Below are 127733 nucleotides of genomic sequence, written 5' to 3' on the forward strand. Positions count from 1 at the left end.
CCTTGACCATTGGAAGAAATGTACATGGGTAAAATTTTTGTTTAGCCTCAAGAAAATTTGCCCCAAATGCAGGGTGCATATGCAAATGCATAGTCAGATTTCAGCTTTGAAATAGCTTTTGCTTTCCTGTTCCACAATGCTTCCCAATGCTGCCCTGGGAATGCCATTACTGCACCTACCTAAACAACAAAAACAGAATGGAAAATAAACTCACATGGATGAGAGAAGAAGGGAAAGGCAGCAGTCCCAAGACAGGAAAATAGAACCGCCCCTCACATTCAGATGTGGCAGGACTTGAGTTAAAGGGACAGTGCCAAGTGTTTCAGTCATCATTCACCTTCTGTGGTTTGATGGCACATAATATGACTTGGTTTTTTATATCAAAAGGACTTTAATAGGGTTTAAACCTGTCATTGCCATACTGACAACTTAAAATTTTGAAGCACATTTCTGGCTTTTAAGAACAATGGTGAAAACCACTCCAATTAAGGAAGGTGCTCAGTAGGAAAGCCATGATTCTGCTTCTGATTTGGCTTTTATGCAGTGACATGCAAATGTCCCCATTAATTTTTTTTTTCCTTTTTTTCACTATTAAGTCTTACTGTAAAATTTACACTATCTTTATTATGAAATACTAGGCCTTTCTTCTGAAAGCTATTTCCCAATTGAAATAGTGGGTATGGTAATTTCATACAAAAGCAATTTCCTCCAATGAGATTTGAAAGAATAACAGATAATATTTTCTTCAATTAAACATTACTATATTGCATTTCTTGCTAATTCTCAATTTCTAATCTTAATTAATCATGACAATATTAATTATCAATACTTTACGTTTGTATGAGTCAGCCCCATCTCTAAAATATAATGTTCTTCCCATTAGTCTATTCTGATTTTCTCCAACCAGATGCACAAAAGGTTCAAACTGGAAATTACAAGAGCAGTTCCAGAGAAGAGATTTGAGCTGTGCGTATTGTCTTGGTTCAAGACTCCCTTTTGCTATCTCTGCTACCTCCAGAACCTGCAGGCAGACCTGCCAAAGAAGACATTAGTTGTAACTTGTAACTCCAGGTGTGTAGTCAAGACTTGGTCACCTTCATTTTTCCACTGAAAGCTGACTTCATTTTACCGTTGCTATAGTATTCCATTGTCCCATACCTGTCCTTTTTCCCTGTTTAGTGCTACTCCCTTCCTAATTTCTGGTTGGACACTTTCTGTGTTCATTCCATATTTTTCCTGCATTTAATTCCCTTATTAAACATTACTTTCTTTTCCCTCTACTTTTATGGGAGGCTCAAACCTCCACACCGATCTACAAACACAGCAGATGGTGTGGAAATTTGGACCCAAGCCTTGTGAACAGCTTCTACCTCTCTTATGATCCAAACTAAATGCCCTGATCTGGCAGGAATTCAGAAATCCAAACAAGAGTGCTGATCCCGCAAGGCTTCGGCACGTATCACACTGCAGGGAGGCAAAAGGGACATTTTGCCTCCATGTCCCGGCTTCCACCTTCAAAGACAAGCATGCACCTTAGCTGCCAAAGGGAAATTGCAGTCAGAGCTCTCTTTCACTCATGCTAATCCCTTACTGCTGGAACAGCCTCTCACTTTCTGCACAGAGACCAGGTCCACACACAGGTGCCACCAACCCTCTGCCCATCCTCTGCTCAGGGTGCACTCTGAGCAGTCCAGCTGCAGAGACAAGGGTAAGGACCCAAATGTGCACTGTCAGGACACAGCTGTCACACCTAACAAGGAAGCATTGGATGGAGTTGACCTTACCTCCAGAGGTTGTTTTGATTTTTTTTTTCCCCATCAGGAGGGCAATGCTGGGGTCTAATATTTATCTGAACATTTGGTGAACACTCAATCCTTTGTCAGGACTTGGTATGAATACTGAATTCTGAAAAACTTCAAGTGTACCATGAACCTGGAAAAATTCAGTTGCATGCTGAGAGGAGTACCTGGGATGGAGGGTAAGGTTATAACCAGGAGTGATAGAAACTATAAATCTTGAAAAATCGTTGTTTGACCAACAAATATTCTTCCCTTGATGTCCATTAAATTCTACAGTGCAGGCAGTGTTCAAAAACTCAGAAGTAAATTGTTACGTGCAGACCAGCCTTGATGGTAAGCACTTGAGGGGAGAAAAACCTTCAAAGAAGATGATGAAAGGCTTAAATCTGAACTGAGATGTTTCTTACTTAAAATTGGGCAGATTCAGAAAGAACCAGCCACTGTTGAAGGTAAGGATAATTTCTCTAGGGGAAAAATGCCAAAGCTTCTTTGTCTGAGCCTGGCTAATACTAGGAACACAAAACTGTCTGGAAGATTTCACTGGCCACACTGTGGTTTATACCCCACTCTGATGGAAAAGAGGTAGAGAGTTATTTAAAAGCTTTTAAATACATCATTGGGGGAAGGAAGACTTTTGATTTCTCATGAAGGCAGGTCCTATGCTTAAGAAACAATCACTTCACTCAGACAATCCAAATTCCCACTGTCCACAGAAGGAGCTCAGATGAGACAACTCTCACAGGGCCTGATTGACCACATGCTATTGACCTGCATAGGGTAGGAGATTGATACAACATGTGATGACATGATGATATGATCTGTTGACATCTGTACTCTTTCAGCTCTCCATGGCTGTGTGTGAAAGTTTAGTGCTGCATCAGGAATTTCTTCTGAGAGCTGCAGTGCTGTTAGGCAGGTCACAAACACAGGGAAAATTGTGAAGCTCTGTTCCTTTTCCAAGGCCAGCCATAAGCAATTGTTGAGCTAACTGTTGAGGACCTCATGTCAGATGTGCTTTGTCCCAGGCTCCTCATCCACAGGTCCTCTGAAAGGGTCAGGGAGCAACTCTGCTTTCACACTGTGTCTCAGGAAGCAGATGGTAGCATTTAATTTCCCCACATCTTTCCACTCTGCATTGACCGTGTTAGAGACACGAGTGGGAACTGGCAAATAAGACTCAGTGTTGTTAAGTCTGAGCGTATTTTAGCTGAAGGGAAGAAAGTAGCTAGAGCACAATTCAATTGAGTAATCTGTGACTACTTTTAACTTCTATGACAACAGTTAGCAACCTGTGGGGGTTTATATCCCCACCTGCTGCTCAAAGTCTATGTAGCACCAGCTGCATTTTTCCTTTTCTTTTACCATGCCTTAGCTGTGGTCTTTTCTTTCATAGATAAATGTAGACCCTTGACCAATTTACAACCTACAAGCATAACTGAGGGAAAGCACGGGGAAAGTCATACTGGATAGGTAAAGATGAATGCAAGTCCAACAACAGGAAATCACTAATCAGCTGATGAACGTAAGTAAATGTAGCTTCCCAAAAGCATTTGAGATTTCCATTTGTCTCTAGACAATGAAAGGCTTCACACGGTTCCCTATGCCATCACAACTATGTAAATAGATTTCTACAAGGGTTTTTGTATTGTTATAAACTCATCTGCTCAGTTATGTCACCAAGCATACAGCAGATGTAGGAAGCCCAGTGCACTTGGAACCATACAAATACACAGGGCTAGAGCTGCCACTTAGACCCACCCAGAAACTGAGTAAGGAGTGTTAGCTCTTAGAAATGGCGTTTGAGCAGTGGTCTAGGAATTGTGCTGACTACTTACCCATTTACAGGGGGAGCCAAGGTGTAAAAGTTGATAGGTAAAGCCCCATGAGACCATATTTCTCCCTTTGTCATGTTACTGAAGCTGTTGATTGCAGAAATAACTCAAAATGAAGTCTTGCTCCATATAAAAGAGAAAGTTTATCTAGTCAGCGGGACATCCTTAATTTGCTGCTTGCCCTTGGACCAATGTATCAGTCCATTCACTGGGAAGAGACTGTGATCTCACAGTGACTTTGTAACTACAAACAGAGAAAAGTGCAGAGAAACTAGGAGTCATGTCTCTTTCTCAGTGATGTTCTGTTACAATTTTCCAAGTAGGATTCAGGTTTCTAGGTTTTTCCTGAATTACATGTCCCTGAAAAAAAAAATCTCAGAAGCAAGAACAAGCAGAAAATTGGCTGCAGTCTGAGAAGTAAAAGGGAGGAACTTTTATAGCCCTCTTCAGTTAAGGTGCAGACAGCAGTTAACCCTAAGTTTCTCTCCCCTTGCACATAAGGGGTCATGGGTAATCACTTATGACTAATTGCACACTTGTGTCAGGGAGATGCCTTTTCACATCTGGTTCAGATAATCCCACAGTCCTGAAATGTTCCACCAAATGTTGCAAAAAAATACAACCTGTGCAGTGTAACAGCTGGCGGATGACCCGAGCCTGCAGACTGACACCTAATAACACATTTGTACCCTGCAAGAAGATCTTATTACAGCATGGTCATTTTACATGATGAAGGATTATCATCTTCAGGATGAGAATTCCACCTTTAAAGCAAAGCCATAAACATTTGAGGAAATGCTGACTACAAACTGACCAATGTGCTATAAAGCCAAATGCCAAACGTGGGGAGAGAGGTCAGGACAAGGAAAAAGATCCTCATTATGAAGTTTGAGTAGCAGCTTCCCAGTCAGGGGTCTGAACTTTCTGACACATCCACAACTTCAACCTGCCCCGTGATTCTTTTTCCTAAAGCACCCCCACCCCACTTCAAATGCCTCCTTTCTAATCTCTCTACAAAATGATAAAGAATATTTAGGTATGACATTCCAAATACATGAATAATACGGGTGCATTTTTTTTTTTACTCCCAAGAAACTTGTGTTGCAGATTTTCAAATGGCTTCACCAAAATATCCTATACTTCATTCAGAAGTGCTAACCACACTTTGCCAGTTCACCCTCTTAGTGCTTTTAATTATTCATTAATAGTGAACTAATTAGCTCTCTTTAAAATTTGTGAACTTAGTATTTCAGAAGTTTGATCCATGTATCACTCTTGTAGGTATAAAAAAAAAAGCAGTATACAAATATATACAAGTATGCATATATTGTGCCCAGTCACAGATTGCTGATTTCCAGTTCTCAGCACAACCTTGCATACCTGACGTTGAGCAAAAGTGTCTCTCTGCACCACAAGAACTCTTCTAGAACACCAAATTACTAACCCAGAATCACCCTTTGAAAAAAAGGTAAAAAGATTTCCCTGATCTCCAAAGACATGAGCAATTAACCTTCTCAGTTTTAGAATACCTATTTTCCAAGATAAAACTGTGTTTCTACAGATAATGTACTAAAAGATATATAAAGATTTGCTAGTGAATCAGAAAGAAAAGTGACAAAACTGATGGAAGATATGGCAACTGTGGGGTTTAACTCCGAGGTTTCAAATGTTCAGTTTAATGATGTGGGATTTGTATATTCAGTGAACTCAGTGAACTAATCACAGTGGACGTCTAGAGCTACAGAAGTAGCTCCAGAAATTTAAGTATATGTGCTTATATATTGCCAAGACATAGTGAGCCACACAGTTCAAAGCTTCTTCTCCCTTTTTTGTGTGTTCTAAGACTAAATTCAAGCTTACTTACAAAATTAATTGTTGAAAATTCTGCGGCCAGTACTCCCATCCTAGGTCTCAGTGTTTTACATACTTTAAAAAGAAAATAAAACAGCAGATGTATAAAATTCTGCACTGGAATTATGGATGTTGTGAACAGAAATAATGTGTTAAGACTCCTGCACATTAATTATAAGTTAATAATAAGATAATAATAATAATGAGTTTTAAAAAGTTTAAAATATAGGGAAAGACAAAAATTACATCTAATTCCAGACAAAAGGTATAGCAGAGAGGAAAAAAAAAAATCACCAAAAGTGAGATGTAATATTGTAGCCTTAAGTTCCTTCTACTCTTCCTTTCACGAAACAGCCCTGCTGGTTATACAGGTTTTTCTTGTGTTACAGAGTAGTAAGGCACATATATAAAAATATGCTAAATCCTGAAGGACAACCTTGTCTGACATTAAGTACCCAAATTGTCAAGCTGCTCATCAGAGCACTGCATCCTCTATGCTATGAGGTCAGCCTTGACACGTTAGCTAAATAACCCATTTACCTCCCTGGTGCTCCTGTCGAAGCACCCCACACTCAATTTATCTACCTGACACAGAGACATATGAGAGTACCACAGGAGAGCTCTGACTGCTCCTGGCAGGTCCTCCCTCCAGACAGAGACAAACTCAGGTCTGTACTGGCACATATCATAGTCCCAGGATGCCTCCTCTGGCATGCACTGTGGCTGACTTCAGGCCACCCCAGTTCATGGGCTCACATTCACACAGCTTGGAAAAAAGACATATTTGGGGTTGAATCCAAAATAAAAAAATCAATAGTCAGCAAGACTGAAGTGAGCATTGGGATAATGTAAGAAGTTCTACTCAAAGTTGGTTTAATTACTTTTAAAAAGAAATTAAAACACCCAAACAAACATAACCCTCCCCCTACACCAAACAGAGGCAAGATTCAGTCTTTTCTGTTAAAAAGTACGGAATAAAGGCACATTTTTTGGTACTATTTTCTGTTTTCATGAGAGACCAATTACATTTAAATGCAAAACGTTCCTTTTTGCTGTGCCAGATACTGTTTCATGGAAGTGGAAGACCAATCCTTCTAACCAGAGGAGAGGGATCAATATCTGGTGAATGATGCTTCATTTACAAGACCAATTATATGACTTTTGGAAACAAAAAAGTGATTTTTTTTTAAATTAGTATAATCAAGAATAAGTTCCACCCTTTAAAAGACTTAATGCTAGAAGAGCCAAAATCATTGCAAAAACACTGTATAGCATGGACAAAAGTAGATCTCCAACACAAAACTGGAAACCTACATTAATGAAACCAGCTGGGAGTTCCAAACATCCTCCAGCACATGGGCTGTATGTTCCACAAATCGTGAACTGCAGATGTAGGATAAGTCCTAAAAAGTTTATGTTAGGTGAGAGTCCACTTTATGGGTAACACTGGCAAGACTCCACAAACCAATTCAGTTTTGCATAGTGAAATACACTCCTAGAAACAAAACTCAACCCTAAAGCATAAACCATTTCATCAGACCTACAATCTATAGACTAAGCTGGAGAGCAACATCTTGTGCATTTAATGAAGTTAAAAATATAACAAAAAATAACTTTTAGGAAACAGTAAGCAAAAACCCCTATATAGTAGTTATATAATGTGACAAAAATTCGTGCAGTTAGGACCCCATTCATAATCCCATCCCTAGAGCAGCTCTGCTAAGGCAGAACATGCTGGCAGCTCCAAAGAGTACACGTGTTTATTCACATCATATTGTGCACTCTGCCTCTTATTCATGCTAGAATGTTTTATGTCTCTGGAAAATAAAACCTAAAAGGCCGTGGAGGGGGCCGATCTTTGTGCTTGGTATAGCAGAATGCTGCATGCAAACACACTAGACACCTAGCTATTTCAAAGAGCCCCTTTAGAACTTTCATATTGAAATATGTGAGAGGTATTGGTACATCTTCTGCTTACAAAGTCTAAAAACATAACATGTTACAAGATATACTAAGATTTAAAACACGATTTCTTTGATGGTTGTAAACTGTGATTTTCCTTTTCTTCTTATCTTAGAAAGGCAAGGCAAGGAGAAAAAGAAGTATAAAATCACAGAAAGGTTTTTGTGTTAAGGGACCTTAAAAACTCACTCTGTTCCAACATTCTGTATATACAGGGACACTTTCCACTACATTAGGTTGATCATCCTGGTCTTGAACACTTCCAGGGATGGGGCATCCACTACTTCCCTGCATAGCTTGTTCCAATACCTCACCATCACAGTAAAGAATTTCTTCCTAATATCCAATCAAAGCCTGCCCTCTGTCAGTTTAAAGCCATTATTTGTTGTCCTATCACTACATGCCCTTGTAAACAGCCCCTTTCCAGCCTTCTTACAAGCTCACTTTAGGTATTAGAAGGGGCTCTAAGGTCTTCCTTGAAGCCTTCTCTTCTCCAGGTTGATCAGCCTCAACTCTCTCAGCCTGTCATAGGAGAGGTGCTCCACCCTTCTAATCATCTCCATGGCCTCTTTTACACTCACTAAAACAGGTCCGTGTCCTTCAGTACTGGGGACTCCAGACCTCAATGCAGCACTCCAGGTGGGGTCTCATGAGAGCAGAGGAGCAGAATCGCTTCCCTTGCCCTGCTACTTGCTTATCTTTTAAGGCAGCCTGGGATATTGGCTTTCTGGGCTGTGAGTGCAGCTTGCTGGGTTATGCTGAGCTTCTCATCAGTCAACATTCCTGAATCAGTCTCCTGCTGTGTATCCATTCTCCACCCAGCCTGTGTTTGTGCTTGGGCTTGCCCTGACTCAAGTGCAGGACCCACACTCAGCCTTATTGAACTTCATGAGGTTCACACGGGCTCAACTCTCAAGCCTGTCAGGTTCCCTCTGGATGGCATCCCTACAGTCCAGTGTGTCAATTCCACCACAGAGATTGGTGTCAAACCTGCTACGGGTGCGCTCAATCCCACTTCCCATGCTGACAACAAAAAAAATATTAAATGAAAAAGCTAGTGATGGCTTAATACAAAATTATTACAACTGGGCATCATTTTCTGGAACTATACAAGTAAATAATGCCATCATCCATTTATGGCCTTTTTATGCTGTGCCAATAAAGCAAAGGCAGCATAAATTTGCCTTGAGAAATTCCTAGATTTTAGGAGTGGCAGAGAGCCAGCACAGGCGGAGCTATGGTGCCCTGTTGCATTGGCACACTGGGAGGATGCTGTTGCAAGTTGCCATTTCCTCAAACTGCTCTAATTTGTGCCCTGGACTGGTCCCGACTCCAGTTCTGGCCTAAGGTTGCTTTTGGGGTTTTTTGTCATGCTTGTCTCCTTGGAAGTGGAGATCTTGAACCCTTAACCAGCATTACCAGCATTTTAGTTGGAACTAGGAACAGCTTCTTGATCTCACCCATGTTTTCCCAACTTGGATTCACAAAAGGAAATTTTAAGAACCTTTATTAAAACCAGAGACAGGCTGGAAAACTTTAAAAAATGGGCGTTAGTCCCAGTGGGTGTTCTCTTGTTTTGTCTACAACCATGATATATAACTACATAAATAGTAAACTCCAGATTGACAAACCTCTCAGCCATGGGCTTCCTTGCTGAGGTAATCAAGTAAAATACAGGTCCAGGTTCATGCTCATCCTTCAAGTTTTGGTTAGTGGTATTATTAAATAAGTTTAACATTGTTCCCCCACCCTTTGCCCTAAATTTTGGGTACTCTTGGCAGGTAGATTGGGTTGCTGTGGGAATATTTGCAGTGGAAGACAGAATTTTTTCCTATATGTTCCTGTTGAGACCTTCAATAAATTAAATTGGTGGTTTTGAAGTTTTTCTGCCTACTTGCTACCATAAGTCTCTAAATAGAGCCTCTATAGTTTTTTCTGTATAACCCATCTTAGTGTTTATAAGGTGGTAGAAGTTGTGGAACTTACCTGCAGGCTTGCCAAGGTCAGTGTATGAGCATAGCTCTGCTTTATTAGACTTTGGAAACATTCCCATTTGGAGGTTCATTTTCAAATGTATAAATCTCAGTTGGTAAAATACCATGACCTTCTAGCAGCTTCTAAGCAAAAACCTACCCTCACCTCATACATCAGCATAAATCTAACTCATATCACCTTTTATTCCTCCTCCTTCCACAGCTGGTCCAGGGTTCAGTGGGAAACTGCTGAGTTTCACATCTCAAGGGAGCACTTTGCTTTGCAGTGGTTGCCACTGTACCAGTGTGGCAAGAGCCATTTTTATCTCTGTGGGTTCTTGCCAGAAAATAAAAAGATCTTAAAATTACTCCGAACTCCCAAAAATAATTGCTTTAGCAAATAATTCTGAGCTATAGAAAATGTGGAAAAGAATTGCTTTGCTTCTTCCCCTTACAACTGAAGGGAATGAGATTGATTTTTCTTATGTGATTCCTGCAGAGCTGCTATACATACATTAAAAGAAACTTTGGAGAGAAAAAAATCTAAGACCAGTTTTATTCCAGCAGGTGCAGGGAGAAACATGAGTGATCAAGGGCTACTGCCCTCTGTGCTGGCTTTTCTCTCTACCCCAGGAAAATCACACCACACTTACCCTCTCCCCACATTTTAAAACTCCCTTGAACTCAGAATCATCCCCAAAGAAGCTCCAGAGCTACTCATAAATCTTCTTGGAAGATGTACAATGCAAGCCTTGTTCATTGGTACCAGCCAGCCTGGCTTATGTGATCCTTATCTGAGCCAATTCCACCAATTCCTTGGATGGTGCCAGTCTCCAGAGGAGGAAACACTGCAGGCATCTGCATACTTACTTAGAAATTCACATTATGTAGAGGTCCCTGTTGGTGGGTGTTCTTGTCAGGATCACGCTCAGCCAATTCATATCAAGTGTGACTGAAAATGTGAAAATTCTGCCATGTTGCCTCTCGGGCTTGGAATTTTTCCTCCTAAATCTTAAAGATGAGGTTAGATCTTACCTCCAATGACGGATTCTTTTATACGATCAGTTAGAAACCAAATGCTTGCACGTTTTTCACTTCCAAAAACAAACAAAAATAAGAGTAAAGAAAAAAAAAAAAAAGAAAAGCTGAGGAAAACGGTAGCTAAGCAATACAATTAAAATGTTGCATTTACAACCTCTTTATTTCCACCTATAACCCAACATATCCTCCAGTCCTTGTGACTGAACCTGTTCGTGACATACCATGGGCTACGTCCACTCACAGTGTAGTTCAGTGCAAAATATATGCTTTTATGATCAATAAAACTGTGAAAGAGGGACAAAGGACAAATATAGATATTAAATCTCCAATGTAGAAACCATTTTTATTCTATTTTTCCACAGCCTTCTTGTGAAATGTCTCCTTCGGTGCAAATTAAAAAATGCCGGGAAATAAAAGAAGGAGATAGAAGTAGAAGCAAATTTTTAAAAGGTAAGACAAAATAAAAGAAATTGGAAGTCCAGAAACCTACAAAACACAGGAACCTAAGGAAAGGAAAGCAAGAGGGAGGGCATTGCACAGGAACACAGCCAGTGTAAAGACTGATCAGTAAAGGTGTATGCAAAGATACTTCTAAACCTTTGCATGTGCAGGAAGACTAACACTAAAAGTGGTGATGAGCTGAGAAGGTGATTCCATCAGCAAGAGCTCTTGCTCCTCAGACTGTGAAGTTTGGAGTGGGGGCTCCTCCACCCCCTCACTGCAGCCTGGAGCCCACCACCAGCTCCTCCACCCAGCCCCACACAGCACAGTCACTGCTGGGGACCAGAAGAGCCCTGTGCACAGTCACACACACATTAGCAGAGAGCAAAACTTGTAGTCAAGGCTGTTCAAAGTATTCTTTTTTGAAAAGCCTTTATTTTAAAAAAGTCACAGAAATCCATGTCCCCTGCACTATTCTATTTCTTCTGCCTCCTATGAACACCAGCATACACTCAGTCAGTGTTGTGCTGAGAAGTGCACTCCTGCCATTTTGAATGAAAAGATTAATTTAAAACCTCCCAAAATTCCCTAAATTCAAAATACTCTCTGACTATTACCCTGTCGGAAACATCACAGTCAACTGCTCAACAGCAGCATTACAGATATAAAATAAACAATAGCATACTCTATTAATCAGTTTACAAAATGCCATCCACATTCTAGATGTTAAAAGAAGATAGTTTCCGACCCAAAGAATCTATTTCATGGCATAATGACAGCACACTCAGTAGAAATGAAAGTAAATTGAGAAAGCAAACAGCAAGAGCGGCACTATTAGAACACAAGCAAGACATTCTACATTGGCTAGGGATATAGTGGGAGACAGAATAATAGGCCTTCTAGAACTGAATCTACACAGCTATTAAAAGAAAGTTTTTAATTTAAAGCCAGTTCAATTCACCATAGTTAAATCTCACTGAATTACGGGCTCGTACAAGCCAGATATTTGTGTGCGTGCTGCCGCTTGTGTAATTTACACTCCAGCCCTAAGTGATTACTGGATCAGCCAGCTGGCATATGGGAAATATTTGCACAGAGCTGTGACACGGGGAAGTTTGTGGTTAAAAAAAAAAAAAAGGGGAGGGGGAGTTGGGGGACGATACACACAAAAAAAAAGGTGCTGTTAGTACAGAGCCTGTGCCACTCCAGCTGAGTGAAGCCAAAGTTTCACTTGGAAGTATTCCCACCAGAACTTCCATCCTCTCAACAGTGTTAGTTGGAAAAGTCTTTTGCATTCATAATGCTTTGCTTTCACAGGAAGAGAGACCTATTGCCGCAGAACAGCAACTGCATCTCTCTAAAAACCTACTTATTCAACGTATTACCAACTGAAATATTACTAAATGAAAATAAGAGTTGTCAGGGGAACTCAGATGTTGAGCTCTACATATGTTTGCAAGGTCTATTTAAGAGGAGAAATCTCAGCTGCTCTCTCTAGCAGTGCTGGCAACATACTCAAGTTTCTTTTCCTTTTCTGCTAACAGTGCTGCTCTGCCACGCTGCAGTGCCAGGGAGTGCCAAGGAATACCAGTGCTGCCTCCTTAGCCAGGCTCAGCTTCCAGCTCATCCCAATCACAGATCACTGACAACTCCAGGTGATTTTTGCCACAAGTCACCTCAAGCTGCAAGTCGTCTCTGAATACACATTGTGCAATTTCATTTCTCCCTCCTGCTGCTCTCTGGGCATCTTCAGATTGAGACATTTGCTATGCTCAGTGTCTGCCATGCTGCAGTTTGCTGCTACACTCTGTTGAACTGTTGCCATGTTTCAGGCCAGAGGTGGCTGGCTTTCAGTGGTGGGAGAATCGACACATATAAACGAGTTAGGCTGTAAAGACCTTTTAAATCCACCTGAATGATAATGGCTTGTGTTGCAAAGGAGAGAGAGTTCACATTCAGCTTGTCCTTTCTGGTGTTACTACCTCAGATGCTGGGTTATGTTGCAGAAAAGGCACAATTTTGTACCACAAAATACCAGCTCACTTACATGCTTTGGGCCTCATCATGTCTCATCTAGTCAGCTTACCTCAGGAGGACAGGCACAGAAAGAGGGTTGCATCTTTGCCAAATAGGTTTTTGCTGTTACTGAATTGCTTCTAAGATATAGCTTCTACTCATATAACTAGCTTTTAGAAGGAAGAAAACTGCTCAAAATTCTTCCAATATCCTTCATGCTTTAAAAAAAAAAAAAAAAATTGACACTTCATGCACAAGATGAACCAAAGCAATTAATGGAAACGTACATCCCATAACTAGGGAAAGTATTTTGTTACCATTGGTGTTAGTAGCTTATGAGAACTGACAAGATCACAGCCCACGGTGGTGTGGCTAAATGCCTGCAGAAAGAAAAAGTCTTTTGTAAGTCTGCTGGAAGGAACCTACTTGCAGCCCTGACTTCTGATTGAAATGGAAGAATATTCTACTTTCAAATGTGAATCAAAAAAATATTTCTAGCATATTTCTCTTCATCAGCCAAATGATTTGTCTTATATATATGCTTTTTTTGCTAATTCCTCAGAGGATGACAGTTGGGTGGTAGATTTATACAGTTAAGAAACAATTTTGAGAGGAATCCAAGCATTTTAAGGCATCTGAACTTTTCCAAACTTCCAGACCTTTAGAGCTTCATTCCTCACTGCTAAACACACAGTAGATCCTCTAACCATGTCATTGCAGCTTACCATGACTAAAACCACCCAAACTCTACATGTTTCGGAATGAAAATCAATAATATCTTGCAATTTTATCTGAAGTAAGAGTATAAAATTAATTACTTCTGAATTTCAAGGTTATTTTCAATTCTTTTCTTTCAGGATTCAGGGAAAATATGAGGGAAAAAAATATGGCATAGTCTTTGACATCCCCTTAATTTTTGAAAAATAAAAACACAGTAAATTTTTTTAGCCTTTTCCATTGGTTTCCTGTAAGTAAGGGAGGAGTCAATGGATAACACAGTGGTGTGAGGCAAAACTCAGTACTAGAAATCATGAAATGCCCAAATCGAAATGTTTCATGCTGGATTCAGAACTTAGGAAAAGCTGTAAGTTAGTATTAGCAAGAGAGTTTCCAAAAACAAACCAGGACATCTTCCTATAAACTGAACAATTGGGATAGAGATGCAAATATTTACACACGAGAAAGAAATAAAAACTAAGGAAAATATCTGGCCTCACTAAAAGAAATATTATAGATGTGGAAGAACCAAAAGACACCAGGACTGTCAAGTAAGAACCACCTGCATTTAATCTGAACAAATGCAAGCAAATATATTTGGATCACAGGCAGAGTGAAGAAAGCCTTTTAAGTTCATCCACAAGTTTCTTGTGAAGGGCTGAGAGCGTGCAGAAACATCTGTAAAGGAGTTCCAAACCACCTCAGGAGGGCTGTGTTGAACAGTGTGCTCACAGGCACGATCAGGTCAGAGGGGTGCACAGGTGATTCCTGCCTTAGGGACCAAGAGCAGCCGAGCTCTGGAAGCACAGAATTCAGTGCAGGCTGGGTTGAGTATCAGCCTCTTGTCTGTGGTGTTAAGCATTCACATTTTGTCAGCTTCTGGTATCTAAAGAGATTGAGAAAATGAACAAATTTTGCCAACAGTGATACAATTGCCTCTTCAGGTTTGCTCAAATTCAACTACTGGCATGGATTACACTATAGGTATGCACAATTAAAGTAGTTCAGCACAAAAAAAAAAGAAAAAAAAAATAAGGCAACCAGGGAAAAGAATTCCCTTAGCTAAGTGACTAAGGATTGATAACACAATCATTTTCTGCAAATTTTTTTCCTAGCTCTGGAGTCAAACAGCAAGGACAGATGTATATCAAAAAAGACTTAACCATAACACTTATATTTTTGCATCCTTAAAAATATCTTGTATTTTTTTACCCAAAAAATTAATTCCTGTCCCAAACACTCTGTAATCTTGCTCTGTGCTTTTAAACAGCAGCCATGTTTTGACAGGATTGCTGTATTCCAAGGGTGAGAAAAATCAATGCACTACTGTTTGAGTGGTCTGTAGACTGCTTTGAGAACCAACCAGAAAAAGTGCCCTGCATTTATTTCGTTATTTATTGTTATTGTGCAGAGGTGGCTATAAAGTCTGCTGGAATTCAGTCCCCACATGCATTTGATTGCTGGGCTCTGTGCATGGACAGAGGGTACCTCTGTCCAATTAGGAGTTTTCCAAGGGAACGTGACAGAGGTGTCCACTCGAGGGATTGTATTTTATTTACTTTGCTTCTTAAACAGAAATATCAACCAGTTTTGCATTGTAGGAGCAGACCAGACAATTCTCATTCATGTTGGAAGGCAAAAGGAGTCTTTTTAAAATATCTGCTACATAAAGAAGTAAAATACATGAAATTTCCTCTTTGTCAATATCAGTAATACACATATTAAGAACTACAGAAACTATGTGCACTTCATAAGGACAACTAATACTTGGTTTTCTTAACAAATGCATATCCCTTATATAAATCTGACCAGGGATACATGATGCTGAGAACATCTTGGATCCCAAGGATTTATTCATAAATTATATATTCCAAGTACTACACCATGAGTTATGAGCAACTTGTTGAAAATCCCACTTATATCTGTACTAGAGCTATAAAATTAGCTTGTTTTCCCAAATTAAAGACCCAGGATTTAGCTAACCTGATCAGCTTTCTTTAACAGTGATAAACATTTGGAAAAGCAGATTGGATTCCATGTAATTCCATTTTATTTCAGAAATCAAATCTATAAATCTTTCTTTTTCTATTTACAAAGTGCAGCTGACGAAGAACATTTTATACAACCATGCTTTTAATGGTCTAGTACTCCAGAGAGTAGTGACAACTCTAGTGACAAACTGCTGTCATCTGACTGCCATTGCCATCCTCTAATATATAAATATTAGCAAACTGCTGAGGAATTTGTCAAGAGATAGGCCACAAGTCAGCAGTAAAATGAAGGATTGAATGAAGGATTCTACTACTTGATTCTGCTACGTTCTACTTGAATGAAGTATTCTAAGATTGCCTACTTGCCATGTAGGGATCCTTTTAAAATGCAGGACTTCAGGAAAGAACTCCTGGACTCTTGCCTTTAGGCTGGATAAACTTGTAAACCCTCCAAGAGAAAGGGAGAAGCATCAGGAGATAAAAAGGAATATGACATTTCAAGGTATTTTAAATTATTTTCTGTTATTTTTTTTTCCTCAAGAAAGAATCTTATGTTCATGGGTAGAGATTTTAAAAATATCTGGGTGACTTCCTGGAAAGGAAACAGAAGGATAGAATTCAGGGTTATTGGCAGCCTAGCAGACACTACATTCTGTTTTTCTCTGGGCATTCTCACAGGTAGTTGCCTGTACATACACAGTCATAGAATTAGAGAATATGCTGAGATGGAAGGGACCCACCAGGATTATCAAGTCCAACTCCTGGCCCTGCACAGGACGCCACCAAGAATCACACCATGTGCCCAAGGGTATTGTCAAAACATTTCCTGAATTCTGTCAGGGTTGGTGCTGTGACACTTCCCTGGGGAGCCTGTTCTATCATGAAACCACCCTCTGGGTGAAAAGCTTTTTCCTGATATCCAACCTAAAAGTCCCCCAATTTACCTTCTTGCTGTTTCCTCTAATCCTGTCACTGGTGGTGAGCATGAAGAGATCAGTGCCTCAGCCCCTCTGCCTCAGCCTAAGATGTGAAAGGTATCTTCAAATTAATGACAGGCTTGTTCAGTTATTTTAGTGCCCAGTGGTTTAAGAAAGCCACTGCATATTCCATCAAATCCTACCCAGCTCTTCAGACAAATCACTACTTTAAATATTCAGATACTTTGCCACTCACAAGAGCAGAGGCTGAATCCACTGATTTCTATTTCATTAGTAACAATTTATTGCTGTATCATATACAACATTTGTAAGGAAAACAGTGGTTTTTCCTGTGTTTATTTGGTGGTGTTTTTTTTTTTTTTGGTTTCTTTTTAATTTCAGAATACTATTACCAGAGGACTTGGGAAACTGCTGCGTTCGATCTCATGCAATACTATGCAAAAGAAATTAATGTACCTTTCATGACATTGAAAGAAGACAACTGTAGAAAAACCAGAAGAACAGACTATTTGAAACAGGCTGAAAAGGACAGTGCTACATGACTTCCTGTTGTGTTTAATGCTACATTTGTATGTCAAGATAACTCTACTAGATGTGGTCATTGCTGATATTTGAGACATGGTGTGGAATCCATGCAAAACCACAGTGGGAAAATGGGGACCAATTCGTTGTTTTCTCTTCTCTGTGCTGCTTAGGCATATTTGCTCGCCTTGAAATAATCAAGTCAATTAAACAGATTCTTCATTTCTGCCTCTGCCTTAACTCTTCCCTCCCAAAGCTGTGCCCAAAGCCAATTATATAGAATAGTATAAGGTAAGTATCTCTGGTTGTACAAAAACAAACTCACTACATGTTGTTTATTTTTATGAACTGCTAAGAATCACAAGAAAAGTCATATTCTCCAAACACACTCAAGAACAAAAAATGGTCATATGAAAGTATTGGCAAAAATCTCATACAAAAGAGTAGAATTTAAATCAGTCACAGTGTTCATAAGGAAACAGATTTGACTAAAACATGACTTAGTCAATGCCTCCCAGACTTACATTCTCAAAGTAGCACTGTAATTAGTAGAATGTAATGCTAACAAGGAACATTCATAAAAAAGATACTGGAAACTGAAGTTCTTGTGGCCACTCATAGTTAAATATCCTATATGAAGTCCTAATTCTTCATTTTTTACTCAGACAAAAGCAAGGATATGCCTTGCTCTCTGAACTAGTTTTGTCAGGATTATTCAATAAACATTTATGCAGTGAACATTATGGGTTTTGAGGAAACTTTCACAGCCCTTGTTTCCTTCTTTTACCTCTGGAGGGAAGCACCTCAAGTCAGATCCCATAGGCAGGGAATACCAGAACCTGGGTTGCAAAGATTTCACTTTGCTGTAGTAAAGCAGTGATGTTACTTGAATTTCCTCAGAGCAGGGCTCACAGGGAAAGCATGTGTGGGGTCCCCCACTGCAAAGGAAAAAAAAAAATAGAAAATCTCCAGTTGGAAGGCTCTTGTGGACTCTAGGATCTCACATCACAGTGAACGTGTCCAAGTGACCAAACTCACAGCTAGAAGCAGTAACTTAATCCTCTCTTCCAAACACATTTTAGCAGCATATGGAAGCCACTAAGTGGGTTGCAATAGATAAATGAACACACACATAACAAAATGAGACTCTTCAAAATAGTTTTAACACACTGAGAGAAATAACAACAAGAATTGGAGCAAATAAAAAAAAATAACAGAATGAAAAAAAGGCTTGGAAGGTCTGCAAGGTCTGTGGAATCCAGTTCACTTTAGTTATATAAAATTTTGTTTCGAAAAGGATATCTGATTTCAGCATGCCCATTTTACATGAGCATGAAAAGGGTTTATAGGAAACAAGGAGTAAACTGTCCAGACCAGAGCTGGTATCAGAAAGCCCAGTATCAGAGCAGAAAGTTTTTAACTGGCAGGGACACTAAAGGAAGTGAATTCTTGAATGAGTAATTCCTTGCATGAGTAATCTACCTACTTAGTACTTACAGGAGTTAGTACAAGAAAGCAGAGAATCAAATCCATGCCTTTCTGAATCCAAATGATTTTCAATAGAAGCACACTGCACAAACATTTATAGAAGTGAAAAGGTGACTCACTGCTTGCATATAAGTTTGTTTAGGAAACTATTATCTTACTTGCAGAGTTACATTTTATGTAGGTGGTCTCCCATTTTTAATTAATATTTGCTTCTTTTTTTAAAGGCAGCTACGCAGCCCATAAAATGTTAAGGCTTGTTTCAAAGCCTTGCCATTCTCTGCTGTTTAAATAGCCCAGCTCTAGAAACCAACACATTTTGAACACATTACCCAGCCACATTACTTGTCATTAAAGGAGCAGCTGTGTCCCAAAGTCTCATGGAGACTGGAGGAGTTTGGAGATCCCAAAGTCAGTGTGGGACCTACTAACCTACATTGCCCCTCATCTGGTGCACTTACACAGGAGATGAGGCCACTGCTTCAAACACACCTCATCACCTCCCTTTGCTTCATTCTTTGTGCTTTTCACAGGGTGACCTTTTCAGTCACCTGCACATTTTAGTTTATAGGTCTTTGTTTGTTTTCTGAATAGCTCATATTTGTGGCTCTCAAGCATGTGCCCTTTGACTCCATCTTCCCAAAGGACAGTCATTTTGGTCATACCTGCTTGCTTTTCCTAAACCACAAAACAACACTCTGAGTCTTATGATAAGGTGGTTACTTGTGCTAATCTCCAGACACACAGTTCTCTGCCTCTGTTGCTATTGTGTCGGATCTCTTTGGAGGTGTTTTATTTATCAATGCTCATTTTCTTTGAACATAATCAAGGTAGATTTCTTTCATATTTGGTCAAATCAAAAGGACTTTTTAAATTTTTCTCTCCTTAAGAATGTTTTCCCAATTGTTTTAACTGTTGGAAACTGCGTAGTTAATGAATGTCTGCTTGTATGATATTGAGGTAAGAGGGTAAAAGTGCTGAGTGCCACCAGAAATATCTTTGGGTATCCCCTGGTCTACAGTAGGAGACCTATGTCTTCCCAGGGACATATGAGACCTTCAAAACTTCTGTATGATGCCTTCCAGTCCCACAGAACTGTCACACATGCAGCCTAGGGAATCCTTACAACATGGGTGCATGTGGCTGGGCAGAAAAACTGACCTCCGTCACTCATATCAGACTTTCAATATGCCATGCAAACAGAATGGGCTCAGGAACCTTCATCCCAAAGAGTGTACAGCATAAGAATTTATAGCAGCAAGACTAAGGTGTGACATCATGTCTATTTATACCCTGAAGATTACTGAAGGTGTAAAGTGGCCAGGAAACAGCAGTCAATACAAACATTCAAAGAACAGAGGCAGCAGGCTCTAAACCAGAGAGGAAGACAGTTCTTGATAGTGAGTGCTTAATCTAAGGAAAAGATAAAGGAAACTTTCAGAGGGGATGGATGGAGAGATTTCTAATTATTTAGACAAAAGACAGCAATCATGTGTGGTTAAATAAGAGTTTGCTACAACAACCTCCAGATTTAGAAATCTCCCTGCAATTTATGGATACTTCAGATTGGAAGATTGATTAACAAAGATGAGGGATCTCCACAGTTTTATGTTCTATGTGTTATGTGTAAACACACACACAGAATGTCTTTTCTTCCTTTCCCTTCAGTTTCTTAAATACCTCAAGAGACAGAGATATATAATAAGCAAATAGCTGTTGCAAGTTAGTTTTACACTGAATAACCTATAGTAGAACATGAAACTGAACCCAAAAGTCTGAGTACATGGTCAGTAGAATTCCTAAACCCTAAGCTAGAATAACCCCTCTCCCTAATACTGCTTTGTGCATAAGCACACACACAGATGTCTAAGACATAGGACTGAAAAATCAGGACTCAGCTATTCCAAAGCTTTTCCACCTGACACTAAATATTAGTTCCACATAGTTTAAATCATCACAACTGCATTAAATCATTAATCCTTGTTAGCAATTATGTGTACAATCTTCAGAGGTCAAATTTACAGTAAGCATGCTAAGCTGAACTAAAAAAAAAAAAAAAAAAAAAAAAAAAAAAAAAAAAAAAAAAAATTCATGTTCTGTGTCCGTGTTTGACATGCAATTATTTTTTTGTATTAAATAACACTCATAGGAATTTTTAAATTATTGGGTTAAAGACTGTCACCTATCACCCTTGGTTTTTCATCCTTGGCTTGCACTGATTTCAACCAGAGCTGTGCTCCCTTGGTCTGTATGAAAACTTCACACAAGTGTAAACACAGGGGTAACAGAGAAAATAAGGACAAAGCAAGACATCTAAAAGATCCGAACTGAAACATCTATGTATTACTGTAATCTAAGTTTGACCATCTTCGTGTTCAATTTGACATTTGAGGGAAATCTGGTCATGTTTTTGAAAAGAGCTCTGCTGGTAGCTGTAGAAAAGCTGTCAGAGGTACCTGGCCTTCTGCTGCTGGGTCACTCTTGCAGAAGATTTTTGAGCCAGTTCAGCCTCCCACTAATAACAAACAGATGTACTTAATGCTACTGAATGTAAATATTATTCTAACGCACTTTTGCCTAGTTTTCCATGAGGCCTTATTCTGAACTGCACATGCTTGTGAATCCCCCTGCCCAAGGGTTCTGCAGGTGGCCTATCTCACAGTGCCATTAGAAAGTTAATTACCTACAAGGGAAGTTTAAACAAGTTGTTCCAAAAGCAGTGGAACTAATAAAGCCTGGTTTCCTAGAGATTTGTGGCTTGCATCATTCCCTGCTCTGTAATGCTGCAGTCCAAGCCCCTTTTCCATACTCCTTTGATAAATTCCCCTCTCTGTAATTCACACTGATGTCCTCCAGCCCTCCTGTATCCATCAGCTTCAGGTCAAGCAAGAGGCACTGTGCTTGTTTCTGAACACTGTGCATGCCAGTGGCTTGATCAAGGTATGTCTGCTGGGAATTTTCCATCCATCTATGTACAAATGTCTTTCCTAGCTCCAGTTTTCTCATAATAAAGAGGAACTTTGCAATGTTGAGAAAATATTGGCACTTTAATTCAGTAAAAATGGCCAACAAATTCAAAAATTTCTTTAGAATAAAAAAATACCTACTCATACTCAGTGAAGGATTTTATTAGATATATTCCTTTAAAAATTTAGTCAAAACTGTTCCTTCCTCTGATATCATCTATGTATATTTTCACATTGGTTAAAAGGACATTTTATCTCTTAATCTTCTAAATAGCATGAAATCTTTAAGACTCTTCCAATCACTGTCTTCTTCCCCTCAAAGATAATTAGGCCCACAGAAAGATAACTGTACACCTTCCAAAATTAATAAGTAACACGTAGTACTAAAATTAAAATGATAATTTTAATTTTTTTACTGCTGCAGGGAACAAGATTACAGGCTGAATCACTCTCAGATACCTGAACTCTTCAAGGACCAAAGTGTTTTATTTCCTTTCGATAAGCCTGTCCCACAGCTCTCATAGCATCTTTTCTTCACTAAGCAATGGTCTAAAAGTGTAATTTTCTTGGACTTTCAACCAGCCCTCCTTATGACTGTTGTGAATACCCTGGGTCTGTAATCTATACAGTGCAGGTTTCCTAGCCCCTCACTCACAGAGAGATTAGGCTTTTACAAGAGAGACCTTTCTTAATAGCAAAAATAATAAATGTACCTCCTAAAATAACATCTGTGAATCTGGCCCAACTCACCCAAAGATATTTTTCTATCACCCAGTAACTATAACATGCATGCATATTACTATCCCCGAGCTCTCTGGGCCTGTTTTGATTAATCTTTCCCCAGGACACAGAGCCTTCCAAGCCATGAATCACTTTGCTTGATTTTGTCTGCACTTTTCCATGTCAGCAGTTTTCCTGCCCCACCACATGATGACAAGAGCAGCATGCAGCGTTTGTTGACTGCCAAGTGTTACACTCACTGTCACACAAGTAGAAAAGGCAGTGGAAACAAGATCTGCTTTGTTTAAGGATGTGCAGCGACTTCGTAGGCGTCTCTAGCTTCATCTATCAAAATACCAAACCTCTCTTCCCCAAACAATCCCCAAGATTCCCCACAGACTGTGTGAACATATGAGGCAAAATTGCTTTATCATAGGTTGGTATGATACAGCCTACAGGAGCTCAAGTGGTCACTATGTCCTTGCAGCACCCTAGGGTGACACCCATGTCTGTAGGCTGATTCCATCTGAAGAGCCTGACCAGGAAGACCAGAAACTCCCTGTGACACTCCTCAGCACACTTACACTGCCCTCTCCACTGAGCCCAGAGCTGCCCAGCTTCTTTCCAACACCCACCAGCTCCATGACAGCCTTGCCCTCTGAATCTCTCCTTGCCCCTATTTTGATGTGTTGCTGACTCTGCAGCAAAGCTGCACCCTTCTTTTGGTGGAGAATATGTTAAATACTTTTTCATGACAATAGTCATTAAAGATCTATCATGAGTCAAGCCTTTGGTCAGGACTTTGTTTATTCTGCATGAGAGCTTCAATGGAACTTGTTCCAACTGTGTGCATTCATCTTACAGCTGATGAGAAACATAGGGAGAATTTTGTTTTGACCTTCCCAAAATAAACACTTTCAAGAAAAGAGATACAAAATAAATAGCAATAAGACTGTAAAATATTGAGGAAACTTGGAATGTCCTAGAAGATTACATAGTGTCTTCCCATGCAAAGAGATTAATTTCTTTTCAAAATCCTCTTTAAACTGTAAATTATCAAATAAACATCTATTTCTGCACTTATTTAGAAATTTAGAAACAGAAGGATGGAATTACTAGAGAGAAGTATTAAAGGAAGAGGCGGTTAAGGTTCTAATTCACTTTAAAATTGGTCCTAGCTGCAATCTGCAGGATATTGTACAGAAACACACAGGCAGCAGCAAAAGAATCTAATCCTCTGCTCAGGGTCTGGGAGAAGACGAGCCCTGGGGTGGGCTGCAAGCCCCAGCCAGAGGCACATTTACCCTACGTATCACAGCATCCTACTCTTCCCCGTGCTCAGGCAGTTCATCTGCTTCTGCCCTGGTGGCTTGTGATCCAGCAAGGAATGAGAGTGAAGTTTTCCCCTGCAGTTTTTCCTCACTTCTTCAAGGAAAAAAAGAGGCCGAGGTGAGGAGGAGGTGGGAAGAGAAATGAACGCCTAGTTGTTCTCTGCAAGGGCAGCTATGAAGAAATAAACAACTCACGTTACTCACAGGAGGGGGTGAAAGGAAAGTGGAGCCAGTCTGCAGGAGCTGGATTTTCCTGGCTCCAGCAAACCCCTCCTGGAGTAATATATTGAGCCACCTCCCATCCTTTGCGCCCTTATCTGAAACAAACTGTCCATTGCAAGAAGCATTTTGCCTTCCCTCACAGACTTGTTCCCAGCTGCTCCATACAGGTAAAGGAACCAAGGAGTCCAAGGCACAGGCAGAGACTCCTCAGAGAAGGAAAATAGCCACAGGAGTCACAAGGAGTGGGAGATTCCAGTACCATCCAGGAAAGGGATGAGAATAGGCTACACTGTTTGCAGAGAGGTGTCGTAGCTGTAAAGTTGCCAGCTTTCCTTTTGACCCGCGACAGAGTTAGTGATGTGGCTAACACACAGCAGGGAAGCTGCACAGGGACTAAGGAAAGTGAAAACACCACTTCTATTTACAGCACCAGATCTGAGATTTGAATGGCAGCATGGCAAACTGGAACACACAGTGCATCTGCTGTAGTTTCTGCAGACACAAATTGTTTGAACATGCTTAAACCAACACATTTTACCAATTTTGAGAGGAAACTAAGAGAGGCAAAATATGTGTCTTGTTAGAGGCTTACATTTTAAATATATAATTTCATGCACACAGAATAGTCAGAACTCTACATATTTGCTTTGAAATCCATAGGTTAGATGATGCCCATGCTAGAGTTCTTGTCTTTAAAAAAAATTAAAAAATTAAAACCTATAACTTATTTTACATTCTCCTTCACTCAGTACAACTTAAAATTACCTTTTCAACTAACCCATTTTTCCCAGAAAGATTGCATACTACCGTCTATTTCTTTATGCTTGCAGTAACTAACAAAATGGGATTGTAACCAAACTCACAATTTGACACAACCCCCCAAAATTACGGAACATACTGTGAGTAGTGGAAACTTCTGGGAAACATTGCTCTAATATTCAACCACCAGATGACTGCACAACACATTTATAACTTAAATATAAGAGAGTAACTTAAAATCTGAAAATAACCATTGTGAGGAATTATGGTACTTGAATGGTCTTAGAAGACAGATTTCTCTTCCACTGAAGATACATTGAAGGGGAAGGATTTATAGAATTCACTTTTTATTCAACCCAAGTTTTTCTTAAAGCAATGCAGAGAAACACACAAACTCCAGGTCAGCCCTGAAAAGACTGCAGCCCAATGGAAAGCAGTGGCAAGGCAAACTGAACAGAGGACCTACTGCGAGGAATGTTTGGAGAATTTGGCAAGGGCAGGACACTGTGTGACTCACCTGCCCTCAGGTCACCTTGGCCTTCCCCCCCACTCATAACCTCATTAGAGACTGACAAACTTGGAATCCCACATCCAGCTCTCAGGCAGGAACCAAATTGCAGCCTGGTAGGCAAATGGACAAACTCATCTCTCACTTTCTTCAAACCCATTGTTTGGCACTTTTATTCAGTATCTGGGGTGGCTTCTGGCTCCCACCGTGAATTTGAAAATTTCTCTTCCAAAGAATGGAGTCCAGAAGTTAAGCAAAGACAATGCACAGGAACACTGAATCATCTCTTTACATTCGTTTATCAGTAGATAGATTACTTTGTTGTCCAGCTCCATTCCTTCAGACATAAATTGGGCATCAAGAACCTCAAGATTCACTGGTCTGCAATAAAGTTAGGTCTAACCACCACAAAGACTTTGAAAAACATGTCAAGTTCCTTATCTCTGAGTTGACTTCAGTAAATTGTTTTCTTTTAAGCCATTTTTAAGACAGGTACACACATCAGAGGACGAAGCTGAATGAATTTGCAGTGTGTGCCTCTCTTCAGAGCAGCATAAAGCAAACCCTCATTCTGTTAGAGATCCAGAGACTTCAGATCTCTTTTCTTGCATGAGCCATTATCTCTGCTGGCTACATTACAGCGTCAGATATCTCGAAGGCTCTTTGTCTAACATTAAGATCCCATGCAGGAGCTTCCCACTCATTGGTCAAAATGTATAAGAGCAGGCTTTGACCCAACCCAGTCCAACATAATCCACTGCCTAGCAAATGTGTAGACTTTATTAGTGGGCCCCCAGTCTTTCACCACAATATTGCTGTGCTTCAGCTAACTAGAGTCCATGCTACAATCATCAACACTGTACTTTCCAGAAAGAAAATTTCCTGGGAGTCATTTTGCAGTCGAGGGCCAGGGATGAGGCAACTTGCAGTAGTAAAAAAGAAAAGCTGAAATGTAGCTCCACTGGAGCTGGCCAGTGACTGAAAACCTGAACATTCATAGACAAAATCCTGGCTCTGTTAAAGGCAATGAGCAAATTCTCACTGATTTCAGCAAGACCTGGATTTCTCCCAGACACACTCAGAAAAATGTTTAAAAAATCAGCCTCGAGACTAAGTATTCACATTCCTGCTTCTGTAAAGACCCAAAATTCTCTCAACCCCCAGAGCATGAAAACCACCCCCATACCTAATGTAATTGCTTTTATCTTCAAAAGCATGGCAACTAGTCCAGAAAATGGATCAAGAGGCTTGTTAAATGTTAAACAAGTTACACTCTTCTGTCTCTCCCCTATGTTTCCTCCTGTTTATTTTAAAAGGGAGCTTTATAATCCAAGAACCTAATTCCCATCCTGCAATGCTTCAGCAAATGAGTTATAGGCATTACTAGGCCGATAAAATACTTACAGGATTTCAGAATTAGTTTTACCTTTTCTAAAATCATCAATTCTTAAAATAAAGTAAGCAGAATATCCGGTGGAAATGTGTTTTATCAAAAGGAAAAAGACACTGCCTATATTTAGTCCCATTCAGTACATACAGTTTCAAAGGAGTACTGTAAGTAAAACTCTTAGACAACACTATATAAACACATTATTTAAGCTACATTCTGGATCTGATTAATTATAACAGGAGATCAAATGTTAACAACTTAAGAATCTTCACTCCCATCTACACATATGGAGTACTTTAAAAAGTACTATAATTTCAGAGTAATAAATAAGACCTCTCACCTAAATTATACGGACATTATTTTTTGGTTGCTCTAAGGTGAATGCACAATACAGAGTTTTATTGCAGGCTCATTTGGTAGAAGTTGCCCATATATGGCTGCTGAGAGAACCAAAGAGGAAAATTATGTCCTTTGTAAGAACATTTAATTCACATTCCTGTTCTGTTTTCTGTACAACAGTTATGCTTATGACAGGTATGCATTCCTGCAGTACTTACAATGTGTTTTTATATGAAAAAGACATTCATATTCATCCTTAGCTGAGAACATGTCTTGCGTTGCTCTGAGTGTTACTGTAATCCTGTTTCTTAAGAGAATAAGCCAGGCCAACTTTCTCAGTATTTAAAGTCCAAATTCAATTTGTATCATTACCATTTTGCTTCCAGCTATTTTCTCAAATACTGGAAAACTTCCACTAAGCTCTACTTCTTACAAAAATATATTGAATGTTTATTGCCTGATAACAATTACAGCAATTTTCAGTATGATTAGAACTGCCACATCCTGTAGTCACCAATTTAAGTGAAAGGGAAAAACCATCTCCAGTCCAAACCATAACACAAATAGTCCATGCTCATTCCAGATGAGAGAGAGCAGAAACACAACATGTGATCCCAAGCTACCAGTACAGGCTTTTATATGCCACATATCACCTTATAAACTTCAATAATGGAAGTGAATCCTTTATTTGAGGTTTCAGCTATTTTCCTTTTTCAGAAGCAGACATACTGGCCCAGAGTTTCATTTTGAATTAATAGTCAAAGTAGCCAACCTTAAGATGGAAGACTTACAAGGAAAGCAATCCCAGTATTTTGGAAAAATTACAGCTGTAAACTATGGCTGAAATCTACTTCCATGAGTTTTCATGGCGCACAATCAGACTTTTGGGAGAAACACCTTTTTCTTAACATATGTGAGTCTGGCATCAACCAGCAACCTACCCCTGTTGCAAGTGTTCAGCAGCACCCAGTCCCTGAATTTTTATAAATGCAGGCCATGAAACATGGAAGGAGCAGAAGAACACAACATGGCTTTTACTCTTGCTTCAGTGTCACATCTAAATTATAAGTAGGCAGGATTTGTACCAAGTCACCACAGCATTCTGCCAACTCCAAAGAAATGTCACCCTTATATGCCGCTGTATCCACCCTCCATTTAAAAATGGACACAAAACATGGTCTTATGTATTCTGATGGCTGTAAAAAAAACAAAGGAGGTTCCAGAATTCAAAATGTTCACTTCTCTATAACACCTATCACATCTTTATCCCACTCACCACAGGTAAGTCAAAGTTTAACTTTTTTATTTGCTTTTCTTCAGAAATCAGAAATTGAATGGTTCATACTGTTTGCTGTTTGACTTTTTAAAGAAAAGATTTTATTCACCTCAGAACTTAACTAAAGTCTCAAAATAAACCTACTTTCTATTGGAAACATGGGGCAAAACAACAAAAAAGAAGAACCAATGTTTTATCTTGAAAATGGTTAAACAAGAAAAATAAAAGTATATTTCTTTAAAATTGCACTACTCAAAGTAAACTTATTCGTTAGATAAGCTCATTTGTTTTCCATTATATGCTGTTGTTTTCCAGCAATAAATGGATAAGCAGAATATATCTAAGGAGATGCAATTATTGTTTCCAGAACTGATAAGAGAAGAACTTAGATATTCAATTGGTGTCTGAGCTCAACCGAGCAGTGACTCAACCAATTTCTGTCTCCTGAAATGAGCCTCAAGACATCAGCCCTGTGCTACTGTCCCACCTTCTCCTCTACCCTCCCCAAAACTGTCCCATTGCACAGTGATATCACCAGGAAATCACCTCATCTGAAACATGACCTTTCATTTCAGCACCTCCATTATCTTCTTTGCTTGCTGAAGTTTCCATTTCTCACCAATTCCCTTTTGGTCCATGGGCATGCATCACATTTTCTTTAGACATTAACTTCATGTTTCCTCATAAACATGCAATTAAGAGAAACCTTCAGAAAGAAAGGCAGATGATATGATAAAACTCAGGAATCTGGGATCCTTTGCATTCTTTGTCTTACTGTTGGGGAAGGTAATTTGCTGTGGGTCTGAAGAGCCACTGTGTTATTCTTTGGCTTTGACCAGTTAGGCACATGTAAATATTTCTGTATAGTACCATTTCTGTCTAGCTTATGCTTAATATTTAAAATGCCTGGTTAGGATGGCTTGTGTAGAAAACAGATAAGGAACGCTACAATGATGATGGCAGTGTTAACTGCATGGGAAACTACCAGTTAATTGTTCTACATTAATTTTAATATTTTTCAATGTTGCTTCAATTACTTACCACTTCAAAACAGCAAGTGGATACTCCTGTGGATAAGCACTTTTTAGATTTCAGCTATATGAATTCATAAGAAAAAGGCAGTAAAGCTTCCAAAATGTTAGGTGATGTTTCTAAAAACATCTTGTTGTTAAGGAGCTTAAACATATATATTTTGAACTTGCATTTAAGAAATTATGAAAAATACCATAAAGCAAATATGAAGAAATGTAAAGTGTTGGAGTCTAACACGGGAACTAAGTTCAAGCCCTGTGGAATATGTTCATTCTTTTAACCTTAGCTCAGGATTAACAAGTAACACTAGTCAGAGCCAGGGTGAAATATGGAAACTGTCTTATTGAGAGATGAATGCACAATAAAAACTTACAGAAACAGGTCTGGACTTTTTGCTTATATAATGGGTCAACCAGACAAAAGCTGTAGCTCCAGGTTAAAGGTACATATTTAGTAAGCAGGTGCTCCCTTCCTGCTTTTCCCCTGGTCCCAGAACATTTCTAACACAGTGGAGTTTTGTCTGCTGCTGGTTTTCACTGTTATGACGCTGTAGTGACTTAAAGGATGCAACTCTAATTCTTTAATCTGATGCAGAAACCTTTGGGAGAGAACCAGCCCTCCAGCTTTTTTACTTACTTACGCCATACCTGACTCATAGCTAATAACCATCCCGTGTTTTGTTCTCCCTTCTCAGTACAGCTGAAAAAATACCGGTGGGGGAGGGGGGGCAAAAAAAAAAAAAAAAAGAATATATTTCCGTCCAGCTAAGCCCTGAAAGAATTATGACCTCCTTGGCCTTCTTGAAACTAGGACAAAGCAAGGAGTCCTTTGACTTTGAGGATTTGTGAGTCCTGTCGCAAGGAGAACAAATCAGCTCAGAAGGCAAAAGCAGTGGTTCTCCATGTGCTGTGCAGTTTATCCAGGACTGGTGTGCCTGCCCTGAGCCACCAGAACACGTGGCTGGCCCATGGTCCAGGACAGCCTCAGAGTGCTGGGCTCACAGGCTGAAATCTCCTGTTCCGTCAGCTGCTGCACAGCCTCATCCCAGGACATAGGAAAAGCAGGATCCCAGCCAGAGTCAGCAGAAACAGGCCCACCCTGTTCATTTCAGCTACAGCACATTGTCACAAATCACTGTGTGCAGGTGGCCAAGTGCCTCTGAATGCTGCAGCAAAAGGTAGAGCCCTGTCTGTAACTAGAAATTATGCCCCATGTGTCACTACTCGGCAACACTGAGTACAGAATGCTTGGACTAGGTGAGATGACGGGTCTCCACCTTGGAGCACTTGCTGTTGTCAGTGTCCATGAAGTGCTTGGGTGATGTTCTCAGCAAATAGTTCAAGATTGCTCCATGTCAAGACTGAATTTGGACTCACTGATCCTAAGGGGTCCCTTGCAACTCAGGATATTACTAATGCAAGGAGTTGGGACTGGGGTGTCTTTGTAGTTATGGAAGAAATCTTATTCAGTGCTCTAGTCCAGTAAATGTCCTCTCATGACAGAGATGATTGACACAAACCCTGCAAGGTCTCTAATTTTTAAAGGCTGTTTTAAAAGGGAGCAAATGGCTGAGAAGTAGAATCAGCTGGGACAATTGTGTCCCAATATAAATATTTTGCTATTATATGTGGAATGTCATTAACTTCTGTATAAATGAAAGTTTCACAAACAGAGGTTCCACCTCCTTCAAAAAAATAAAAATAAACAATAATGGGTGAGCCAGGGTAAAACTCACATTGTCAGCAACAGAGTTCAATGTGCTAAAAACCATTAATCATGCTGAGGTCAACCAGTGCTTTACATATTTCCTCCCCAAACTCTGTCTTGTGGGTGTCTGTCTCCTAACAGGTTTTGTATTGCTGAGTTGTAAAGTGTTCCTGATGAATTGTTTTTGGCACTTAGTCCAAAGTCTTGAAAGCCGAAGTCCTTGAAAATAAAAAGCAGAACTTTCTTTAACATCACTGTTGGACACACTCTGGAACACACTCTACACTGTGTGAATAACAGGAGAGGAGTCAATGACCGGTGCATTTGCCTGTGATATCAGGGAGGCATGAGGCCATCAGCAGTATTATAAAGCAAAGCCACTAGAGAAATAAGAGCACATTTGAAAGAAAGGCTATTGATATTAAATTTATTCCTCCTTTACCCTACCCCAGTGACTCTGGGAATTGTTACTGCCCCTCTAACTCCCACCATCAGACAGGTATCCAGTACATTCTTTCTGCTGCCCTGTTACTCTCCCTGCCTTTCCTTAACCTCTCACTCTCATTAGTTTCCTCACACTTCTGACAGCATTGTACCTTACTCTCCTTCACTGTTTGAAGAATAAAAAGCACAAAACCCATTCTGCCTTCCATCCTTTCATCCTGCCTTTTCAACTGTTGCCATGAACAGTCATTCTGAATTCTTCCCCCCGACCTCATTTTTTACTCAGTCCAGTCTGACTTCTCCCTTGAAATCTCATCTTCCAGATACAGTGAAGCACACCTCCTACCTGAATCCAGATGTTCTTACTCCACCCTCAACTTTCATCTCTTTGTCATGCTTCTTGTTATATCCAGGCTTCCTTTGATATTTGTGTTTTGATTTGGCATTCAACAAATCTTCTTCCTTTTCTTTCTGACTTTCAACAAAGAATCCAAACACTCCATCTTCTGCTTATGCTCTTTCAGTTTCCATACATACCATCCATACCACCTTAAAATTGCAACCCACACAAATTTTTTGAGAAAAATTTTATCAGCTGCATATTAGAGTCAAATTCATTACATTTAAAATAATTCGTACTGAATTCTGTCATTCTGTAAAACAGAATGTTCCTAGACTGTAGAGAAAGTGGGGGCCCTCTTTTTCTTTTTAATCTCTTTCTGTCATATAAAATTATTGTCTTAGAACTGCTATGGTATTTTTAAGCAGTAATTATCAAAGCAATATATAATTCAGTGCCATATGGTGCTATGTTATGCTATACAGTTATACCTCACCTGCACATACTCTGTCATAATTTTTTGTTCTTCAGAAGACCACTCAAAACTTCCTAAGTTATCCATAATCAATAAGATAAAAGGATAACAACTCTTCTACTCTCAGAAAAATAAAACTTCAATTTATATTTCCTTTCAGTGTAAAAGTTATAGTACTAATGTGCCTCATGGCTGAGGGTTTCAGTATGCTTAACTACGCTGGCTAATTTTTCATAAAACTTGCAACTTGAATTGAAAGATCATTTCTCTTCTTGTTTTTACAAAGGTCAATAGGAATCTATTCCTGGATTTCAGCAGAAGCTTGATCAGACACTTGGTTTTTGTGATACTCAGCTTCATTCATCACTGTTATCTACTATTTATTCTGCACCACTTGACTAGGGTTGTGATTAAAACACAACTAAACTAACAAGTCAAAGAAAGTTAAGAGACATTAGAAATCATGGAAGATTTAATTAAATAATAAATGCAAATAACTGTTTATAACATAAGAAAAATATAGTCTCCATAAGAATTAACAAACTGTAATGAAGAAAAATTCAACTAAATTCTGCAGTCTTCATTCCAGCAGGATTTTTTCTAAATACACATACAATAATTTTTAAAATACATTGTGTAATGGGATTGCAATTTCAGCTAAGAGTGAAAAAGTATATTAATATAGGGCTGTGAGGATCATCTCTTTCATTCATGTGATTACATTCACTTACTCCACTTTTTGTTGGATTATTTCTCTATGTCATGTCTTGTCCTTTTTTACTAATAAATGCTCAGAAATTGAATTTTCTACTCCACGTTTACAAATATCCTAGAACAACAGGATTTTCGTTCTGGTTATGAGATTCACAAACAATTCAGCTTCTAATACAGTTTCTTCATCATTACTTGTGTCCAGTCACAAGAACAGTCCTGTTTAACTCTGGCCAAACAGGTCTGTAAACAATATTGCTGTGAGCCTCTTGTTTTTGTGATAGAAATTGTAGAATAAATGGATGCTTTAAGCATCATCATTTTCCCCATCGTGTACAAGACAGTATGTTTTTATATAGCCTCTTCTGTCAATAACCTGAATGTACCTTTTAATTCTTCATGGAAATCAGTGATCAGTGTTCCACCTGGAAATCGCTAAGAAGCTCTGCATTAGCCTCTAACCTCAGCTGTCCCAGTATCTGCTGGGGGCAAGTGGATGCAGCAAAAAATTTCTTGGTCCTTCGAGCTTGCCCGTGGTCTGATTTAAAGCAACCCACACCACATCTGACTAGCTGTGACCCCAGAGGGCTGCCTGCCAGCTGGAATCTGCCAGAACATGATGTGCTTTGGACATTCCCCTGTTCCCACAGAAACGTTTCTATCAGGGGCTGCAGGGAATGTGCTCAGCAATGAGAATACCCAGCTGAGGAGACACAGCAATTTTCCAGACACCTACAATGTAGAATAAAAGAGCTCAGACTGACACACTCCAAAGCTGTTTGCAAAAGCAAACTCTCTTATTCCGAGACTGAAAAATCACACCAACCATGGCTCTAAAGGAGAGAAGGGGCAGTGTTGCCTATGAAGGCATTTTTATTTTAACTTATAGGATAGCAAAGATAAACAATGCAAAACTGCAATTGTATTCAGACAGAAAGCACTAAAATAAATTCAGATAAGATAACAAAGATTTGTGGTTTCAGGGCACCATTCTGTCTTGAAGCAGTACTATCTATCATGTCCATGATTTTACATGTGCATTTAAAACTGTCCATCAATGGAAAAAATCTTTTTTATAAAATCAATGTATATAAATAAATGAGATATATTAATGAAATATTTTTGCACCCCAACTATCTTTGCAAGATAAAATAGATACTTGGGATGGGCCTAAACCAAATTCCCATCAGCATGTTAAATTACGTGTTTCTTAAAAATAACTTTTTTTCAATGAGGCTTAAAAGTGAGGCTGTAACTGCCAAGGGCACTCAAAAGTCCTAACCCATTTTCAGTGAGGACCTGATCAACTACCCTGGCTCATCATCTCCTGCTCGCTCACTTCCTGTCTCAATCGACTACCCAGGATTTCTCAACAGCGTTGGGTGGTTATTGAATTCCTCTCCCATCGATCACATTGCTCCAGAGCTGGGTTTCTGAAGCTGTGAATAGTTCTGCAAATCCCTGATGAAATGCAAAAAGCACTTTGGGGGAAAGTTGATAAATGAAAGCTCCATAGAACTTTTTTGTTTAGGACAAGAGCTTAATGGAGCATGATCGTGGTGGGTGGTGTGCACCTTCGATGGGGAGCGAGGGGCAAGCCAGAAAACAATCTTGCTGAGAAAGAGGAGGAGGCAGAGACGGTAAACATTCAGCCACGGGCTTTGTGAGAGATGATTTTTGAAACAAGGGTATTCTAGTATGCAACACGTATTTTCTATTGCTTTGAAATTGCATCTGCTTTTTGGAAGATTATTATGTAAGAAAAGCCTATTTGCCTGAGTGTGTGGTTACACATTTTCTACTGACTTTACAAATTGTTCAAATTTCAGTATTTGTTGGCTTCATTATAGACCAGTGTTATTACTGGCAGCTATTATAAGGTATTAATTTTATTTTTTTTTTAGTGTTACTACAGTGTGGCATTAAGGATCAGAAATTCATCTGAAATTAGTGAAAGCTGAAAGGGCAGGAGTCAATTTACATTGTATTACATTTTAAAATCTTACTAAAATAAATTACATTTTCCCAAAAGATCAGGGTACAAACAGATCTCCCAGATGTGCTATTGAGGTGTTCACAATAAGAGCCTTCTGTTTCAAACCAAATCCTGCGTGATTATTCTACTCGGTTGAAGAGGTTCCCTTTGACTGGCCTTTGTGCTTCAACTTGCTTCCTATCCAAGGCACTTTCTGGACTCATTTAGAATTGATCTTCCCCCCATACCTTCATAATTTCTATTGGTTTAGATCTCATACTAACTGAACACATATTTTCCACCACAATCACCCATAAACGCAAGCAGTAAGGAGGAAGCCACAGTGTGATGAGATATGCACATGGAAGCTGAAGGGCTGGCCTAGGTCAAATCAACAATAACCAGCCAAGTTCTTGACAAATTGCCCACTGCTGGGTGAGACGTTTCAGTGTCACATTTCTGCCAGTGTGGCACACTCTTATGGAACCAACAGATTTCAACAAATTGGTCATCTAAGTGGCTGCTAATCTAATTTAATTGCTCAACTAATTGCCCATCTGAGTGGCACCAAGCATCAGGCAATCCTGTGTCAGAAATGCAGGCTCTTCTGTAGGAGCAGAGAGGGAACACATACAGCATTTTGAGGAAACTAGAAAATCAGAAAAGGCTCCATTCCCAAGTGCAATGGGTTAAATTTGTTCATTGCTTATGTGTTTACTTTTACTGTTTCATCAGTAAACTGAAACGCAAAAAATTGATCTATAAAATCTCCAATTATACACTCAGGTAAGTTAATAATACTTATATGTAAGTGTATAAATCAATAGTAAATTAGAATTGTAGAAGCATGCAGAGTTTTAGGGCAGTAAACTTGTGCCTACATTCATCTCGGTAAACTGGGACAACAGAACACTCCTATATGAATTAACAAACAGGAAAATTTCAGGCTGAAAAGAACAAATAGAAATGTGAATGTTACACAAGCTGTTGATTTTAAAAACTCTACAAAAACATCAATTATTTTTCTGTTTTTAAAAGTAAAGTGCTCAAGGAACATGAGAATTGTTTATGATCCAAATGCCCTGAGTAGGTACAGGGGTTCCCTAACTTTTCAGTGACACACCAAGTGCAGGGGCTGAACTATTTCACAGAGCTGCGTTGAGTGCTAATGTCAGCAGAAGCCACTGCACACCCCTGAGGGCAAAATTCATCAGGTCTGCTCTCAGGTCAAGGCACTCAGAAAAATCAGGTTTAAAGTCAAATGTGGTGGGACAAAAGGACAGAAAGCAAAGCCAAGAAGCCAGCTTTGATCTCAATTTATGGCAGTACTTCATGCAGACTACTGTTTGTAAAGCATACATCCAGTTTGCTAAATTTTACTGTGAGAGATGGAAGGTCAGTCAGAGGAGCACATGGCTTTCTGCAGCATTACTAGCCTGAGTATCCAGTATCTACTGGTTGCACTAGATTTGACACAGCATCTGTAATACAATCACTTACAGCATTGCCACACTCTGATAAATTGCCACAGCATCAGCTCCATCCTTGGGTAAGGACACAAGACCTTCGCTAAGCCTACTGTTCATAAACACAACACTAGAGAAAAGATGATCACTCACCCATTGGTGTCACACTGTACAAATGACAGGTTATTTTGACACCTACTGGCCAACTCCACGTACAGCATTGTTAAATTCCCTAATTCCCAGGCTGTGACAGTGCCAAGAGAAGGCAGATGTTTAAGCCAGACCCAGTACAGTAAAAACTATTTTTCTTTCCTTTTAGGTTTTTTTTCTACTGGAGGTAAATTATGACTGGAAACTGTAAAGGCAGGACTGACTCCTAAATATCCTAGGCTAGTCTGAATCACAGGTTTACTTTAAAATAATTTGAGAAGATAAGGACAGGGAGAGGATAGGAAGCAAGAGGAACACAGGGACTGAGAAGCAGGATACTGCTTGGGGAATGTAACATTTACTTTGTAAGCATCAGTGTGGTTAATGGCTCTAAAATAGCTCTTAGGCATTGAGGCATGAAATCCATTGCCAGGTCCAGGTGTTGAAAAAGGACTTGACTGATAAGAAAAGGCTGTCCAGAATTGAGAGCACTACCAATGATATAAACAGCTGTCATTTGGGGGAAAAAAGGATTAATCACCACTGGAAGTTAATCAGAACACCGTTGCCCCTAAATACCGTTAGAGGATTACAGTATCAGGATCATACAGAGAGAGGGGGCTGTTATGTTACCAGCCAGTTAAAATACATCTTGAAAGTTAAACCTGTGGATTCAGGAGGAAAAGGCTAATGAACCTTACAAGATTTTGACACTGGGAGTCAAAATGCATGGTTACCATCAATCTGTCCTGACACGAGTAGAGAAGCAATAGATGCAGACACAAGTGATAATTCTGCTTAGTTAGTTGGATCTACAAAATGGAGAAATTATCAAGGTCCAGAAACTATAATACTTTTTGAGAGAGAAACCAGGTGCATTAATTTAAAAAACAGCCCCTGGTTTCTCCAATCTTCTTTGCAATAGCTTCCACATTATTTCTCTGGCTGTGCACCTGAACCTGAACAGAAAAGGGATCCCACAATGCAAAGCAAAGTGAAGTTCAGAGAAATGCTCAGTTGAAAGCAGAACAAATTTTCCACCTTTCTGCCAGCCAGTCCTTTGGATTTAGCTACCCTGTAGAAAGCTTAAGCAACAAATCATACCATATTTTTTGCAAGTAAGTAATACAAGCAACATATTGCTATAAAACAAGACAAACCTATTTTCTAATTATATTTTTAAACAACGAAATTTAACAATTAGCACTAGAATCACCATATATCACATTATGTACCAAGGAGAGGTGTGTAATGGGCAAAAAAATAGATTCTAAAGTGTTGAGAGCTAGTACTACCCCACCTTAGTCAGCCAGGTTGGGACAGGCAGCAGCTGTTCAGTTGGAACACTGAAGAAGAAAATTCATGATAAGAGACAGAAAAGCTTTTCCAAGCAGAAATGTTTGTGAAAAATCTTCCTGGTGAACATTGGTAGTAACAGGGATCAAAGTCTGAAAAATTTTTCTTTCTTCTCTCTCTTACTGTTTAAGAGCAATTTAGTTTAGCTGTGCCATTAAATGGAAACTTGTCCTTCATGGATAAGGAAACTGGTTTGGACCAAGCATGATGAGTGCCCATAAAATACAGAATGCAGACATTTTCATAGAAATTTTTGCCCTTCCTAGTCCTATTTCTTTATCACACTCAACCTCCATATTTTTTTTTAGAGCGAAGCACTCCATTACCTTTTTTTTCTTTATGTTTTCACTGACCTTTTTCTCTACCCTTTTACCATACACTTGAAATGAAACATGAACCTAGTAATGTTCAAGATTGAGCTGAACCTCAAAAGTGATGATATCTGAAAAGGTTTCAAATTAGACAAAATTAATTCAGTTGCTTGGGAAAAGATATCAACCTGTTTAGAGATATGTGGGACTGACTTATGTTTTCAAACAGCACAGAATATTTTTGCAAGAATTCTGTGCAGTATTTGGGATACTGAGTCATCGCAGAAGGATTTTGTACCCTACCACACAGAGGGGTCCAATGTTGAAAGCACTCATACAGAGTTCATATTTTACATGGGACTCAGAGAATATAGCCATTTGTTAGGCAATCAACTTATCAGTTAATGTCACCTCTGCATGGTTGCTAGAAAAAAAGCAAAGCAAAGCTGAAAATTAAATGCTATGAGAACCCTTTTGAAGTTTGTCCTTACCTGGCAAAATGTGTCTCTTCTGTTTATCCCACTGAGACTGGGAACACTTTTTGCTCTCCTCTGAAAATTACAGTCCCAGTAAAGCATTGCAGGGAGAGTGATACAAGCACAAATGCAGATACAAGAGAAATTACAGCAAGAGGATTTAGCCTGTGCCTGTAGGCAAGGGCAATCACTGGCATCTGCAGAGTAAAAGGTGCTGACTGCAGTTCCTCAAATGTTGTTAAACACATTTTTCTTTGTATTTGACTTCGTTGCATGGGAAAAAAGTGCTGGATGTGGAGATCAGTGTGTTAGGTGTAGCCTGACCCTGAGCAGAAGAGCTGAATATGACAGAAACATTGCAATTCCAGTGTCAGACAGGAAGGTGCAGGAGCTGTGGATGCACAGGGAAAGCAAAAAGAAAACTGAACAAGTCATCTTGAAGGGCAGCAGTCTCAGCTGTCAGGTGCTAGGCTTCTTGGGAAAACAGAATTTTAAGAACAGGTACTTAAAATTCATCTGCTTGTAAAGCCAGTGTCAGTCTCTCCTACTCAATAAAACAACAAGAAAAATTCTTGAATTTATGCCCTCCAGCTAATTCAGCTAAAGAGCTAGAAGGAGCATCCATTGCATCTGATTTTAGCAGTGCAAAATCAAGGTTCTTGAAACTTTATACCATTAAATGATGAAGCTAAAAGTCCCTGGTAACCATTGAGCCTGAGGTCAGATATTCCACAGCTGCACTCCAAACAGAAGAAGAACTTTTATCTTAAGCCTCCCATGATACTTCAGATGCCGTAAGCAAAGTTCTCCCCTTTCACATGCACACTGGGTTTCATCTCTACTGGTTTTTGCTCTCTTTCTGTGGGGAGTTAGTGGGATTCCCACTTAAGCAGAGCAGGCAGAATAGCACAGACAAGACCTCCTGATTCCTCAGGGAAATAGATTTTGTTTTAACAAGGCTGCCCAAGAAGATCAGAAGGGGTATTATTATCATTATTATTATTACTAATTATTATTATTATTGACACATTCAGCTCCCTCCAGCATCAAGAATGCATGTACGTATTCCTGTTACATACACGGAAGAACAGAAGATTGTGAAAAAATTTTGAGGCTTCATTCCCTTATCTTACCAAGATTTTAGCTCTTCATTTTATCATTAACAAGCACACCACACTTTTGCTGGATAAGAAAAGATACTGCCCTGTATGTTACCACATGTGTAACAGCTCAGGGATGGGTTAAGAACAACACCCAAAAGCACTTAACAAAACCTTTATTTCCAGTGATGAAGGCTACATGCAGGTACTGAAGAGAATAAATAGAGGGGTGACAAGGCTAGTGTATCACTACTATTAGTGTTGTATGCTACTTGCTGTGCAGCTGTAGTTTGTATAAGTAGAAAGAAGCCATGTGCCAAGAGAGGGAAGAGAAGAGGGAGTCACTTGTTGGCCAAACTAAGGCAATTTTGCATCTGTATGGGTTGCAGATACATATACATATGGGCAAAACAAAGGAAACCCAGAGCCCACTTTTCCTTCCACTGGCCTCTGAACTCTGATCATCTGCTTCCCCTACAGCTATGGTTCTCATGGCTTGTTTGAGGATTTAATTTCAAATTATACGTGTGCAAAACCAGATTGAAATCCCATTTTACCACTGGTTTGATCACTACTGTCTGAAATATAATTCTAAAATATAGTAACTGTAACGTAGTTATGCTTCTTGTTTGCTCTTTGTAGTATAATAAGATACAGAAGCCAGGAACCCACTGTGTCAAGCACTGTGCAAACATATCCCTGTACAATTCTTTTTTTCCATGAGTTTACAACTTAAATACACAAGGGTTGAACTATGTTAACACTACTGCTACTTCCCTGTTTTTTTAACTAGGCGGTGAAAGGCCTAAACACCAAGTTGACTGTATATGTTATAAATATTTTCTAAACTTTCTTTATCCAAAAGGCAGGATAGCAGCTCTGTAAGTGTAATTACAATGTAGAGTCGCTTGAAACACACACAACTTTCCCATGCCTCTCTCTTGCAATCCGTTTAACACAAACACCCACTGCTGTTTTCTCCTAACATCTTTATGTTAAATATGACCACCAAAAACAGAGCTTCCCTTTACCTTCAAGGTACTACTTGACAATCACCTCATTCCTTTGCCCAGAGAGCAATATCTTCTAACTGTCCCATTTTTTGACTGTGGAGTTTTTCCACACTATCATAAGTTTAGCTAAACTTCCATCTAGACATGGCAGAAACTGCTCAAAAATAGTTCTGTTGCAAACTAGTTTCTCCTTGCTACATTTAATAGAGTGCAGTTTCTATACAATGCTAAATTCCCTTTTCTTGTCTCAGATAATGTCCTAAGACAGCAGATCCTATAGAGCCTACAACTGAAATGGCTCCAATGGACAGCTTAACACATGTTGTAAGAAGGAAACAAAGCTGAGGTTTATGATAAATATAATGCCACCTTCACTTCTGAATTAATTCCATCTCCTTCTTCCCAAATATGTATTTTGAAAATTAATCCTTCCAGTGTGATTCCCAGTACATATTCTCTTTCCACCTTTAAGCACCAAACTGAATGAGCAGGGGACTGGTTCTGTTTCATATCTCACACAGAACTGAGCAGTTCTGTAATTTGTGATGAATATGTGAAAGTGAACAAGGGAATGTACCACCTGCAGTTTCCATTGCAGACACTGACTAAATTTGTACCTAGACCTTAAATATTGACTTCCAGAACAGATTGTAATCATTTCTTATTCATGACTTACTAACAGACCTCTTGTAATTTAGCTTTTTTTCTGTCAGGAATCATAGATAGATTAAGGTTTAATTAGCTCATTGAAGCTGCATAAATTTATGATCTTGATGAGGATTCTCACTTATTGTAAAAATATATCTTTTCTTGCCCTATTAGAGAAGCTATTGCAGTCACAAATTATTTAGAAGTCATTATAATGAAAGAATACCTCTGAATCGTCTTTCTGTCACATGTGCATTGCTCATGAAAACTTTTCATATTTTAAGCAGTTTAGCCTTTTGCCATCAGTGGCTTCATCTTCATATATCGAATGCTAAATAACTGATTCTGGTGATTAAAAAGATCCAGAAACCGATTTAATGGACATTTATTTGCTGAAGAGGGTACCATTTTAAAGCTATTCATCATGTGTTAAGTAGTTTATCACATGTAACTAGCCCATTCAAATTTCAAGGAGCTTTGATTTCACTAATATTAATATTTGTCCTAAGTTACTACTAATGATGGATACCAGTTTGAAACAATCTCTTTTCCTTTATATATATGACCTGCAACCACCCAAGCTGCAAGCCTGCTGCAGATGCACCAAAGTATCCATCTTCTGGTTACAGTCATGTCTAGGTTTTCATCTTTGCTCTATAACTCACAGCTGTAGGAGTTTGGCGAGAAACGAGCGAGCTGATTTTATTGTGTATTCTAAATAGTTGACTACTCAGCCAAAATAAACTTTGGGCTTCTAGTAGCTTCAAGGCAATATTGGCACTTGTAAAACAAAGCACACAACAATACATACCACGATGAGTGCCAGATGTTCATGGCCGAAAACACACAGCTGTTGGGCTTAGATCACCTGAACTCATTTTAAAGCCAAAGACACCGGTCACCTTTGTTGAGCTGTCAGATTAACAGAGGGACTGCAAAGACTGGAAGCAAGGGTGGGTCGTCTCAGTTACACTGAAGAATGCCAATTTATGCCTCCTCAGCCAGCTGTCATGTAAAATTCCTTATGATAGACGGAACTAAAAATAACCCATTTGTCTTAAATGCAGTTATGTACTTTGAAATAATTTAGTTATAGTTACTCTTCTGTCGGAAGTTGAATGCTTCTCAAGTTAACTGCAAAACTCAATTGACCACAATTCGTCTGTTCTTCTATCCAGAAATATCACTGAGCAGTTCAGAGAGAACTTATTCAGGAAGACTAAATATCACCATGCCATGAATTACAAGCAAATGGACTGCCAACCCCTGAGTTCTATATATGATAAAATAATAGCTAGGAATTATTTTTATCCTGCATACTCAAGCACAAGATAAATATTGGGTGATACATATCCTTGATATGTATTGAGCTTCAATAAAGATTAATAGATTACAACAAAAATTAAACTCTTAAAGGTAGAGTTACTATGTTGCTGAAAGAAACTCTGGGAAAACAAGTCACCAGAGGAGCACTTCTTTTAAAAGGATAGAGCTACAGGACTTTAAGTCATTTTGATGAAAACCAGTTGTAAGACTGAACAAAATATTCCATTCTCAGTGCTGAATTACAGTAAATGTAATAATTTCCTCAGTTTTCTGAGCATTCAAACAGCAGGATTCAGTGTTTGGATCAGTGCTCTAAAATTCTGCTAGTTTGCACAAACACAAACATAAACAAACTATTTGCGAATTACAATAACTAAGTGAATAATCTATTTTTAAAACTATTTTTGTTGATATTTATCCATGAATCTATCCTATGGAAGACACCTAACAATCTGTTGTGTTTACACTTGCTGTTTCACTTCTTTTTCTGAAATTCATTTGGGGCCAATTCCACAAATATGTTTATCTGTGTGTTTTGTCATCTTCTTACTATTTGACAAAGTCATCTTTTGCCCTTTTTAATTACATTAATACATAAAATAAAACTCCTTTGGGCTAGATATTCTTGCCCATAGTAAGTAAATATAAAGATGTACATCTGATTACATAAAGAATTTGTACAAAAGCTCAAACGGAAGCAATCCTAACTGGTAGCCATCATCCTCCCTAAGACATGAGAGCACATCTGGGGTATTTTCTCTTACTGAAGATAAAAGTAAAATTCACATGGTGCTAGCTCACGAAAGATTTGGCTCACAGAGTCCACACATTAAGTTCCTTCTTCTCCGTGTCCACATGCACATTCGTGCTGAATTTCCCCAGGGCAACTCTGTAAATGGTAAAATTATACACTGAAGTTTTAAAACATTGTCTCTTACTTAAGAGGACTTACTCTGGCCTCACTTAGAATCAATATGCTCTAATATTTGTCTGATATGCAAATTAGGCCACGGTAGAAAGTTCAAGATGTATTAAACATTTTCTGAGAAATTTAAATCAGCCTTTACAGAAGGACATTATGCAAAGAATCTGTGAGGCCGTCTGCTTTCCATAGGGTATGAGAGCCCATGAGATCCTTACAGTTTCATATTCTGCTATTAGTTAAGGACTTTATTGCTTCCTAAATAAATACAGCAATTCAATCCATAAACTTACCACTGTATAACATATTTGGTGTGATAGGCCTGATATTACCCATCAGAACATGTAATTACCAAAAAACAGGTGAACAATTCTTCCTTCAAAGCACTGTGTTTTCAGCACATGTGCTGAAAGAAACATCGAGGAAAAAGAAATGAAACTATCGTAAGGAAACATAACAAATATCTTAAATATTTTCATTGCTGTAAAATCTCACGGGTGGTTTCATGGAAATATCCCCTTTTTATTAAGTCTAATAAATTCAATGCTTCCTAAAGTTGCAGCCTCAACTGAAAAATTTAATTGCTATAATAGCACAAAACATTAATTCACACATCTGGTTGGAATTCCTTTTCTCTGACAAATTTAATCGGTGTAATTATCTATTTGACAGACACATAGACAAGGAGAAACCTCAACAAGATACATGCTTCAATTAATCTTTCCAAAAATTTGTATAATCTAACAGATGGATCAAACTATATGCAAGTATTTGACCAAAGGCTATAAATCAACACTGACATGTTTTCTTTCAGGTAAAGAAATTAATATTGCTTCACAAAGTTAGACAAAGGTATTGTTAACCTTACAATAGTTCCCATCCTTATAAAACTATTTACTACGTAGACAATATTAATGATACAGCTTTCTTAACCATGACAAAGAAAGGATAGGTTTAATATATGCTATTCTTGTTAAATAATTTTCTTTTATTAATTGATAAAAGAACTTCAGAGCTTTGCACTACAGCAAATTAAATTCACCGTAACACTGATGAACAAACAGTAAAACCCCCTGAAAGGCAGACTTCACAGTTACCATCTAATCTCACAACACTCTACCAAAGCAGAGACATTGCCCTGGTTTCATGTTTTTCATTGCATTTAAAAAACCGCAAAAAAATGTGATACGAAAATAAAATATGACAGGAGAAGTGGCAGTATTCTAGGAAAAGCTCCAAAAGATGATTTGTGCTGTATAGGCGAGAGGCCCATGTCCCTGCTGACCCTCCCTGTCACGAATGTCACCACAGTCCTGCCCCTGTCCCGGGGAGTTTCTGCTGCCTGGAACATGGGCACCGCTGGGGCTCGGCACACCTGCAGTGTCTGAGCTGCCCTGGGCTGACAAGGCTGAAAGCCTCTCAGCATAGAGCGGTCTGGACCTCCCAAGCTGCCCTCAGAAGGAAAAGTAAACCCACAGCTTCCCCCCGGTAACCAAAACACAGAGCAGCTGAAGAGCCCTGGCCTGCGGCAGGTCACCGTGTCACCGCCCTGCCTCTCTCCCCGTGTCCCTGCACACACCCGGACACGCTGACAGAGGCACCGAGGGCCCAGCGCCCACAGGAGCTCCAGACACTCAGCACAGCTCCCAGGGGACGGGGCTGTGTCACAACTGCTCTGCCGGGGACACAGCTGCTGCTGGTCAGCTGGGCTCCGGCATCTTCCTACAAACCAGCTCATGCAGCTTCAAACAAAGAGCACAATTAAACTTGCAACTGTCTCCTGCCACGAGAGTGAGCACCACAGCTAAGGGGAATGCCAAATCCGTTCATTATTTTGGCAGCCTTCAAAATGAAGCCTTGTTCAGCAGCAAGAACATGCTACTATGTTGCTGTCATACTATGCCTTAAGACTGGTACCTTGGAGGGGCAATACTTCTCACTCTTTTAAGCACAAGTGAGAAGCCATAGGAAGAAAGCTTTTCTGGCATAAAAATGTGGTGTCTTGGTTATGACCCTCAGCATTCTGCTCTGTGAGAAGTAACAGGAGCTTTGACAGCAATTAAGGAGCTGGCAACATGCAGAGCAATCCAGACAGTGTAGCGCAGAACTGGGTGGGAGCAAGAATTTCATTTAAATCTTCCACTTGTTAAATACATCTTTCCATCTGTCTCTGAGTCAGCAGCATCCCCCTCAAGGCTGACATAAAGCTCAAGAGGAAACGAAACTGCTCCAAAATATTTTTGAACTTAACCTATCAAGTCAAAATTTAAAACTATCTGAGGTTCACTCATTCTAAAAGAGAGGGTGGGGGTATTCCTGTCTGAACCAGGAGTGGACTTCAAAGGTATACTCTTTTCACTTCAATGTGAAAAGCAGACCTAGTCCTCTAAAGCTACAAAGCCCTAACGCCCTTGATGTCTTAAAGATTATTTCAAATCAAATCAAAATTAATACCAGATGGGGAGGGGCAAGTAGGCCAGAAGAAGTGAAAAAAAAAATTAACTTTCTGTTTTATCTGCAGTTATTTTTGGCATTTCATAGAGGTACTTTAATTTCTTTACCCTTCAGTCTGCTATGACTAACTAATTCCAAGCTTAACTGGTAGTGACTATTGGCAATTTTGCTCACTTGTCAGATAATCACAGCAGTTAATTTTTCCAGATTTTTTATTTAATAGTGCTAGGCAAATACATTAAAAATTATTTGCAAATACTATTCCCTTGTTGATTATGTCTTCTGCTTTTTCATTGCACTGGTATTTGCAACCTGCTTCTTTACTTATGCCCTGGATCCTGCTGGAGCTTGTGGACAGAACTTGCTGTTCACATGGGGACAGACAGTGGGATTGTGCATGAATCAAAAGCTAGCTCATGCAAACCACGAATACATGTGGTCAAACTTTGCATTTAGAGGGAAAAAAAACCCCAAAAAACCAAAACTATTACTTCACAGTGTAGAAATAGCTATTACAAATTAAACTTGGAAACAGAGAACAAGATAGTACGTTTTTCAGTCTTATGCTTTCCATAAGGAAACAAAAAGAATAATGTGCAAAACCAGCAAATGATCCTATAGCATGAAAAACTTGCAATAACCAGCGTAAGAAAGAAACCCACAGACTAAAATTAATTTGCATGGATTACTGATGGAACTTTAAGAACATGAACTCATTCCCAACACGACCTGTTTGTGGTAACTTGGAATAATCTTGAGGGATATATTTTAAGAAGATGAAAAGGTCCCTTTTTACAATGTTGCTAGTTCAATCTAACGGAAAACCCAACAAAAATGTAACATAATTTGCTTTAAAGTCTACTAAACTTCACTTGGCAGCCTTGGCTTCACCATAGCTTATTTATTTATGTATGTATATTATATCCAACATATATATTATATTATATTATATTATATTTATTATATAATATAATAATCAAGAAAGCCATATGGAAAAATATTTAGGCTCCAAAACCAGAAACAGGAAAATTAGCAAAAAAGGCAAAGTTGCCTGTTCCACTGCAGTGCTGTCTTGCTCATGCCTATACATTTTGACACCATCTCCCATTACACAACCGCTTACTCTTTCCCCTAAAGAAACTCTCACCCAGATATTGGATGAGATATTTTCTCCATCCCTCACCCAGAAAGGTGTGGCACATTCTGTTATTTACTGCCTAAAGCCTTGCTGTGAGGGCAGGATTCATTTCCTCAGCAGTGGATGTGGTGTTGCACATCCCCATAGCAACTGACTGCTTCAACCACGTGTGTATTTTCACAACACCCCTGTCCCCATCCTCCATCACTCTGCTTGGTCCCAATCCCTTTGGCAGCCAGGTGCCTTCCACAGTTTCGTGCCTCAGTCACCCAATTCCTCATGCAATCTTGGTCTCAGCCCCACCTAGAGAATGAGGTTTCCATCCAAGTCAAAACTCCAGCAAAAACGAAATTTAGAAAACGTGGTGTTTAACCCTGACTTCCTTGAATTCCTTTTGATGAGTTCTTCTCCAATTCCTGCAGACCCACTCAAGAGGAGAAACAACCCCAACAGCCAAAACATACCAAGATCTTTAAAAGCCCTGTGCAGAGAATTGGAAGGGATAATTTAATGTGGTGAATCATTACAGAAGTGACGGCAACTCTGCCAGTAATTTCTATACAAGGCACCAGTTTCTAGGAAAAATTAATTTGATCTGAGGAAAAAAAATAAAGGAGGATAAAGGGTTAAAAACACCCAATGGAGTAGAGAGATGCACTCACAAAGACCACTTTCAAGGTAAGGTATACTTTGCACCAATTTAAGTGAATTTACCAGTTTGCAGTAAAACATGCCAAGGAGAGAAAAGTAATTTTATAGAAAGCAGACAACATTAACAGTTGTAGTGAGTGAGAAGTGTTGTTTATATGTATTTTCTAGTCCAAAATGCAAAATATATTACATATTCTGAACTGACTTTTGCTGTCTTTTAAGATTTAAGGTATTTTTAAAAAAATAATATTAATATGAAAGTACACTTCATTACTGGATTTGTTGTGGGAAAGGAGTTATGTTTAAACACAATATTAAAGCTTCTTGTGTCTACAGCAACTGGAAATAATATTCTTGGAAACTTTCTCCCATTAAGACACATTTTGGCAGTTAACACACTCATGCATGTTGAGGAACAACCTCTGTTGATGAGTTGGTCACTCACAAACACAAATCCAGATTCTCTGTTCCTCTGCCTGCAGGCTCTCCTGGAACTGACAAACAAAGCTGCATTACAGGACATGATCTGGATAATTTAGGCAAACCAGATGTGTGTGCACACCTAGGACCAAATATATCTCTTCTGCATTATTCCAATATTGAACTCAATGATCTTGGAGGTCTTTTCCAACCTTAATGATTCTGTGATTCTACCATCTCTTAGCACCAGCTCCTAAGAGGAGACCATAGAGCCACACGGGGAATATGACATTAATTTAAAACTTTACTGTCCTAAAACTTAACGGTCTGTCCTCTGTCGACCTCTGAACAGATGCCTCTCCAACCCTCAGAGTATGACCCTGGCACTGTCACTGCCTCTCAGAGTTCACAGTCTGAGTTCAGCTGCTCAGGCCAAGACTTGCTGCCTTCGATCCAAGAGCTTGAGGCTGGAGGTTTGCCTGTACCCCACGGGTCACTGCTGTCCCCTGGAGCTCCCCTGCTGAGGACAGCACTGCAGCTGAGCTCCTCGTATGTGCTCCCACGGCCAACACCAAAACATCCTCATTCATGTACACTGAAAAATAGTATGGCAGCATAGACATACTGGCCTTTCACTGTGCAGTTTTAACTCTGGTAGCAAACCTCTGTTAAAGACATGAACAAAACTAACCTTTTATCAAACACTTTATACAAGAATTGCACCTGCAATGTCAGTTTCCAGAGAACTCACAGCAAACAGGAGCATTCATACTCTACAGAAAACCTCCTCACCTCCAAACGTCATAGAACAAGGCAGATAAATCTTTTCTACTTGCAGCTTTAAGAGCAAGTACAATATGCCAAGTAAAAAAATAAAAAAAATAGCAGTATGCTAGAAAAAAAATGGGCTAGGGTTTATTTCAGTTTTATCAAATCCCAGTAAATTTCTGGAACATTTATTCAGCTGTTCTGGATAAAAAGTAATATCTTAAATATTTTGAAGTATTATCAGATATAAGATTCTCTCATAAATTACAAATTGAAAGGTCAATGACTCTGTGAGTGTAAATGGTAACCAATTAGAAATCAAAGGCAGCAGTCCAACTATTATGAAATCCATCTCCTGACTCTATTAAGTAGGAGATTAAGTACTTTGTAGTTCCATGGATAAACTCTTAGTCCTTTATGCATCTATTATTTATTAAAATTTAATAAATGTTTTGAAGGCCACATCACCTTAGTATAGAAACAACCTTGTATCAAGGAGCCTCTGCTTTTTGTCCATAATTACTTTATAATTGCTTTCAGTTTTAACCCTGTCTAAAAGAGGCACTTTGCAGGTGAGGGACATAAACTCTCCTTAGGGTGGTGCAAGCCATTCCCTTGGGTTGTGATGCATTCATCTGAAGGAAGGGAAAACTTGTAGTCTCGTTGCACAACAGATATGGATTTCCTGAGCTGAAAACTGCAACAGTTCCTTTTGTGAAAAAAGTGCCAGAAAATCCAAGGAGGACTGTTAAGTGTTTCTTTGCAATGGATTTCAGATAGGCTGAAAGAGTATTCTGTGCATTTCCTCTCTCTTTCTTCTCTGCTGTTTCAAGAAACCACTAAAGAGGTACAGAAAAGAGGTAGGTAGTTTTGTGCTTAAGGTCATAATATTTCTTCACTGAAATTTATATTTAAAAGAAAACACATATGATTTTATATAGAAGAAGTTAAAGATAACAATTTTCAAAACCTGAAGTAACCCTAGTCCTGCAATCAGATGCTCAAGAACTCATCTCATTGTACGCATCTGAAATATCTCCTATATGGAACACAGTCTGTACCTGTCTTTTGGTACCAGATATTCTTTGATAAGGCAGCTGATATGAGAAAAAAACAACAACCTTGAAAATAAATATCTGTTGTGTTTATGCCATTAACAGCAACATGAAAGGGAGGAAAATGATGATTTGAATATCTAGGAGCCCAGAAAAGGATGTGTTTGCAGACTGGCTTTCTGCAGGTGGAACTGATGTCAAGCAGACGTCAGACAGTGGTGAGCAGGACGAGAAAAAGGTCACTTGTCTTTATAACTTTTGGATGGCCTGAGGACTGCAGGTCACAAAAGGTATACATTTCCTCAGGTTTCTGATTCCATTAGTTGTCTGCACCTAAACACTGACCAGTGGTGCTTCTGTGCTCCAGCTCACTGTCACCTCAGCCATGCTTAAAGAATATATGCCAGCCCACATTGATCCTGTCTTCTAATGCTCCTCTTCCATATTTTTTAAGCTGGATCATGTTCCCAGTCTAGATTATAACATATGTAATTGTGCTGCCTTAATGACAGAGAAATGGAGGGAGGACTTTAAATACTGTAGTCTGATACTGGTGTGAACATCCAAGTGCTTTGGTGAGATGACAGTGAGAGTTGGTTTGCATTCCTATTCTCTAACCATCTTCCCACTGCCCTACTCCCACTGCAGCTCTTAACACACCATGTAAATAAAAGAAGAAGTTGTGTTCTGGTCAGGCATGCCATTTTTGCTCCATAGCAAGCAACAGCATTCCAGTGCTCTGCAAGGCTCCTTGGACCTGCTTTATTTACTGTATCCATGTAGTCAATGTAGCTTAGAGACAGATATATCTAATATTTACCACTAAATATTGCAGGCATTTCCAAATTTTAGCCACAGTCTAATATGTGCTTTTAGCAGTACTGAAACACCTGGCTTCAAACAGTAAATAGAGAAGGGAGGAGAGAACCCAACACCTAAAACTTTGCTAACACCAACTACCAAGACACTCATTATGTGCTAAAGTGTATGGAGGCTCACATACAGTTATAAACACACAGAGGAACGTGTGTGTGTGTGTGTGTGAGTAGCACAATGTCCTGTTAAAGTATGAAGGGATAGAAGAAACAACTCAGAATGATTGCTGCTGAGGATGGGTGCAGATGTGAAGGGAACAACAGAAACCACTGCTCCAATGAGTGGAAAAGTAAAAGAAAAAAATATTTTGAAAAAGTGGTTTCAGTAACTTTTTGGTTTTTACAAAAATAATTAGGGAAAGGAACAGACCAGAAGAAAGACTAACTTTTCACTAATTTAAAAGAATCCTAAGACTGACTAAAGTGATTAAGGCGCACTTAGGCAAAGCATTCATCTATCCCCAGGCTTTGAAAGAATGCCTCAGACCACTTGCATTAGCCTTCAGCTGCCAGTTGTGTCTTCTGAGCAGAAATAGACAACATTGTTTAATGTTTATGGCCTGCATGATGTAAACAGTCAACTAACCTTGCTGGGATAACTTTTATAAACTTGAGCCTATTTGTTACCTGAAATACACCTTGTCCAAGTCCATAACAAATATTTGGCTATATGAGGGATACCATCAGACTGCACACTTGCACAATGAAAGCATTGACAAGAATCCTAGAAAATATTGCTTGATGCCTCCCATGTCTAAACAAGGAACCAGTCAAAGCTACCACTCCACCACAGTACACAAGCACAGGACATTCCCACAAATGTCCATGGCAGCCCCGCTGGATGGAGTACTGTGGTCAGCTTGCAAAGAGTTCCAAGTCATAGACAGCTTAAGTGGTTTGTAAAAACACACACAGGGAACATTTGCAGCTCCTCCAACTCAGAGCCAAAGATTCTGCCAGTTTCCACTGAAAATGCTGGTCTGCAATGCCCAGTTTCAAATAAATTCGAAGACATTGTCATAAGGACACTACAGCAACCATACTGAAAGCTCCTCAGAGAGTCAGCTAATGAAGTGCGTGCACAAGGATCTAGATTCAGACTTTCTCAAAGCTGCATCAAAACTATGTCCAGCCTGAATCACTATGGTTAGTGAGTCTGCACTGCAACAAGTTTAACCAAAGAGGAAAAGACTGCCCACAGCAGGAGGATGCCAAAACATCCAACCTGTTGTCACAACTAGAACAACTACAGTAAGCTTACACCCACCTGAAAAAAAATATTTTTTAAAAAAATCAGTTGGTGTCTTATCCAAAAGACAGTGGAAGACATTCAGCTGCTGCTGACATGTACAAATCAAACTAATTTTATCTCAGTCAATTAACTCACACTTCCCCAATTGCATTATCTGGCTGAAGCTCCTCCAAGCCTGCTCAGCTGCAGTTCAGTGTCACCACTACCTGTCACCTCAGTCTCTGCTGCTGGGGACCTGGCTGGCACCAGCTTCCCTTGACAGAGGAGACTGGGAAGCCACCTCATCAGTTCAGTAGCTGACCATATGGAAGCAGAGTTAATCTCTGAACTTTCAAAGGTTGGTCATTTAGTCAGGAAGATTAGCAGAAATATAGTGAAAATAAAAAAGATAGAAAGCACCCTCTTTAAGACTCCTGATTATATCCAAGCTTAATGTGCACAAACACAAGTTGCAGTTTTGAGAATGTATACTCTGTTGAGTACAGGCTTATTTGCATGCCTGAATTTCTGGGTGATAAAACCAGTAAGAGGTTCAACTGAAAAACTTCCATTTTCTTTCTTACATCAATGTGTGATTCTTGGGGGATATGTTTAGTTTTCTTGTAGTTTATGCTAGGTTGTGAGCTCACTCCCTGTTATAAATGGGTTGTCTGTATAATTGTTACCAATTACATGCAAATTGCTCCTAAATGGCACAGACAGCCCATTTGTGCCAAACGTTGGTTTACACTTTGCTCTCTTTCCAAGACAGTGGAGAGATAAAAAAGCAATTGGATTGATGAGTGGGATGTCAACATTTTTCTCCAGTTTCCACTATGCAGTTAAACATTGCCTCACCATTCTTTGACAAATACTGGAATATTTCCAGAAATCACACTTCATTTTTTCCAAGATGGTGATCAAATACCTCCCCAAATCTGAGTAAGAAGTACCAGCTCTTGTTTATCCTCCATGTCAGATCTGCAATTCAGACACTACAAATGGGAACGTGATACGTTTTCCTGCATTATCAGCCGGAATTCAGTTTGCAATGAGACTTGTCAAGTGCCTCTAGATTCTTTTGTTTCTGATTCATTACGGATCTGAGGAACATTTGTTACAAAAACAGCAACTTGCCCAATGTCAAGTAAATGTTCTGCTCATAAAACTGAACCACATTTCAACTTCTATTTTTTCAGTTTTCCTATCATTCATGCTAGAGAAAATATCAGAAAAAACAACTAATTGTATGAGAAACACCTTTTATTTTTTTTTCTTTTTTTTCTTTTTGACTTGTGAGTGCCTTTAGTTTATACCCTTCACAATGGGCAGAAAATTTAAGAAACAACACTGAAATTCCTAAAAGAACTTTAGCCTCAAAGGCATTTATTTCAATGGAGCCAGAATTTCTGTGTCAGCAAAGTATGACAGAATGTATTTAGCTTCAAGTGTGTACTTAAACAGCATAGACTTCAAGGGAACTTAAATACACGCTTAATTTTGAGCATATGCTTAAGTGTTTTTGGTTAATAGTATTGAACCACAGCATTCACCTCTTTTTTAAAGGAGAGAATGCTTTCCAAAGCAACATTTACTTTTCGGGGCACAGTGTGTGCCTTTTAAATCCTCCTTTGATGTTTCTTGGTCTATTTTGTTTTTAAAAGCTCACCAGAAATCAAAAAGGATTAGTAGGTCATGATCCTCCAAGCTACCTGGTACGGATCAGCCCAGGAAAGGACAGAAATGGAGTTTAGCTGGCAAAGAAAAAATGTTTGCCTGAAGCAGTTTGAAGGACTTTTTCTGAGGCATGAATTAATTAAAACCGCTTTGGCATTTTGTTTTCTACTTATAATCATTATCATTTTAAAGAATACTTTAAATAAAAAAAAGTAGAAAGCAGAATATAGGATATTTAACAGATCATAGCAACTGAATATGATTATTAATGTATATTAAATGTCTTCAACTATGCCAGTGATATTTCATACAACAGTTTTTCCACTCATCCTTAAAAGAAAAACTTTCCTGAACCAAAGTATACTTATCACATTTTGTTTTTAAAATGAAGACTTGAATTAATATTTTTTAAAAGCATTGATTGCTGGTATGACATTACAGAGTAGAAGCAGAGGAAGTCTTGAAATTGATATTAAAAAAAGATCTGGATTCCTACTTCCTCCAGAATTCAGTGCACTAAATGTGGTATCTGAGCAAACATAAGCTCTTGACCTCAAATCTATATTCTTCTCTGAGGTTCGTCCACTAGGATAAGGACTGCTGTGTAGCAGTTAAATACAAAACAAACCTGAAATTTGTACCTTCTGAGGTTTGGTCCTGACCAGCCTCTAAAACAAGATTGCTTTCAGTCAATCGGTTATTTCAGCACTTGACATCACCCCCACATAAAACAAGGCAAATGGCAAATTAGCTAACTGGAAGTTTTCCAGTTCAAAATGGTGCCAAAATGAATGAAGATGAAGTGGAGGAGAAAAAAAAGAGTTTAAATTGGCTGAACAGTCAGCTCTCTATGGGAAACTGAAAATAGAAATCAGTTCATGGAACTCAGGAGCTTCAATATCTTCTATTTGGGGAAGATCAAACTTCGGCATTTGCAAGTTAAACAGGGATCCCCAAGGCTTCTAGAGAGTCCTTTATAAAAAGAGGTTTTATGCAGGACCTGTGTATTTTGCAAATAAAACTGCAGGACATTAAATTCTAATCACATTCTATTCATAGCATCTGAAATCAGAGTATAAATTTGCTTCCTACAGATAATTATCTGGACTGGAGTTTTAATCTTATACGTATGCCATTACCCCTATGCAAACATGCATAACTTTTGGCTTTTTCTTTTCAGGAACATTCAGCTATTTTGACATTTTAAGTGGTTATGAGTTGGTTTTAATAAAGACAGCCTAAAGAAATCAGATTATATGTTAAGCAGTAGTATTTGAACTGAGAAAGGAAAGAATACAGCACTGTAGAATAACATCTTTGCTTGGGAAATAATGTGTAAATTCCAGAATGAAAAGTAGTTAATCATGTCAGCTTTGTAAATATAACTTCTATTAAAGTCAATGCTGCTTTAAATATGTCTATCAGGCCCCTCATACAAATGGTTAAGCTACATCAGAAATTCATGTAAGCATTCTAAATAGGAAAAATTCTCCTTGCAGAAAATTTCCCATTATTATGAACTTGTTAGTTATGTTACAGAACAGCACTTTAATCTTCTGTCAAAACATTAGCAGCACAGTACAGTCCAAGTTAGATATACCAATGTTTACCTAGTAAACAGTACTCTCTACTACGACTTTGTAAAAATGTCAAGAACATCACAAAACAAAGATTTTTTTTTTTGTGAAAAAGCAACCACATTCCTGATATAAAATAAATGTAAAAAGGAAAAATACAACTGCAATTTATCTAATTGCCCTTCTCAAAAAAAAAAAAAGGCAGAATAACCAACTTCAAATATTACTATAATAGTTTTCTTTACAAAATTATTATAAAATTTTGGATATTAGGCTATCAGGTACACCTGCCTACAAGCAAATTAGTTTTGCATTTAAAAGAAGCTGCCTGATGCAAAAGTCCTTTATGCAAAAGCCCTTTTCTTCCAGTGAAAATCAAGCAGTGATTTAAAGAAAAGGTGCTTTTTGGATGCCTAATGATGCAGAAAGATAGCACTGACAATTATGAAATTCCTCAAACGAGCACATTTCACATAATTTCACAGTGACATTGTATGTGTCTAAAACTCTTTTTAAAAAAAAGTCTGGCTAAAAAGCAGCTTCACATGTTTTTACGATTTTTATGAACAGCCAACAGACAATGTATTCAGAGAGATCATGAACTCATCACAGGTTCTGGCACTCACAGCATCTGGAAGGGAAAATAACTTCACGCTGTTCTTTGTGAAAAAGATTCCATTTGACTCCACCAAACTTTAGAACCACAAAAGACAAGAAGTTGTATGAGTCTAATAATGCTTTAGATGTATGTTTTAAAAGCACTGATACTCGACCATGCAGCCAGACAATGAACCTACTGGTATCCACCACATCACGGAGAATGACCTTAGCAAGGAGCTGAACTCAGCAACAACCTTTAACCGTGGAGCTGTTACTGAAATGATTAGTTACAACAGCTCTGAGCAGGCAGATCACTTCACCAGTGTGCATCTGTGTAAGATCAGGGCCTGAACAGGTTTCTTCCCTTCATCTGGCCTCAGCTTCAGGAAAAAACATGTTTCACTTGTCCCAGCCAACTCCCCATGTCAGTGGATATTAAGCACATGTCGCCTCACTTTTGAAGAGCATTGCATTTTTTACTTCATAACTGTTTGCTGAATTGCCTTCCACCAGTTCTCACCTTGGAAAAAACTTTTTAAGTGCATTAAAATGGCACAGTTCAACTCTACTACACATGAATCACATGAATCAGTAGTGGTGGGAGATTACTTACAGAAGGCAACCGCACCCACAGTCCTTACAGAGTTCTTCTCTAACTAGATTTGTGTCTATCCCTCCAGTCACCAGAGTCCTTGCCTTCCCTGCAGAACACTGTCTATTCCCTCTCTCCATACTGCTTAATCCTCCAGAATCATCTCTGATCTTTCTGCTCTGTCTGGAGGAAACTGTGCCATAGCACCCGCAACAGCAGTACTGAATCTTCAACCACAGCTGCTGCAGCACGTCAAAGGCAGCTACCACAGCCAAGGATTTAGACTGCAGCTGGAATTAGAAGGCTCAAGGTGGGGTCCCCAAGGCTGAGCAAAAAGAGCAGAGCTCATTTGTAAGGATTAAAAGGTGGACAGGTAATGGATCTCAATGGGCAGGAAGGGGAGGGAAAAGCAGAGAGAGTGGAAGTCAGTATACAATACAAAAAGCTGAGGAGGTTAAGAGGGGCACCAAAAGGAGGGGTTGAGGGCATGGAAGAGAGGAGATTCCTAGTTAGCGTAAATAAAATACACGTATGTTAGGGAGGAAGAATGAGGGCAGTCTGGAAACATAAACAAAAATATCTTCACAGGAGGTAGGCCTTTAACATAGCAGTTGGTGAAAAGATCAAGAGGAGCAAAATACAAAAGGAATTACCAGTCAAAGACAGGTAGAAAAAATAGGCACTGAGAATTAAAAAAATGTGATGAGACCAAGACATAAAATCCATCTGTAAAGCAGCTTGGACTGGGACATGTATAACATCTTTCATCCTTCAGGATACCCAAACATAAAAGCAAAAATTTTTTATTATTCAAGGTAATAAGGGACTCTGCATATGAAGTTACGAAAAAGCATTTTCTTTTGAAAAGTAAAACTACAAAAGTTTTTCAAAGGAAAAAACTTAACCTAAGGATTTGAGTGGTTTTTAGGAACATGCTACTTATTACTTGGGAAGCAGGACCATGAAGATGATACAAATGGACTAGAGAAATACCACAGCCACCTACCTGAACCACGTTGTGCTCAGCTTCCCAGAGGGGGCAGTTCTTAGTATTTGAACATACGAACAGAGATGAGGCCACAAACACACCAAGAAATGTAAGGATTTTAAAAAAACTTTCCACCTGCCTTGAAAGTCATAAACTTGTGAACTGAATTACTATTTAAGAAAAACTCTTTGAAGAGAAATTCTCAGCTGGTGATAGTGGAAGAGTGTTGTCCTTACAGCTGCAGTTAACTATACAGCAGAGCAATGCAATGGGAGATGATCCCATGGGAAGGAACAAGAACACAGACTAGAATAAATAATTTAATGCAAATCACACCTACCTTAGCATAGCATAATTTCTCAATATCTCAGCTTCTTAGAATTTCCCACATCTGAATGCTAAACAATACACACTAAGTCATACCACAGAGTTATATAATTATGTGTTAAGCTAATAAATAGGATTTTTTTGCTATTTACAATCTTTCTTTAACATAGTTAAAATAGTTTAGCTATTTTGTTAAACTACTAATTGTTTAATTTTTCAAACTAATAAGCACTTGTTTGAACACCTCAATAGTAACATTCACTTGAAGAAACTCATAATTTTCACTTGTAATATACAAGCTTCATAGCCTCATTACTTTCTGAATCTCCAAATGTTTGCTTGTAGTTATTAGAAAGTGCATTCTAGAGTTTAAAGAGAAAAAGATTTCTAGTTTGGGAATTGAGATGGCCTAATGTTTTTTCTCTCCTTAGCTTTCCGTTCAGATGTGCCAGCAGAGAACTGAGTGCACTGCTAGGAAAGCAACAGGGGAGAAGTGTGAAGATCACAGAGCACACAGCTTTTTATTTGTTATTTACTCTAAATTCATAAGAAAGGAGTACCAGGCCAAAACTAATTCTGTTAGCTATTTAAAGTGACTGATGCTAATTGATCTATCAACGGTTTCTAATGCATGTTGAATATATCATTCATCATTTACAGACCAAACTGTTGACTGAGATTCATCCATATTCATAAAGACATATAAGCCTATCTATTACTGCAAAAAGTAATGCTGATGTGGTAATAAAAATACACACAGACACTAGCATTTTTCAGAGCATCCATGGACACAATTTGAGGCTTTAGAAAAGTAACTATTTTTATAACAATAGCTTTATTTCAAGCACTGTTTCTCACTGGATACAATTTATACATTTTGTACTAAGTGTATATATATATTAATGGAACACTTTCAAAATTATCCCTAGATAAAATATATATTATAGGTTTAAAATTATTCCAACAACAGCTTTTCCAAGTAATATTTTGCTGAGCGTTAGTTCAAATAACTGGAGAAAAGAAACTAAAAATGCTTTGGCAAAATACCCTTCCACGGTGATGTCTTTAAAAGCATTTTGAATGCAGGGCTTCCTCATCCATTTTTATTCTGGTATCAGTCAAATAGAGTAGAGGAAACAAAAACACAATTATACAGTTTCATTTAAATATAACTTAAAAGAATACAGACCTTAAATTTTCAAGTGTGTAATCTCACATTTGAATTTCAGCCAGTCAAAAAAACTGCCTGCTGCTTCTTAACGGACAACGGGGCAACCTGTTTCTGAAACCTCTAATTGCATTGTTGCGCTGGTCTCTGTTAAAACAAAGTTCCTGGTAATCCCAGAGCCTGTGTCAAGGCAGAGGGACTTCGAAGGTATCAAAGCAGAGAAGAACAGCATGGTCACTGAACTGTGCACATTGAGCTTCTGGGAGGGTTCACGGTTCTTGTCACAGGCTCCTGACTGTAGTTGACAATATCTGCCTTCACCACCCTCTGTCATAAAAGAAAACACAGTAACAATCAGAAAATACAAACTTCATGGTGGCAAAGCATTCAACAGATTTTTTTATGAAATACAAAGGGGAAAATAACAAACAAACCTCTTTTTTCCCTTTTTTACAGGAAGCCTTATCAGGTGCTAGTTCTCATTATAATTCTAGGTTTATTCATGCTAAGCAAGAGCAAGTGCCTTGGTAGATTATCACAACACTACAAAAAGAATACAATTTTTTTGCTACAGCAGAATATAGTTTTACTTGCACAAAAAGTGTTCTGTACGAGAGTAATAAAACAGAATTTATTTGCAAAAGTTGTACCATTCATTCTTTAATAACAACTGCCTAAATTTTAACTGGAAATTGTACCTAAGTTTAAGTCTTTTTGTCTTTACTCCAAGCATTTCATCAGAAAATATGGACAGAATTCAAAGCAAATTTTAAATACAGCCATATTTTAAAAAAGCTTTGATAGGTATACTGGCTAAGTATTACATTAACATAAAAAAGAAGCTTTGCATACTGTATTTATCAGTAATATATCTAACACAGAGCTAACACATATTCACATTCTATTTACAAAGCATTTGATAAGACTGATGCTCTCTCCTACTTGAAGAGACAGAAATGTACAATTTTGCATCCATTTCCATCTGAGACAGCTATGTCATTTTGAATACACAGCACTGAATACAGTAACATGAAGCATTTCAAAGTTTCTACAAACTATCTGATTATTAGAAACACGATGTAGTTAATTGTACAGAGTTCTAAAATAATATGTTGAGTATTACAAGTACTTACACATACAAAACACAATCATCCAAAAGAACTTACTTTAACAGTTGTTACTTCATGTAAAAGCAATGCAGCTTATAAAATAGAAACAAACCAAGTTTTCCATCAATACCTGAACTACTGCATTGAGCAGACTTTGCTCTGACAGTTGGAAGTATGATGTTGGTTATCTTCTTCGGGGTATTTCACTAGTTCTGCCCTGACAACATGCTGTTAACCATGTATCAACATGATGGATAGAGGGCAAGGAGAAGAATGTAAAAAGAAAAGAGAAGGAAAACAATGGAGAGATTAATCAGTAGTCGAAAAGAATGAATGGATAACATAAGATTATGCAGAAGCAAAATGAAAGTGCATTTTCAGGCCTTAGGCAGATATCAGAGCAACATGTCTGGCTGAAAGCAACACTCTCAGCATCAGGGATGCTTCTCAAGCTTTTTCCAGGACATGTCTTTTCAAAGCACCTAGGTGAAAGGCTCAATCATGCAATCAGCAAAAGTGTATTAAAACTAGAGAAGGGACAGAATAAAAAAGCAGGGAATTCAGTGGAAGAAAAGATGACAGTGGCCTACACCTCCTTTAAGTCAAAGATACTTAAATACTAAATACTACATTATCAGCTTGCAACAAGTGCATTAGCTGTACACATGCATCTTTTCCATTACATAACAATCACATTACACCGGAATATATAATCCACAAGCAGTGATCAAATCAACAACCTCATATCGAAATGCTGTAAGTTTTGATTTTTCTTTGCTTCATTTAAAAAATAGAAGGTTCCCTTTCTTCCCCTTAAAGACAAACAAAACATTTTTCTTATTATTAATACATGTAATTGATGCAGGGTTCTCATTATTAATATAGGGTCAATATAGGATTCATGCAAAGGGAAGTAAAATTCATGGAACAATTTCAGCAAAGAAGCAGCAGAGGAGGTAAGTCTGCTACGAAAGATACTCTAAATCAGTATAATATTTTTTCTTAAATACTTCAACTTTCTAAAATATGTTTTCAAGGTTAAAAATAATAAATAATTTAGTTCTATTATTTTAAAGGAAACAATATGTAAACTGGATTAGGAATATATAAATAGTATATGTTCAAGATTGACTCTGTAAATAAAACCTATATGTCAAACAACCAACACTAATTGAATAGGCTGGTAAGGACCTGGATTTATTAGCTGCTGAAGTACTCTTCTTGAGCTTAATTGATCACATTCATATTATCTTATCTAGTGGACAACACCCATGATTTACTGGACTCCTGGCCTGATGTTATCAAGAGAAAGGTTGCCAAATCCTATGTAGGGCAGTAGTAGGAGTTTTAGCATTAAACAGAGTTATCTGACCTCTCAGACCTAGTTTCTTCATACCAATCTTTTGACTAGAGCTGAGGGGCAGAAAAAAAGAAAAAAAGTCCTGCAATCAATAGGCAATTAATTGTTGCTCAAACACGGTTCTAAATCCCATCCTGTAAACACAGCCAGGTTAGTGACCTATGCTTAGGTACTCTGTAGCAAAAAACTGACGAACATAAATTACTTGGATTTTCTAATGGAATTTCATCTAAGTAAGAGTTAAAAAATATAATTGCAACATTTCTTTTATTAATTTCATGGTAATTAAAAACTTGGGCCTCTTTGCATCAGATTTTACATCAAGCGTATCATTGCAATGGTTCAAATCACTGTCAATAATGAGAAATAACCTTTCTTGGTCCAGGTATTCAGATCTGACTTACCTGCCAAACATTTTATTGTACAAAGCAGGCACACACACACTGGTTTGCTGAACTGGCATTTAGTTAGAGAGAAAACTACACATCATTTACAAAAATGATAGCTCTTGCCAATGCCAAGGAACAAAGCTGTACCCCATGTAGTTTTTACACTACGGTTGAAAGTAAAAAATACAGAAAGAAAAACGTTTGATTAATAAAGGAGCTATTTTCTCAAATTTCATCAGACCCTTGCAATTTAAAAGGGAGAGTATTTTGAGGACTGAAAATAAGTCAGAATCTGCAATTTTCTTATTTTGGAACTGTTCCATTTCAAAAAACATGCTCTACTTTCCAGTCACGCATGAAGAGTAATCTACTTCTTTGTTTTACCACTGTTTTGTCCAAATAAAGGTTTGATTAACAGTCATCTCAGCATGTTAACAGACAAGGTTTAGTAGATCTAGCTGAGATAGTTTAAAAACTTACCACCCCCAAAGTCTGTCCTATTCCTCTGCTGGAAATTATTGCTGCCAAAGGAGAGCTGGTGGAACACATACTTGCACTTCATCCACTTCAGCACAAAGTCTGGCAGCTTCTCTTTAAAACAACTTTCAGCAGCAGTTTAAGCTAAGCTGCTCAACTTCACCCTGATGTGGCCAAAGCACATGATCACCTTCCATTTTCTAATTCTGATGTGGGACAATACATTCCAACAAAAGGGCTGTAGCAAACAGTGTGGGCTGTATTAATATCTTAAACTGCTGCAGCTGTTTTCTGAAGCAATGCAGAGTAAATATAATTCAATCTCTAAGGCTTGATTTTGCAGTTAATTAACAGAAGTTGTGCTGCTAATTTGAAGGTGACCAAGAACCTCACATCGTTTTCACAAGAGCTTCTGCAGTTCTGACAGTCATCAAAGCTCAAAAGTCATGAGCCAAACCACAAATTCATGAGTTAAAATATTGTGTTTGGGATTCCTATTACTTATTTCTATCCACCTATAAGTCACATGTAAGATCTTCTTAGACTGTGACAATCATAACTGAATCTTAAATACAAGAAATAAGATCTTCAAGCACAAAATGGAGTGCTAGAAATAATTTTAAAGCATATTCTCAATACTAGACAATAAAAAATACACATAGAGCATTTTTGGTATTTTACACAAATTCAGTATTTAAGCTTATATTTTGTTACAGCCTAGATTGAATGAGCATATCTGATGTTCTCTGACAAACAGAGTCAAGCAAGAACCATCTCAGTTTTCAAAATGAGGAAATCTCACATTACACAAAATATGGAAAACGCAAATATATAATCGTGTGTGTAAATAGTGTTTATTTGTAAAAACTAAAATGGCTTTTACTCCTTATTTAAAGATTAAGTCCAAGTCAACTTGTATACTTTATTGATGAGTCACATTTACTATTACATTGTATTTATTGGATTCTTTATAGCATTTATCCAGAATCCATCTATCCATTGATCTAATTTTATAGCCCAGTAGCTAGAGTATTCAATGCCTAAAAATTTAAAGGAACACACATCATATAATTGGCCCACAAATTAAGGAAGACACGTGCCCATTTTAGAGATGGAAGAGGGAAACACTCCCACCACCACCACACTAAAGGGACCTGCACCTGTCATACAAGAGTCTATGGTAAAACAGAAGCCTCATAATGGCATCCTCCTCTAACACCACCTCCTTCCAGCCAAGAGACCAGCTCCGTGCTTTTGGGAAACAGCATCTACGCATCACTTCAACTAGGCTTTTCTACAGTGGATGAATGAATTTCTCTCAAGAGAATTTATCTTCCTGAGGATACGAAGGTTCAAGTTTTCCCTCTCCAGATTATGTAGAGACATTCCCTTTTTTATTCTTATCAAGTGATGGGGGTATTTGGTTCTATACGATAATGAGCCTTAAGATACAGCTAGCAGACATTCCAATACCATTCTCATTGGTTTCTGACTTAAACTCTTAAAGCCCCTTCAAAATACCACTATCAAAAGAAGCAAAGGTTTTACTTATAACAAAGAGCTATTGCTTGTTTGGAGTAGATTAAAATTATGTTCCATTAACAGAACTTTGCAAATTAAGCAGCTCACACTCCTTAGCTACATGCACAGGGTTACACCATGTAGTGACTTCTGCTGTACCTGAAAGGCAACAGTGAAGTTTCTTTTCTGTCCGAATTCATTTACTGGTTTTGTTTCTTCTTTTGTTGATTTTTTGTCAGTGATGGTGGTTTTTCAGAGATTTTTATTATTATTATTATTATTATTATTATTATTATTATTATTATAGCCTGGACTCACATCAACAGTAATGTATGCCACAGTATTTAATTCATGCAAATTAACTACTTATAGGCTATTGCTAATGCAACTTGTAGTATTGACTTTGTCTGACACATACAATGCCTATTCCATTGATCTACTCAACAAAATTAAAAGCTAATTACAATACTAAAATAGAAGGAAGCCTACTTAAATGTGGTACCAATTTGACATACAAAGTAATATACTCTTGAACTGGGACAATATAGAGCTTCTTACCTTAAAAACAACCTAAAACCAACCTTTCTTTAGAATGATACAATTTCTGTATAACCCTGTTAACCAGTCTCCTTTAAATTTAAGGTATTTGCACACCTTTCTACAATCTCACACCTGAATTACACCACTCACAGCACAGAGAGGTCTATGACTGATATTCCAGTACTAGCTAAACAGTCAAAGAAAAATTTAAGAACTCTATGTGCTCAATTATTTAAAGGCAAATAATCACAGGACTCAAAATAATAGATGAATGGCACCTTAATAGTAAAAGAACATTAAAAAGACATACTCAGTATTTCTCTGCCTATAAATTACAGCTTTTAAAAACTAATCTCCCTGTTAAGTACACTCTGTAAGTATATTTTACAATTTTGTTGTTTGCAATACAGTTTTCTAGCTAACCACTTCAACACAGATTGCAAACACTGCTGTGGCAAAGCACTTTCAGAAATTACATATTTATTGTATATTTCAAAAAGAAGGAGACCAAGCTCAACATAAGAAATGCTTTGCCATTTATTTTAAATAAACTTATTGACTTATTTTGTGGTACTTGTTTAACACTGGTATTGAAAAGCAGTTCCAGGGTATTACACCACTGGAACAACAACATTTGGGTTCACTAAGTAAATTTATATAATTGTAATCTCAAATGTCATTACACAGGGTTGCCTCAGTATAGTCTTTCTTTTTGAGGTTTCTGAAACTGAGCTGTAGAAAAGTTTTTCAGTTTAAACCCATGCATATTATATCATGAATATCTTCCATGCTATCTGTATATGCATACATATTTAATTTCTAAACTGATCTTAAGCATTATTTTTAAACAAACTTCCTTAGAACTCAAGCTTTTTCTTCATTTTTGAACATGTCTTTTCTTGTTTCATAGAGCTGATAATGATGGATAAACAAGGGATTACCATATTTAAAAAAGCTGTTGTGAAATTCAATAATTATCTTCAGAACAATAGATAGAAGATTTACTTAAAGAACAGTTATAAATCTACAATCACTTTTAATACTAAATAAAATGCTAAAAAGATCCATGTATTTGTGGAAAATCACCTGTGATTGTTCCAATTCTGCTTTGTTTAATTTGATGCCGAGTATGTCAGCAGCAATTCTCTGAAAACACAGGAAGACCTATGGAAAAAAAATGCACTTCAATGATTAAAAACAGACATCCTTGAGGTTCTTTCAAATATCAAACCATTCTTGAACAGTAAACAGTGATATACAAAATTATGACCTATGCAAAACAGATCTGAAAATAACCTCATCTGGTACTTTCAATTTTGTTTAAAATTTTGAGAAAATAACTCAACAATGGTACAAGGAACGAACAGTATGCTGGATTGTTAAGCAACACTTCTAGTCTGCCTCCAGAGACCTAAGTTTAAACAAGATTTTACACAACCTACCTCTCAAATACTACTCTCGGTGCTATAAAATATGAATAAGGGTATTCACTAATGTTTAACACAAAAATGCATTACCAGTGTATTGTGAAATAAGTGATGTAGGTTTCTGAAACTAAGAGAACTGTGCATCAACATCACCAAAATCTCTACTACATATGTTCAAAAACGGCAGTATGAAAGAGTTCTAAAGAATCTTACAAAACATACACCACCAGAAGTATCTATAACAAGCAGGATGTTGTGCAGCCTGCAGCAGCAGCCTGGCAGAGTCAGACTTTGGACATGGTTTAACACATAGTACTGGGTGGGATTGCTGTCTTAAATAATTCCTTTTATTCATCTCAAGGCAGTCCACATATCTTACTGTTTAAGTAAAATTGTATTTTAAATGTGATTAAAGAATATGTCATGTTCAAGAGGAGCAGCTTAAGTGTGCACTGCTGCTGAACACTGTATTGCCAGGCTACATGTTATAGTTATCTGCAGGGCTGTTCATCTGAGCTCACTGTCTAAATTCCTAGCAAACATTGGTTTGCATCATGGAGCTGCCACCCACAAAAAAAAAGATCTATATACATGCTCCCAGTCCTTTTCAGTGAAAATTAAGAAAAATACAATTTACACAATCACTTCTAACATCCAAGATGGAGACCAAAAATATATTAGTGGCACAACCAATGAAGTGTGGTAGCTTCCAAAGCAATTGCTCTTTCTCTCAATTCCTTAGGGTGGTACTGCTTTTGTTCTACCAACATCTACATAATGAGAAAGGGCATGCTGAACAGAGATTCTGAGGCTCACAGACCTAGTTTAACCCACACCCAGAGCTCTCACGTGCTCTGAGCTACATCACCTGCCCTGAGGATACTCTATGCAAAAAACATCAAGCACAAGTGCAATGCTTCAGCCATGTGATTTGATGGACAGTAACAAATCAGTTAACAGAGTAAGACTCCTTTAGCCTATATTCACAGTAGCAATGGATGGCCTCTTCTTAAATCACTGTTTAGGATAAACACTCCATCTTCTGAATGATCAGTGTGCAGCAACAGTGAAAGGGCTACTTCAAATTTATGTTGAAACTAAAAATGTACTGTTGAAACTGCTTTCATTAACAGATATTTAGGCAAAGATTTCCTGTTAATGTTTTCTAGGCATACTCAGATGTACTTTTGTTTTTAAACAGTAAGCTACGAAAAGTACAATCAGTACGTATAGTAGAATGCAGATGCAATTAATGACTTCGTTGCAATAAAGATTCTGTCAAAATTAGCAATGATAAATGTATGAATTACAAAAAACTGATTTTGGTGGTTTCCTTGAGAAAAGAAAACATTTTATCAGATGCACACTTTACTAAGTGTAGTATTGTGGGGTTGTTTTTTTCTGTTTCTGGCATAAAAACCCTGTATTATCACACTTTAAACAAAAAATGCCAAGGATTTAACACAGCCTATAGAGAGAATCACGACTCACTGCATTTGTAACAGCAGTATTGTTAAGACTTTACAGAAAAACTATATCTTACAAAATTAGGCAGTTCATTGCACAAGATTCATCAAAGACCTTAACAAGTGGTTCCATTGTGGACTATATTTCCATGTACTTACATGGTCTTACTATCCAATAACATAAAAATAAAGCAAACTTTCTTGTCAACAGTAATATTAAGGAGACAGATACAAGACTGCATTATGGGAATGACAAACTCATTAGGCATGAGACAGAAATCAAGCAAAACAATACATTATTATTTCATATGACTGATAGTGTCAACTGAAAAAGAACCTTTTCTTTCATACGCTTCCAACTAAAACAAATAATCCAGTTAGCTCAGAGTCAAAAGATTGTTCAAAAATGTAGTCTGCAAAGCATCTGGTACAAATGCCAGAATGTTCAAATTTCAACGGGCCTGCAAAGATAATGTCTCTCATGGCTCAGGACTCATATTAAAATAAAATCTTTTACTGCAAGAGTCTTGTCAAATTATTTACCAATCGTTGGAAATTTCTATATTGATGGTCTATGTATGAGACTTTACCTGGAATGGAGAAATATATTTAACTACAGGCTTACAGCAAACAGATTTAGCTGGTCTCAGTTCTCACACTGATGTATAAGCCAGATCATTTTCATTAAAATTTGTACCTCAAACTGAAAATCACATGAGAAACCACTGTAATTTACTAAGATTAATATGAACTCATAAAAATATCTTCTTTTCATGCAACTAAGGGGGGCAAAAAAGGGCCGGCAGCACCCTGAATTCTCAATAGTTTGTTATGTGAAGTATAGCAAAACAGCTGCATCTAGAAAAAAAAAACAACAGATATCTACAGGTTCGGGGTTTTTTTTCTTACTTACAGAATCTCCTGTCTTGGCTGACACAAAATGGCTACTGAAATTGTTTTCCTGACAAAATCGCTGGTGCTTGTCGGCTTTCACTGTGCGAATATGCTCCAAGTCAACTAAAAATAAGTTGAAGAAATGAAAAATTATTACACTGGAGCCCACTTAGTTACCCACCTTAGAACTTATTCATTGGAAACATATCAGATATACTTTCCTTTACAGGTGTATGCAAATGCAAAATTCTTTCTCTCTATAATCATTTTCTAAAATAAAAGCAATGAATTACATCACACTAATTTCATTTGCACAACTAAAATGCAACCAGAATTAAAATTTTATGGCCAAATGCAACAACTTCGTATATCAAAGTACAAATTTATTTCTGGATACACTCAAATACTTTGTAATAACTCTACTGCTAGCTACATACTAAAATAAGACAGAACTAAATATTCCATATTCTGTTTGCAAGCAACATGCATATTGGGGATTCCAGTGAAACTTGAAGAGTTTAAAAAATAAATTCACCAAGGACATCTAAATTGACATATTTTTCCAAAGTAAAAATGTAAATAAATTATAAAGAATTTTATTGCAGAACATGGCAAAGCAAAAACATTCACTGTAATAAAAAATGACTGAATAAAAGCAGTGATGCTTAGTTACTTACATATGAGGCTTTCAATTCCACAAAAGTGTGGTTCAGAAAATTTTAAAAAGTAAAATGCACATTTCAAGACACACACATATTTTCATTTTTATCACTTTACAACTATTGGAAGCAGATTAAAGCTTTTAAATGGTATTTTATGCTGAAAACCACTGGTTGCTTCCAAAATGTCACAGAACTTGAGTCTTGTGCAGGTTTTATTGTGTACATTCCAGGTTCTCCAATCTGATCCTAAGGTAATTGGAAACTATATTGAACTATATATGAGTTTCTCCTTTTTTTTATTGCATTACAGTTCCTATAAGGGTGTTGACTCAATGTAGTCAAATTATAAGGCAAATATATTCAGAAGGATTTAAGGACAAGCAGGCTCTTTGAGTTAATACAGGAAAAAAAAACTTCAACTGATTTCCTGAGGAAGAGACCCAACTGACTTGTAAAAACTTGTAAATTTGCAAATCTAGTAAGCCTGTATAATAGTGTTATTTGATTATCAGCTGAAAAAATGCTCTCCTACTACATAAAAGGCTTTATTTTTAAATGATATTGGAGGTCTTTAATTTGTAGGCTCTGGAGATTTTCTCTTGGAGATTTTTAGCCTAACAGGGGATTCCTACACTCCATTTATACTGCTTACCTTGGTTAATGTGGAGTTTTTGACACGTATTACTGTTCCTTGCACATCAGTAAGGCCTTGTTTGTAAGAACAGGCCTAAAATCATCCAGTTACCACAGGCATTAATTTGTGAAGGACTAAAATACTAAGCTATTAACACTAATGTTTCTAGTATAGTTTTTCTATAATACTAAACATCCACTATATAATAAAATTTCATTTAAAAAGGAAGAACAAATACATTTACTAAAATAAATCCTGCAGTTAATAACAATTTCGTTAAAATCTCATTAATTTAATTTTTTTCTCTGAAAAATAACTCCCAAGATAAAAGATAGACCATTTTGAAATGCCTTTAAGAATCAAATACAGCGTACTGCCTAAAACATTTCATTATTAACTATTATTTTTATGCTTCACACATTAGTTTTAAGTGCAGCTTGGAAAAAACAACAGTGAAATTACTCTTTTGGGAAAAATAAAAATGTATTTTCTTTATTTACATTTCATGAACTTTTAAAGGAACTGCAACCCCCACCTCCAGATTTCACTCATTGTATTTCTCTGATTATACCTGAACTCCAAAAATCTACACACTATTACAACACAACTAAATAAATAGATAGACAGACAGCATTTACACTATATTCCTTTAAAATACCACAACATCTTTACATAAATACTTAAAAACAAGTTCACTAGTTACAATCTCTTTCAAACTCCCTTTCACAGGAAGGAAAGAATAAAGAGTGTACAAAGAAAACAACAGGCTAAAAGGCTGATGAATTTCCAGGAAGAAAATGCCACAGGGATACTGGAAATCATATCTTCAAATGCCTCTTATTTTCTATGAAGAAACATCAATAATACATGGTCAGTGGTGTATATACTTTACTACAGATGAGAAATTAAAGCACACACAATCACAGAAACAAATAGACTGAAAGTGAAAAATCAAGATGTAATTATGTTTTCAAACAATGTATACTTCTCAGTCCTTCTCCCCAGCCACAAGTATTTTGCTTTCTGCCTCCTGAATTTTGGGCTGTCTACTCTGAACGCTACAGGCACTGTCCTGCCAGGGAATGCCAGGTGACTGTCCATGTGTGCATTCAGAGCCCACAGCAGACACCAGGTGACTGACATTACATTAGATCTTGGTGAAAAAGGGCATCTTTAGTACAAGAAGAGTTTCAAGTGTTAATAAATATTCAGCTCCCAAAACTGCAGTCTGAAGTCAATGAAGGGCAATGATCCTAAGTCCAATTCCTTTGTATTGCCCACAGGACAAGGGCACAATCATAGAGTTACTGAAGATAAGCTAAAGACAATGAACAATTACCCTCCAGCCCTTTAACATCTGACAGTGGTCAGCTCAACAGGCAGAATTCTTAGCACACCGGGAGGTAACTCTTGTCCAACTTTTATTGAGACATCACAGCAAAAAGTTTTTAAGGAGAGCTTTGGAGGAGAAAAATGATTTTCTAGAAAAGATGTTTATAAGGAATGCAGGGACTTCACAGAAAGAAAACTAACAGCTGGCCAATGTGGGCTCATATGATGAGCCAATTAACAGCAGGAATAGGTATCTTGGGATGAAGAATGATACAAGAATGCACTTAAGCCATGAAAAGTTTAACACCAAAGACAAATAAGTTCTGGATTGAAAGAAAGCGAATAAGATACATAAATATTGTTTGATTTTACAAACCAGGAAAATGATCTTGCAGAATATTCTAAATGACTAGATAACATACCAATGGCCAAGAAAAAGGAATTATTGAAATTTAGATACAAAATGAGGACATTTTAACTCTGGTAATGGTTATGCTCAGCCATATCTAACAAAGGTCTCAGAGAAGGAATCTGCAAGATTTGGCCACACATCAAACACAAACATTTAGAGAAAGGCTGAACATGAAGTTTACATGCCAGATGGTACAGTCATCCTCCTCATCTTTAGAGAATGAGAAAGAGGGTAATAGCAGGGCAAAATTAATAGCTTCATTTTTACCAAGGAGAATATAAACTGATGGCTAGAGATTCACAATGGGATGTATAAAGAAGACTAAAGGACACAAGTTTGAAAAGTAAAAAGAGATTTAACTATTTGCAAACAGTGACTCTCTACAGCACACAAATGTTACAAACCAGTATTTTTGGTCAAGAGCTTGAATACAAACTCTTCTATCTGCATTAAAGTATGTTTTCTGATCATGAAAAGATAAGGCAAGCTCCAAGATGTGTAAACTTCAGAGAACACAGTGAGGGTACTTCTTTGACCTATCATTTCAAAAATTCTAAACATCTTAAAAATGGGATCAACAGGCAGAAAGGGCAGTTAAAAGTATAAATTAGCAAAGCAATAGTTAAAAGGTCAAAGGAGTACATTGGTAATTCCCTAGCTAGAATGGAACCACTTAATATATTTGCATTAAATGGAATACTTAAATAACCTACATGAAAACTTGTATCAGGAGAATCAAAGGGACTTCATAAGCAATGAGGGAAAGAGAGGCAGATACAGGTCATAGTATTGTTCCCCTGACTAGTCTGATGAGGACAGAAAAAGAGGACTCATCAGCCTCCAAAATCTATTCAAAGTCTCTTTCAAAGAAAAGGCATCCACAATATAGACTGTTGCAGCTTTGCTTATCTTTACGCCTGAAATACACACTAAAAGCCTCAATTGACAACTACAAAAAATAAATGGCTTCTAGATATTCTCCAAAATTTATCTCCATTGCCTTGCTTATCCTCTTGAGATAGAGGATAACAAGAGCCCATCTTGTTGATTCGCTAAAATAAGACTAAACATTCATATTTAAGCTTTTCTAGTATGAAGAGTAATTTCAATTACACTACCAAGGTAAACTGCTGCTCCATAACAGGTTGATGCACATTTGTATGTACAAGTATGTCATAAAGACACCAGAACAACAAAAACAGATTAGAAACTTTGGGAATTCAGACACAGATCTCAGCAAGGCAAACAGATCCAAGTAAAAATCTCTTCTTAAAGACTGAGCAAGCATAGATCAACATCTGCTGTAGCAAAAATAGGTAAGACTTACTAAAATGCCTGCTTCTCATGAATTCCAGGGAGTTCCATTTTGATTTATAGGTGAGATTAAACAGAGATCTAGTGAGGTGAAAAAAGAAAATACAATCTAGGAGAAAAGTATTAAACTCCCACACAAATCCCAAGGATACTCCCTCTATGGCATTCCTGAAGACTTCTTGGAAGAAAACCAACTATCCCAGCCAAACAAAAACAAACAAAAAAAACAAACCAAACCAAACCAAACCAAACCAAAAAAAAAAAAAAAAAAAAAAAGAAGAAAAAAAAAAAAAAAAAAAAAAAAAAAAGGAAAACAACAACAACAACAAAACCACCAACCAAACAAGAAAAATAAACTGATTAGAACAACAATGCAGATTTTAGGTAAGAGAAAGAAAAGATGTAAACACTACCATGGCAATCTCCATGGAGAGCAAGTGATATTACAAAGAAGATAAGGACAAAATAGTAATTTTAAGTTATAACCAGAGAGGTTTGATTAGGTTACATCTTCACATGATCTATAAAAGGATTTTCAATAACTACCCTTCAAATTGCTATTATACATCAATTATTTGCAGTGAAAATCTCATAGTCAGTTTTAAATCAAAATGGAGGAAAAGGAAACCATACTTCAAAATACTGCAAGGCAAGATATCTATCCTATGATTAAAAAATTCTGAGGAAAGACTCAAGACAGCATAAACTGTTCTTCAAAGTTGAAAGTCAATATGAATTTACTTGAGAAATTAAGAGTAAGTCACTGAAATTTTAGTTTATTGGGCTGTGGCAAGGGAATGGAAAAACCTTAAAAAGTAGTAGATAAAACACAAATAAGTGCTTTACAATCTACCCACATCCAGCCATTCAACAGCAATTCCATCTTGATTGAATAGTTCTGCTGCTTTTGACTCTGAAACCACTAATGGAAAATAAATTAATGTCAATTTTTTTTCTCTTCCACTATTTAGCTGTTTGCATCATTCTACAAGTTAAAAATGGCCTGCAATGAGCCACACCACACTACCCTGTACAGACTATAATTTCCATTGCACTACACCATATCTGGTGTAGCAGCTTAAACACTACTTCAACTCTGCTGCTTCTCTAAAATCCATGAGCCAGGACCAATATAATCAGCTCACCAGAGTTTGCTGCGAGGAATAAAGTGTGATATCAAATCTCAGAACTGTACTCTCTTAAAATTAAGGCAATAATAAAACACATGTAACAATTTACCCAATACAAGACAAAACCAGAAGTACTTTAGAATACATATTATCAGTCAGAAGAATGATGAATGTTCTGGTTTTATAATCTTTCAAAACCATATAAGCAAATAACTGCACACACTCTAAAAAGACAACAGTGTATAATTTGTGCAGAATAAAAAGACTGCTATTCATTTAATTTATCTCTCTTTCCTCCAGGACTGCCAGTCTCTTCTTTCATAACATCACTGGAGAAGAGCTCCATGTAAAATTATAGGGTCTTTTTTAAGTAGGAAAATATTCATTTTGCATGAATCATGCTTTCAGGCAATTCTGGAAGAAACACAAAAAGGTAACATGTACAGGTGCTACCAAGCAGCTGAGAAACCAGTGACAATACTTGCTGAGGACAGAATGGACAACCGAGTATAACGCATGTGAAGCAAGTCTGAGTGCTAAGCAGTTTGCTGGCACTTCCCCTGGATCGTGAGATTACACTTGCAAACTGCAAGCTGTTTTCAATGATTATGCCAGTGATAACCTATCCACTTTCTGAACCATATGTATGGAAAGAAATATGAGAGACTGTTTAGAGTTTCAGTTGGGATGCCTCTCCACTCAAATCTCACAATCTTTCGCTTTCAGACCTTGAATTGTAAAAACTGCAAGGGATTCCATTGCAAAAGGGAAGTTCTCTTTAACATGAACTTTTTTTTAATTGATAACAGTATTTTCCATTAAAACTGGTAGTAACATATAAATGAACTTACAACCCTCTGTTTTTTTAGTTATCTTACATATTATAGCAATCTCATATTTCAATATAACTAAGAGTAGTTTTAAAGTTATGAGTAAATATCTTTATTAATTTAAGGTACCACACAAAAATATATTCTTTTATAGTATGCTGTGAAAAATGAAATATAAATCTTTCTGCAAAGTATTTGCAGCTGTGCACACAAGGTATACAATTACATAATGTTTAAATAATGAGCTATCACGATTAGCCCACACAGACATGACAAGTAAAATGCTTTAATAATTTATTAATTTGATTTACATGTGCTTAAAATTATGTACACATTTTCTCTTCTAAAAATACTCCAGGGTCATTAAAAAAGGGGTCTGTATACGACAATGTCTTTTTCATCCTATTTTTTGGTATAATTTCTGACTGATTTCTTAAGAACAAAGCTAGTTTGGGCACCTGAAAACCTAGCAGACTGAGGACAACAATATTGTTACACAGCCCTGTCCTCATGCAGTGCATGCTGCTCAACAAGTTCAGTCAGTTTAATTCCAGAATGTGACAGTTCTGTTTCCTCTATGCATAAGCAAACATGTATGACAAAGGGAATTAAAAGAGGGATTTCTTCAAGAGGTGCCAAATACCCACTATTTTAAAACATAAGCCAGAAATGAAGCTGAACACTGACAACAACATTATAGGGCAACATGATTTACTTTCCAGTTTTCTATCTCGTGGCATGTCAATGGAGAATAGCTTAGCATGGCCCACTGCTCTGGCCAGAAGGAATCCCTTTTCAAGCCTTTTCTGCCATAAGCATTATTACCTGTTTTTAATCCTAATTTTACCATCAATCCAAAGAAAAAAGTGAAATTAAAAAAAAGGCAACAAAAAAATCCCCCCTCCCTAGTTTTTTATTGCACAGCTTACCAGCAGCCTACTGCTTTCCCACTAAAACATGGAGCTATTTCATCATGTCTTAGATCTTAAAGAGTATTTCAACAGGTTACTTGGAACTTCAAGCAACTGCACTTTCATTTTCTATTTAGACACAGAGGTTCTTTCTGTGTAAATAAAAAAAAAAACCATCTAATATCAAATTATTATTATAATCCAATATAACCAGATTTATACAGAAATATCAATAACTTAATTTACCAATGAATTGTACCAGGTCTGCAGCACTACCAGACTTTGTGTAGCAGCTAGCTTTTTGAAAATCTGTTTTGATTTGGTACTTCTAAATTACTACAGCACACATTCTCGAATATTCAATCCCAAATGTCAGAGCGCAAACTGCAGCTTTTCATAGTTAATTTTCTGTTAATACTTTCAATCTTTTTCTCACACTAAAATTGTGTAACTGCCAAGACAAGAAAACTCTTTCATGGAAGTCCTGAAAACTATGCCCCTACTCTGATTTAAGGAAGCTCAAAACTTAATATAAATATAGTTCCAGTACAGATTTTCCCAGTAATTTTTTTAGGTTATCAAGAAAACATCTAGAGTGTTGATCTGGTTATACTCATGTCAGACAAACTACATGTCACATTAACTACCTCCAGGAAGTTATTCCAAACACAAAATAAACTGTTTATGCCACTTCTCAGATAGATAGCATGACAGATTGTTATTAATTGAAGACAGATGAAATACATTAATTTGATTGCAAGCATGTGTTTACTTTCTCACTGTCATGTACAGTCTATTGCTGATGCTTTCCTATGAGGACATAGTAACAAATCAAATGTTGTATTAGAAGACTTGCTAAGGCAGAATAATAGCTGGTGCTGCACTTTAATACTTAAAAAACTAGGCTTAACATTTCCAGCTACAACAGGAAATCATTGGTTTCAGAAGGGAAAAAAAAAAGTTTAAAAACTCTTGCAATTTACAAAGAAACACTGTAACACTTCCTCCTCTAAAAATTAGAACTATCAGCAAATACACTTCTCAATTACAATAAAGAAAAATACAGCTTTCTAAATGACAAATCTATGATCTGAGCACCTTCAAAAAGACAAATTACTACAGATGCAAGACATGAAAATGTATGCCTAATATGGGAAAGGTCCTAGGTCCTCTGGTTAAACACAGAAAGACATCATGCCTGTGAATGAGGTTTGCCTGGTTTTATGTACACCTCTCATATAAGCCTCCACTTTTTTGTACAAAGCTTATGTGGAATTATCTTTCTTGTCCAAAAAATGTCATACAAAGACACAAAATCTGAGCCTCTTGGAATAAGAATATTTCTCACACTAAAATCAAATTGATGAAGCTGACAGCATATTCCGCCACAGGAAATAATAACAAGAATGTGTTTACCATGACAAGTTCTCTGATGGGCATTTATGAAAGCATCTGCGGTTATTACATTAACGTCTTTTTACAAAAAAATCCCATATTAAATGAGACTTTCAAATACTGTTAAACAATAAACAACTACAGCACTTTTGCTAAAGCTCTAAAACAGTGGTTCTTGAGCATCTTAGGTTAATGAGGTTAACACCTGCAAGATTTAAAATAGGTTTCAACAGAAAACAAGAAGAGCAGCCAGAAGTAAATGCCTCCATCTCAGCACACCAAGTGCAGTTAACTGAAGAGGACACAGGACAGGATACTTGCCTAATAACAAGCATGTTTAATGTCTGGTAGATGGCACGTCATTTTTAAGATGATGTTAACCTTTGCAAATACAAACAGCAGGCATTTTTTTCATACAAAAGTAAAATTTCTTATAAAGGAAAAGAACAAAACACCCAAGCTCCTTTTCAAAACTATGATGACAGATGACTGGCTTACACAGCTTGAAAAGACAGTTAAAGAGAAAATAAGAATAATTTTTTTTTTCTCAGCTAGACACTTCCCATTTTCATTTTTAATAAATCCTTGGCAGAAATTCTTGCAACCATTTCTCATTTGACTGAACAGACTAGGACTACACTGACAGATGGAATCTGACCCCTTCTGTTAGGTACCTATACCACTTATACCTACCCCTAATGCCAACATTTTTGGAAACAAGTATCCAGAAAAGATTATATTATTAAACTAATACAAATTTGAATCACCTTATTTTAGGATTAAAACATAACTGGAAGTACTCTACTTTTTCTTTTTGAAAAGCTATTGTAAGGCCACAGAAAGCAAGAGAGGTTGAAAAGCATTGTTGGCTGTCTTCTCCCCACCCTGAAACTCAAGTGGCTAAGTATGAAGATCTATGGAGGCAGCAGACATGGAACTCAGAAGGCATTCATTAATCGAGGCACAAGGAGTTTAGACATGGTGCTCACACCTCTGTGCAGATAGTTTTATGACTTATCTCTGTTTACTGCAGTGTACAGACCTGAACAGAAAACGTCCTTAGGGTAAGCTTAAAAAATGAAGTGGGGCCGTGAATGAAAGAACATGAAACACTTTTGTGCGTTCTGGTATGGAGAACGAACAGCCTGGCTTCAGCAAGCTAATGCTACTCTCTCAAAAGTATCATCTCACAAGATTTTAATGTTCTCTAATTTCACACCTTTGGTTAATTAGTTTTTACTCTCCACACAGAAACATATCCTAAGATAACAAGCTTCTCCTGGAGAGAAGGCAAGTTGTTTACTGTTGCTTTTTATCCAGTCTGTTAGATTTTTACATGGCCCTGGTATCAATTTACAAAACCTTTACAATTAGTAATTGATCATTTGCTGGCTAATTTGCTTCCCAGTAATACCATTCTTGTTTTTACAAATGGAAAATGAAAAACATGAAAAGATAAATTAATGCCTTGCTAAGATCATGGGAAATTTCACTGAACCATCAATTTACTGCTTTGTGCACTAAATTATCTTTCATCTTCTTTTACACTTGTGTTCAGGCTTCCTAATCTTTGTGCCAATGAGAAATATAAGTTATTAAGTTAAGTTAAAGGTGTTAATCTAGACTCAAGCATCTTTATGAGTAGCTATTTCCTAGAGACAAGGAGAAATGAGAAAAAGCCTAGGACAGGAGAACACACCTCAGCTGAATTTTTCTTGCTGTATTAGTTCGATTATAAAAATCACAGCTCTGGCATGGTGACCAGCACAAGACAGGAACACAGTTGAAAATTACTGAATGATGCTGAGAAAGGAAAGCAAAGAAAAATAAGCTGTGTTCACACAAACCATAATCCCCGATGCCCAACACCTTGTAGACAAATTCCAGTCCTCACAGGCACACTTAAACACTGGCATTAGACAAGGATACATTTAATGAAATTACAAATTATACAGCAAGAGCATTAGTGTGACCATCTCTGAGAAACAGTAGTTCTGTTAATGAAGAACCATAATTCAAATACAGTAGAGCATGAAAATATGCAATTATTATTTTGTATCTCTGAAACTCTAGTTGCAGCATTTCTTCTCACATTCTTAAATTTTTCTGTAAGTGATACATAAGGTATTTCACTTTTTGGATCCAGCATCCTTCATAAACACAGTAATTAATCATACACATGGAAAAAATCAAGTTTCAAAAGAGACATCATTTTCTAATTGCCAACATTTTAGCAATACCAACAAGAAAAATATTATACCACTTAGAATGAAGATTTTCACTCAGCAGTGTAAGACTACCCTTTATGAAGCAATATATAAGAAACACAGAAATATTTGATTCATAATCTTTTAAAAGAATTTTTAATACTGCAATATATTTTTTAAATGTTCATATGCACTCCTATGGACAAATTCATTCCTATGTGACTAACTTCAGAAACCACATTTCTCTTCACATTAGATGTTACTGGGTTTGATAGCAGTTTTTAAAGTTCCTTGTAATGAACTTCAATGACTGCCCTAGCACTTTAAAACAAGACTTGCTGACAGAAAATAAAAAACTTCTTCTCTGATTCAACATTAAACTATTTTTATCAAGATTAATGGAAGTTAGAAAAAAAATGCTTAGATTGATTTAGTTGAGATACTAGTGCTGGGCCCAATGGCTTTTCTCAAAAAAAAAATTTCCTCCCTATATTATTAAAGGTATGCTTTAGGATAGAGGTTAAAAAGGGGTAAAAAATAAAAAGCCTATTTTCCTGCTAATCCAAATAGAGATATCATTGTTTTGGTTGAATTTAAAATTGCTTAAGGTCAAGAGAGTGTAAAAAAAGATATTATAGTAAAACAATTTCTGAAATTCTAAGTTGAATGAATATTATTTTAAGTGCTCTTTAGTGCTTTATTGAAGACATGAAGTTGCAATGTGCTAAACATTCAGAAGATGGTGCTAGTCCAATATATCCACAAGCCATGGGTAGATCAGCTTTTCTTCATCTCTTTCAAATATTATCTCTAATTTTCATGTTTCTACTACATCACCACTGAATTTATCAATACCAGGAAAAGGTATATTCATCATTACTTAAGTACTAAGAGGACTACTAAATTATATCATTCTAAAATTCATGAAGATTTACAGGATTGACAGGCATAAAAAAAAAAGCTCATAACTTTATAAACGCAGGGTCTTGGGATCTTTATGAAAACTTACACAACATTTCTTGCATCCTGCCTTCAGTCACTCACATCTGTCTCCTGCAGTCATAGTTTCAAGACCTACTGATGCCAGCACCAAAGTTTGGGAAGTCTCACCTGTCCCACTCCTGGCTCTTCACCCCACCTTCATGCCACAGTCTAACTACTCCCTCCTCACCTACTTAGGAGGCAATGCAACTCCTGGGAGCTTAGGAAGCTCAGTGAGCTGATCCATGTTAAAAATAGCCATTTCTTTTTGACTGCTCTGTTTAACCTAGATCAAGTCTCAGATCTGATCTCCCGTGAAGCAGCAGTGGTAACTTAAAGCTGCAGATGGGCTTCACCACAAGACAAACCAATTGTGGAACTGCAGCCTCCTTGAGCTTACAAGGACTGAATTCCTTCTCAGCACTGAAAAGGGCTGGCAAGTTTACAAAGTCAGTCTCATTACTGCATATGAAAAACGAATTTTTTCCTATTATTAAAGGCAGATATCTATTTAATAAGATACGAGATGAAGTCTGTAGCTGTAGACAGAAATCAAAACTAATTCCATCTGCCCTCACCCCACCAAACACCTTGGAACCGATTTCCAGTTCTGCCTATAATTTAAACATTATACAGCCCTTCCAGACTAAGTACAGTTGGACAAGTACTTTCTTCCAAAAAATAGTAAATCTGAACATGTTAAAACATCAAGCAAAAAGTCTCATCCTTACCTAGCAGTTCCTAAAACAGTGTATTCCAAATAATGCATAGGAACATATCCCAGAGTAATATATTTCATGAAGCCATGGAAATGAACTATTAATATCAAACTTAATTCTATAAAAAGCATTTACATAATAAATAATAATTCCTCATGCCAGCTTGACCCATTCTTGATGGCTACTGCTGCATCCATCTACACAGCCTCTTTCCACAGGTCTGCTTCCTGTCTACTTCAGGCCAACAGCTATGTTTGGCTGTCCTCTCCAGTGTGATGCTTTTATCCAGTACTCTGAATTACTTTTCCCTACCAAAGCCAACCCAGGTCAATTCCAGGGCCCTTCCATGCCTGATTTCTTTGTGGCTTCAGCAGACGTAGTAAGGAGTTGAGACAGTGCTTCTCCTACATACCCCTCTGGGAGTTCTCCCACAACAAAAATTATAAATGAACGTGAAATCATTCACTGGGGTATAAAAGCAAGCCTTAAATGCTCAAAGATCAGGCCAAGTCAGTATTATTGTTATTACAATAAACCTCCAGCATTAAGCAATTTCAAACATCAGTTCTTCTTCCAAGATTTTTCCATCTAGAGACAAGATTGGCACATATCTGAGAGAAATTACTCAGTTACTAGGCAATTTATTACTGCTTAACTGTTCCATGTGTATCAAATCCTGTTTAACAGCAGCCCATTTTTTTCTTCCATTTGGAAGCTTTTGTAACTAATTATTACTAAGCCAAACTGATTTCAACTGGCAGTTAAAAATTAATAGTGCAATTGAACTTTATATTAAATGACTTTTTACAAGAAAAAAAGTGAGGCTGCTTAGTAAATAAATATACTTCAATTAACTACAAAAGGATAAATTCAACTCAAGGACATTCAGATCAATGATAGTAAATTTATCAGCTAATCCTTAAACTGAGCCACAGCATTTCAAAGACAACAAAGAATTGAATTCAAACTATTTATTCCTAACAATAGGATGACTTCAGAGCAGACAGCAGAAATGGAACAGTACAAACCTCCTACGCATTTGCCAACTCACAAATTTCATTATCACAATCTAGTCATCCAGGCAAAAAAAAAAAAAAAAAATACCACCTGAGTTCTAATCAATACATCAGTTGGTTCATCATTGTCTTGAGGAACCATTTTTGCCTCCAAGCAGAGTGAGCATATAGTTCATTTTTCCCTGACATAAGTTTCTATCATGATGTGAACATGCGGTCCAGAACTTCATTAGCTTAACAGAAAGCTATTATTGACTTGGATGTTGAGGAAAAGCTACAAAAGCCTTTTCCCAAATAAATTTTAAACATCAAATAGTGGACACACTGAGACAGATTATACTAATATTGTAACTTTACTGTATTAAACCAGTATCAGATGAGCAGAAGGAACCAAGTCATCAGGCTAGCTATAAGGGACTGAACAAAAATCATTAACAACCTTGTCCAAGACTTTAAAAGCTATATAACGCATAAAGGAACCATGGGAATAAGAAAAGTACTTTATACACAATTTGTTACAAATCAGGGCCCATATTCTTCTCAGAGCTAACTCAACCATCTCCTATGCAAAGCAATCCAATTTCCTCTTTTTGTTTCTCTCTCACACACAAACAGGAAAAACACCAAAAAAAAACCCAACCATCTCACACCAAAAAGAAAGTACATGGTTCTGCAGAAGAGCCAGGCCTGAAACCGGCTAGGAAAATGATCGTTTCTTTAGTAGTTTCAGCTACCATAATTGCAAAGCAAAGGGATGGTCCTAAGCTTTTCCTGGGCTACTGGCTGAGAACTTCCAAAGCTTCTCCTGTGTGATAGCACCACTGCAGAAGAAAAGGAACCCACACATCCATTCAAAGAACTCCTCTTTGCTCTGTTGATTTGAGGCTGGATTAATGAACAGAACCCACTCTGTGCAGTGCTACCATGACTGCAGATGACAAAAGCAAAAGTGGGTGAAGACAATCACAAAACCTCACACCTCAGACCAGGCTGTGTTGTGGGAAATACACAGCTAAATTTGAACACATGTATCCACTCATACGCTTTTGTCAGGATTCATTTTGTTTTGAAAATATTAAGCAAGTAAGTTAGGATTCAGCTGAAACTTCTTTTTGTAAACTTTTTAACTCTTATTTTCAAAAACTTCCTAAAACCAAAGGTGATTTTAAGAGTTTCTGTGTCATTCCATTTTTGTTTAACTTAGAGAAATCAGCTACATCTGACTTAAAGCAGAACTTAGCTGATGAAAGTGTATTTTCCCAGACTATTTGGTCAGTCATGACCTCAAACAGTGAAATAAGCCAAATCTATTTTTTATAGTTTGGAGTCCTCAAGGATCAGTAGTACTTCCTTTGCAAGGTTTGGAAAAGGAGAATTTACGTCAAGAAGTTAACAAGTCCCTTGTAAATAACCCCAAGACATTATCTACTAAAATCGTAGCACAGCCCTGCTGATGACCTAATTTCTTTGTGACTTAAGAATAATCCTCCTCTTCTAATATACATTAAGAGTTTCCACAGGCACAATTTCCATGGGTGAACTGTTCCAAATTGGTATAGTAAAGAAACTTTTTTAGTTAATGGTTAAACATTTGGCTGGACCATCACTGACCACTCTTTGACAAATTTATGTCAACACCAAAATTCTATTTAAAATATATTAATAATATGTTTTTAATAATATCAAACAATATATTAGATTCTTAGAACTTTTCAATATCACAAATTTCTTTAACATAGTCTAGGCAAGTAACAGGGTTTTCAGAAGAGTCTGTGAGATTCACATAGTCAAACTGGTTAAGAGCAGATACTTTAAAGAAAGAAAGCCTAAAAATAATCACCAGGGTCTACTGAGTACTCAGTACTTCTCTTTGTCCCCCAGACTTCTTAATTCCTTTATCCAAAGACAATTGTATTGAAAATAAATAAGACTGTGGATCAACCACACAATCCAGACCACATTCTCTCACCTGCACTGTTCCAACCAATCAGCTACAAAGTAATACACCTAAATATAGCTTCATAACCCAAGGCACTGAGGTCAAAATCGCAAGGTTGTGTGGAGGTGTTTTGTTCACTGTCCTAGAGAGTTTTTTGAGCTTGGAGTTGGGGAGAAGTACTTGTAACAGCTTGAGAGAGTGAATTGAGGTTTTTTTTTTTTTTTTTAATCCGGTAGTTGAAGGTCTTGAACAGTCCATGCCAGCAACTTCCCTTAAAGAGCATTCAGCAGCAGGTACTGAGACAGGAAAATAAGAAACAGTACAACTAGAGTGATCACTCCTTGATACACACCCCACTTCGAGGCAGCCTGAGTTCCTCAGCCTGACACTACATCTCCAGGCTGCCAGGAATACAGCTGAAATGTTTTATAGCCACTGGTGGGCCAGCCCTTCACAAGTCTCAGCAGTTCCTTTCTGAAGCCATGTGCACTTCTGGCCACAATGAATAGGACTTCCACAATTCACTTGTTCACAACGTGAAAAAGTAATTTAATCTGTTTATTTTAAGCTCACTGCTTAATAAAAGGGTATGAGATTTCCTCAGGTTTGTATTGAAAAGATGCCATGTAATTGTTCTCTACCCTCTTGTCATGCTTTTATACACCTGTTTGTCTTTTTCTGACTTCTAGGAAACTCAATCTATTTTGTCCTGCCTCATATAAAAGCTTTTTCATTCCTCTGATCATAATTGTTCTCCTGTGTGAACTGGAATCACCTAAATTTTCTTCAGTGCTCAAGGATAATTCTGAGATTCATACCTAAAATTCTAATTCCAGTCTTACCAGAGCTTTGCAGTTTGGCACCAGGGATACACATTGTGTTAGAAGGAAATTACACACTTGGCATTTTGCTTGTACTACTTGTTTCTTCTTTTCATTTCAGAAATGACAGAAGGAAATTTGTACGGAATTCAAACTAAACATAAAAATGAGACATCCAACAAACTGGAAGTGACAAACAAGCTTTTTGGGTTCCTGCTTTCTAACAGTATGAAGTCACAACATACTCAGACATAATATAAGGAGAAAACAATGACCAAGCAATTTTAGAATAATTTACATTGCAACTCAATTCCATCTCTACCAGCTGCCCATGCAAAGCAAACAAGGGCAGATTGCAGAGATATATGTGTTAAATGAATGCCACACCAGAGCCGTGAACATGAGATATTTAGCTGCACACCAGAGGCCACACTGTTGGGAGCAAAAGTGGATACTGAAGATACATGACAAGTGTGGAAACCCCAACAGAGCAATGCAACAAATACCAAAACCAATGATGACACCAGTTATGACAGGCTGTAATCTGCTAAGATTAAAAGCCAACAGGCACCCCAACAACCTCAATTAAAAAAAAAATGCAGCTTTGAAGAAACTTCAGTAGCATCTCTCCTGCCACACAAAACATTCAACGACTACAGCCATCTACCTGACATGCTTCCCAACTGTCTGAAGACACTTCCACATCCAGATGCATACTCTGAACGAGCACTGACACAGTAAGCATGAGCTAAGTGAACTCAGTATGGCCATACCACGGAGTAACCTGGTGGGACAAGTCACATCTTCTCTGAGTGGCCCCAGACATCTGGGAAGGCATTGCAGTGACTATGTATCGCTTAATGGAATAGACCAGCCAGGACAGGATCAAAAAAATTTGCTCAAACAAATTCCAGACATATGTATACATGGATATTAAGTCACAGAGCATTTTACACTCTAGCCCCACCATCCTCAGTATCAGTAAAGACAAAATGTTCTTGAAGGAACTACTTTTAGTTTTTTCTTTCAGATGGTGAATTGAGCAAGGAATAGTCTAAATTGTGACTCTTTCTTTTAAATATTCAACATCTGATAAACTCTCTGCCTGTTTCCGTTCAACTGATTTTAATCAGATTAAGTAACCTGGACTAAAAAAGAGAAATCCTATGATTACCTCAAAATACTTAAATCATGAGCAGGACTATAATGCCTGCAAAATATGGCACAAGGGAAGTATTATGTTTAGTCTTGGAACTTGGGAATTTCAATGAACAAGATCCCTCATTAGAATCAAATGGGGACAGATGTACTTACATGTGGGTGGGCATGGGTGGACATCAGCCCCTCCAACCTCTCTAATGAGCAATTTCCTCAGATTCAAAGAAAAATTTCATAAAAAGTTAAAGAGAAATGGCAACTTGCCTCCCATTACCACTGGTCTAACTGCTTGAGCTGCTGGTTCTATAAAAAAGGTTTTTTTCAAAGAAAATTATTGTTAAAACCATTTGGCTGAAAGTGAAGACCTATTGAAAAGCACAGTCAAACTGGCAGTTTGCTATTAAAATTTCCCCCACCACTTTTATAAGTATCGTTTTGCTTGTGGCTTTTAACAGCTGTTCACACACGTCTAAGCTAGACATGAACTTTTATTTTCCCAAAACTAAATGGGAAGCTTTAAACAGCATCTGATTTAATTTTTTTTTAATTAAAAGTGGAGGTTAAAAGGACTGTGGAAATGGATGATGCAGCTGTGCTGATGCTAGGGAAAAGAATTCCAGAACAAGAAGTGAGGTAGAGTAAACACACAAAATAAGTTTCCCTACACTAAGTGCACACCATGCTCAAGTGATTTTATTAGCTAAAGAGAAGTTAACTCTATGTTTTTTCAGAAATATTTTCCAAAATTAAACTAAATTGTATTTTGAAAATACAACAGAACTGTGATGTCTACTATGCTTTTCCCTCAGACCAATCCTAAAATTAATTCCAGAATAAAGCAGTTCCACAGGTTCCAATGTTATTCACAAATTCATTTAGAAACGCAGAAAACTCAGACACTCAAGTCATAACTAGCTCATTAATACTACCATATATTTACTAGTTTGGTTATCAACAGAACTGAATTTCCCCTGTATTTAGATGTCATCTTGAAAGCATTGAACATTTAGATTACATTTGCAATGGTAGTGAGAAACTGAAAGATGAAAGCAGGCATTCCTAGGGGTGCTTTTTAAAGTACCAAGCAACTACTGGGCAACCAGGCAATCGCTTAAGCCCATTTGAAAACCCCACCAGACAGCAGTCTACATTTTTAAGCACCAGCATACTCACAAAAATTCTGCCCTCTTGGCCTAATTACTTAATCCACAGCACTAAATACTAAATTCTAACAAAAATTCCACAGAAAGAATAATAATGCTACAGCTTATTTCTCCTTGTACATGTTAAGTATAAAAGCATACAATGATAATATAAAAATTCTGGATATCAACACATATTTAAAGGAATATTGCACTAAAATTCTTACAAAAAACATAAAAGCAGGTCTAAGGGAGAAACTTCATAGGGTTATGAAGGAAATGCCACATTAATTTATGTGGATTATGTACCCTGTAGACTGTAACAGCTCCAAAAGAAATCTTCTTCAGTACTAGTAGAGCTACTACTTAAACCAAAAGAATTTAGTAGTTCATCCATCAAATTTATAGAGAGGAGAGAGGAGAGGAACCCTGGTGTATTGTATTGATGAAGCAACACTTCTGGTAATCTACAGATGAAAAGAAAACCAACAACATTAAGAACATTCCCTTTGCAGCAGGCACAAGGGACAAGGTGTAAAGAGTATGAAGAAGATGAAAAAGTGGGAGAAACAAGTAATCCAGCCTGGACAGCAGAGCCTAACAGAGAGAGGCAGATGGGAAATCACAGAGATCTACTCTTTTTTTTTTTTGCATCCCTTGTCCCCCACATACAATAAGCTTACTATAAATATGAAAATCTGAGCTAATTAAAACCAGAAATCCAGAACATTCTCGTCAGGTCCGATAAAAAATATTGCAACCTGGATCCCTTCCTGGGTTTCCTCTGGGACAATATCCTCATGGATATTGTCTTTGATGATATGAAGCATTGATTTCTGTTGGGTTAGTTCGGGCACAAATCAAGTCAAGCAAATGAAACCCCAGTGACAGGTGAAACATTTAATGCAGGTGCATATAAATTACATTTGTGCACTTTACCTGTTCAGAAGCAGAAAATAACAATTCATATGTAAACACAGTGATATAGCAAATCTAGCATTAATGTTTATGACTCTCCTATTAAAAAAAACATGCTTTAAGGACTGACATTAATATACTGTACACCACTTGCAGATAAAATGATTCAGAGTGCACCAATTCACATGTCTTGTATTAGACGGAGAAGAAAAGAAATTTAATTTCCAGGGCAGTGAAATGAATATGAGACACTTTTTGTTTTATTTCCTAATAATACCATCCTCAGCACTACACATAAACTAATTATAAGAGTATCACTCAATGGAAAGACAGAAGGAACTATCAATGACCAATATACATTTTGCTGAAATATACAATTTCTTAATATTCCACAAGTGAGCTGGAGGAAAAATTAGCTAAGCAACTTGAGAAATGGACACATACTACCAACACAACAGAGATTCACTCGTTATAAAATGCTCCAAAATGGATGGCACAGAAACAGAAAATGCCTTGCTACAAGACATTTAATCGCCCAAAGAATATTAGATGTCCTTTCTTTTCCCTACTGTCAGTTAGTATGAATCTAAAAGGTAGCTCCCAAAAGGTACACAGAAATTTTCCTGTCCTGAAAATTCTTAGCTTGGAAGTGTTCTTCTCAGATTAAACAACTACGAAAGCATGTGGATTTGCGACGTAATAAATAAGGCATAACATAGCGAAAATAATCAAATTCAAATTAAAAGAAAGCATTCAAATGAAAAGTAACTACTTCCATCAATAAAGGAATATTATCTGCTGAGGACAAGGAAAATGATTTTATTGCACGGTTGCTTAGTATTCATTCTACACATTGGTTTTCTAATCACAGACTTTGTCAAGAACCAGACACTGTTTACTAATGGCAGCAGGGCTTAGGATGTCAGCAGTCTGTACTGCTTTAGAGAAAAACTGATGGCCTTTCAAAAGTATCTACCCTAGTTCAGTCTGAATTACTGGACATGAACAAAAGGTAGAGAACAAAACATTATGATCTGTGCTGTGCAGACCAAGCCTGATTACGAAACAAGGTTTTTGCCTAAAAATCTCTGAAACAAATCTTCATCACACTGATGTCAAAAGCCAAACAGTACCACTGACAATGGAACTAGACACACAAGTTTTAAACTTACGATTTTTCAGTTCCCTCTCAAAGCAGTTCCGATCTTAAAGCTTATCCTCACATATGCATCAATATGGCAAAAAGACTCGGGTGCTGTTCCCTGTAAACATCACAATTAAAATAATCTTTCTATGATCATTTATTTCAAAATTAAGAAAAAAGGGGAGTTAACAGTTGTTTTGGTGACTATGAAAGACCAAAACAGTGCACCTGTAAGTATGCTTCAACTTTAGAGAAACAATGTGCAAGATATTTTTCTGTCCATATTGCTCTCTAGTGTCCTGCTTCCATTAGTTCGTTGCCATGCTATAAGCTTAAAAATATGAAGGAAACTGAAGGCTTGTTTCAGTGCTTTTGAAAGCAATGAGACTGCTTGGAACAAGTGAGGGTAAGTGTATATGGTGGGATTGTGACGTTGCTATAGTACTCTTTCATGAATAGTAATTACTCTGCAAGTGTGTAAAGCAGACAGGCCCAGTTGCATAAGGCTCAATGCAAGTTTTATGAACTGCAGAAAAGCATGATTAGTATGGGGGGAAAAACATGTTTCACACTTTTATTGTAAAGAACATGAGAATCTCACAGAAACTGCCAGAACAGATGTTCATAAATTGGGCCCTTAATCTGCAGCACTTTCCAGGTTTTAAGCTATATCCACTGGTCTGTAGAATATATTCCTCTCTTTTTAATATAATTCTTCTGTTTAGTTTTTTTAATAAATAAGTTTATGACTTTAGTAGTGTTGCCAGCTGTTCAATTTTGATTTACTGTCAGAGTCTGCTTTAATATATAGTGGCTTTTGTGGCTTACCCATATAGATTACATTTTAAGCTTCAAGATATCACCATAAAGCAGCTGGAAAAAGTGCTGGCTGTGCTCAGAAACCAGCATTATTGCTGTAGTGATCAACCACTGAAACACACAACTAGACCAGTAACCATTCTCTAATAAACTTTTGTATACAGCATTCCCAAAATAAAACTGCAAAACTTACAGGGTAAAAGCAGGTCATCTTAACACATGTACTTTAAGAAGCCAGCCCAATAAAACTGCTAAACTATTAATTAGATAGTGTATTAGCCAGCAGTAGAGATCTCTACAATGACTGCTCTTTATTCTTTCCTTATATTGTTTACTTTACTTCTACTGTGCAGTTTGAGACAACCTAAGAAATAAAAGATTTTAGAACTGCTTTATATAGAGCTTTCTAAAAATTTTCTTTAAAGCAGTACTGAATATTACTGTCAGTAACTGTCAGTATTCTGCACACTGAACCATTTTCAACATCTTAGAATTACAATACAACCAGACTAGGCTTCTTTTCTCCAGCCTCTGCAAGCACACAGGGTAATGTTATTAAAATAAACTACCACAACAGTATACTTAGAATTAAACAATGAATTAAACTCAAAAAACTCTGGAAATTCTCTACAGCTGAACTAGTTCAGAACCATCAATCAGAAATACTAGGGCTCTTTTATTACACTGAAAATTACTTTTTCTGCTCAAAAAGATTAATTTTTTCCATGCAAAACTGATTCCCTAAAAAAATTCCAACCAAGAGAACCAAATAGTTTGATGCTGAAAGATCAGTATGGTGCCTTGTGAGAGGGATTATTTTGCTTGTCTCACTGTTACTTTCTCCCAAGTTTAGATTTGCCAGTTGGACAGTAGCCATCGTGTATTACTCTCACAAAGTCCTATCATACCTAAGGGGAAGGCAGACCTACATCATGAAAGACATAATGGGAAAAATAAAACAAAAATGAAACCAGTCTTTCTACCCATAGCATCAGGAGCAAAGCCTGCAGGAGAAGAAAGAGAGAAGAGAATCATACAAATGCAGATCCCATGAGACATCACAGTGGCTTCTCCAAAACTAAATACGTCAAGGGATTACTGCTTTTGAAGGGAGATTACAAAGTAGACTCCAAAATAACACCATTTTCTATGTTATGAGCAGAACATAAAAATATTTTTGAAACAGTTCAACTTAACAGCATGGCCAACAACACCTATTCACTGCTTTCTTCTGCATGCCTATACCAAATTACTTTCCAAAGTCTCCTGTAAATGTATAAAGAAGTAAGGCTTTAGGAATGAGGGTCTCTCTTTCTGTCCAGTATCAAAGGTGTGCCATCTGTACAAATCATGGCTTTTCCAGCCTTCTTGTTAAATAATCTAAAAAAAAAGAAAAAAAAAATGCAGCAAGCTTGGTTGCAAAATTGCATGCAAAATCCAACAACTTCAACAACTTAAAGTTGTCCTAAATACACATCATGATTATATCCCTGGATTTTTCCAAAGCAAGCTTTTCCTAAGACATTTTACTGTTTTACTGTTCTGTGTGTTCCATTCAACTATTTAAGCTGTAGCTTTATTTTAATTATTTTTTGTTTAGCATATGAAACAAAAAAGCAATAGTCCTAATGGCAGTTTTTAAATGTCATGACCTAGGTACGACTGAATTCTCCAGTCAAAGTCAGAAAGAGTTGATGTTATTCCTCTGTCTGCACACAGATTTCAAAACCTTAATGAATTCTACCATCACACACTAGTATTATACCAGTATGATATATTCCTTTTATCATACATAATTAGGCAAACATATCTACAACCAAAGAAAACCTTCATAGTATACAGATTAAAAAAGGTAATCCACAAGAATATTAAACACTAGGGATTTCACTCTGGTGAAAACACTAGAGTAAACTTGGAGTAGCTCATTAAATGTGCTTTAAATTTACACCCATATAAACAACAAAAATTTTTATCTTAAGCACTACTTCTGAAAAAAAACAAGCATTACAAAAGCAAAAATATGTCACAATAATTTCACAGGGAACTCAGTATTTTTGAAATAGAAACTATGTGCAATGTACACAAAGGCCTCTTTTTACAACCTTATTTTAAATAAATAAATTAGATTACTAATTTACTATTTATCATCACTGTACTCCACCCTCCTTTTTCAGTAGGAAAGTAAATAAGATTTCAGTAAATCTTAACTGATTTTTAATTGAATTTAATGGTAAGTCTTAGATCAATTCCTTTGAAAACAAGCATATATTGAAGTTATCCTCTGAACCACAATGGCTGGAAGCACAGAGCGTAAATAACAACAATACTCTCTGCATTTAACTAGGAGGCTTATCTCAAATATCTGTTTGATATTTCCCTAGTAGTTACTCCTGTGGTAACATCTTCAGACTCTTGTATTACACACACATAAGTAATGCCATGTCTTTTTTTATCTTTTTTCAAATACCATTTTTCCCCTCAAAGAATCATGATCTATAAAATACACCCAAGTAGAACGCAGAAAGAAACTGCAGCACAATTGGTACCCCATCAAGACCCATCTTCTCAAATAGTGGAACAATGAAGAATTTATATTAAGCATAAGTGCTTAATATACTTAAAGTTCTATCAAAAAAGCCACACATTTAGCAGAGTAAACATGTTCCTGTACTGAAACGGGTATCATAAACCCACAATGTCTCAGGAATGGAGCTATAACTGTGGGCTAAACTTGAAATGGTACCATTAATTTCCACTTCCCTTGCAAATAACATGATGATGTCCTGACAATTACACAATTTAAAAACATACATACAATGCAGTCCCTGTAATTTTACTTCTTTGTTCTCAAATCTGCGTGCACATCATTCATACTGTACCACAAAGACAGTGAAGGTTATCTATCATGAATATTCCTTATATTAGCACAGACTACCCCTCTTTCTCTAAATTGAACTGGAATAATATATCTGCTTACTTCCAATAGAAGTCTTAATTTTTTTTTTTTTTTTTTTTGGTTCATTGAAATTAGTAGAAAAAGCTGAAGTTTTCCCTGATGGTTAGGAATAAATTTCTCTTCCACACTTTCTGCCCATACAGAGTATTAAATATATTTAACTACTACATGCATTTCAGTTGAAGTTGCAAAGTACACATAAACACTATACAATTGTCAGTATATTTATCAGTCTGACTTAAACTCTAAAGCTTTAAAAAAAGATTAGTTTACTGACTTATCTAGCTTTTAAGTAGAAAATAATGTTACAATAGCATTTGTCTTTTCCTCCATTTTGTCCCAAATCCTAATACTAATGCCCTATTCATACTCGAAATTTGGTTATCCTCTCTCATCAACTTCCTTCAATAATAATATATGAGAATATATTTCCACAGTAGCTAATGGAGACATTCCTACAAATCAATGTGCTGCAGTGATACAGAAATAAAAGCTTACTTCACTGTAATGATGCTTCCAGACTTCCCTCAAGTCAGGTGGTTACTTGCAGTTAATGATCTGTGACATACCACACAAGTAGTCCTAAAAAGACTTATTATCCACTGCATGTGCAACAATATTTGCTTTATGGATGGCTAAATGAATGAAGACATTCAATGTAACTGTAAAAGTAAAATCAAAAGAAAACTTACAAGTAACATGTTTTCTTTGAGTAAAAGAGCTGTGAACATTTTCCATTAATACTTAACCTTTTGCTGGAGCAGTGCAACCACATATAATGCTTGAATCCATAAAGCCCAAGAGCTGCTCAGGGTTAACACTGATTAACTACCCCAATCAAATGTTGTAACGTTTAAAAATTTCAGAGAGTTCCCACCCACTAGTGAAATCAAAATTGCATTTATGTCATGTGGCAAAGGTAGGAGCAGGACAACCATCAAAGAAAACAAATTCTGCCCTTTTCCAAAAACAAGTATTTTTTTTAAATCCAATATAACATACACGAATTTGACTGGGTTTTAGACTATGTATATTATGCTCGACTGACTTCTATTAATATACTAATAGAAAAGAATAGCAAATTAACCTAAAATAAGCTCCAATCCAACAGCACAATATCTCCCATGACTCTCAGACTGTGCAGACATTCACACATTTTCTGTTTATAATTTTTTTCATTTACTAGACTCAGCTTTTGTCCACCATATGTCCACTGTAGATTAACTATTCCCTTAGGTACAATTAAGGGCTTTCCATTTGTTGTAAGAAGACCTAAGTATGAAGGACGCAGCCAGAAAAAACATTTCTACCTAAACCAAAAACAGAAGCACATTCAGCCTGAACTATAGTTTATGCAGCATCCTTTTTATTGGGCGTATGTCTACATTGCTAAATAAACCACAGACAAAATCCATGGAAACAGTAAGAGATCTCTCAGCATTGCATTTGTGTATTATTATAAAAATATGATACATATACTGTTCTAACCTTTGTATTTAAACAGTTTACTTCTATTTGCATTTTTCAATGACATCTCTACAGATTTTTCTCAATTTAAGCATAACTGTTAGGGAATGAGAATATATTATTTAGTGGCACTTCTGTAGCACTGGTGTTTGAGTTCCAGCTACACTAACAACTGCCTACCAGGTCCTTGAACATGGTTGTGGTTCTTGGTTAGTCATGGCAGGCAAAACTCAAGTGCAGCCTCAAGATTTTACATGCAGAAAGAGGAAACCAGTTTATTCATGGTCACTAAAAGAAAAAAGAAAGTGTAGCACAACAACTGTTTATTAGTTGGAATAGTTCATGACTATCCGCACTTTCTTGTGAAAGCACTGTGTGACCCAAATGAGAAAACATTATTTTCTGCAAATAGTTTGTACAGATCTAAACTGCCCTGGCTCAAATTAATGCAAATTCATTGATTTTCACAGAATTATACCTCTTTATGGCAGAGCTCTGTCTAGCTGTACAAATCTCAAACTCAGAGAAGCAGTACAACAGTAACTTATCTTCCACGTCCAAGGTGTGTATATTGTTCAGCTTCAACCCTGTAATGAACCCCAGACTGCAGCAGAACACAAATCAAAAAGCAAGCTCACTACTAACTAATACTATCTGGACTTAATACAGGCATTAGGTAAGGATTATTAATTCTCTTTTGAGCATCATGAGAGAACGGATTCACTGTATACTGTATACATGCTTCAACTATGGCGGCAGCACTCTAAGAAAGTCCAGAAATTGAAAAATTTACCTTTAACCAGGTGACTTACCAGCTTCAGTGCCCACTGCCTTCTCATCCAAGAGATCATTTTGTGAAGGATTCTGATAGATGGCTCAAAGTAAAACATGGGCTGATTTGCAACCCTTTGCAACAGACACACTTACCACAGCAAGTCACATGAAGCCAGAATGGAATACATATGTACAGATCCTTGTAATCTTTCCTGCCAGGTGTTTTCCCTTCACAGACAACACAATATGGCAAGGTAAATACTACACAAGAGCAATAAACCTTTCTTCTTTTGTTCTGTAATAACGTTCTGTGAGCTCAGATCCTTTCCAAAGAACAGCACTTGAGGCTCAAGCTCTGTCTACTAATCACAATTTAGCAGACTTGTCCACGTGGAAGTTTAACAGACATAATTAAATAGATCCCTTCAGCATGGATGATACCTGGCTTTATTAACATTAAGCTAAGCATGATTCAGGATCAAAATCTTGCAAGACAGATGCTCTCTCAGACAAGCAAGGTAATTTTCTCACTCAAAAGTGTGTGTGCTTCAAGGTTGCTTCCACTGCTAAAGTAATACAGAGCACATTGAGACACGGGGTTGGATATGTAATACTACAGTGAATAAAAGATCATTTTCACCTTCCAGTGGTTTTCCCTTCCATTAACTTAAGTTTCTTGATAAAAGTAATTTTTAATAAAGTTACCTGACCATTGAAACAAATAAATCCGTAAGATTGCAATTTTCTGTTAATCTCACGAGCTGGTTGAGACAAACATTCTATACATATTTTTTAAAACAAGGTATCATTCTACATTTATTCAAATGAGTTGCACAGGACAAGGTTTTCTTTTTAAAGGAGTGTCTACATGTAAGTAGTTTACCCTCCAATCCCAAGAGCATGTCTAAGCCTCAGGTGATCTGCTGTCAGGCATACAGGAACAGTTTAATCAGACATAAGACTCTAAAGAACAGGGGTCTTTGCATCAGCTGCTCAACCCTTGTCTTAATTACAGGTGAAGGACCTTGAAAGAGCAAGCCCACTGGATGCAAGAACAGAAAACAGGGAGGCTGGCAGGGACAAGAGAATGAATACATAGCTCTGAATTTAAATTAAAAGGATTTTCAAAGTGAAGATTAATGAAGGAATCTTCTGAGTATAACAGGGGAGACTAAATACATAATGCAGAAACAGAGTAAAAAAGCAGACCAAGCAAGTCCCAGGACCAGGCAGATTCACATTAGCACACAGTACACCAAATGTTAATTTGTATCTGGGCTGAAAAATGTTTCTTTCTGTGCTCAGATAAGATAGGTAAAAACATTTTATGTTGTATGTAAGGGCAAGTTAAAGGGTACACTAAAATGTAACCTTTAAACTTCACAATGTAACAGCATACCACTTCCTGCTCAGAGATAGCACTCCAAGATCAATTCATCATGGCTAAGACGAACAAACGGTCAACATTCTTAATTAGTGTTGATGCATTCTCCTCTGTGCCCTCATCTGTCACGAAGATTGTTTAAAAATCTGAGTTATTAGTCTTTATTGAGGAGTGGATCTGGTTAATATCTCTAAGAACAGAAATCATTCATCTAGCCACTATACACCAGTACCTGATAATTCCTACCCCCTATATAAGCTACAGATAACCACTGCCCTAAGACCATCTTGGTAGCTATAAATCAAAATGAGTATAGCTCCCATGCAACCTGGGTTAATTTTTGTTTACAATATATCCACTGAAAATGCTGGTATGACACTTGAGGAGACTGCTTATAGATTAGTGCAGAAGAAAATATATAAAGCAGTGAAGGTAGGAAGGAAGAAAACACATCAATCATACGAAACATGGTAAACTCTCTCTAATTCACACTTACTGACTAGAACATCCATTGTGATCACTGAACTTTATCAATACCTAATTTAAGCAAAGATCCTAAGTGCACAATATACAATTCATTCACTTGAAAAGTGTAGTTGCATTTGTACCATACAAATCAAACTATTTGACAGCAACATATATACAGAAGTTTTGAGTTATTGCATAAAAACTCTAAAACATAAGTTAAAATTAACACTAAGGTTTAGTCCCCAGTTACCAATGCAAAGCAAGTGGTACTAGCAATACAAATATAAGCACACTTCAAATATACTTTGTATTTAATAACAAATAAATAACACAACGTAAGTTACTAGGACAGTAAAATTTAAGATTCAATTGCAGCTAAAAAGTTCAGAATTATAAAGACCTTATGACTTCAAATAAATAAGCAAAAATAATTCTACATTAAATTTTGTAATTCCTTCTTTTGTTCATCACCAAACACACAGACAAAAATCTATGGAACAATACAGAATAATTGATAATCGATAATTGATAACTGATAACTCAACATAGGTGCAGAAAGCTGGTCTGGGCAAGATCTTGATTCAAATAATTTTCTACTCTCTGACCAAATGTGTAGGACAGGCTATGGAAAAAAAGAAAAAGGGAACAGGAAGGTAAAAAGAATGAAAACTGAAACTAAGCACCCAGAAGGAACCCAGACAGCTTAAATAAAGTACTGGTTTTATAACAGAGATCTGCATCTCTGAAGCTCTTGCTCTCCCAATTATTTTTAATAAATTAGTGGGCAATGATAGTCCTTCATTTTAGCTACTACTGATTTGAAAAAAAAAAAAAAAAAAAAAGAGAGGTGGAGAGACATGGGAAGGTTCAGAATTTAGGTGTCAGTTCATACTGCTCTACTATTTTCTATTTTCAAATAAATCTCTGATGGATGAGATAACAGCAACTGATTGAACTGATTGAAGCTTTTTTAAGAAGAAATTACCTTTCCAGTGTTTCATGAATAAATCTTCTTACAATCACAACAGGACATTTTAATAGGTTGACACTATTCTGAAGTTAATGATCTTGTTTTAAACAGAAGCAGCAGCTTACTGTGTTCATGCTGCTAATCTACTGCAATGCACAATAAATCAGTGAAAACAAACACTGTTTAATTTAAATCAGCACTCAATTTCTTCAAGTTCTATGGAATACCAGAGAAATCCCTGCAAACATAACATTTAACAGAATGACTACAAAGTGATACTAGAAACCACAAATAAATTTAATTATAAAACCACATGACTTAACAATAGTAAACAACTATGCACCATATATTGTTATGTATCAAATAATTTGCTTTCAATGACAAAAGTATCCCGGGAAATTATTTTCATTTAATATAATTCAAGTGTACAGTTTTATGTATCGTATTGTGCAGAAAAAAAATCTTTGTTTTCTTCCAAGGTATAGCTTTATTCCTAGAGAGAATTCAGGTATATCTCCCCCAAAATGGAAAAAATACACATGTATTTCAGACAGTATTAGGAAAAGAAAACAGACAAAGGACAGCCCAAGTTGAGAAACTAAATTTAAACCAAAGTTTCAAAACAGCTTCCAAATTCTTATCAAGGTATCTAAAGACTGGCTCAAAGCTTTCCAGTTGCTATGAATGAAAATAACTGCATTCTTGGGAAATTTTAAAGCTTATCAGAAAGAAACTTAAGTGCTAGAATAACGTGCCTGTGGATATTGACATTTCTAATCTTTCAGTGAACTTACCTGGATATTTTCCTAAGAGACATGCACAGCTCAAAGAAAACCCAAGTACAATCCTGAGACAGAAACCACTCACTGGAGTATTTCTCCTGAATGATGCAGGAGGTCAAGTAAGTTCATCATTCAACAAATGCCTTTTCCTGGCTCTTAACCTATTATTGCTCTTGCATTGCATATGAGTGTTTTATCACTTACGAAGTAAAGTTGAACACAGTGATTCCTCCTAAATAGTAGTTTTGTCACTTCATAATATGTGAGAGTCAACACCATGCTTCTATGTAAACACCTTGTTTTCTATGTATGTAACAAGAGAAACCTGACTACATTTTCCTCTCACATACTACTAATATTTAGTATTGGGGTGGATGCCCTCCTAGATATTTTTATCCTAATACAGAATTCAGAAAAGCAATATACTTTCAAAGTCTAATTTTTATCATGCTGAACTAAAAATAAAGCAAAAAAACCCTTCTGTAAACAGTATCCCCTGCATGTTCAACATGTGCAACAGCAACAAACATCCTTAGCATCATATGAAATCAATGTTTTGCTGTTTTTCTTTATATACAGCTTCTGAAGGAAAACAAGGCACAAGCACAGTTCCTTCAGCTGCTATTTTCATAAAATGAAAGCCCTTTCACTAATCAGTGTCAGCCTTTATCTGAAAACTCACCTAGGAACCCAGATTTTATTTCCAGATGCTCTCAGGAAAACACTTGGATATCAAAGATTTGCGGGCATGTAAATGTGAAAAAACCCAGAAATAAAGTGCCTCCAAATAGAAAGCAATGTATCATTTTCCACATCTATTGTGCCAGTTCAGCAAAGGAACATTTTTTTATGTTATGTTACAGTGTATCTTACTGCAAAAAGTTCCAAAAATCTGCAGGATTCCAGGTAGGAAGTCCAATTTTGGGGCAAATAGAAACCAGTGAAAAATATTTTTCATTTGAATCTCAACAGAATCTCTATTACTGACTCTGGTCTGCTAGAGTACAACACTGTCAGTGTTACACTTTCAGAAGTGCTATTTATATATTGTAACTCTAAGACCTTCTCTGTTTTCCTCACAGGAAATTAGTCTTTCATAATTAATGTCATAAAATGTTACAGCATCACTGGAGCAATACTACAATTAACGGTTCTGAATGAAAGTGTTGTCTCTATATTGTTTTCAAATTATTTTTAACAATTCTAACTTCCTGGATAAGGTCCTTTTCCCAGGTTTGTTCATGACATGGTCATTGTAACAGAAACAAATTATTTGGAAAGTGAAAAAAAAATTCAAATATTTTTCTGTTGTTCAAATAAATGTATTTACACTGCCTAAAAATTATGTATCTGCTTCTACCACTTTGTTTCTAAAATTTTTATATGTTGCTCCTATCATCTTTAAGAGAAAAAAGGGTAAGAAAGCCAGGATCAAGACGTCAGATATGCTAATAAGGATGCTTGTGGAAGATTTTTTAGTTGGAAATGGGGAAATTGGGAATCCATCTAATTAGGAAACTATCTAAGTGATGATTATATAAAGTGACATATTTTTGGGGTCAAAAGAAAACCATTATATCACTTATGTGATCACAAAAAGGAGGTTAAAAAATCCCAAAACAACACAAAATAAGTCACCTGATGTGCACAACTACAGATAACATTAAAAAAAGTCTGCTAGGCAACTCTTAAGTATTATGCCTAACACGGTGTAGTCATTTAAGTATATACCAATAGTTAATCCAGCAGTCTCTTAACATACAGAACCATGAAATATACCTTTTACTACATCCAGAAATGCTCCCCAGTTCTCCACTGCAGACACAGGCCATGGCTATATCCTGGGGCCCTATCAAACTCAAACACAGGTGACTGATCTCTCTACTCCTGTGTGCTGCTCACCCAGCAAAGAGGACACAGGGAGAGAGGCTGCAGGCTAGGCAAAGCATGATGCAGCAAGTCCCATAGGATGACCTATCTGCCCAAAGCCATAATGCTGAATTATACCCAAATATGTCATCTGTACACAAAACCACACACAAGATGGTATTTGGTTGCATTTTGCTAAATATATATACCTTATGTTGTTTCTTTAGTAGCAGACCACATCCAGAGTATTTCAATTAATATGTAAATATGAGTCACTTACTTTTATTTCCAACCAAGGCCACAAGTGGCTGTGTTTCTGACTCTTCATTCACTTTCTTTACCACGTTATACCAGTCTTCCAAATTTTCAAAACTCTGGCCATTGGTAATGTCATAAACCAAGAGAATACCCTAAATAAAAGGACATGTTTAAAATGTTACAGACTGTAAAAGAATTTAACAAGATAATATTTGCATCAGTCTAAATTATTATTGTCATAAAATAGTGCATTACCAAATAATGGCATCATATCTTTTGAGGGTCAGTCAAAGGAATTATAAATTTCTATACTCTACATGTTATTACAGTATTTCTCCTCCATTTCTCATGTTTCAAATTCACATTTCAGAAAAAAATGGCAACACAATCAAGAACACAATTAGTTATATCAGAAATATTACAAACTGCATATGCTTTATGATAAACCCAAAATAGCATTTTACACTAATAGGAAGATAAAAATTACACTAGAGAAGGACTTTTATTTTAACTAATATTAGTTGCAATTTCAACGTTCCCTTTTTTTTAAAAAAAAAAGGCAGTTCACTTTTCCATTTCTGCACATTGTCTGTCATGTTTCTCCTCTCTTTTGGGAATAAAGGCCAGATTCCATTCCTTCAGTGTTGTAGAAGATAAGTAAGAAGTGAGCTTCAAACTTTCAAATGGGAACCTAAAGACATGGTGAGAACTCAAAAAGGAGTCCCATATATTTCAGAGGTTTTGGGCCAAGCTACAGGTGACAAATACTCAAAGGAGACACTGCTGACAATTCCCCAGCACAAATATCCAATATTGTAAAGAATAGTCTATTAACAGTCCTAATTTCATCCCCATTACCTCCACAATTCTAAGATCAGCTCTCAGATCTTATTGAGTCTTCTGCACCTACTTTCCACTACACCCTAATAAAGTCAGTATCTTGTAAATGAGGAATGAAGTCAGAATTGGCTTCAGTCACACACGTTCTCATGGAGTTCACATCTGGCAAAAAAACCCTACATCTGCACACTGTTTCTAACATGAAATTTTCACAAATATTCTGAAAAAACAATATGATCCATACAAAAATAGCTGGGTAAATGACCTACTGTTAATAGAAAAGATTTTTCAAGGTTTTTTTCAGGAATTTGTCTGGGCCCAGTTTTAACTGATAGTTAAAAAGAGTGTCTTAGATCACAAGGAGTGTCTTAAATAACAAAACACAGTGTACACTTACTTAATAATTTCACATTTGACAACTAATTAGTACAGACTGTGAGACTATTTGAGAAGAGTTTAGATCCTATGATGACAAACAGTGTACAACTAATAGGATGCAATTCAGTAAATACCATTAGAAGTTCAAAGGAAGCAATAATCAAGTGCACAATAGCAAGCATCTGGCTTGTAGCAAGTTCCATATAAGAAGACCAAGGAGTTACAGCTCACAGCTGAATAAGTCAAGCTTATTTTGCAAATATGACCCTGGCATAAAACATTCCAGGTGAAATAATGCATCCATCTTTGGACATTTGAATGTCAAAAAAAAGGGCACACTAGAATAAACCACCAAAAGTATCATAAGTTTAGAAATTATGACTGATATGAAAAAATTGGAAAAAAAAATCTGACTGCTTCAACAAATGCATAACTTATGGCAGGCATGATGATGATGGTACAGGTTTTAAGAAAAGATAACAGGAGTTCTGTTTGTATATGCTTTTATACATAGTTTGCAGAAGTCATTAAATTGGGAAGACCAGCCAATGTGCCCGAGGACAGGTTTACGACAAAGTGGTATCCAGACATGCTCGAGGAATGGGTGAACAGGAACCTTTCAACATTCTACAAGGATAAGTGCAAAGTCCTGCAGCTGCGAAGGAATAAAAAAATACAGGCTGAGGGGAGTAATACATGATTGGCTGGGGAGCAACTGAAAATGACCTGCAGATCCTGTCAGACAGAAGACCAAATCCAAGCCAGCAACATTCCCCAGCAGCACAGATGGCCAACCTGATCCTAGGCTGCATTAGAAGAAGAACAGCCACCAGATCAGGCAACTTTTCTACTCAGCACTTGGATGGTATCTAAAAGAATACATCCAGTCAGAACACATCCTTAGGTCCCTCAAGACATGAAAAAAAGTGGGGTAACTTCATCAGAGGTTATCCGCAAGATAATCAGAGGCTGGAGCACTTGTTTTATGAGCAAGAGATGAAGAAACCCAAATTCTTCAGCATGGAGAGGGAAGTGGTTCTGGGAAGACCTAAAAGCAGCCTTCCCATACCCATGAGGAAGCAATAAAGGAGATGAGCCAGGGTCTTCACAGTAGTGTATGGCAGGATAAAACTCAGTGAGCATAAGGTGAAGAAAGAGAAATTCAAACCGTATCTAATGAAAAGCTTTTTCACCATGAAGAAAATAAAGCAGGTTGACCAGAGGTTGCCCAGTCTCCATCCTTAGAAACTTACAAGCAGGAACTCAAGAAATCCTTGAGCAGCCTAGTTCCACCTTTCAGCTTACCTTACTTAAGAGAGTGTTTTACTACTGGCCTCCTGTAGAGATAGGTTTAACTCACACTAAGATTATAGCAAGGGTACATACTAAAAACAAGCAAACAAACAAAACAAAAAGAAAGAAAGAAACAAAAAACCTATGGAAACTGTAAGAATAGCAAAGTTCTAAATTACACCACCTATAACAGTCACCAGAACTGAAAACTTTTTGAAGGTTGCTAAAAGTCATTACACATGGATAGTTTTATAGGAGGGCAACAGATCCTACTGAGATTCTTCTAACTCCTACTTTCTGATGACAGCAATACCAATCTATCTCATTTCCTCCAATGTTATCAACTCCTTGGCAAACTTGAGGTTTTGTTCTTTATATTTGTGTTAATTCCTAAGGAATAGCTTTCATCAGTTCCTTCAACAAAATTAAGAATTATGACATCCAACTTTCCCCTTGCTATGTTTCCTTCTTTATCAATCAAATCTAATATTAAACATCCACTTCCCTCTTCCAATTTTGGTGTAATTTATTCCTTAATATCTTGCATCTCTAAATTAATCTCAGTTAATTTCTCCTAACTATTTTAATAACTACCCAAATGCTTGGGTACGTATGTAATTGTCTCACAATCTAAGTTTTGCTCTAGGAAAGACATACTTATGTTAATAAACGCTCAGTGGAAAAGAAATTCAATCTAAAGCACAGGTATGGTAAAATTTAAAAAAAAAAAAAAAAAAAAAAAAAGCCAGCCATAAAGCTGAAAGTTGTAAATGAGAAAAGAGCACACAGCAATGCTTCTTTCACCAGCTGTCAAGTTCTCTCACTAGTTTGCAGAGGAGCAGATTATCTAAACCAACTTCAGCACTAATCAGAGTTAGATGGAGAAAAAATATGTGTGAGCATTTAAGGTTAGTCAAATCTTTCTAATAAATTCTTCATCAAAAATCTACTCTGCATCACATCCCCTAGACAACTGTAGCCTAACTATCCCTTTGGATGAAAGGATTTACCATGAAAAAAATGGATTAACAAATTTTGCAGCTAGAGTTGATCTAACATCCTTTTCTCTATGATCTAACTAAAGCACATTCTTTTCTTCAACATTTTTTTAATAAATATTTGCCACAGTTAAGAAACAAAGATGGAAGGTATATATTTTTGCATCATGGAGATGCAAAAAAAAAAAGGTAGCATGGCATCCAGGTCATAAAGAATACTTTCTGCTTAGATTTTTACCACAAAAGCATTCTGCAAGCAATTTACTATGATATAGATAATTAATGAAGGACTAGTCATAATTCCATGGCTAAAATTTATTTCAGCTTTTTAACAGAAAAATCCAATAATTGCTTTCAAGAAAAATACATCATATTTTACACAAACTTAAGAGTATATGGAGTAGACAGCATAAAAGCCGTTGTTTCCCTATTAGGTGTGAAGAATTAAGGAGGAAAATTAACACTGGCATTTTTAGACAAATATTTCCCTGCCATGAAAAAAGTTTGAAACACATGGTAGACGACATGCCAAGAAAAGCACATTTATTCTCTAGTCTCCAGCAACATAGCAAATAGTCCCTGCTTGCATAATTGCACTCTAGTAAGAGATATTTTGCCTACATTAATGTATATGTGAGTGCTTTTTGTTTTGAAATTATAGAACATTTTCAAAAATAGGTCACTGGAAACTGAGAATATTGCAGAAATTATTTGCTGCTCCCTAGGGAAGGTAGGGTCTGCAGTACTACTATTAACAAGCCAATTTATGATGTAGCATATGCCAGATCTTAAAGATAATTTAAACTAGATATGTGGGTAGAGGCAGTAATTACAAGTAAGATATGGGAGCGGTTCTGAAAGATTTACCATGCAAGCAGCAGCAATGTTATTTCAAAATTGAACTGCTAGTATGGAAGTGTTGTAACCAGGCAATATATTTGCACTGATAATCAAAATGTAAGATGTGCCAAGTTTATGTCAAGATTTGTCACAATAAAAGGAAGCTAGAGAAAACAGTAATTAAAAATGTATGTTGTCTTCTTCATTTATCTGCAGCTACCCTCATCCTATGACTGACTTTTCCACCAAGGAACTAAATTAACTTTCAAATTACTATTATTATTATTATTATTATTATTATTATTATTATTATTATTAAATAAGTCAGGCCAAAATTCTGTATTATTTTTTCTAGTAACAGAATATTAATTTAGCAAAGAGCAACTTAATTGTTGCAGAAATATGCAGACGAAAATGCAGAAATATGCAGATGAAAACAGAGATTTTGGCAAACAAATGCAGCTAACAGTCCACATATACTTAACTACTGCTGTCATTGCTGATACTGAAGATGTGGGCATTCTGATTCCCGTGATTCAGTGACTAAGTTGCCATAACTGAATGATTTACTCTCTATCAGTACAGCTGTGGCAACTGACTACACAGTTACTTTCAGCATCCCTCAATTCTGAGATAAATGTGGTACTCAGTTGGTGTTGATTATTAATACCTTTTATTTATAGAGAACGAAGAGCTCTTTTTTTTCCCCACAGCTTGAAGAGTTGTTCTGCCTCACTACTGAAATTCAGCTACAAAGCGGAGGCAGCCACTACATTGTTCTAAATGAGCAAGGTCAGAGAAAAATGGGCAGGAGGAAAGCAACTGCTTCAAGACAGCAAGTGAACTGCAATTTCTCCAACTGCAATGATGCAAGCAAATTATGCAAATTCTCATGCTCAAATCTGCCATTCTTATTCTAAAACATGGCACAAGAAATAAGAGATCTCAATCAAAATACGGCATCTTAACAGTAACCTAACCAAAAGATCTATCCTAAAGAATTGATTCAGCCCTCATTAGAAAAAAGGAAACTTCTAGGGGCAAGTTTTTGCAGTGAAGTACAGATGGATTCTCCACTTACTCTTCTTGATATCTTCATCAAATTTCAACCAAGATCCCATGAACTGTAGGCCATAATCTTTTCAGTTGCTATAGAGTCTCTAAACTTCTATCTCCAGCTGGCCACAGGATTTTAGAAGTCAGCCTACCATACACATAGATTTCTGAGTACAAAAGTAAGAATTCAGCCACATGATTTCTGAATATCTCAATGATCAAATAGATGGAAATTGGGCTATCTGTGAATACTGGATAAATGCATAACATTTATTTTGCTGTCTTGTTGTCAATTCACGGGAATTTTTATCTGTATTTAAAAGGATTTTCCTTTCTAAATAATCCTACTTTGCCTTTCCTCTTTTTCTTATAAAAAGCTGCAGATGATCAACATGAAATAAGCTTATAGAAATAAACCTAGAAATAAGCTGAAAGCAGTGCCTTTCCAAACTATTCATGACATTTCATGAATAGATTAAATCAGACAGTTTTATGCATCTTTAACAGGCACTGTTACAAAGCTAGCAGAAAGTGTCTTAGAACTCAACTTGGATGATAAGAAACTTCTTACAGACACTGGGAATACATGCCAACATTGGGAAAAAAAATCACTAGTCTATTTAAAAAATCAGAGTTAAAGAGGACTGGGGGAAGATTAAAGACGAAGAGATTGAACACGGGTGGGGGGTTTTGTTAATGTGTGCTGAATGACTAAAAAAAAATCAAACTTTAGTCTTATTGATATCAACTGTTTATGCACTTTTGGGCACTGGCATTAACTTTTTGACCTGCTATTTTTAGTAAGAAACTCCTAAGTTTATCACCAAATTCAATACAGACAAAGCTAATAGCCTTTTATTCCCTTCATTAAATTTACTTTGGACATATGGCAACAATTTGTGATTAATCAAATTCCCTCTGTCATGGAAGCCACTTTCTCCTATTGCTTGGTAGACCTGTAACAGGTCAGTAAACTGGTTTTTATTAAAAAAAAAGAATATGCCATAAAACAGATGCAACAGCTAAAAACATCGACTTTTTTTCAAAGTGACAAAATGTTACACTGACAAGTTTCTCTTTATCCAGTTAACTAATAAATCCCAACCTCTTTCATTAGCCATTCCTGTGTTGTATAACATAATCTAATAGCACATGTTATGCCCATTGTTCTCATTACAAACTCCAAATTAAGGAACAGAGGACCTTAAGGACCTTTCAGGACCACTCTTGCTAAGAAGTTTGGCATTTATAATACATCCTCCTAAATCATCTCATGACTCAAGATACAGTTATAATACTTAGCTCTTAATTCTACCATCCACTTTAAGTTGCTTAGTTAACCTGAAGATAAACTTAATTTTCATTGGACCGGAGTTCTGCAAAAATATTTAGCTACCTGGTTGTCTCCTTTTTTTTGCCCCCTTATAACCCCAATTGCATGTATGAGTTTAATGGTGTAGGATTGCTCTTAATTTCCTCCTTCTACCTTGTCCCCCCAGGAGGCAGCTGTTCTGAAAGCAGCCACTCTATCTACCATGTGGATATCCAAACAGCCTTTACTGTTTACTGTGATTGCTTTTCTTAACTCAAGACACAAAGCCTGGAAACAACCATCTGTTTTTGGGAGTTACTCAGTTCTATAAATGCCCACACTTGCTTTGCTTTTTATGTCAGCTCTAAAAAATTACTTACACACCAAAATTAAAGCAGCGTATTAATATCAATTAAGTTTAGATTGAACAGACATTCAATATTTTTGAGATTCATGAAACAATCAATTAAAAGCTATATATAATATATGTATGTATAATTTTAAGAACAAAGTTTCAATTAATTTTATATCATTGCTATAGATACAACTATCAGCATTTATACTGTACCTGAGCTCCATAAATATATTTATCCAGCATTTTGCCTCCTATCGTTTGTCCCCCTACATCCCACACTTGAAGAGTAACATTCAAATTTCCTGGAAAAAAAATTATACAGATATTGTGTAACCTGGAAAATTTAGATACAAATATATTCAACAACAATAGCTTTTAACAAGTATACAAGAATCATTAAATTTCAAAATAAAAACGATTGCATCATCTGGGAAAGAAGACATCTGAGTCCAGCTAAGTCATTAAGATATGGTAAAACTATAGCTAGTTACTAACATATCTAATATTAACAGAAAAGAATTGGAACTGCATAAAGTGTAACAGTCCTAAGTAGAAATTATACAACATATTCCACTGAAAAAAAAAATGCAAAACTTCACAAAAAATGTTCTATAGCGTGGCACTTGGAACTGAAAGGTAACATAATTAATGCCAACTTATCCACATTATTTCATACTGTGTGTCCCTTCCTCACCCCTCTCCTAATCTTCTTTACAGATCAAGAAGTGAGGAAAATCTTCATAACTTCATTTTGGTAGTGATGCTGATAGTAGTATACAGTTACAGAATTATATCACTAACAGAGTAAAAAAAATGGAAATACTGAAACACACCTAAGTTGAGGATGCACACTACAATTATTTCCTCCACTCACCACCTTAAGGCATAAAGCTAAATCGGTCATGATTTACATAACTTCATCTTCAAAGAATCTACACCAAGAATAGACCTTCCTTTCTCCTCTAAACCATTTTTAAGCTACGTTGAAATTGTTAACAGGTTTTTAAAACAAAACAAAAAATGAGTCTAAATACAGAATAGTTAATATCCTACAAATGATACATATTCTGCAAGACAACCGAGCAACTCACAGCACAAAAATACACACAGAAAGGTATGCTACCATATGCATCCAAACACATTAAAGTATAATTTCTCACATTTTGCATGGTAAGATCTATTTTCAGAACTGTACTGATTACCTGGGAGCACCAAACTCTAATAGGGTAAGGACTGACAAAATTCTTTCTAATCCACGTACAACTCACATGACACTTACATGTTAATACAAATTCTACGTACTCACAGATAATCACAACTGCCTGTTACTTTTTACTCCTGGATTTAAAAAAATGTAACAAATTTCACATCATGACAATTGCCAATCGAGTGAAAACAAACACATTATTTTGGCTTGCTAAGAAAGATATATTCTTAATTTAACTATTTTATGTAGTTGACAATTTGATTTTACACCACATGATCCATTCAGCTGTAAATTTATAACTCGCACTGGTTACATAAGGGAATGTGCTCCATGGAAATGTATCAGAGCACCAGGTGAAAATAACCAGCAAATTATAACTATATAGCTGAATATATGCTACTCCTGGTATTTCACATACCACATTATATTTTTATAATACATCTTGCTTTAATCTGATTAAAAGAGCAGGTTCCCAAAACTACTACCTTAGTCTCAAAAATGCAGAGATGAATGTGGAACAGTATTATTAGCTACACTGAGTTCCATGTAACACCAAGAGAATTTCTACATGGAGCTTAGAAAACACATCATAAACATCCCAGTTCAATAAAGGCAACCTTTTATAATCAACAAAAAGCTTACTTGTTTTGATAGTTCATATATTATGTATTAATAAATTAATTATTTTAAAAGCTTCGAACACAAATGATCACAAGCAATGCAGGAAAGTATTCCACAAAGGATCTGGCATGGACAAACTAGTGTATCCACAGTCTGAAAAGACTATACATCCTCAGTGGGTAAACAAACTCTGCAAGCTCAAAGGCTCACCATGCTACAGTATTCTACCCCTATGTGTTCTACTGGAAAGGTACCGTGTCATTCATGTCAGCTATTTTGAGAAAAAAAAGAAAAGTCCTTATAAATATTATCACTTTTAAACTCAGTAATTTTCAGATGCCAAATTTTGTCTTCAAGTGCTGAAAAAAGTTTCAACTTGACTATTCTTCCAAAAGAAACAATTATGCACAGCATACTGGACTTAGCATCTGGATAACTGAATGGACTGACCTGAGAAATTTTAGTGCAATAAGTTACATTACCTAGTCTAACTGTGATTGCCGAACTGAAAAATCTTCTATTACAAATTATCTACTCTGCTTCATTAACAACAGAAAAATGAAACAGAAAAAAAATGATTGGTATGTTTATTTGAGGGGAACTCCTCCTTAATTAGGATCTCACTAATTATGAAATTCATGCTGATCATCTCCTGTAAAAAAAGGCTTCATTTTCCCTATTTTTCAGTTAGGCTCTGTAATATTTGTTTCGTGTTTAGGTTGATTCTGGGGGAGAAAGAAGGATGTTAGGATTGTTGTGACAAAAGGAAAAACCACAAGCAATTTACCCAGCAAATATTTCATTAACAGCCAGGATAGTAGCATACAAGATTTTCCGCAAAAAGTTTGAAATCTTTTATTTTTTTCATTTAACAGGAACATAAAAACTAGAGACTTAAAACAAAAAGAAACCATGCATAATAAGACAGTTCTTAGAAACAGTCTTAACAAACTAATAAAAATAACTGAAGAATCCTATCAAAACAACACGCAATGCACTAATAAGGAACAATGAAACCCTAGCATTTCTTTACTCCGTAGAAAACGCACACAAGTGCAAAACTGAAATCCATGAGACAGCACAGTGTAGGTGTGTAGATTGCTTCTGGTATGAAGTGAAGCCACTGGGCTGCTGCAGCAGAGACCCTGCAAGAGGACACTTGGTGTACTGGTTAACCTTACCTAAAGTGCTGCACAGACAAGATGGAACTAAAAGCACAAGGCTGAACACTTTTTACACCAACGACTTTTAAAAAAATCCTTTTAACAGAAGAACCCTGTTTACTGAACTGCACCCACAACCTCCCAAAAAGTAAACAACTGTGGCTCTTGAAGAGTCTCTATCAGCAGACCTCTGATGAGCAGATACACTATTTAAACACTAAAATCTACACCATGGTTGTACTCAGACTATACAAGATCCTGCATCAATAAATACAATGAAACTGATTCACACTTTTAAAAAAAAGTATTTTGGACAAGCTGCATGAAGTGAATTAGTCATGTTGAACACTAGACCCATGTTGAACAATGTTGAACACATTGTTCAAAATTTATCAAAGGATTTCTGATTTGTATTAAACAGTATTGTTTTACCAGGCAAAATATTTACTATTTTCACTGTAAAACTGCATTAGTTGCTGAAACAACTGAAGACAAATGCCACTTTTACCTCTAAAAAGAAAAAAAAAAAAAAGCCAGAAAAACAGCACTTTATTTTATAAGTTGTAATGCATTACAGTGTGGCCTAATGTAAACTTCTGTGTAATTCTAGAAATACGTACTTTTAACTTCTGGAATCTTTGCTTACATTGAAGAACAAAAAAAAAAAAAAAATCAACTACTGAACCACAGTTGTTCAGCAATTGTCCTACTGAATAAGAGAAATCAAGTCTTTTTTCCTACTGATACACACATAATTTCTGTGCAGTGGTATGAATTAACCTTTCAAGTAAACATAGCAGCTCTGCAAACCCAGAACCAATAAAGAAATTAGAAAACTCCACTTATTAAAGTAATGCTTCCCATTCCAGTATTTAGAAATGTTACCCCCCTCCCTCTCTCACTCCCCACAACTAGTTAAGTTTACTTATAAAACAGAGAGCCAAATACATCTTAACATATATAGGCATAGGCAAAAAGCAGAACGACAACCTACAGAAAAATGTTTCTTCCTGCATATGAATACAAATGCTACTGTTTGGAGGAAAACACACGTACAGACTTTTTGGTGCTATTTTTACCTGCATTCTGATTTTATTACAAAATAAACCATGAATGAATGAAATTCACACACAGAATAAACTATGAACAAAAATGAATGAAGCAATAGTTGATAATTTTCCAAATTTTCTACTCAACAAGAATATTTATAATCCCAGTAATATACTAATAGCATCTGTATGCTTAACAGCTGGAAAAAAACCTTGCAAAATACAAGTTCTTAGCATGCACACTGCATGATTTGTGTAAACATTCCACTTGCAAGTACTGCTGTTAAGTATTATACACACTGGTATTTTTAGAGGCAGGAGCAGGACAATAAAAAAAATTATTCTGTTGATTTTATGGAGAAATAAGCACTGGAATTTTGTACTTTACCACTTTACTAAAAAAAGTACATACTAAATACTAAAGAAGTACATCAAAATGGCCAAATCAAAATTGTGAACACAGGAACAGCCTGAAAAGATTATTCTGTTTCACTTAAGAAAATATATAAACATAATCAAGAAATTATTTGCAAAATAATTGAAAGAAAAAGTTTAAGGACTGCATTTATTTTCTTTTAACTGCAAGTTACAGATAAAATGCTTAATTTCTGAGTTTGCTTCCCTCTCCACCCTTCACAAGGAGAAAACAGAATTACAGAACTTGCATTAGCAAGTGAGATCTTAGCAGATCTCACTACACCTTTTAATAATCATATATACTTTTTCTAACTTCTGATTTCTGATTCCAGAAGTAAATGTTTTTAACTAAATACCTGCATACTTAGAATATGAGCACACACAAATCAGCAAAAAGATATATTTCAAACCCCAATTGTTCAAAGACAAACTTAGCCAGCAATTATTCTTTTTTGATTATTTCTTCGCATTTTCCATGCAGTGTGCTGCAACTGGCATCTAAATAGTTTCTTTGCCATCGTGAACTGAAACATCTTGAATGCTCAAACTGTATTTTTATGAGTGCCGAGGGACCCTAAATTTTAGTGGTCTATTAAATGCCAGCAATTTCATGCTGCCTTGCATAAAACAGCATTCACATATTATAGCACTGTGAGTCCATAGCTGCATTTTGCTTCTCTCACACAACTCAAATATGAGTTGTGTATTTCATTAAAATATATTTTTTTTTATCAAAACACATATACTTTTTCAATTAATATGTTTAAAGTTTCATTGTTGTATGTTCCACTATCCACATGGAAAGTGAATGCACTCAAGCAGGGATAATAAAATTCATCAATATAGACAGCATTCCTTTTTTGAATTCAGTGTTTTAGAGATGCAATTTGTAAATGCACAGCTTTTTTGACACCTGGCAAGAATGTACGCACAAAATATTCTCTGAATAACTTAATTTACTTCACCATAAAAATCACTGAACTAAGCTAATTTAGTACACATTACTCTGAAGAATCTGTTTCTGCAAGTCTTGCTGCCACCCAACCTTTCAGTGTTAGTTTTATTCTCTTACCTGGCAGTAATATTCTTTTCAAGAAGAAGTCCAGTCCAATGGTTTGTTTGTACTGTTTTCCAAATGTTTCTTGAGCAAAGCGTGTAGCTAAAGATGTCTAAAAGAGAACAGTATCAAATTAAGTTGTCATTTTTAACAGCAGCAAACTTTATGTTAATCCAGTACTATGAAATACAGTTAAACATTTTTTAAATCAGTGAATGCTAACAGTGTTCATGGATTTGGATTGACAAGCCCTCCAGTCAGTTTCAACATAATAACAGGAGGTGGCAAAGGCTACTAATTTATGCTAAAAAGGTGCATAGTCAAGAAGCAAGGTGCATATTTGCTTTGATTTCAAAAACATTCTAACAGTCCTATTCCAAAATACTACACAGATTTGAAGGAGTTTGAGTATGCTCAAACTGACAGAAATACAGGTGACACTTATCTGCATCTGAAGATCATAGCATTTTTAAAAAGCATTCATTTCCAAAGCAAGGGTCCTGCCCTGGTGAAGAACACCATGATTCCAGACCAACTTTCTGGGAGAGAACAGAGACCCGCATGGTGTAGAATCCCACAGGGGGATCCCAAGTGTGGCAACATTTCTGCCACTGTTCATCAGTTTCAGGATCAGGGATTACAGGAACTCTGAGATGGGAAGAGTGCTTTCTTCCACACAGAAAAAAAGGTTAAACTCATATTAAAATGCACATTAACAGAATCATTCCTTTCAGGAGAACTTGGAAAATTTATTTCTTCAGTTGGTATTCTGTGGATTTATGAAAGCAAATCAATACATTACCTAGGCAAACTATTGAAGCAAGGCATTTATATTCTGTCAGTAGCAATTTAGTAGCAATTTAATGTCTTCTTTCAAGACCAAAAAAAAGGGTGGGGTAGGAAGGGAAAGAAATAAAGAAAGAAACCTCACAAAAAAAGTAAATGAGAAAATAGTGGTACAATCATAAACAATACAAAAGTTTGTATCGTGAAAAAATACGAAATATTAAAAATTATAAAACACAATCAACATCAAATTAGCGTACACTTAAAAATCTCTTGTTGACATGACATTTTTAAATAAAAATACAAATTATAATAATAATAACTAGAGAAAAAAAATAATCTAAATATTTATTTACCTATATAGAGAAGGAAAAATACTAAGAGACTCACAAAACCCTTACACTGTCTGAGAAAACTCAAAACAGGACAGAAGGGTGTTTTCTTGCCAAATTTCCATTCATCAAGACCTGAAGAGATGAGTCACACCAACTGTTTGTTATCAGATGTTGTTAAAAGCATATTTAGCCAAAAATGCAAGAGCAAAATAATGCCAATAGTTCTGAAATATGAGAACAGGCAAGGTCCATGAACAGAAGGTTATAACAAAGATCTAAATTAGGCTAATGTCAAATGTACACAGAAAAATAAAAACCTTTTTTTTACATTAAAACATGATCATCAGAGCTCCATCATTAACACTCTAGTATGAATACGCAAACATTTATTCAACTATTAGATTTCCTATTTAGTAAATGAAACAAGATTTACTGTTTTCATGTTTCTATATCATACTTATATTCCTGTGAGTGCCATGTATTATAATGAATGATATTTTGATATTTGAAGATATGTTTAGGAAACAATCCAATAAGTCAGTGTTAGCCTACGGCAACATTTTCATTTACTTCACTGAACACAAGCCCCAAGAGGATTAAAAATAAAAAAACAAATGGGGAAAAAAGCAAGTAAACTAGAAATAGCATGAGTATGCTTATATATTTATCTCTGTGGAAAGAGGGAAGATCACAGAGGATGAATCGTGAGAAGATTCTTCTGCCTTCAGCTATGTGACAGTAATACCAACAACACACACAAAATAAAATTCAACACAGATTCACACTACAGTATTGCAAGAGTCAGTAGAACTGATGCATTTCATTCCAGTAGTGATTATGTCAAGATTACAATCGCATTAATATGTCATGATCTTAAAGATGTAGATGAGAATAAGACAACTGCAGGAATACACCATTCACTCTTCTTGAAATTTTCCTTTTTGGAAAAGTAACAAGTGCCTAGAGTACAAATTAAAGTATCATCTGACTATATAACAGTATTCTATATTCTCCAACACATTTACTTAGATTCTCATTAAATAAGTAACCACTCCCTTCTTGCTTTAAATGCTCAGTAAATGCTAGTTTATCATTCTGTGACAGTCAATATTCCCTGAGGACTCCTAGGAGTGTTACTAAAAATAAACTACACACATTCAATCAACAGCCAACCTGTAAGAGCAGCAAGTAATCAACAGCATAGCAAAGTCCTCTTAAACAGGTTTTCTCCACTGTGCTCTTGAATGCAAAGGAATTTATAGCACAAAATCATGGACTAACTCCTTCTTCATTTTTTTCCTACAAACGTTAGAGCTCAAGGAAGGTGTTGGATTACCAGTCTAGGGTCTTCTATTTATTCACAAAACAAGCATTTGTCCACAAAATGCTAAGAGCAACAGCTCAAACTTCTTTATAACAATAAACAAAGAAGTTATGTCAATGCATATTCAAGTACCTCTAAAATAGAAATACTCTCTTCAAATCCCAGAAGTATTCGCTGCCATGCTTGCCAGAAAAGATTTTGCTCAAGAGTTTTACTTGAGGATATGCTGAATACAATCTATATAAGAATTAATGGGAGTTAAATAATGGTTCAGTAGAACTGTAGTTGTAAAAATAAATAAGTAATCAGTGACCATTTTTTAGAAAGGTTGCATTCCACACAATTCCACCCCTTAATGTCAGGGTCAGAGAACAGTGTGGTAGCATGAAGGCCTTGCTTCTTTACCCCTCTACAAAGACAACCAGGCCACCAGATCGCAGAGCAGAATTTCTAACAAAAATGCCAACACTTTGGAAGGTTCACACACTTGCCTTAAACACTCCAAAGGAATGTCAACATCCTATTCTAAATATCAATACTCTTTTGAAGGCTGATGTTAAAACCTCCCTGTTAAAAACACAAAAATGTCTTTGGGCTCCAAAGTACAGCAACCATGATGGCAGTAAATTTAAAAAAAAGAAAAATTACAATATTCAAGTACAAAATACAATAGGATAATTGGGAATGTTTTTTTTTTTTTGAAAGAAGCAAAAATGGAATTTAACCTTACATGAAAGGCATGACAGTTTCTTGATTCTATTTTTCAATGTCAACAATTCAGTATAAACTGCTGACATGCTGTTCCTAAAGACCTACATAACGAGTAAAGAGGAAAAAAAGCAAAAGATATCTATGAAATAAACTAGAAGGTCAATAAATTGAAAGTCAAACACAAGCAATGATAGCCAGCTCTGACAGTGACTACTTACCAGGGCAACCAGAAACTTGTAGAGAAAACCCCACCAAATGACAGATCTTTGAGTAAAATCCTATAGAATTAAGTTCTGAGAAAGCAGTGCCAAAGTGTCATATCGTAGTTGTAAGAAAGAAAACTACACCCAAATTTCAATCAGATGCAAGCACATAGTTCTGAAGCTGTGAATTTCCATGGACACACGAACTTTAGCCACTAACTGAAAATCTACTTTCCAAAACCCACGTGTATCTACCTTTTCCCTCACTCCCTTCTATGACATCAATGCCATTATCCAAGCACAGCTACACTCATCCCTCAGTCATGTCCTATCCTATTGGAAAGAATTTTAAGACAAACAAAATTAAAACAAACACTAGGGTAAATAATTACATGCTTTACCATAAAAACACATAACTGTCCTTCCATCCCACTCCTAACTACTAATGCAACTTTGTTCACTGAAAAAGAGAAAATTATCATAATTTGCAAGACTCGACAGTAACAAAAATATTTTTGTCACAATCAAAGAAGTTTTTGAGCCCAAGTGTAACATGACAATTCAGACTTGGCACAATGCTTAAAAATGTGGTATCCTAAAAATCCTAAAGTAAGCAGAACACTATTCTTTATGCCAGCCTATGTTTTAGCTCCTGCAAACTCCCATACCAGCTTGAGCATTTATTCTTTCATTTTCATCATCCATTGTTACAGAAGGAAATAACAGGATGTTTCTGCAATCTGTACTTTAGTCCCAACGACAACAGATAGCAAATAAACAGAACCTCAGCACATCTATTTTTCACAACTTCCCTTCCCATTAACAGTTCTGAGATTTGCTCCCAGAGGCCCAAAACCTTCTTCGACAGTAGCAAATCATGGCATTCTACCTCAAGTCAGCATCCTTGCACACTTCAATATTAAGCAAATCTATGCACAAAAGGAGTAGAAATATCTGGATCATAACATTTTTTTTTTTTTTTTTTTTTAATTTTTCAATCCATACTGGTAATGCTGGTTTATTTTAATGGAAAATCATTTTGGCTCAGGAAGACTGGGTTGATTTAAAACCTACACACATAAGGCTGCTGTGTGTATATATGTCCTTCCTATACTCAAAATCAGAGCCAACTGCTATTACTAACTGCTGGTTTTTCCATCTCAGATTGTCCTCACTTCTGATTGCTTTTTACATTGTTTTCCTAGTTTGTCTAGTTCATTAAAATCATTCTCTGTTATCTTCTGACTAACCAGTCTTGCTTCCCTCAATTTCGCTTTTCCATAGTTCACCATTACCTTATCATCTCTTTTTTACCCTCAGAGTTTTATAGATTCTACTCTGTCTCACCTCTCTAAACCTTTCTTCCACTTCTACTCTTCTCTGTTTGAGTTTGCTCCAGCAGTGCTTATTGCCACCCTTAAAATTCTAGGTATCCAATTAACCATTTAACAACCTCAAACTAACAGAAGCACAGCATCCCTCCCTTGCCTCATGGATAAAGCAATTCCTAGCTAGTGCAGCTTTAGCTTGAACTAACACTGATTTGTTTTTAAGCTGCTACCAATCCTTGCACAAAACCCAAGTCACATTGCTTCTAAGCAATGGGTGATGAAAACAGCAAGTTTCCACCTGACCCATACCTTTTTTTTTTTTTTTTTTTTTAAGAGGGGACAAAAAAAGCCAAAGGTGAGCACCTCACACTAAACACAAGATAAAGCATTTCAGATATACCCCGTCATTTTCTACACATCTCCTGTCTCGTGATCCCAGAGTGACAGAGGAAGAGAAAGACCAACACCTTGCACAGTAAAAGAGAGTTAAGTATGCATGTGTGTAAAGACCAGCTGTGAACCAGATGTGAGAGCCAGGCAATTTAGAGCTGAAAACACATAGACATCCACAGGTCTCAACAAGTAAGCGGAACGAGTAGACAACAAAAGAGAGGAGCCTCAACAATTTAGTCTTCTGAGGTGCTTGAAATAGCACTTACATTTATCCTTTACATTCCATGACCCAACTACTTCTTTATTTCTACAAGACCTTACAATAAATCTGTGTGTGCTGCCAGGCCATTGGGGTGGTGGGAGGGAGCCTCTATTACAGCATCATCTAGGGGGGACAGCAGGAAAAGCAGCCCACCAAGTATTACTGCTGCTCATGCCCAATAACCTGCCACGGAAGAGTGAGATTCCTGGAGTCAGCAGGAGATGCAGTGAGTGGCAGCTCCTGTGAGAGAGGTAGGAAGCAACAGAAATATACATCAAAACTTAAGAATGCTTGAAAATTCATGTTTGGTGAGAGGTCTTGCCACAAGCTGCTCAACAGCAGTAGTGAAAGGATTCTTCAGTTTGAACGGAAGACTCCTGGGAAATGCTACCCGTGAAGCAGCACTTCAGCTGTCAATGCTGTGCATTTATTATGCTCTCAGCACACAGCTGGTTGGAATTGCCCATCTACTCTCTCAGATGAACACAATACCACTTCAGACTGGGTTTAGAATCGCTAGAGACAAAAAAATGTTTTATTTCTTTATAGAGATCTGAATAAGTAAGTGAGCAAAACCACATGTACTTTCATTAAGAGCATATTCCTATTAATGAAGGCAGCTCATTTAAACCAGCTCTAAGAACATTTCCACTTTTTATATGAACTGTGAAGCAAGCAGAATTTCTTCTTCCCATAGTTTCAAAAGTTAATGACAGAGAAAAATACTTCAAGCATACAATAAATTTACTATTTTCAGGTGTATCTCACAAAATTGTTCAGCCTACATATGACAATAGATATATTCAAGTGTATAGTTAAGATCAGTGGCTATTTTAAACAGTTAAGAATGCAGCTTCTCTTTTGCCTTCTTTGGTTCCTCCTTGTCAAAATTTCTCTTTTACAAAGAGAAATTTGTTGTTGTTTGCTTGTTTTGATTATTGTTTGATTATTGTTGATAGATAAAACTTTCATGAACAGGATTTCATTATGCTGATTACAAATAGCGGTAAAAACCCAATGACATAAAAGTTACAAACGAAAACGAAATAAATCCAGCAGCGCCTTTCCAAACTCTGGAACAGTAACTCCACTAGATGTAACCTGTCCTACCCAGCTCGGGAAGTCGCTAGCCCTGTACCCGAAGGCGCCTGCAGACTCAACCAAGCGACCTTCCCTGCTCGTCCCTTTCGAGGGGAGCGGCGGCCCCAGCCCTCCACGGCCGGGGCACTGCATCCACCGGAACGACTTTGGGCTATTCCAGCGCCTCCAACCGAGCGGCTCCAGCCTCCAGCGCGCCATCGGCAGCGCACGGGGATCAGAGGGAAACTCCGTCAGCACCACAGGAATTACGTTATTCGCCGCTCCTTTTCTAACGGCTCAAGAAAACTGGATTACAGCCGTGTACGTCTATTTGTTGGCGATACCTCCTCGGGCGCGGAAGCCCCGTCAGGGGGTTCGGCTGCGGGCACGGCGCGGACACCGGCGGGAAGAGCCCGCGTGTCCCGTGCAGGGCCTGGAGCCCAGGGGAGCAGCCAGCCAGCTATCGCGACAGCGGCTGCGCGACAGACGGGAAGCCGCCGCGGGCTGCTCCCTCCTCTGCAGCAGAGCCACCGACAGCGTGAGGGGGAAGGCCGGGAAGGGGCTCGGGGCACCGCGGCGAGGGAGAGGAGCTGTCGGCGGGGCCGGCACTGACCTTGCCAGTGGTGCCGTCCCCCAGCACCACCAGCTTGAGCTGGCGGTCCGGACTCTCCTCCTCCTCCGAGTCCGACATGATCTCTACGGCCCCGGCGAGAAAGAAGAGGCTGAGAGCAGCCGGGAGGAGTCGGCTGCAGGAGCGAGGACGGGACAGGGGAAAGAGCGAGCGCCGCGCTCACGAAGCCGGCAGCAACGGAGGAACAGGAACCGCCATCTTCCTTCGGTGCGCCCTCCGTCGCTATGGTCCGCGCGGGCGAAACCAAAGACAGCGCTGAGGGAAGGGGGAGAAGCGGTAAATTGCAGGCGGGAGCTACAGCAATGAGTCCAGCCGCTGCTTCGGGACACACCCACTTCTGCCCCTAGAGGGTCGGGAGATGGTTCAGCCCGGCTGTCGGCGGCACGCCGCGGCGGCTCGGGCCCCGCAGTGACGCCCCGCGCGGTAACCAAGCAACGGGGGGCGGGGCCGGGGGCGGGGCTATGGCCCGGCCCGTGTGGGACCGACCGGGGCGGGCGGTGGTGGTTTACTGCGGCAACTACGTGTGGCAACTAATTGCGTAGTTATGGCAACCACGTCAAAGAGTCACTGAATGGCTGGGGTTGGAAGGGACCTTAAACATCATCTCCTTCCATCACCCTTGCCATGGGCAGGGTCACCTTCCACTAGACCGGGTTGCTCAAAGCCCGGTCCAGCCTGGCCTTGAACTCTCCCTGGGATGGAGCAGCCGCAGCTTCTCGGGACAGCCTGTGTCAGGGTCCCACCAGCCTCACAGTGAAGAATTTCTTCTTGATATCTGATCCAACCCTGCATTCTTTCAGTTTAAAGCCATCCCTCTTGTTCTATCCCTACATGCGCTTGTATGAAGTCCCTTTCTGGCTCTCACACCCCTTTAGGGGGATACATAAAGGCCTGTACAATAAGGTCATTCTGGAGCCTTCTTTTCTCCAGACTGAGCAATCCCAGTTATAAGGACTCCACCACTTTCTTACACAGTCTCAGAACTTTTCTATCCACGTAGGCAATTGGTAAGAAAACTTGTCAAGTTAGCCCTATGGTCTAATGAATTTTAGACCATTACTTTGTCACATACCATGGCCAGGGAGAACAGGCTATAACCTCCTCTTTTGCATCAGCCTTCCTTGAGTTTGAAAACTGCCAGTGTCCCTTCAGCCTGTCGTCTTTCCCATAGACTAAACAACTCCTCTTCAGTCAGTCTTTCCCTCGGTTGTCTTTTTTAGACTTCTGATTATTCTTGTTGCTTTCCTTTGGCTCCTCTCCACTCTCTTGCAATACTGTGCCAAAAACTGGATACAGTACTTCTGTTGAGGCCCTGGGAATACTGAGTAGAGTGGAAGTATTACTTCATGTGTCTTGCGTACGAGACTTCTGTTTATATATCCCAGCATGATGTTTGTTTTCTTGACGGTATGACATTGCTGACTCATACCAATCCTGATTTACTGAAAAAGCCTCTGGATGCTCTCCTGTTACTGGCATTTCACACGTTGAAGCTTTATTTCTGTGTAACTGTAGAGCTTTCTGCTTTTCCCTGTTGAATTTAATCCTATGTTTCAGGCTACTTGCAGTATTTGTCAATATAATTTTATTTATAATGTTGTACTCTGAAATGCCAACCATCCCAACTTGCATATATCTGTAAGTCTAAGAACCATACTTTCTATTCAAAAATCATTAATAATTATATCCAATAGTACCAAATTTCTTCAAGCCTCTATTTAACATATTTTTCCAGTATGAGTGACAGCAATTCTTTGGGCATTGTTTATATGACAATTAGAACAAAGACATCTGGAACTCTTTAAAGTATAAACGTATTTTAATGCATTTAATAGCATGATAAGAATTTTTAGAACAACTTTGTGTAATGCCTGAATATCAATCATACCTGTTTCAGTCTCTTTCAGATTTTCTTTATTAAATATATGTCTAAATTTTCCAGTATTACAAGTACACTGTTGTACTCCATCCTCAGAACGATCAAGAAGGTTCCTTATTGATCATGTAGTCATGTGTTTGCACAATTGAGGCTAAATGCTTTTCCAATGGTATTCTGGAAAAAGAAATAAAGGATGGGGGGGGCAGATACACCATTAAGTACATTAAATTCTAATGGAAAACAAGACACACCTTTGTCACTCCGTATTTTTAATCAAATTAAATGTGTTGTTCATTATTTTCTACTTCAGATCATCTTTTAGCCTGATTGTACTGAAAGTTCTCTTAACTTGGCCCTTCAGCAAGATCAGCATCAGGGCTCAGGTGAACAGCATTTCTTGGAAGGAAGAGCAAAAGGGACAAATGTGGAATTTGCCTTTATGATTTCTGACACAGGGAATAGTTGTGCAATTGGCATTAGACATTTAAAAGCGCCACATCTCAGTCCAGGGCAGAAACGTGATTGATAAACCACTGTGGGTTGAACTGCTCATATTTCTGAAATTCTCCCTCAATCACATTAAGAAAAAAATGCAGAAGATTAATTTAAATCTTTCTGATGCTTTTGAGGAGAAGGAGGTTCTATTTAACCCATGAGATGAGAAGCTGTGTATGCAAAAGCAGGATGACAAGAGAGCAAGGTACTCCAGGTGTCCAGACTATGTGTATTTTCATTTGAAATACCACAAAGAAATACATGTGTCATAATAAACATCCCAAAATTTAATTTACTTCTTCCCTTTCATTTTCAGTGTGGTATTCATGGGCTTAAATTTGTCTTGAGCCTGTGTATATGATCTGTTTAAATAAGCAGTTATATATTAAAGCATAATTTTGGAAATACAGTGAATAATGGGTGTGATAAACATGCATGCTTTTATTGACTACTAAGAAAAATGAATGGAAACTACCCCAGGAGGTGCCATAGTAATGCAATTGCACAGCTCAGCTCTGAAAAACCTCCTTGCTTAAGGCTATGACAGTGATGTACTAAAATCAGTTTTTACTATATAAAAGACAAGTGTACAAGAAAAAAACTGCCTTGTGGAGTTAATGCTTTAACAATAATACTACCAAAGAGTGTTGCTTACCATTATTTAACTTTAGTAGCATAACAGGGCGAATAATCTGACTGCAAATCTTTACGCATCTTGCCTGCAATGACAAGCACATTAACCTTCAACAAGCACATTAACAGCGTGGTATAGTAATTTTACACAGAGTGGTACAAATTTTTGCTACCAACATGTCCCCTCTGAGGGGCTACATCCCCTCTGTGAGGCTTTCAACTATTTTTGTCATTGCCATCTTTACTAAATATGGATAGCACATTACAGATGAAAAGAAGCTAGTCTCAAAGTGTTTGATACTTCACAGTTAAAGGAAATATATGAAGTGTGTTGAAAGCACTGGAATTAATAAACAGAACAGTGCAGTAAAAAAAATCATTGATGGCAGTATAAAAATATTTAAAAACTTATGCATTTTTAAAATACTAAAAAAATCCTTGAGGAGTTACTTTAGAGTTTTTAGTGAAAAGTTCCTGGGTTATCCAGTGACATAGAAAATAAATATATATTGTTTAAAAAAATTATATTGTTAAATAAATATATATTATTTGACATTCTGTCTATATTTCGATATTTGCTCTTTCAGCTTTTTCTCATACTTTCTGTATACTTTATGTTATTTCTTTGTGATGAAAATTCGTTGATAATCCACTGGTAATTGAGAATATTATGAATAATAACTGAGACAACAACAATTTTGAAATTCCTATTTCATTAAGGCTACAAACAAGAAAATTATTGCTTTCTCTGTCAAGTTTTGGCCTATTACTTTATTTGACCATTTTCTACTGAGTTAAACTGACTTTTTAATATGTGAAACAAGTGGTATAGATAGTTTTCTATATCTGTACTTCAAAAAATGCTATGTGGCTTCATTTCAATTCCCTTTATTTCAATAGCTCTTGATCAGTGGAGCTGTGAGTGTTTGAAAACATCTCTCATGGAAGGTTGCTGAGAAAAGTAAACCCAGAAGACTCAGATTTAACCTACACAGACTTGCACTTGAGGTCTTTGAGGAGTTTGTAAGATCGATTGTTGTTGCTGCTCAATGCCATTACTAGATCTTCCATCTTTATCAGTGATAAAGACAGTGAGTTTAATAAATGTTTTCACTTGAGTAAAAGAACTTGAGTTCTTCAGAGTATCACTGAAGTTGTTTCTGTTCAGTCTTATTTGTAAAGGCTTGACTATTTAAAGGCTGGGTAACTCTTCCTAACTAGAATCACTGCAACTGCTGAATGAGTTTTTGGGAGACAGAGGTAATAGTGTGGCAGGAGGTGTCAGAGATGTTTAGGAGAGGAGACAGGCAGCAGTGGAGGAGTCAGCTTTTATGTAGGTGAGGAAGGAGAGCTGGAAGGGGAAATCTGTGGGAATTCCTGAGGGTCAGAGACAAGTGTGGGAGTTTTTAGTATTCACTCTTCACAGTGCACAACTTTTATGCAATGCTTCATCCATCTCAAGAGACAGAGCCAGGTACCCAGCTCACCTCATCTGGATCTAAAGAAACTTTCCTTCCTGGCATCTCTGAATTTTTGTGCTGCTCTTAGGTGCCACTTGTTCCCTTCTTCACATTTTCCTCTATAAACCCCAGTTAAATTTGTTAGTGCAAGCCACTGTTTTTCATTTCTGCTTGTGTTTTGAGCTGGCAGTCACCAATACTCTCTTTTTTCTCTCCTGTCATTTTGTTGCAGTTTAACTAGAAAACCATTTTTGGTAATCAGTTTCAATTTGAAGAAGAAATAGCACAGTTCCAGTTTTGGTTGCCTTACCCCCTTATTCTGAAATTACCTTAAGCAATTGTGGCATACACAGTCAACCATGTTGCAAATGCAAACTAGACCTCTGAATGTGGGAGGAGTTTTTTTAGAATATATGTAAGGTTGCGTTCCCTTATGCAAGTATCTACAGAAGCACCAAAAATCATTGCCTACATAGGAGATTGATGTATGCTTCTCCCAAGCTCTGAGAAAAGGTGTGGATCAAGCTGAATGAGGTGGAATCTGCACTGAGAGAAAAAGGAATAGCATGTGTGAGAGCCTTCAACCTTTTTGCCATCCTCTTCAGGAATGCAGGGTCATTAGCTACCAAGTCATCTGTGCTGTCCTTACAGCACTTGATGGAAACAACACATTTCTCAGAGCAATTTACATAAACTGTGTCCTCTGCTACGAATACAAGACAGTATTTTAACTTTGTTCTGCTTTTTCTGCCCATGATTATGCAACAATACTCATTCTCTTTTGAGTTTCATTCATACCAGTTTTTCTATTTCAAGTCTCTGTAGCTGGAATCTGTAGATGCTCCTCTTCTTCAAGCTGGAAATTGACATTACACTTGTTTGAACGAGGAAAAAGTCCTTTAAAAGGAAAGCAAAATTGTTGCCACAAAAGTGGAATGTTCATTTAAAAAGAAAATATATTTACTTTCATTATAAGGTTGGGTTTGCCTCTCATCTCTGGAACAGGGTAGAGAGCAGCTGTTGGTTTTAATGGTGCTACAGATTTGCAAATAAACCCCAAATTGTTTCTACTTCTCCAGTATCATCTCTAATGTCTTTACCAGACAGTGTTTTCTTCTGCACTGCTTGATGACTGTGCCTTGAATGGAACTCAGTGATTAATGTGCCTGACTAGACAGGCAACTGAGTGGAAATGGTAAATAATGACTTGTTTTTATACACATAAAAAACAGTTCCTACTCAAGTTGGAAATCCTTGCTTTTGGAAGGGCATTCTTCCATCTTGCTTCCTGCTAACCTAAGGTCACTTAAGGAGTAACTGTTTTTAATGCTGTTGATTACAGTGATGTAAACGTCTCTGGCCCAGACACTGCAGTGAACAAGACTTTCCACACAGGAATATGGTTAAGATGAAGGCCGCAGCTTTTATGAACTACATTCCCTAATAAAACAGGGAAGAACCACTAGCCAGATGTTTCCAGCAAACTACCCTAAAACAGGACCAGTGAGGTTCACCAAGCACAAGACTGTGGAGGCCAAGCTAAATGTTTAAGAGAAAGCTGACCGCATCCTCCCTCTGGCAAAAGTGGCCATGGTATGTGGTCCCACTGAAACTATCTCCTCCTACATTGTCTGTGCTGGGGAGGGTAAGAAATGTCAGCAGTAACTTTTTAATTTGTGTAAGGCATTACCTTTTTCCCTGTATTGTGGAAAGGGAAATAGTTCACTGACACCTGGCTAGTATTTAAGACATGAGGAGTAATTCTAGCCACAGCTAACATGAAAAACCCACACAGGAAACCTGCTCTCCAGTTTTGTGAATGGACAAGCAAGTTCTCTTGTCTTTCCACCAGCTGAAATTACTAATAAAGCCACACTACATTTTCAGCGTGGTAAACACTTTTTCTCACTAAAGCACACAATCTCACTCAGAGTATAAAGTCCAGCAACAGCTAGGCTAACAACAATACCAGTAACAGAAAGAGAAGGGGTCAGAAAAACCTTCAGAATAGGAATTAATTTTTAAAGGAAGTACATCTAACTTCCACTGAAATAGTCATGCAAATTTGGAATTACGAACACAGAGATCACTGGAACTCCTGTTTCTTGTCTCCAAGCCACAATGCTTGTTGGAATGATGGAGAAAGTGGTCTTTCTTACAGTCTTGACCTGGTACTACTTTAAAAAAAAAAAAAAAGCTTTTTTTTTTAATCCTTTCATAACTACATGGAAAACATAGAATTCTTTTCTAGCCTGTACTGCAGCTTTGGAAGGACCTGGATCACTGGTCCTGTTGTTGAATTCCTGAAGGAAACCACCAAGTTCCATCAGAAAAGCAGGAAAGCTATTTGCCCTCACCACTCTTCCAGGAAGTTTTTTCTAGGATCTGGTGGTTTAATGTTATGGGTTTACCCTTCCAATTCTCTCCCCAGTCCTGCTGATGGTGGAGTGGGCAAGCAGCTGCATGGGGCTTGGTTGGCTACGACATCCCACCTGACAGAGAAGCTTCCACTCAATCACTTGCTCGCTCTCCCTCAGCAGGAGCAGGGAGAGAATCAGAATCAAAAGGACAAGAACAAGAGATGAAGCTTGAGATAATGACAGTTTAATAAGTGAAACAAAGCTATGCGCACGAGCAAATCGATTTTTTTTAATGGAATTAATTCTTCCCATCAGCATGTGGATGTTTAGGTGCTTCCTGGAAGGCAGAGCCTCAGCATGCCTATTTGGGAAGACAAATGCAATAATCTCAAATGACTACTTTCCTTCTCCTTTTCCCCAGTTTTGGTTTTTTTTTACCAAGCACAACAATGGCATTTGCTTTTCTCACACAGAAATCACCTTCCCATTAGATCTAGTAACTATCTCATTCCTCTCTTAATCTGTTAGCTGTTAAATCTCATATTCTCCTGAAGATTTAGCTACTAGTTTCCAAATGTATGACTTTGCACTCTATATGGCTGAATCTTACCCCAAAT

General features: G+C 37.2%; 1 protein-coding gene across 2 annotated transcripts; it reads right to left on the bottom strand.

Moving 5' to 3' along the window:
- Positions 1 to 58700: 58700 nt before the first annotated feature.
- On the bottom strand, positions 58701 to 120531 carry RAB28 (RAB28, member RAS oncogene family). 2 transcript variants are annotated; one of them, XM_066317270.1, is made up of 8 exons: positions 120272 to 120531; positions 113249 to 113345; positions 107933 to 108021; positions 100670 to 100799; positions 68255 to 68358; positions 65535 to 65612; positions 60292 to 60389; positions 59300 to 59379 (listed from the first exon to the last, which is right to left on the bottom strand). In XM_066317270.1, exons 1-7 carry the CDS (start codon positions 120347 to 120349, stop codon positions 60297 to 60299), a joined length of 669 nt encoding a protein of 222 aa, XP_066173367.1. In that variant the 5' UTR covers positions 120350 to 120531; the 3' UTR covers positions 59300 to 59379; positions 60292 to 60296. The 2 variants fall into 2 exon arrangements, with proteins under 2 accessions (XP_066173366.1, XP_066173367.1); XM_066317269.1 differs by lacking the exon at positions 60292 to 60389 and having other exon boundaries at positions 58701 to 59379; positions 120272 to 120530.
- Positions 120532 to 127733: the final 7202 nt, after the last annotated feature.

The sequence above is a fragment of the Sylvia atricapilla genome, chromosome 4 (genome assembly GCF_009819655.1).
Source record: "Sylvia atricapilla isolate bSylAtr1 chromosome 4, bSylAtr1.pri, whole genome shotgun sequence".
NCBI classification, from domain to species: domain Eukaryota; kingdom Metazoa; phylum Chordata; class Aves; order Passeriformes; family Sylviidae; genus Sylvia; species Sylvia atricapilla.

Coding starts and splice junctions, on each gene's coding strand:
- RAB28 (XM_066317269.1), bottom strand. CDS start 120,349: ATGTCGGACTCGGAGGAGGAGGAGAGTCCGGACCGCCAGCTCAAGCTG. Junction 65,613..68,254: donor CAGCCAAGACAGGAGATTCT/GTAAGTAAGAAA, acceptor TTTTTTCCATAG/GTCTTCCTGTGTTTTCAGAG. Junction 59,380..65,534: donor CAGAATTGGAACAATCACAG/GTGATTTTCCAC, acceptor CTTTTATGACAG/AGGGTGGTGAAGGCAGATAT.